General features: G+C 41.3%; 1 protein-coding gene across 1 annotated transcript; it reads left to right on the top strand.

Moving 5' to 3' along the window:
* The first annotated feature begins 11,824 nt into the window (after positions 1-11,824).
* Positions 11,825-92,685, top strand: CDYL2 (chromodomain Y like 2). Its single transcript, XM_077831405.1, has 7 exons — positions 11,825-12,227; positions 58,718-59,312; positions 71,446-71,663; positions 83,512-83,684; positions 88,133-88,343; positions 89,006-89,149; positions 92,026-92,685. The coding sequence occupies exons 1-7, from the start codon at positions 12,204-12,206 to the stop codon at positions 92,182-92,184; spliced, it is 1,524 nt and encodes a 507-aa protein (XP_077687531.1). The 5' UTR covers positions 11,825-12,203; the 3' UTR covers positions 92,185-92,685.
* Positions 92,686-144,179: the final 51,494 nt, after the last annotated feature.

Consider the following 144,179-nt stretch of genomic DNA (forward strand, 5'->3'; position numbering starts at 1 on the left):
CCTCAGAATGTGTTCCACAAGGCTAGCACAATATGTGAAGAGAGGCCTAAACTAGGCAATGGGAGATAGAGAGGAGAGGGGTGTGGCCTAAGCCCCGCCCATCTCACAAAGATAGGCACCTAAATCTGGGCTCCAGGGAGGCACCTATCTCTGCTTGCAATCCATGAGCCAGGGAAGACAGGTGACCGAAGACCTAAGTCACATGCAGGCCCTGAAACAAAGCAGTCAGGGGGAAGAGGAGGACACTCTCCCTTATAACCTTTAGTCAAGTGGATAGGCTGCTGTGACAGGGTGGCACTCTGCCCCTGCTCTGTTGTATCACAGAATCCTGCTCAGACCCAAGTGGTTAGATATCCATACCGTACTGTTTATTTCAGATTCCTCTGCCAACATCTTTACAGCTTCATGCAGCAACACTATGTACAATGTCCCTTGTATCCTCAGACCTTTTCTCAGGGCCAAAGAGGAGAAGACGCCTCCCTTCCTTCAGAGCTCTCTGACTCCACGCTCAGCTTGCCATGCTCCTCCCTCTTTCACATTGTTCCTGTGCCTTTTTATCAGTCGTTCGCTGATAGGCTAATTAATCCTTTAGTTCACCTAGCCTACTATCATTACTTTTCATCCCCCCAATCAGCCCTCTCTGGGACAGCCAATTAATGCCAGAGTGATCAGCGTGCACGCTCACCCGTTAATTCTCAGCACTGTCACAGATGCTCAACCAGGATGTGGGAGACCCCAATTCAAGTCCCTGCTCCTCCTGAGCGGGAGAAGGGCCTGGACAGGGATCAGCCATCTCAGGTGAATGCCCTAATCACTAGACTGTGAAATATTGCAATGTGGCTCTCCCTCAATCTCTGCCATTGTTGTTGTTCCACTTTAAATATTAACAGGACCATAGAAAGCATTGAATAACTCTACAGCCTAGCGGTTAGAGCACTCACCTGATCTCTATTCAAATCCTGTCTCCCACTCAGGAGTGGGGGATGGGACTTGAACCAGGGGTTTCCCACATCCTGGAAGAGTACCCTATACACCAGGCTAAAGGCAATAAGGGAGCTCCGCCTCTTCCTCCCTACATTTTGTGAGGTGTTACACAGTCTTTAAGCACAGCTACTGGATTGGCCCTGCACAAGCAACTTAGGGCACTGAATGCCTATCTTCCCCAGTTTGTGACTTGCTCTGGGGCTTAGATGGGAGATAGGTGCCCGGGCACCTAGAGGGAGGCAGCAGTGCACGTGCTCAGAGTCAGAAACATAGGTTCTTAGGGAGCTTTTATTACAAAAGCTTTGGCACTGGGTGAAGTTAGGCACCTGCAGGGTTAGATGGCAGCCAAGCAAGCATTTTTTGCTTTGCAGTGGTGTATAACAATGGGACTTACACATCTAGGTACCTTTGTGGAGCCCACCTGAAATTCCCAACATTTTGAAGTTTACAGCTGAATTTAATTTCACAGACTACGCATCCCAGTATATAAATAAAGCAGTATCTACCTAATATCTGAGAACAGGACCAACAGGATATCTGCTTTTTTGAAGATTCTCTTTCATAAAAACCACATGAAAATGTTTTTTAGGCTATTTTACTCCATTTTCAAGGCCCAGTCTTCTAATCCTTACTCTCAATAGTAGACCTGAGGATTGGTCCCATGAACAAGCATACTTAAGTATGCACCGTAACAGTGAATAGTCACTTACAGTGGTCACACTTAAATATATAATTCCTGTTGTATGGCTACTATCAATTCCAGCAATACTCCCTATATATAAATGGAGAGTTCCACTAGCTGGTAATATTTTAGTGCACCCACTCTAACAATAAGTAATTAACATATATAATAAATTACTATTTTTAAAGAACAATATGGGTCTGACTAAAATATAAAGCACCATATACAGTCTACTGTCTAAAAACAGATGGTATATTCAATTAAATAAAAGGGACAAGCACTTATTTCTGCCTTTGGTAATCTCCAGTCTCCCAAACAAACTTCTCATAAATACACACAAGGCCAACAAGGTAGCTGAAGCCTCCATCTACATAACTAATCACAGGATAAATCTCAGAATAGACTTCATATAAGCTCAAGGCTCTCCATTTCCTCTTGCCTAGCCTAAAGAATCTTTTTTTTACTGTTTGGGAATATCCAACAGACCTTTGCTTCAAGCTCCTAGATAAGAGGAGATTATTCCTGTCCAGTTCACAAGTAACAGTAATATTTTGAGCCACTATTGTGATCCTTACCAACCACTCTTTTTTCCCCATGTATTTTGAGGATCCAATGCACGTGTTTTTCCTAAAAGCAATCAAAGTGAAATCCATGGTAATTCTCCAATGTCCAGGACCTCTTTAACTGCAAAAGAGGTTGCTTCAAAATAAAATAAAATAAAATAAAATAAAATAAAATAAAATAATCATCTTAAATAGTTATGCAGGAAGCACAATTAATTCAGAGTTAGGAGACCTGGGTTCCATTCCTGCCTTTGCAACTCTTCATGAGCTTGGGAAAATCATTTAGCTTTGCTGTGTTTGAACTTTCCCATCAGTAAGTTGGGATAATACATCCATACATTTGGAAAGTACTTTGAGATTCTCAGATGAAAGAAACTGCACATGTGCAAATAGTTAATATTAAACATAGTAATAAATACAACAAAATAATTTTTTGCATTATTTTTTGTGTGTACTGCCCATTAGTAATGAAATTGCATCAATATGTCTTTAGCAGTTCTTTTTTCTGAAATGACGTGTTCTGGCCTGGCTTCAGAGCCACTGGCATATTTAAACACACAGATTTCTTACTATTCTGCCACTGTAACAAATACTATGTGTGCAGCGGAATTTTTGTGGGTTGCAATTAAAAACACAGAGCCCTAATTTGAATCCATGACTGAAAAATGAACAAAGAAGAAACATACTCTGGGTTAACATATAAAATGTTATTATCCCTGAAATATGAACATAATTTGAAATATCTACATATTAGTAGATATTGGCAGCTTGTTGGTACTATATTGTTTTAGAACCAAATGTCGGGGGGAGGGGGAAGCTATCAACGTATTTCTGTGCTTTATTATATCAAGAGCTATTGGTACCTAGGGTGAAGATGGCAGGTGTTTTCTCAGGAAGTGACTCTTATTTAGTTCAGGTAGTTCTATTGGTGTTTTCCAACTTGTCTGTTTACAGATGTCTCCTTCTTAATGATACTAATATATCTCGCTGTGGGTGACCCTAAAGCTCTGACTGCCAGAAGCTGGGTCTGAACTACAGGGGATGGATTGATCACTCAGTAAATTGCCCTGTTCTGTTCATTCTTTCTGAAGCATCTGGCACTGGTCACTGTTGGAAGGATGCAGTGCTAAATGAGCCATTGGTCTGACCCAGTATGGCTGTTCTTATGTCCAGACAGCATGTTAACTCTTAACATTTTCTCTATTTGGCATGGCATAAGTTACAATTTCTTTATTCCATTATAACTTCTGCAATTCTAAGCTGTTTATATTATTTCATGCACCACTTACTAGCACATTTACTAGCAGACACGACCTGTGCGTGCAGAGAGTGTGAGTGCAGAGTGAGGGCAGCTGGCTTCAGGAGTGTTACTGAGCACGCTCAGTCCATGTGAGCATGCTCAGGACAAGATAAGCAGCAAATCAGGGTGGGGGAGGAACGTGACTCCCCATGCCCCCCCCCACATATGCGTCACCTCTGCTTGATAGAATAGACCACCATAGCCATCCATTTCAGACTTGCAAATTTCTACTCCTATAAAAGTTAGACAGTTAACAGTTGTCTCTGACCATGGTCTCTCGTTTTATGTTTAGGACATACTATAGAATTAAAAAAGAATGCTTCTCATCTGCCCCTTCTTTGTGTCATCTGACCATTTCCTTACTCTTGCAAAAATTCAGACACTGAACTGTCATTTTTAAAAGCTTTTTGTAGTATAGTACAGTAATTTTCCATATGACACTGACATCCACCTGATCTACATGTTTTACTATTTTCTCTCTTTATTAGGTATTTTGTCTATGGAGCAAGCCTCCTGTCTGCTTAAACAAGAATGTTTTGGCATCTGTCTATTATCTATCATGACATGTGAGTAAATACAACTGAACTTGCAAACAAGATGGAGCAGAATCTGAAAAGATGTATTCTTGGTGTCACAGGGAGCAACCTGAAAAAGAACATGTGCATTCAGGTGAAAAGCAAGGTAAGAGATCTCTCAATAGCGGAGAAGAAACTAAAGTGGTTATTTTCTGGCATTAGTGCAAGAAGGTGGCCTACACTTCTAAAATAAGATTGTAGGCGGTACAATGAATGGTAAATACAGCTAAGGGAATCAAAAAAGAAGAGGGATTAACTAGAAACCTGGGTAGAATCCATTCTTGAATCCAAAGCCCATAGAACTCAAGAGGAAAAAATCCCATTAGTTTCAATGTGGTTTGGATAGGTCCTTCATGATCATACTTGTCCTAGACGAGGGATACCTGCTGGTAACGCATCTTCTGCAGTGGCTGTGATGTTGTTGTGAAGATAATGAATCAGCAATGTACTTTCCACTGACTCACATCAGAAACTAATCATGAGTTATAGTCCTACCCACTACCATGTTTTCTTCTTATTCTTTTCAGTGACTGCCGTTACAGAATGGTACTTTCATTTGTTCCAGAAAACACTGTTTTGACAGTGATGTCTCTTTCTCTAGTGATGTCTCTAGGGTAATTTCTGTCCTTTCTTTTTCTATATGGCATAGCAATGGCATATAGTATCTCTGCTTTATTTTCTTATGGTCCATCACTCCATGCCCTATTTTTTTTAAATCACTGCAGCCTTCTCTGAGTCTTTTCCTGATTTTTCCTATACAGTTCCAGTCCATCAAACTGATCCATATAGTAATACCAGAGAAACTCCATTTTGTGTCCCTGGCTTCCATTTTAAATAAGCAAGCATCACTCCACCATTAAATGGAGGCTAAAGGTCACATAGCACTAAAAACCAAATTGGCAAGAAAAGGTGATAAACAGATCATAACACTGTGAGCTATTTAGAATATAGCTAAAGGTTACATAGTAGAATTGGTGGGGAAAAGAAGGTGGTAAACAATTATTGACAAATAGAAATAGTAGTCAAATGGTATTGTGTTGTCTAAAAATAGAACTGAAATGGCATAAAGGTCAGGGTGTCAGTTGACTGCTGACAGTTGAGACCTGACAGGCTGAGAAGAGGTTGAGAAAGCAGCTGAGCAGAGAGCTAAGAAGGCAGAGAAAGGTGTGAAGGTGGTGAGGACAATATGAAGGAGAAGAAGAAGCAAGCAGAATGACAAGAGAATGATGCGGTGGAGGAGTGAAAGAGAGAAATAACAGGAGAAGATATTGTGCAATCAGCTGAGGAAGTTTGTCAAAGTAATAGTTATAGCATAGTATAGTATGATAACGTATATAAGTGTGGGAGTGATGGTTAAAAAAGATGTATGTATGTGTGTTGGTTGTGAAAGGGATTTATATATGCAAAACCTAATGAACATCTAAAAATTGCTCTCAACTACCTGTGAATGACTGATCACTGTAAGCAGGGACCAGCCACTTAGCATCATTTCAAACTATAAGGCAATATAGTTTGAACTACTTTAAATTGTTATAAGGGATTTGTGTTTAGATTGTTATTTTGTCAAGGAATGTTATTTGTATCAATAAAAGGCATCTTATTTTGGAAAGAATGCTGCATGTGTCAATCATTTATCAGAAGGCTGTATCCGTGTCCTCCAAGTATTCCCTTAGCCACCTTGGAGACCCATACCTAATGAAAACACATTAGTTATAACAAGTAATGATCAATTCTGGGGGTATGCAAATTCTGTTTTTGGGATAACAACTGATAGGTCCTTATGCTGGACAGGGATCCATTAAAGTCAATAGATCAATGGATTAGTCAATGGATTAACTTGCAATATCAGGGCTATGGGCTGTCTCTGACCTGACACATTTTGCAAAGTAGATAACTATCCAATAGGGTCTATCTTCCTTTATAATTCCTTTTGTCTTTCATTTCTATCTTTACCCTCTCAAACTAATCCCAAATTGAATGAAAGTATTAGAAAAAAGTATCTCCAGCATTTCCTTGTCACATATCTAGAATTGTAAACAAATGGATTTCTAGTCTTTGGTAGTCAGGCCTCCTCCTTCTTAATTCCTAAGTCTATATTGATGGCAATAAGAATACATAACATTGGCTTATTAGATTCTGATTCAGGGTCTGGCTTGTTATGACAGACATCTCAGTGTGGTTTACTAGAGATTTTTCTTAGCATTCTTTTTCTCACACATCCTGGGTCAAAGTATTGAATTATTCCCACAAAACAGAAAGACAAAATAGTATTAAGCCATACCATAATTTTTGAGAAAAGCAGCAAGCATACTCTAATGGAACAGGGATGTACAAATTAAAGTGGCTCTTAACAACAATTGCAATTAAAGTATACTTTCAATGCTGGAAGAGCTCCATTCAGTTGCATATGAAAATCATTGGATTCACTCTGTCCTTAAGTTCTATACAAAGTTGTTAAGAGTATTAATACCTAAAAAGATAGATGGAATCCTGTCCATTTTCTCAAATGATATTTGTATTACTTATTCTTACCTTATAGTTGCTTTAAATGTGCTGTGATATGTTGGGTAACATTTTTAAATGTTTCTTTATTTATAAAGATTTGCATTGTACACAATTTAGTGAACATCTTTTGAATTTAGAATCAGAACCAAATGATCACAACCATTTGTTTACCTTTGAAATTACAACTGTTCTGCATTTCCTTGAGTACAAAGAAGACTCCTTTTTCCAAATCCATTTTCTCCCTCTACAAAATGTACAAATTAGTGACTGAAAACTTGATCACCTCCTATTTTGCCTTCATACTCACCTACCCGTGCACTTTTAGCTACCATCTCCAAGTTGATGATTCCCATATCTTGCTATCCAGCCTCTTTTTGGTCTCATGCCTTTGACAGTGTTTTTGAAATCTTTCTTCACCAGTTCAAAATCAACATGTGAACACCCACTGCATTTCTCCACCTGTGTCAAAACTTCCATTGTCCTGCTCATCACCAAGTGCAAAACAGTGGTGTAACAATAAATGTTGCTCTCTCCTACTCTAGACAATTGCCATATCCTGTCAATTCTTCCTTTACAAGATCTCTAAAACTCATTCCTTCCTCTTCACCCCCACTGCTAAGACACCTGTTCATGCTTTGGTCACCTCTAACTTTTCATCCTGAAACCTCCATGTTTAGGGACTCCTGTTCCTCACTTCATTCCTCTACTGTATTTCCAAACTACTGCTGCTGCTAAAACACTCTCACATTCCACTTGGATCACGTCACTCCCTTCTACAGATCCTTTCAAGGGCTTTCCTCCTCCTTTTTGCATCATTATCAAATTTCTCATCTTCAAGGTTTAGCACAGCTCTGTCCTTGCCTACATCTTTGGTCTCTTGTCCCCATAGTCCCATTCCATTAACTGCTGCTCATCCCAACCCTCCTTCCTGAATGCCCTCTTCTGTATCCTTCTCCCATCTCATCTTTGTGCCTTTTTTCCTTCTTGGCCCAGATTATAACTCACTCACTCCCTCTCCTTCTTCACCTAATGTCTTTCCTCTTTTCATCCTCATTGGTCTTTAAAACACAATTCAGTCATTTATGGTGCTCTTCTATGATAACCTGACAAATGCCCCCCCATCCACCTCATATATCTTATATGTTAAAACTGTATTACCTGTCTCTAATTTAAAGCCTGATCCTGCTAAACTTACTATTTACTGCCAGTTGCAGACACACTGAAGTCTATGGGACTAATCACAGTAGAAAGCATTTTGCTCAATAGTGATTAAATGAATGGTTTAGGCCCTTATGCCTTGATCTTGCACTGGGTTCCAGGATCTTCCACACAGAGTTCATTGCAAGATTGGGGCTTAGACTGTAAAGTCCTTGGGGCAGGAACTATATTGTTGGTTACACGGTATTTACACAGCATTGCGCGTACTATGACAGATCAATAAATCAATATCACAGACATGCTACTATCTTTATTTTTAAACTAAAAATAGTACAATGGTTTCACTTAACAAGTTTCGTCCATTTTAAAAGATTCTGCCAGTTTGAGAGATATTGAATGTACTTAAAATGGAGAGTATTGCTGGAACCCAAAATATCTAATCAAACCAGAAACACTGTGTGATCCCTTTGCGTCATCCTCAGAATCTCTCTGCCTTCCTTCCACTGTCTCTTAGGATGGGGAATGGAAAGGAGTGGGGAATAATTAAGAGGATGAATAAGTGCATATTTTGCAATTAATGTTCAGCCTAATGTTTGTAATAGTGTCCAAAAATGTGATTTTTACAACACAACTGTAATTTTGCAGTAACTTCACTTCAGAATAAAAATGTATATTCTTAAATTTAAAAACAATTGTTAAGATTTAAAAAAAATTACTCCCTGTAAAAACTGTCCGCAGAAACTGAAACACAGTTTAATAATAAATTTCCATTGTTGTCAGACATTCTTTCTGGTTTATTCAGAAAGACTCAAATGGATATTACTCATACAAACTGATTTGTTAAAAACAAGTGTGTGTTTCACTAAAGAGATAAACATCTCTTGCATTTTTTTTTTACCAAACTTACTTATAGGAGGAAAAAAACCACTGAGACCATAATCAACTTTTCATGGGTTAGATATGCATAAAAGTCCTCTTCCTACTCCTTACTATTGACTCACACTTTACTGCATACCCAAGGGACTGCATATTCTAAAAACAAGGAATGAGTAATCAGGAAAAAGATGTTTCCCCTCTTCAAAGTATTCACTAAAGCATTCTTCTTTTTAAAGTATTCAACACGTAATGCTTGCCTGCCTTGTGATCCAACTTGTACTATAACATCTTCTATAGCAATTTTACCGACAATGTTCATTTAACCTAAACATGGTGTAATATTCCTGCAGGCACACTTAAAACATAAACCACCCCCCAGAAGTTTTTCCAAGACTGACTAGAGGGTGGTTGTTCTAATTCTTATTGGTTTAATAACAATATGACATGGAAGACTAGAGATATCTTTTTTGAGTATCAAGATGTACCATAAGGTATCAATGCATGTTCTTCAACAACTAGAGAAGGGTCATTTTTAAGACATCTTTGAAATTAATTCTTAGAAAAAATTATGAAAAGGAAGCCGTAGGACTCACTTGAGAAGTGACTCACTTGTTTTGACTGCCATTTTGGTTTTTTTGTTGTGGAAAGGAGCACAATGGCAGGCATGTGTCCTGCAAACTAGAATCTTAAGGACAATGAATTAAATGTATCTATATCTAAGGAGCATTCTGCTCAGTGAGCACTCTAAAGGGCTGAGTTGCTATTGTAAACTACCAATCTCAGTTTACTTTAGCACAAAATAATGTGTTTGTTTTCTAACAAAGGAGTTCTACAACAACATCAAGGCAAAACCACTGGGTGCGATTATCAAGTAATCCATTTCTTGGGCATAAAGGCATTTCTACTGTGACAATTACTAATTATGCTCCAGTCATGGGTAGTTTATGATATTTCTTAATCCTTTCAACATGTTACTACTTAAATATCAGACCTCAAAAAATTCAAATATTGCTGGCAAATTGATAAGCCTAAAACAGAGCTCCAGTTACCCACTTGTACAAAACTATTAGCTTTTCGGTAAACAATCTAGCTTTGTTCTTAGGAATTTAAAATTGATCATATCATCCAGTAGACCACATGAACCATAAATGGCTTTAAGCTCCAAAATACTATACTATATAGTTTTTATTGACCCATATGTCAATACTAAACTGGTTAGCTGGCAAGTTCATAATCACCAGATGTAATATTCACAATTCAGGATACTGGTAGTCAGTCAAGATATACATAAATATTTCCTATTGTCATGGTAAAAGAGAATACAAAATTGAAAAAAAATCAATTGTAAGTACTGAGCATTGGTAAATTTCTGTTACGTACAACAGTATGTAGTTATACTATATTTGGTACTTATTCTATTTGAATCCTTCATTGTAAATGAAAATTCAGAAGACAATGCAATGCTCAAAATAACCATATTTACTAGTAACAAAGTAGAATGACTATATAATATTTAATCACTGACTTCCACCTTCTATTCAAAGCTGTCTCTATTAACAAATCTTACATTCATATGTATTACAGAAGCATTCAAAAGGATGAGATCGTACAACCAAAATGATAAATACCAATCAAGTGAGGGCAAATAGAAAACAGGGCCAAAACATAGCCACACCTGACAGCGTCCAGTGTCATCTGTCAGGGCCCTGTGACAAGGATCATGCTATTTACAGGTCAATGGTGCCTTGTAGAGAGGTGAAAACATCAAATCTGAAACCAGGTAACACGGTGCTCGATGACAACAGGGTCTCTATGAAGTCAAGATGCAATGGTTCTACCAAAGCAGAATCTACTTGCTTTCTTCTCTATTGTCAAGAAAGCTGTTATGGAGAAGATGATCACTTTTCAGCTGTGGGGATAAGTCCCTCTGGTTGGGTAGATCTGGGGTTGTGAAATCTGAGGTGAATCATTTATGTTACTGTAATGACACCCAACTGCAAAAGAGTCTTTTGCCACCTCGAACATTTTAATCAAAATGTTTCTCCAAAATGTAGCCCATTTCCAGATGGTTTCCTTGCACATAAAAAATGCAGCTCCTATCCCATCCTATGGAAAGCAGAGGCTGCATGTGTGTTCAGGACATTCCTGGGGCATGGTGGCTAAACAGATCTAGGGGAAGAATCCTAGTCTGGGCATTCTGGAGTATGTCCCATCAGGATCCATTCAGCTGGACTCCCCAGTTGCTTTTTTCCTGGACAACCATGCCCAAGGGCAAAGCTGATCCATCCTAGTCTGCTAGCACCTAATAAAATGGTATCAGGCTGACATTAAGCATGGACCTATAAGACTCCTTCATCCAGTGGACTCCCCTCATCCTCTGCACAGGCTCCAAACCCTAACGGGTTTCCCAAACATTTCAGATTAGAGGCAAAGCAGAGGTGGAACACAAGGTACCTAGCAAGTTTCCTCTTCTGAGAAATTTCTCTGAACGACACCTCACCACTGTTGCAAATAAAGGTGGGTGTGAGGTGGGAAGAAGGGGGTAAATGCCTTTCAGGGCAAGTTGGTGAGCCTTCCCATGCTCCAAGAAAGGAGCAAAGTGGAGCAAAGAAACTGTTCCATATTGCACTCTCCCTAAAGACATTGTTTCATGAAGTTGACTACCTGTCTGTAACTACTGGAGGAGGGTCTTGAAGCCAGTCATGGGCAGCTCCATTGATGTGGGCCACTCCAACTGTGGGATGGCTAAAAGAAGCCATGAGAAACCATGGCTGGTGGTGGCCACTGAGGGGGTGGGACTTGGAGGAAGTCAACAGCCAGTGGAGCAGAAGAAAAGGGGGCAGGGGGTTTGAAGGGTGCCATTGCCTCCTCATCGTTCCCTACGGGTGGCCACTGGGGGTTGTCAGGAAGCACCTCCCACCTCCATGTCCTTGACGGCAGTCCTTGGGTGGATGGGCTTTGAAGTAAGCCCTGGCCACCTTGGGTTCCTTCACGGTGGCCACCCTGTCCCTGAGGGAGATGGCAGGCACCCCCTCCCGCAGGCTCCCAGAAATCCCTGACACTCAACTACCACCCTGTGAGCCCCACCGCCTGCCTTGCCCTTGGGCTGGAGGCCAGCCTGTCACCCGTCTCCCTCCCCTGCCCTGGCTGTGCCACCACAGGTCCGGGCTCCCCCCTTCTTGGCCGTGGAAAGAGTTTGAAGCGCACCCGGCTGTCCGGGGAGGCGGCACGTCGGAGGGCCCGGGGACTTTCCCTGCGGCGTGTGGCGGGGACAGCCCTCGCCCTCCCCTAGGCTGGAGCGGGGACGGGGCGGGCTGAGGCCAGCGCGAGAGAGAAGCCGCAGCGCCCTGCTCCACAGCGGGTTACGCCAGCCAGCCCCGCCGCCCGCCCGCCTGCCTGCCTGCCTCCTTCTCTCGCCGTCTCTCCTCGCCTCTGATTCTGCGCACAGCCGGCCCCAGCGCCTGTCATTCTGCACAGCACAGTTTACTCCACGGCGAGCGGGGGAGACAGAGGGAGAGGTGGCGAGGAGGCAGCCGAGACGCCAAGTCCCGCAGCCCAGCATGGCTTCGGGGGACCTTTACGAGGTACGAGGCGGGGGGCGGGGGGGGCAGCTGCACGCCGCAGCCGGGCGGGCAGGGAGGGGAGGCGGCAGCGGCGGCAACAGCGGCGGCGGGGGGTTTGTTTCGGAAACGCTTAGCGGAGCCTGGTTAGTTCCTGAAGAAGGGAGGAAATCGCCCAGGCGGGGGTGGGGGGAGCCGGGCTGGCGTGTGCGCTGGGGCCGGAGGGGTGGGGGGGGGTGGGCACCGGGATGGAGCGCTCCCCTCCCTTCCCCTGCCTCGCTCCCTCCGTCTCCCTCGCTCCCTACTTTCCGTGGGGCTGGAGCGCAGCAGGCCTCGCAGGAGGGAGAAGGAGGAAGGAGTGAGCGCGGAGCCGGAGTTAGCGGTAGGATGGGAGGTGTCCGCCGCCCGGAGAGTGGAGAAAGTCCAGGTAAAGTCGGCGGCGGCGCTGGACGTGCTGAATCTGCAGATTAGTGCGGCGGAGCGGGGGGGAAATGCGCCGCGGCGCTGCCGGGGAGGAAGGCGCAGGGATGGAGGCGGCTCCGCGCCTGGCCGTGCAAAGTGCAGGAGCAGGCGCCCGGTTGCTTCACCTTGCGCCTGGGGGCGGCTGGAGGTGGAGGCTGCGGGGGGGATCAGGGGCTTTGCGGGGCGGGGATCGGGGCAGCAGGGGGTGACTGTCAAAGTTTGGCAGGTCCCTGGTGGCTGGTTGGACCAGAGCGGCCAAGGGAGCAAGGGAAAAGCTGGAGCTCGGTGCATCCTGCCCGTCTTTGGTTCCAGGCTCCCAATTTGTACCATGCACAAGTCGGGCTGCTCCTACTGCGCCAATAAATAAATAAATAAAATGAAGAGGAAGAAGAGGAAGCTGGACCTCCGACTAAATAACCAAATCTGGCCGTAGGGTCTTGCTGGATCCAGCCAAATTTTGACCCTGCGCACCCAATTTTAAAGGTTCAAAGCAAGAACAAGTCTAGTCCCTCCTGCTGGTCCACAAGAGAATTTGGACCCAGGCACTGCAAATAACCGGGTCCAGTGAGTGGATCCAGCTGAATCTTTGCAAAATGTGGTCCAAGCCCCAAATTCTATCAGATATTTTTTTTAAAAAGATCATATCTGGTCCTATATCTGCTACTGGGTCAGGATGCATCAAGGTCCACCTTTTGTCAGGGAAATTGGAATGGCTAGACTTCTTCTTTGTTTAAACTGTACAATTTGAGACTTGCAACCAAAAATTGTCATGTTCCAGTTCCATCCAAGTGTCAAGGTTTTTACAGTGCTCATGTACCAGGATGCACCTGGGTCTGGTGCAGTAAGAGTAGCTAGGCGTGTTCTCTATTTTGATCATAGAATTTGGGGGCTTGTATCCAAAACTCACAGGATCTTTGATCAACTTTTCCCTTTTACCATGGCCATTGCCTTTGAAATCCCCTAACAAAGGGTGTAATTAATGTCTGATATTGATCAGTTGCGTCTTTCTTGTGCTGAATTGGACTTTAAGTTTCCTTAAAGTAAGTAGAACTTGGACTCTCATAGGTGAGCTTAAATGCTCAGAGACATGTGCTGATCTAAATTAATATTGTCAACTTGTTTTCCGTGGTTCTTCATAGATTTTGTAGTGTCAGTTTGTAATTAGTTATTAATGGCATTGTGTCAAGTTTATCTGTGCTCTAACTCCATTGTAATTGATAGGAGATCTGTCAAGGATGACTTTGGTCCATAACTTTCAATGAAGTAAAGGTTTGGTTAGGCCCTTCATTTACTGCCTATTTGTAACTTCTGTGGAGCATGGAGAAGTTTTAGATAATCTTGCACCCTAGAGATATTTCATTACATGTTTAGATTGGTTCTGGAAGGAAACAAACACATACCGCTAACATTGACACTGGCTGTGTTATTACAGCTCCTATTCATTAATTAAAATCTATGCTCTTTTGTGAGCCCTGTGTTACTCTAAATGAGCAGATGGCCTGCAGGAATGGGAGGTGGGCTCTGCATTTAATATCGTGTATTGTGTGGAAATTTTGTAAGTAACAACATGCCATGAAAATGCTCTGTGAAATCCAGACTTGTAACCTAGGAAGCGCATTGAAGCATGATCATTTTAAAGGCACTAGTCTAGGCTGTGAAGCCATCTTCGACTGTACCATGAATTGCACTTAGGCAATGCTAAATGCTCTAGTTTGCAGCCTGTGGATTATTCTTTATCATTCCTTTTGGGCTGTTTTTGCCTATCAGTATATAATAAAGATGAGTTGTATCCATCAGGACAGGTAAGTGAAAGAATGGATCTCCACCTCTACTTTGTTGATATGTCTAGAACATGACCTTCTGAGATGGTACATGGTGTTAGATCATTGCATTTCTGCCAAGCTGCTGGGAAAAGTATGTACGGTACTTAAGTTAGCAATTCAGTCTATGCCATGTAAAAACCTTTCCACTGTGAAGGTACTTGTGACTGGGGTGAGAGAGAACCACAGGAAAGCTGAATAGTTTATATTCTGATATGCTGCAAGTTGGCAGTTGTTAGGCTCTGGTTAAATGACTGCTGAACCTCCCCACACACGCAGACAAAAAACTCCCACATCTAAAGATCTTTTTGGGTTTTCTAGAGTTGTTAGAAAGAGGCTTATAACTGTTGTGTAGGTAGTGATGTCAAATATCAGTTAGATAGCATGAGAGATGATGTTATCACCATGAACATGTGGTGTGTTTGGAGTTCATACCTTAATTTTTGGTTGTATGTGGCATTATTTTTTTGCTTTTTTGGACAGGTAAAATGTTCTGATGTCAAGATGCATATTAAATAGCTTATGATAGTCATCTTTAACAGGTTGCACTTCTGAATGATGTAGGGCTTAAAGCACCCTGCATAACATTTTTAATTGGAGATACACCTTATGAATCTACTAAGTATGTGTAGAACTGCCTTAAGAATATCTTCAGTCCTTCAAAGATTTTTACTGAAGTTCAATGAATCAGGCAAGAGCAGTTACCTCTGTAATAGTAAGCAATTCGTATTGGATAAAAAATGATTTTACTACAGCTGATTACGGTTACAGTAGTCATGACTAAAAAGAGAATATTGCATTATTACCCATCTAACCCATTTTAAAAATTTTCCTTGCTTGTGTAACATATGAGATACATAATTCAGTTCAAACCCTTAAATTTTGAAAACAAGATATGATATATATATATATATATAACAATTCATCCATTTTGTATTGTTAAATTATTTTTAAAACAGATTTTTTCAACGCAATGTTGACTTGAAGAGGTTGTGTCGAGGTTAACGGATATGTAAGATTACAGCCAAAACAACTACAATATTTTATGTTATCCTGCTATACTTTTCAATATCAAATAGCTTCTAGTCATCTCTGCTTGAAATATATTCTAATTCTATAGGATTATAAATTAATTTTAATATATGATACAAAATGAAGAGCATCCCTAGAGATTTCTATGCTTACTGATAATAGGGTTCTAGGTTTGTGTATCTTAGAACCAAGATTGTTACATTTGAGGATAATATCTTGCAGCAAATATTATTAGACAGTAGGTGCTAATTTTGAAGACAACAGAAACAAATATTCCTTTTTGTGCAGAAATGCAGTTAAGATTTTCCCTTTAAGAAATTTTAGATTAAATTGAAGCATGGAGAGGCACTCAGACATTACAATGATGAGCACTGCGTAAGAGCCGGAATAGAATAGAATATAATCTCAAGCACAGCTATGCATTCACAGGTTGAACAAAAGGCCAGGGTTGGTTTGCTTGTTTTGACGGAATTATGACTCTGAGCTTCTTCAGGTGGGTGAGAAGGTTCTTTATTATGTCTATATTTTCTTAGGAGATGAAATCTTTTTAAATATTTAAGAAATATATAGCACAGTATTTAGAACAATAACAATTTAAATAAAAGCTTTGGCAACATATCCACAGTGACCTTCAGTAGCATAGCACTGTTGAGCTTTCCAGTTTAGATAACTTGTTGAATGTATTGATATAATGTCTTTATTAATCTCAGTAACAAAGAATAGGTAAAATAATCAAGAGTAAATTTCAATATTTCTCATTGGTGCTATGAATTTTGCTGTCGTTACCTTGGTATATCCTTTTGTATTCTCCACCTTGAGTTCAGTTCCAACACTTAAGACCCTCTCTTAACAGAATTCGGTCTCTTAAAAAGGCTATTACACTAGTATTAGATATGAGATGAAAGTATAGGAAACAAAACTTTTACTTCAAACCACTGCACACAAGTTTTTTCTAGCAAAGAGAAAGCAATTCAGAGCAATAAAACATAAGCTCTGGTTTATGATGATGAATATCTGATATCATGTATCAATAACATGCAGAAGCTTTTGAAGCTCATTTGGGCATTTTTGTTTTGAAATGTAGTTTTTGTTTTGAGCTGAAATTTTCTGTATTTTCTCATTATTTATAATAAACCAACATAATCAGAGTTTTTGGAACAATGAGATTAAAATGTAAACATTTTCTCATAGTTCTTTAAAACTACTGGAAATCCCAATTATGGTATCTTATTAAACAATATCTTAATTCAGCAATCTAAGGAACTAGCAGATAAGTCTCTCGAGAGGAATGTGGCAGGTAGATATCTCTGGACCACAGTAATTTCATCATTATTTAAAACTATTAGTGGCTAATGGACATTTTTCATTAAAGCGCTGTTTTACTTGGAAAAATGACTTTTTAAAAATGGAACTGTCTTAATTAAGAGATACAATGCCTATGTGTATTCATGTCTACTTACATCAGTGACAAAAATAAGATTTAACTACATTTTACTCCTGTTAATATGGCTATATGAAAGTGAGCTGCAGTCTATTCCCGCTCACACTCATCAACAGGATTGTTAATTAAGCTCCAACTGAGTTGCAGTGTCAAATTCTTCTCCTCAATTATACCTGTGCTCACTGCACAGCTATCAGTGAGGGCAGAATCTGAAAACAGTGGTGCTGCACAGATGTATATGAGGACAGAATATGGCCCAGAGAATATTTGTAACCTGTCTTGATGTGTGAATCAGAAAGAATACAACTTGAATTTCACATTCCTGTTTGAGTTTACAGAACTAGGGTTTAGAAATTGACTTTTGGCATGTAAACTGAGCTAATGTGATTACCAGTCCATAATAAAGATGGAAGCACACAATGCTCTTTTCATGGAGTCACTTTCCAGTATAGAGCCACACTTTAAACTGCTATTATCTTATGGAAAACATTTGGGAAGGGGGAATCTATTTTAAAACTATTTCATGCCCTCCTCTTTCATTACAGAGGCGATTTACTTGAAAACAGAATGTTTGTTTAAGAAGTAAATATATTTATTTCCAAACTGAAGTCACCCTCTTTATTGACATAACAATTGGTTGTTGTGGGATTATGTGTGATGTCACAAGCAGAGAATGATGACTTCAGGTGGAACATAAGGAGCACATGATTGTATAAATAATGAAAATACTATTGGAGTGAGGGCAGAAAAATATAGTATATCGAGCCAGATTCTCAGCCGGTGTAAATTTGTATACCTCTATTGACTGTAATGTGGATTGCAATAGAAATAAACCTATTTACACTGGCTGCTGATCTGGCCTTATTACATTTAAGCAAAACTGCTGCTAAAGAGAATGCTTTATCAAGTCTCTTTATGAAGAATCAGCTGTTTAACTGACCAGAACTTACTTCTGTGTCATTGTGTCACTGAAGGATTATCAGAACCAACAGTATCTGGGAGACTTAATTTTACTTAAATTAAGATAACTTGTGCAAATACTACTCTAGTTCAGTTGGTAGAAGTTTCACAATGGAGTGAAGCTTTCTGGATACAAATCCACATTAAATTTGATCTTGTACCCAGTGGTGACGCTGTTATGTAGCTCTAGAGGGGGTAGTCTGCTGGATGAGAGGTTAAATTTAGTTGTCAACCTTTCAGTAAGAAGTTAAATTGAGGTTTCTTACACTCACGCCTTGTAGTTCTGCATATTAAAGAAAAAGTTTCATAATACTCTCAGAAAAGAGTAGGGGATAACTCTGCCAATATTCCCTCTCAAGACATGTCTTCATAATTGCTGCTACAATGGCACTGCAGCTGTGTCACGATAGTGCTGTAGTGTAGATGCTTCCTACATTAACAGAAGGGGTTGTTCTATCAATGTAGTTCATCCATCTCTCCAAGAGGGGGAAAATGTCAACAGAATTCTTCTGTCGGCCAAGCCACATCTACACCAGGGGTTAGGCCAGCCTAACTATAGTACAGTATTCAGGGCAGAACATTTTTCACAGCCCTGAGAGATGTTGTTGGGTCCATCTAATTTTTAAGTGTACACCAGGCTTAGTAAGAGACTCTAGTGTCAAAAGCTATGTAAAACATTACTGTGCACACAACGGCGGTCATGTTTACCTACATTGTCACTATGTTACCGGTATCCAGCTTCCTCATTGCTTTGGAAATTTCTTTGGGACATTTTGAGTATGAAAAAACCTATTGTAAACCAAATGATTTTCTATCTCGTTAGTGTTTTATGACCAGTTTGATGAAGTTCTTTCATCCAGAGCATGATATATTTCCTCCAAATGTAGGTTAACTTAGGAACGTGCATGCAATAACCAGGTTCCTAATTGGATAAACTATTGGAAATATGCTTTCTATTATAGTAAAACCACCATTAAATATACAAGATGAAGTACATTTCTCAAAAGAAATTAAACTAAGTATATTTCCCTTCACTGTCGAGGTATATAAGCACATCATAACTTTTCTGATAGCATTTGGTGAACTACAAAAATGTAAAAATAAAAAATGTATTGTACTTAGATTTGTGTTTTATTCAAAATTGTCATGTAATTATGTAATTATTTGTGTTTGTAAGTTAAAATATATTTAGAACAAACCTAATACAAATAATTGTGAAATTCAAATGTGATCTGATATTGAGGAAAATTAGCTGATCTTTTTTTCATCAAAGACGTAATTGTAATGGTTAACTACTCAGTGAATAATGTTTCTTTGTCCATTCATTTGACTTTTAGCAGTGTTGCATTTTCTTGGCTTTGTATGTTTTCATCAGTGTAGATTATTTGTTGTCCCTCTTACCCATATATTTTGGGAAATAATTTTATAATATATTTTATGCCATAAGCATCTTGGTATTGTCAACAAGCTGGATGAAAGACTTAACTATTCTTTTTATTTAAGTGATTCTGAATCATGTAAAGTTTGTATCAAACCATTTAAATGTGTCATATTGACAGCGGTAGAAATGATGATTGAACTGTATGAGCCCCAACCTGTTTTACATAAATAAAAATAAGATTATTCTTCTGTTTCATAGAGAAAGAAAACTGGTCTTTTGATTTGTTTAACAATAGTGCCACAATAGCTTTGTTTATTCCAAAGCCCTTATCCTGTAGATTGCTAGTGTTGTAAGGCTGTGGGGGAAATATGGTGTGTCTGTTTTCTTTTATCACACACCAGTTGTAATGTTGTCATCAATAGATACAGTGTAGAATTCAGTCTTCTGTCGTTATCAGTTATAATTTAAACAGTGGTCTGTATATTGCAGGCTATATTTAAGGTTTCTTATGTCCTTCTTGACATTGTTTAGGTTGATACAGATGGACAGTGTAGGAGCCAGTGATTCTTGTTGTAACTTAGTAAAGCAGGGGAAATAGATCACCTGTTAAAGTACATCCTGATACGTGAATAGCATGGGGTTACTTAGTGATAGACAATGACAATGAAAATAGCGCTGAAAAAATCTCTGCCAAAAATACCCTTTTCTTTGCAAACTGCTGTTACGTCACTTAGGATGTGATTTTTGTTGTGCCTCTTGGAAGTCCAGCACAAAACTTTCAGGCCAGAGGGAGTGGGAACTAAAGCTACCTTTGTATGAACCTATTGCTGGGTTATTCCAGAGGCTAGTGCATCCCCTAGCACAACGTAGGTAGCCCATCCCCCACTGCCTATAGGTGGCAGTGTCACCCAGAACCTCCACATGCTGTGTGGCATGGGCAAATATGTTGTGCTTAATAAACAGTAGTAATAAACTTGACTGACCAGTTCTGGTTGAAAATCATTGCAAAAGAAATGACGATAAGTTAAAAGGCATGTTAGTGATATGTGTAGAATGAGTTAACCTGTAAAATCAATGTTGTTGTAAATATATATTAATGAAAGGTGTTTCTAATGACCTAAAATAGCTTTCTCCTTTTTTATAATTTTGCTTTGAGCAGATATATCATTTCAAGATCTGTGCTGAGAGGATTTATTCCAGGGCTTTCAGTTAATTTAGATTTTGGGGTGCATCTTCAGGGGTATCATGCTCCATAGAATTTTATGTTTTCTTCCCATTAACCTGAAATGGCCTAGTTTGAATACACTACCACTTGCACACAACAGCAAACTTTCATTTGAGTAACATTTCACAGAAACCTAATTAAATGGCTAGATACTTTTTCCTTATTACCCTTCTTATAAATGCTGATTATCGATATATTTTAATGTAAATAGCTACCTCTTGTCCAGCAAATCTGCTCCACTTTCAGTGAGGCCAAAATGCATTTTTTTACAGCATCACATTCTCATTCATTGTGATGAACAATGATGTTATGAGCTATGCTCTGACATCAGTGAGTATAACAGGCTGATTGTAAAGGAGATAGCTTCTGTTAACATAGCTTGTTAGTCATCCATGATAGGGGAGGGAGGACAAAAAAGAACATGACTGTATGATAAGGTTTGGTAAAATATTACCTTTTTTAAATGTTTAATGCTGTTTAAATTATAACTGATAACTACAGATGACTGAATTCTATACTGTATCTATTGAAGATTACCTTTTTTAATGTTTCATGTTGGGAGATGTCAGTGGATCTTCCCCTAAAATGTTGTGTGCTTGGAGTTTCCTAAACTAATAAAAGAATGTCTTAAATTATTAAAACCTCATTAATTTATAGGATTGATTAAGTAGTAGTATGATGTTGTATAAAATCATTACATTTAACAAATGAATATACTGGATTAATTCCTCTTTCAGAAACCTCATTGTGACAGGACAGCAGGTGTTTCAGTGTCAGAAATGTGACAAGAAAGGTGGAGCAGATTCTGAATACTGCTGGGGAATTCCTGCTGAGTGTAGTTCATGTAGAAACAAAGTGCACAGATGGAGTTTTGCTAGAATCAAGAATGACTTCTGGAACTTTTGAAGAGGGAGTCAAGGCAGGTGATCTTCTCAGAAAATTTTCTGATGACAAGTGTGAGTAAAGAGAAAATATTGGAGGTTAACGGATAGAAGCATGGATGGAGGAGAGTTTGGTGTTCATGGATCATCCGAATGCCTTCTGTGATGAGAAGAGACTGTATTTGATGGTTTCCACTTAAGCAAGGATGTAATAAGTTCCCAGTTTCAAAAATGGCAGGTATTGTTAAGGCAGCTCTAAATGAAGCAGTCACATGTGAGAATGGATGATTTAGCATAACTCCAATAAACAAGCATGTACTTTATTACTCTTCTGTCTTATGGTGGATGATGAAAGTCTGCGTCACAAGTGAAGTACTGTAATCAGAATGACAGGAATTATAGAAAAAGGTGCATTCATGTACTAGTGTCTCCACGCAAATACAAGGAAAATGGGAAATAACCCAGAAGTTCCTGAAGTAATACTAAATTATGGAGATTATGACAAAGAGGACAGAACTGAAACTTTGTGGGTTGAGTCCAATAACTGAAAACTGGAGCATAACAATCTCAGTTGTGCCATGATCATTTACTTCCATTTTGGAATGTCAGATGCACTCTGTAGAAAAGGAAGTGGCAATGGGGAGTAGGAAGTACAATATTTACCAAGTCAGTGAAATACACTTCAGTGGCAAAAATGGTAGAGAAATACTTAGAGATACAGGAAGAGAAAGACAAAAGAAAATACAATAGGCATTTGTTGCAAATCCTCAGGATTGGAGAAGAGAAAGAATGAAAACTTCTTGGCACAAATTTCAGTGAACTCAGTACTGCAGAATACCTTTCACAGGAGACAAGTTAGTTACCCAGATAGCTATTGGGTAGCCAGTATGGCTAAATGTGCATCAACGTTCAAGAGGCCCTTACTCCCAGCTTACATAGGACAGCACTGTGATTCAAGGAGTCAAGAAGTGGAGATTCCAACCCTGTGAAAAACCATCCTGAATCTACATCTTGCTGGTGAGAACAAAAGAAAAGGAACTTTTTGAGAACACAAGGATAACAAGGAAGTTCTTCAAAAATGAGGAGTCCGTTGGCACCTTAAAGACTAACAGATTTTTTTAGGCATAACCTTTCGTGGGTAAAAAAACCCACTTCTTCAGATGCATGGAGTGAAAATTACAGATACGGGCATAAATATATTGACACATGAAGAGAAGGGAGTTACCTTACAAGTGGAGAAACAGTGTTGACAAGGCCAATTCAGTCACAGTGAATGTGGTCCACTCCCCAAAATTGATGAGGAGGTGTCAATACCAAGACAGGGGAAATTGATTTTGTAATGAGCCAGCCACTCCCAGTCCCTATTCAAGCCCAAATTAATGGTGTTAAGTTTGCAAATGAATTGTAGCTCTGCAGTTTCTCTTTTAATCTGTTTTTGAAGTTTTTTTGTTGAAGGATGGCTACTTTTAAATCTGTTATTGAATGTCTAGGGAGATTGAAGTGTTCTCCCACTGGCTTTTGTGTGTTACCATTCCTGATGTCTGATTTATGTCCATTTATTCTTTTATGTAGAGACTGTTCGGTTTGGCCAATGTACATGGCAGAGGGGCATTGCTGGCACATGATGTCATATCACATTAGTAGATGTGCAGGTGAATGAGTCCCTGATTGTGTGGCTGATGTGGTTGGGTCCTCTGATGGTGTCGCTGGAGCAGATATGGGGACAGAGTAGGCAACGGGGTTTGTTACAGGGTTTGGGTCCTGGGTTAGTGTTTCTGTGGTGTGGTGTGTTGTGTAGTTGCTGGTGAGTATTTGCTTCAGGTTGGGGGGCTGTCTGTAAGTAAGGACTGACCTGCCTCCCAAGGTCTGTGAGAGTGAGGGATCGTTTTCCAGGATAGGCTGTAGATCGTTGATGATGTGCTGGAGAGGTTTTAGCTGGGGGCTGTACGTGATGGCCAGTGGTGTTCTATTATTTTCCTTGTTGGGCCTGTCCTGTAGTAGGTGACTTCTGGGTACCCGTCTTGCTCTGTCAATCTGTTTCCTCACGTCCCCAGGTGGGTATTGTAGTTTTAAGAATTCTTGATAAAGGTCTTGTAGGTGTTTGTCTCTGTCTGAGGGATTGGAGCAAATGCGGATGTATCTTAGGGCTTGGCTGTAGACAATGGATTGTGTGATGTGTCCTGGATGGAAGCTGGAGGCATAGAATATCAGGGTTGGAAGGGACCACAGGAGGTCATCTAGTCCAACCCCCAGCTCAAAGCAGGACCAATCCCCGACTAAATCATCCCAGCCAGGGCTTTGTCAAGCCTAACCTTAAAAACTTCTAGGGAAGGAGATTCCACCACCTCCCTAGGTAACGCATTCCAGTGTTTCACCACCCTCATAGTGAAAAAGTTTTTCCTAATATCCAACCTAAATCTCCCCCACTGCAACTTGAGACCATTACTCCTTGTTCTGTCATCAGCTGCCACTGAGAACAGTCTAGATCCATCCTCTTTAGAACCCCCTTTCAGGCAGTTGAAAGCAGCTATGAAATGACCCCTCATTCTTCTCTTCTGAAGACTAAACATCCCCAGTTCCCTCAGCCTCTCCTCATAAGGCATGTGTTCCAGTCCCCTAATCATTTTTGTTGCCCTCCGCTGGACTCTTTCCAATTTTTCCGCATCCTTCTTGTAGTGTGGGGCCCAAAACTGGACACAGTACTCCAGATGAGGCCTCACCAATGTCGAATAGAGGGGAACAATCACGTCCCTCGATCTGCTGGCAATGCCCCTACTTATACATCCCAAAATGCCATTGGCCTTCTTGGCAACAAGGGCACACTGTTGACTCATATCCAACTTCTTGTCCACTGTAACCCCTAGGTCCTTTTCTGCAGAACTGCTGCCGAGCCATTCGGTCCCTAGTCTGTAGCGGTGCCTTGGATTCTTCTGTCCTAAGTGCAGGACTCTGCACTTGTCCTTGTTGAACCTCATCAGATTTCTTTTGGCCCAATCCTCCAATTTGTCTAGGTCCCTCTGTGTCCTATCCCTACCCTCCAGCGTATCTACCACTCCTCCCAGTTTAGTGTCATCTGCAAATTTGCTGAGGGTGCAATCCACACCATCCTCCAGATCATTAATGAAGATATTGAACAAAACTGGCCCCAGGACCGACCCCTGGGGCACTCCACTTGATACCGGCTGCCAACTAGACATGGAGCCATTGATCACTACCCGTTGAGCCTGACAATCTAGCCAGCTTTCTATCCACCTTATAGTCCATTCATCCAGCCCATACTACTTTAACTTGCTGGCAAGAATACTGTGAGAGACCATGTCAAAAGCTTTGCTAAAGTCAAGGAACAACACGTCCACTGCTTTCCCTTCATCCACAGAGCCAGTTATCTCGTCATAGAAGGCAATTAGATTAGTCAGGCATGACTTGCCCTTGGTGAATCCATGCTGACTGTTCCTGATCACTTTCCTCTCCTCTAAGTGCTTCAGAATTGATTCCTTGAGGTGGAGTAGATATGGGGACAGAGTAGGCAACGGGGTTTGTTACAGGGTTTGCGTCCTAGGTTAGTGTTTCTGTGGTGTGGTGTGTAGTTGCTGGTGAGTATTTGCTTCAGGTTGGGGGACTGTCTGTAAGTAAGGACTGACCTGCCTTTACGTGGTGCCCACGTGAAGAAGCAGGAAGGGGTAGCGATCTGAGGGCTTGATGAGTCTTGGCAGTCTCTCCGTCACATCGCGAATCTAGGTAAGTGTAGTGCTCAGTAGGTTTCTAGTATAGGGTGGTGTGACCATCACTTATTTGCATAGTAGCGTCCAGGAAGTGGATCTCTTGTGTGGACTGGTCCGGGCTGAGGTTGATGGTGGGATGGAAATTGTTGAAATTCAGGTGGAAGTTCTTGGAAATATTGTAGGAAGTTCTTGGAGCTATTGATTACAAGCTACTTGAATACAGCATAGTAAGGAATGCTTCACAGAGTGCAGTAGAACTAGAGGATTAGAATTCAAAGCAGCAAATTTGGGAGAACTGAGAAATTTAGTGAGCAGTGGGGAAAAGTTTGAAAATCCCTGAGTGTGGAAAGAGACTGGAGAATCCTAAGAGACACCAGAGAAAAAAAATCCTGTGAAAAAAGAAGAATGCAAGGAACAAAAAGTGATCAATGTAGCTTCAGAAGAGACAACTCACAAATCTGAGGGTAACAGCTTTGTTCAGGAAATGAAAAAGAAGGGAGGTAACCAAACAACAGCACAAAAAGTCCATTAAGGCTTGCAGAAAGAAGTTAAGGGCAGCAGAAAATAGACTTTGTTAATGTTAGGATTCAGTGGATTAAAATCTTTTTCAAAAATATCAGAGATTGGGGAATATGAGCAAGAAAGGAAGCCTATTAATGAATGAGAAGGGGGATGAAATCCTTGATGGCTAAAATACAAAATGGTTTTATTTTAATCTATCTCTACAAGGAAAACTAAAGAAAAGAGGTTGAGGCAACTAGGAGGGAAAGAAAAGCTTGAAAACAATAGTTATGGGGGGTGGGAGAGGCAAAGACACATTTGGGAAAACAATTAAGTCAAAATATTCAGGTTTAAGTGCCGAAAGTAAAGCTCCTAGATCCATATTTAGGAACCTAAATAAGTAGAGATTTTTAGCAGTGTTAAGCACCATGAAGCTCCAACTAAACTACTCTTAGGTACTCAGTGCTTTTGAATATTAGGCCACCTATTTAAGTGCTTAAATATGGATTTAGGAGCCTAACTTTGGGCATCTATTTTTGAAAAATTTGGCCAGAGGCATCAACTCACAGAGCAGGTAGGTGATATTCCTTCTAAGAGTGACTCTACTGAAATCTCACATGAAATATTGCATTTATGCTGGGATATTCAAAGGCACTCAAGGGAGTTAGGTACCCAACTGTTATTGGATTTCAATAGGGAATGTGCACCTTACTCCCTTAGGCTATTCTGAAAATCCCAGACTAGGTCCTGTGTACTAGAAAGATTTTTACAAACTGAAGGTGTTCCAAGAAAAGTGAAGGTGTTTTGTACCACACAAAGAAGTAGTGGCTGTATTGATTGATTTGTGAGAAAGGACTAAAAGTACTAAATTTATGGCAAAACAACAAACAGTGGCCACGGCATATGATAATCATCTGCAGATTTCTGAAGGTCACCTGTGATAGGTGACAAATCAGCATGTTGTCAAAGGGCGTGACTAATATTAATAAGGTAAGCAATGGACAACAAGCTTTTTATTAGGAGAAACCTTCTAACAATGAATTCTGTTAATTATTAATTATTAATATTATTTATTTTTATCGGACAGTGATGTCTTGTTTGCCATAAAAGGCATAAATAAAGACAGTCCCTGTACTGATGATAGTATAGTTGAAAACTCAGACACACAAGATTACACATGCTGGATGCCCCAGACAACGTTATCACTTATAACAGTGGTCTCCAACCTTTTTACGCAAAAGATCACTTTTTGAACTTAAGATCAATTCAGGATCTACCTTGCCCCTTCCCCGAGGCCCCACCCTGCTCACTCCATTCCCCCCTCCCTCCATCGCTCGCTCTCCCACACCCTCACTCACTTTCACCAGGCTGGGGCAGGAGATTGGGGTGTAGGAGTGGGTGCAGGCTCTGGGAGGGAGTTTGGGTGCAGGTGTCATATGGTCACACTGCACCTAATCTCATAGAATCCACTGGACATTTCATGGGTTTTACTTTTTATTAGTGTCATTTATGGTTTATATATCCAAAATCCTTCAGGGATTGTCACAAATCAGTGTAACATTCTCAACTGTTGGGTGTGCATTGCCTGAGCCTGGGGCAGGGGGTTGGGGTGCAGGAATGAGGGGTGCAAGCTCTGGGAGGGAATTTGGGTGCAGGAGGGGGCTCCGGGTTGGTGCAGGGGATTGAGGTGCAGAAGAGAGTGACAGGTGCAGGCTCTGGGGTGGAGTTTGGGTGCGGGAGGGGGCTCCAGGCTGGGGCAAAGTGTTGGGGTATGGGAGGGGTGAGGGCTGTGGGTGGGAGTTTGGGTGCAGGAGGGGCGGGGGCAGGGGATTGGGGTCTGGCAGGAGGTGCGGTGGCTGGGAGGGAGCTCTGGGCTGGGGGTTGGGGTACAGGAGGGTGTGCAAGGTGTAGGCTCCGGCCGGGAGGCACTTACCACAGGCAGCTCCTGGTTGGCGGCGCAGCAGGGCTCAGGCAGGCTGCCTGCCTGCCGTGGCCCCACACTGCTCCCTGATGCGACTGGCTGATGACACTTCTCTGCGTGCGGCCCCTAGGGGGGAGGGGGGCAGTGGGTCTCTCTGTGCTGCAAGCTCCGTCCCCACAGCTCCCATTGGCCGGGAACTGGCCAAACAGGAGCTGCGGGGATGGTGGAGGGAGCGGGGGCAGCACACGGAGCTGACTCACGCCTGCCGGAGCCCCTGCAATGCCAGATTTTTAGCAGCCCGGAGATCACGATCAGCTGGCTGAGGCGCCAGCATCGACCAGTCAGTCGATCATGATTGACGGGTTGGTGACCACTGACTTATCATGTTACATTTTTACTTACACTGGGAGTATTCTCTCTTGTATTACACGCACAGCCACACTCTCTTGCCATCAAAGTAACAAAGGAATGGTTCTGGCTCAGCTTTTTTGAATACTGTTTGGCACTTCATATCAGGGCATGGTCGTCTGCAGTATATTGTGGAAGTCATGGGTCTCCCACAGAAACGTTTGGAGAGTTAGAACAATAGAATCATAGAAGATTAGGGTTGGAAGAGACCTCAGGAGGTCATCTAGTCCAACCCCCTGCTCAAAGCAGGACCAACGCCAACTAAATCATCCCAGCGAGGGCTTTGTCAAGCTGGGCCTTAAAAACCTCTAAGGAAGGAGATTCCACTACCTCCCTAGGTAACCCATTCCAGTACTTCACCACCCTCCTAGTGAACTACTTTTTCCTAATATCCAACTTAGACCTCCCCCCCTGCAACTTGAGACCACTGCTTCTTGTTCTGTCATCTGCCACCACTGAGAACAGCCAAACTCCATCCTCTCTGGAACCCCCCCTTCAGGTAATTGAAGGCTGCTATCAAATCCCCCCTCACTCTTCTTTTCTGCAAACTAAATAAGCTCAGTTCCTTCATCCTCTCCTCATAAGTCATGTGCCCCCGCCCCCTAATAATTTTCGTTGCCCTCTGCTGGACTCTCTCCAATTTGTCCACATCCTTTCTGTAGTGGGGAACACAGAACTGGACACAGTACTCCAGATGTGGCCTCACCAGTGCCAAATAGAGGGGAATAATCACTTCCCTCCATATGCTGGCAATGCTCCTACTAATGCAGCCCAATATGCCGTTAGCCTTCTTGGCAACAAGGGCACACTGCTGACTTATATTCAGCTTCTCATCCACTGTAACCCCCAGGTCCTTTTCTGCAGAACTGCCCCTTAGCCCGTCGGTCCCCAGCCTCTAGCAGTGATTGGGATTCCTCCATCCTAAGTGAAGGACTCTGCACTTGTCCTTGTTGAACCTCATCAGATTTCTTTTGGCCCAATCCTCCAATTTGTCCAGGTCCCTCTGTATCCTATCCCTACCCTCCAGCATATCTACTTCCCCGCCCAGCTTAGTGTCATCTGCGAACTTGCTGAGGGTGCAATCCATCCCATCATCCAGATCATTAATAAGGATGTTGAACAAAACCAGCCCCAGGACTGACCCCTGGGGCACTCTGCTTGATACCGGCTGGCAACTAGACATTGAGCCATTGATCACTACCCATTGAGCCCAACAATGTAACCAGCTTTCTATCCACCTTATAGTCCATTCATCCAATCCATACTTTTATAACTTTCTGGCAAGAATACTGTGGGAGACCGTATCAAAAACTTTTCTAAAGTCAAGATATATCACGTCCACTGCTTTCCCCATATCTACAGAGCCAGTTATCTCATCATAGAAGGCAATCAGGTTGGTCAGGCATGATTTTCCCTTGGTGAATCCATGTAGACTGTTCCTGATCACCTTCCTCTCCTCCAAGTGCTACAAAATGGATTCCTTGAGGACCTGCTCCATGATTTTTCCAGGGACAGAGGTGAGGCTGACTAGTCTGTAGTTCCCTGGATTCTCCTTCTTCCCTTTTTTAAAGATGGGCACTGTATTTTCCTTTTTCTAATCTTCCAGGACCTCCCCTGATTGCCAGGAGTTTTCAAAGATAATGACCAACGGCTCTGCAATCACATCAGCCAACTCCCTCAGCACCCTCACATGCATTAGACCTGGACCCATGGACTTGTGTATGTCCAGCTTTTCTAGATAGTCCTTAACCTGTTCTTTCACCACCTCCCCATACTATGCTGCCCAGTGCAGCAGTCTGGGAGCTGACCTTGTCTGTGACGACCGAGGCAAAAAAAGCATTGAGAACTTCAGCTTTTTCCTCATCGTCTGTCACTAGGTTGCCTCCCCCATTCAGTAAGGGTCCCACACTTTCCCTGACCGTCTTCTTGTTGCTAACATACCTGTAGAAACCCTTCTTGTTACCTTTCACATTCCTTGCTAGCTGCAACTCCAGTTGTGCTTTGACCTTCCTGATTACACTCCTGCACGCTCGAGCAATATTTTTATACTCCTCCCTAGTCATCTGTCCAAATTTCCATTTCTTGTAAGCTTCCTTTTTGTGTTTAAACTCGCCGAAGATTTCTTTGTTAAGCCAAGCTGGTTGCCTGCCGTATTTGCTATTCTTTCTACACATCGGGATGGTTTGTTCCTGCGCTTTTAATAAGGCTTCTTTAAAATACAGCCTGCACTCCTTTTCCCCTCATATTAGCCTCCGAAGGGATCCTGCCCTTCTGTTCCCTGAGGGAGTCAAAGTCTGCTTTTTTGAAGTCCAGGGTCTGGATTCTGCTGCTCTCCTTTCTTCCTTTGGTCAGGATCCTGAACTCTAGTATCTCATGGTCACTGCTGCCCAGGTTGCCACCCACTTCTACTTCCCCTACTAATTCTTCCCTGTTTGTGAGCAGCAGGTCAAGAGGAGCATGGCCCCTAGTTGGTTACTCCAGCACTTGCACCAGGAAGTTGTCCCCAATGCTCTCCAAAAACTTCCTGGATTGTCTGTGCACTGCTGTATTGCTCTCCCAGCAGATGTCCGGATGATTGAAGTCCCCCATGAGAACCAGGGCCTGTTTCTCATAGTGGCAAAGACCTCAGTAATTTGCTTAGTATAGGTGCTTTGCACCAGGTTTCTCCCCTTATCAGTTTTTCAAAATTTACTCCAGACCTTATTGAACCCATTAGTGGTCTGTTAGTAATTTGTGGGGGACTAAGGGAATAAACAATGCCCTCAGATTCAGTACTAGGGATACTGCTTTGTGACCTGACAGTAGCAGGAGGGACAGAAGAAAAATCTGCCCCTCCCATGTCCTCAGTTAGCCCTGGTCTACACTAGGACTTTAGCTCGAATTTAGCAGCGTTAAATCGATGTAAACCTGCACCCATCCATATGGTGAAGCCCTTTATTTCAACTTAAAGGGCTCTTAAAATTGATTTCCTTACTCCACCCCTGACAAGTGGATTAGCGCTTAAATCGGCCTTGCCGGGTCGAATTTGGGGTACTGTGGACACAATTTGACGGTATTGGCCTCCGGGAGCTATCCCAGAGTGCTCCACTGTGAGCGCTCTGGACAGCACTCTCAACTCAGATGCACGATTGTTTACCGTTGCTCTGACGCAGGGAGGGGTGACTGACGACACGGCTTACAGGGTTGGCTTACAGGGAGTTAAAATCAACAAAGGGGGTGGCTTTACATCAAGGAGTATTTCAGGCAGGACTTCACGGAGGGTTCCAATAAGAAATGGTGCACCTAAGTTATTGTTCGTATTGGAACAAGGAGGTTAGTCTGGCCTCTGATTGATACATGGCTAGATTTACCTCGCTGCACCTTCTTTGTGCGTGACTGCAGTGTGACCTAGAGAAATGAGTCCTCTAGATGGTGGGGGCGGGGTTGCAAATGAGTACAAAACAAATCTGGTCTATTTCTTGTTTTGATTCACTCCATCTATCTTTTACATCTTTGGCTGGCAGCAGACGGTGCAGAAGGACTGCATGCCATCCGCATCTCATGGCTACTCGGGAGAAGATGGTACAATAGGACTGCTAGCCATCCTCATCTCTTGCCTGCCCGGCAGAAGATGATGCAATAGGACTGCTAGCAATCCATATCACCTGCCTGCTCACCATAAGATGGTTCAATCGGACTGACTAAAGAGAATGACCTGATCAAGTCACTCCAAATTTAGTCCCTGTGCCCATGTCTGCCCAGGCGCTCCTGATCGACATCACACAGGCGACCAGGAGCACCTCGGACATGACGATGATGGCTACCAGTCCTATTGGCTACCATTGCATGACGATGATGGCTACCATTGCACCGTCTGCTGCCACAAGGCAATGGGTTGCTGCTGCTGTGTAGCAATGCAGTACTGCGTCTGCCAGCATGCCAGGAGACATACGGTGACAGTGAGCTGGGCGGGCTCCATGCTTGCCGTGGTATGGCATCTGCACAGGTAACTCAGGAAAAAAGGCACGAAACGATTGTCTGCCCTTGCTTTCACGGAGGGAGGGAGGGAACGGGGGCCTGACGATATGTACCCAGAACCACCCACGACAATGTTTTAGCCCCATCAGGCATTGGGATCTCAACCCAGAATTCCAATGGGCAGCGGAGACTGCGGGAACTGTGGGATAGCTACCCACAGTGCAACGCTCCGGAAGTTGACTCTAGCCTCGGTACTGTGGAAGCACTCCGCTGAGTTAATGCACTTAATGCACTTAGAGCATTTTCTGTGGGGACACACACACTCGAATATATAAAACCGATTTCTAAAAAAACGACTTCTATAAATTCGACCTAATTTCGTAGTGTAGACGTACCCTTAGTAAAGAATGTTCTGATGTAACTGCAAGAAGACTCATCATTCTCCTCCCTGCCTGTTCTTCTCCTGCCGTGTCCTCTCCAGCAATAAATGACTTCTGGTGCCTTTCCCGAGGACTGGCATGCACTTGCATCAGTGCATGTTTAACTGGCATGCACTTGCATCAGTGCATGACAGATTAAAGGAGGGGTGCCAACATGGCCTTGCCATCTCTCCTTGCTGACTAAGGCTTTACAAACAGCATGTTGCACCACATTTATCAAGTGGATCACTGTCGAAATTACAAGTTAATAAAGGAGGCAACGTTGTTGTTTTTTTTCACATGTAACAGATGTGAATTTTTGTTCTTGTCAACCTTTTGCTTGAACATCAGCAGGACACACTTCTGTCAATAAACATCACTGCTCACCATATGGATTGGGTCAGTCCTGGTTCACAGTCTTGTATGAACTATGGATTTTGTTGCCCCTTCAAGGAATTCTTAGCAGAAGTGGAGTAAGACAGTCTCTCCTGGATGAGTAACTTGTCTGTGTTTTCCCAGCTTTGTCACAAGCAGGATCCTTTTCCCCATCAATATTCTCTGACCCTGCAACAACATACTCGCTTTCTGACACCAAAGATAAGTATTTGCAGTGATTGTCTATGCTACAATAATGAGAGCTGTACGACGTGGTATCAAATATCGCAGTACGTGTGTAGTTACCAGTTGTTGACAATCCAGTGTGGGCTGTGTTTTAAATTTTTCCACAGCTGTGCCACTGTTATTTTCTCTGCTGCATCTATTCTAATCAAATATCACTGACAACCTGCCATGTTTAGAAAACAAAGGCTTCTTTTGCTTGTGAATTGGGCTTGCTATTTGCACACTTAACTGTGCAAATTTTCTCCAGGGCTGTGAACAACTGTTCTGGTAGCCTGTATAGTGCACACAGAAGAGGGACATTGCATAATGAACAATAAAAATGCTTGTGCTACCCAACTGCTTTTGGACTACCTCTCCTGTCCTTCAGTGTTAGAATGTTCACACCCCAATTTTTCACAATCCGTTTCAGGATTTGTGACTAAATCACAGTCTATAGGCTAAGGAGAAAATTCTCAGTAGCTGCTTTCATTCTCAGGCTACAACCAAAATTCCTTCAGTAACAGCTACCACTTTTGGCTCAGCATTACATTTTCTGGTGAAATTCTAGATTCCCAAATTAAACTGATTTCTTGTGTATCTCAGTCATTATCTGACAGCATCTATCCACATACAACCCCATTCTCCCCCAAGTGTGCTTTTCCACTTGCTATTGCTCCTGTTGTCTTCAGCAGATGACTATTCCAAAATCTTGCAACATCTCTGCTATTTATGGGCTGAAATAGGATAGCAGTTGATCTGATGAGATCTTAATCTGCATGTATACCAGAATATCATACCTGAAAGTTTAAAACCTAGGGTTGTTTAAGACCTAAAGCCAGAACTCTAGGGATGTATTGAATGTGTATTTGAACACATGCACCCCTAAATGCAATGGCATTGGAATAAGGATGTGTCCCACCAGATTTGTAATATTTGGTGTATTACCTTCCCAAGACTAGGTACTTATTTGATTGCTAAGCCTCACATCTGTTAGAGGAACTAAGAGTAAGGCCTTACTTTTCATTTCCTCTCCAACTGATTCTTCTTTACTAGAATAGTAATAATAATACTCTAACAGGTAGCTTGGAGAGCCAGACGGCCTAATGATTAGAGCATGTGGCTCTCAGTCCCCTGCTTGGTTGAGGAGCCTCAGTCTTTAAAGCATAGATGGACCCAGGCCCTCCCTCTCCACTGGGTCCCAGTCCAGGGACCTATGTATGTCTACCCCTGAATGGGGGTGGGGGAAGCTCCCTCCTAGCAGAGAGTCAAAATCCACTGCCTTAGGATAACTCCTATCAGTCTGTTCAGTTTGGGATCTGACCCCTCTAGTCCAATTTACTGGGTGGCTTGCTTCCCATAGGGTCCCCTCTTGGGTCTTGGGCAGCACCTTACCATGGTCCCAGGCTCCTTCAGGCACGGCAGCCGCAAGTTGGTGATGGCGAGCTCCACAATATCTGTGGGGTTCACTCACTCAGTTAGCTCAGGTGCTGGAGGCTCCTAGGTCCCTTTCACAGTTTCCCTTGGCTGGGGAATCAATGCTTATTCCCTGTTGGCTGCCTTGGCTGCTTAGCACTCCTTCCCCTCAAGTAGGGGGGCAGCTAGCTCCTGCCTCTTTACCAGTCAGCCCCAAACTGAGCCTCTCTCTCTTCTTTTCTCCCCACCTCCAGCCTGGCATTGGCTGCAGGTATAGTGGGGCAGGGCTAGCTGGGCCCAAAGGCTCTCTTTAATCCCTGGCAGTTTCCCTGCTTCATCACACGCTCATGTCTACTAATACCAAAAGCTGGAAAGCATAGTAAATGGAACAAATAAAAAGCCTTATAGCTAAGTATAGTAAAAATTCCATTAAAAAACCCCTTCAGTTGAACATGGTTGACCTTACATTTCTAGGTGCTAGAGGGATTTGGTTCTGCATAGTTATGAACTTAGCATATTTTAAATGATGTATCAAAAGCTAATAATGGTGTAATGTCAATGCTTTTTGACTTCTACTAAGGCATCATCCACGGCCTTCGGCACAAATGATTAGGGAAAGATCTGATATAAAAGATTCTAGTGTTTCTTCGGGGAATATGTCATTTACATATTTTAAAACATAAACTGCTAATGCTATAGTCTGATCTTTCCTTTTTTCCTCTTTACGAAGCCCCTTTACAGGGGTTTTCAAACAGACATCGAAAACAAGACAGTACTACCTCAGGGCCCAACCAAGAGAAAACTTCCTAACCTGTGTAAGCCCCAAAAGGCCATGCAGATACCAGCTAAATGGCAGCCTGATCTATTCAAGGAAAAGGATGGCTACTTGCCATAGAACACGTGAAAAAAAAAACAGCTCGATAGCAGGGAATTGGAGAATTACTTTGGGGGAGTGAAGAAGAGGAAAAGTGTTCATGTTAATGCGCTCCCGTTTCCCTTCCACTACACAGTTCCTTGTGCCTGATCTGGGCCGCTGCTTTTCCCTTCACTTTAGTGTTCACAAGCCATGGAAGTAATAACCCTCCAGTGCAGCACAAGGTTGGGAGATAGGTGGATCCCAGCCACCTTTCTGACCAATAGGGACAGGCAATTTAGGGTTTCCTGTTCCTGATCACCAGAGCTGACATGAGGGGGGACTCCTTCCAAGTTATCAAAGTCCCTTCCTCCTCCCTTTTGCCGGGAGTTGGGGGAGAGAAATCTTCAACCCAGTGTCTTTGCCTTAAGTGAGTTCTAAAATAGATTTGTCAGCTCAGGACACTTCCAGGGGCCCAACTTTACTAAAATTCTTCCCTGGCTGATTGAATGTCAGAAGAGAACTTGTACCTCATTGTGGGTCACACTGAAAATGTTGGTACTCCACACCCACCTGCAACATCATCCCTATGAGTACAGTTGCCATATTTTGCAATTAGCTGGGGAAGAGTCACATACTTTGTCCATGAGATGGGGATAATAGTAGGCTACTGTATGAAGATTGAGGCATTGGCAATGAGGACGTGTCTTCATGGCTGTAGACCCAGGGAAACCTTTTACAGTCAAGCAGGGAAGCTTTTATAGGTGTAACCCTTCTGCCCGTCAGAGTTGGCAGCAACAAGGGCCGGGTTCAATATCTAGGGGATCCATTCCAATAACACAATGCAAACCGGCTCGAGCCCCCACCCAGTGACCTGGGACAAATATATACCACCCCCGCTGGGCGCCTCCAAGAGGCAATACTTCCCCTCTTGCAAGCACATAGTCTGAGTGTAGCAAAAAGCCTTTTAATAACAGAGAGAAACAATGTGGCATTATGTTGGGGAAACACCACCAACAGGATTCATAACACAACCCATGAGCAAAAAAACCCACCCCAAGCAAATTGGGGCATGCCCCTTTCCCTTTGGTTCTTGAGTCCAGCAACCCCAAATCACCCAAAGTCCCAAAAGTCCAATGACTCAAAAGTCTGTCCCTGGTCAGGGCAGCCCCAGAGTTCGAAAGTTTATCTGCGGAGCTTTACCTCCCAACCTGGGTGGAGATGGGACGGGGGTAAGAGGCACCTTACACGATCTGAAGCTGACCGCCCCACAGCTCCATATGCCTTCGCTTCGCTCCGCTCCGCCAGCCGCCCCACGAACTCCTTCACTCAGCTCCGCGGCCCACAAGCAGCTCCCGCCGTCCTACGAACTGCTCCACCAGCCTGTCCACAAGGCACTCCAGCCGTCCCACAAACTGCTCCACAATATATCTTCAGGCTCCCCCACTACTTAACACAACACTCAGTGATTTCAGCTCTTAGGTGAATTCAGCTTGTAGTAGGGGAGCCTCAGTGCTGGTACACCATTAGCCCAAATTGAGCTCAGCAGCCTGTAACTAGACTCCTAATGGAATCAAAATTAGCTCTGATATTCCATAGTGGAGAGAGGAGGAAGTACAATTAGCATGTAAGGCCCTCACCCAGGGGCCCATGCCACCAAGTATTAATACTTGTCCCCAGCCTCTCTCCCTTCACAGAGTTTTAAAACCCATGACCCTTGCCTAGCGAGTGCTACTTAGTTGATGGTGAGTCCCTCCATCATAACAAAAGGCCAAGTACAGTTCCAAGCACAGTTTCCATAATCAGGGTAATAACAATTTATTCTTCCTGCCCCAATAACAGAGACACTGGGGATCCCACAGCAGCCAAAGTGACCATTTGGGCAGCTATGGCCTCATTCTAGGCGGGGTGGGTGTGCCTATGCAAATGAGATCAGCCCCTGAAGTTCTTTTCCACAACTTGCCACACCTCACCACCAGATGTCAGGGTGGACATCCTGACACTGCTTACATAGGCAGGTAGCCTACTTTCTGTTAGATAGTGTTCAGATGACCTCCAGAATGCCAACAAGTGCTGGTCCAGCTCTGTTGGAACAACATTTGTTGGTCACGGATCTCTTTTACTTTAGTGAAAGTACCAAAGTTGTATTCCTTCATCTTATTCTGCAACCTGTAATATCCTGTCTTTGGAACTTCAATTGGACTTCACAGGAGTTTTGTTTGCAGATCAATGGCAGGACATGCTCTTTGCTTTTAGAGTGTATTTGACAAAAAATACTGATGTTTTAACCAATTAGACAAAAATACTTACTACAAACAGACATATTTTCTCACAATAGTGACTCAGAGAAAATGGCTAGAAATTGGAAAGGTATGATATCGACCCATGTTGTAAGTATAGCTAACTGATGAAAATTATATACCCTCTGTGATGTTTACAAACTGTTTTAGTAAGTACAGATATATGCACATTTTTCTTTGTAGATTACCACCGTGAACATTCCCATCAAGCCTTAATTTTAGACTTGGCTTGAAGACATGAAGTCTCTTAAGTATTCATTCAAACAATTAATGTGTAATAACCTAGGACATGCTTTTAAGGACATTAAAATGGTATCAATAAAGCTGGCTACATTATTTGCAGCTTCCATAAACTACAAAATTCCTAGAAAGTATTAGAAAACAGTTTTTCAGATAGCCATTTCAAGTCCCTTCTTGGCACTCAGTTTGACAACTACACCTCTGAGGGATTGTTTTAAGTAGTGAACTAAGGTACTTTATCAGACATATAAAGCTGGCCAGGACCAGTGAACTCATGTACCAACAAGGCAAGGCTACTTGAGTTATTTTGCCCTGTGGTGTTCACTGATCTCTGAAATGCAGAGACCTGGCTTGTTTCAGTGGAAACTCACTAGTGGTGAATTTCAGTGGAAAAAATTACTAAATTTTTGTTTCTTCATTCACAATCTGCTCTAGGTGTTAAACAACAATATTTCCAAAGGTGTCTTTACGTGTATCCAAGTGCTATAGTCTCACCAAGCCATCTTTTAAAAGTGACCGTGATAAGCCTTTCTAATTCCAGAAGAAAATCTTCCTTCATTCAGTGTAAAACTCAGTGCAGGAAATGATTTCTGCCTTGTGAAAACTTTTCAGGGGTCAGCCTTAACCACGCCTCTCCTATTTTAAGGTATATTGGGGGGATACTGATCTTGATACTGCTGTAAAGGTGTAAAGACCAACTCAGCTCAAGCTCTTCCAATGAGTTCTGCACCACACTTTGAAAATTTGAATAAAACAGGCATCTAGAATACAAAATACATTTGATCTCCTTCCCTACATATTGATTATCACATTATGTGTATCCTTTCAAAACTAGTGCATGTCAAAATATTCTTTACAACCACCTATGTTCTGAACAGATCCTATATACACCACATGTGTTTTACAAAAATTCAACACATAGAAAACTGTTGATTTTTAAAAAGGCAGATTATTAAAGTCTTACAGAATTTGTTACTCAGATACATGACATGTTTTTTTAGTGACTCAGATATGCATAATGCAGTAAGTTTTTAAATACATTCAAAGAAACAATAAGCACTTGGATTTTTAAATGCAAATGAGGAAGGTGTGTGTTGTCATCCCACTTTAGAAAGAAAGGTTAAAGATTTATGCAGATATAAAGCAGAATGTGGGCAAGTCTATAGGTATGTGCAGTGATCCAATATGGCAGGGGTTCTCAACTTTTTTCTTTCTGAGGCCCCCCCAACATGCTATAAACACTTCATGGCGCAGCTGTGCCACAATAACTGTTTTTCTGCATACAAAAGCCAGTGCCAGCGTTGGGGGGAGCAAGGAGGGCAATTGCCCAGAGCCCCACACCACAGGGTGCACTATGAAGCTAAGTTGCTCAGGCTTCGGCTTCAGCCCGGGTGGTGGAGCTCGGGGCCCCGGGCTGCAATCCTGCACGGTGAGGCCTCAGCTTTCTACCCTGGGCCCCAGCAAGTCTAATGCCAGCCATGCTTGACAGACCCCCTGAAACCTGCTCACAGCCCCTCAGGGGGCCTCGAACCTCTGGTTGATATGGGACATGTGGAAACTATTCCTTTAGCCAATAGGACTGAACACATGGTTCCAGATGCAATTGAGATAGCTTCCAGCCAACTGTGTTTTCACAGTATTAAACATCTTCCTTGCAGGGTGGATGAAAATCAGTGATTTAAAAAAAAATCTATTTTTTAATTTAAAATGTTTTTTTTAATTATTTTTTAATTTTCAATACAAGTGTGTGAGTTTTTAAAAAAAATAATTTCAGATTTAATTTTAAATGTTTATGACAACCTATATTAAAGCCTAAACTCACTATAATCTATTAAAATTATTTAAATTACATTAAATAATATTAAGTGGTACATTTGCTGCCAATTTTTAAAGAAAGTCAAACCACCACACTAGGGGAAGTCACTGACTAAGCTCCTGGAGCCAGAGTTTGCTGAAGGGCTAAACCAGCTTTCAACAGCAATAGCCTCTTCTGCAGGTGCAGAGAGAATATTTTCTTCGTTTCAGTTTATTCAATTAGTGAAGTTCAACAACTAGTTCATTCAAAGTTAAGAAACCAGTAGTAGTTGAAAAAAGCAGGAAAACTTGCTGACCTTTTCCAAAATGTTGAAGGACATAGTGACCAGAAACAATGTTGCATGCACTAACTACAGTTAATACTTCCTTTATTTAACAAATCAGTTAGTTTTAAATGCAAAACATGTTTTGATATACTTCCTGATAAACTTTTTTCTTATGTATCCAGCCTATTGAAGATAGTGTTATTTAACAAATAAAAACACATTTTAAAATACTGTTTATGCATTATTTATTGAATTTCCATCCAAATAGAGTTTGACACAATTCACAAGTAAAAAATTAATTATTGAGTAGATAAGAAATGCATTGTTCACCATTTTCTACGTAATAAAAAATGTAAAAATTTAGACTCTGAATAAATGTAAATTAAGCTATATAATTGCTTAAATAAATGTATACAGATATAGTGTATCCTCCTGGTTAGTAAACAGAAGTACTAAATTTAATGTAAAGGTTATATTTAGTTGCAAATCAACATGTTTTAATGGCTACCAGCCAATGAGAATCAACCTTTAGAAAAATAACTAAAAAGTACAAATGCAAAACAAGATTAAAATCAATTATTTAAATCAAGGTTTCCTGATTGTTGATTTAAATCATGACTAGAAGCGGTGATTGCTTCAATTTAAATCAATCCACCCTGCTTCCTTATACTCAGAATTTTCTTTTGTCTGTAATTGGAATTCATCACTTTCTAAAAAGAATTTAATATTTTAAAAAATAATAGAAGACAGAGACAAAATAAGTAACTTGAACTGAGCTAACTTTTTAAAGAAAATGGTGCAGCCAGTACATTTATTGGAAATGGCTCTCTTTCTCCTAAAATGGTATAAAAAGTATCTGATTTTTTTTTAAATGTGCATTGACCCCTCAAACCTGGGATGTAGTGTTTTGGAAGTTGGCTGATACAGTTTCATTACAGAAGATACAATATTTTAGACTACACCATCATATTACTTCTGAGATTCTAAAGCATTTACAGAAATATGGAGACCATCTATTTAACTTACTTTAAACGACCTGGAACATCATTACAGGGGAATTTTCATCAAATGTGGGGGTTTTAGAGGCATCCTGTAGGGATCTGTTCTTGGCCTCATAACAATATCTTTCAGAATATCTGTTAAAAAGTCAATACCTTTATCAAGGAGGGGAGCAAAAGGATTTTTGTTTGTTTATGCAAGGTCTTTGAAGAATCATCTCCTGAAAAATGTTGTTGAAAGGTTTCTTCAATAATACGTATAAAATAATTGCTTGTAAACTTTGACACACTGATGACACAAAGATTGATGGAGGGATAAGATGCTGCGGCTGAGATAGCTAACGTAATTGTTGGATATATAGGGGAATATCAAGTAAGAGTAAGAAAGTGGTGCTCTCTTTATGACATTGATGAGACCATCACTGGATGTCAGCGATCCCTCAGAATTCGAGGATGGTTGTCTTTCATAAAATGGTAGCCAGTTATTGCTGGTGGATCCGCAAGTGGCTAACGAGACCGGTCTGGGATCCACCGATCTTGTCACAATTGGGGCAGACATTTCCCAATGGAAGGGGTAGATCTGGATTGTTGAGTCAGACTGAGTCCTTTCCCATTTCTCCATTTCCAGTTGTTTCCCAAAATACTGGGATCCTTGCCACATGGTTCTTTTTCATTTTGGTCAGTCGAGAGCTTGGTTTTCCCATTAGTTTATGTCAATATTGCACTTTTTCATGTTGGCTTTGAGGGCATCTTTGAAGTGCTTTTTTTACCCACTCCTTGTCCATGTGCCATGGCTCAGTTGTGAGAACATGACCTGCTTCAGGAGTTGATTTTCTGGCATTTGAAGGACATGACCAGCCCAACAGAGTTGGTGGTGGATGATAATAGCTTCAGTCCTGGAGGTTTTGGCTTGGGACAGAACACTGATGTTGGTATATCAGTCATTCCACTTGATTCGGAAGATCTTGCAGACGCACCATTGATGGTATTGTTCAAAAACCTTCAGGTGTCTATTGTACGTGACCCAGGTTTCACCACCATACAAGAGAGCAGGGATAACAATGGCTTGGTACACAAGAAGCTTGGTCTAATTCTTGATGTCACAATCTTCAAAGACATGTTTTCTCAAATATCCAAAAGCGTCACTGGCGCAATGAAGGTGGTGTTGAATTTCTTCATCAATGTCAGCTTTCTGTAGCAAATGACTGCTGAGGTAAAGGAAGTGCTCAGTATTCTCCAGTGTCTCTTTATTGATCTGAATTACGAGAGCAAGATCCTGATGATCTGGAGTATGTTGGTGGGCTTCTTTAGTTTTCTTGATGTTGAGTGTGAGGCCAAGTTGGTTGTAGGCCTCAGAGAACATGTTGACTATTTTTTGAAGATTTTCTTCCGAGTGGGCACACAGGGCACAGTCATCTGCATATTGCAGTTCAATGATTGATTTAGTAATAGTCTTTGTCTGGGATCAGAGGTGAATGGGGTTGAAGAGCTTGCCATCCATTCTGTATTGAATGTCAAGTCAGGAGAAGAGCTTGTCAGAGCTTGGAGTTCCAAAGAGGATGGATCTAGACTGTTCTCAGTGGTAGCAGATGACAGAACAAGGAGTAATGGTCTCAAGTTGCAGTGGGGGAGGTTTAGGTTGGATATTAGGAAAAACTTTTTCACTAGGAGGGTGGTGAAGCACTGGAATGGGTTACCTAAGGAGGTGGTGGAATCTCCTTACTTAGAAGCTTTTAAGGCCTGGCTTGACAAAGCCCTTGCTGGGATGATTTATTTGGGGATTGGTCCTGCTTTGAGCAGGGGGTTGGACTAGATGACCTCCTGAGGTCCCTTCCAACCCTGATATTCTATGATTCTATGATGAGGATGAACTGTATGCCTTGTTGTCAAGGTTCCTCCCCCACTCTGAACTCTAGGGTACAGATTTGGGGACCTGCATGAAAACCTCCTAAGCTTACTTTTACCAGCTTAGGTTAAAACTTCCCCAAGGTACAAATTAATTTTATCCTTTGTCCTTGGAATATCCACTGCCACCACCAAACTCTAACTGGGTTTACTGGGAAACGTAGTTTGGACACGTCTTTCCCCCCAAAATCCTCCCAACCCTTGCACCCCACTTCCTAGGAAAGGTTTGGTAAGAATCCTCACCAATTTGCATAGGTGACCACAGACCCAAACCCTTGGATCTGAGAACAATGAAAAAGCATTCCGTTTTCTTACAAGAAGACTTTTAATAGAAGTAGAAGTAAATAGAAATAAAGAAATCACCTCTGTAAAATCAAGATGGTAGATACCTTACAGGGTAATTAGATTCAAAACATAGAGAATCCCTCTAGGCAAAACCTTAAGTTACAAAAAAGACACACAGACAGAAATAGTCATTCTATTCAGCACAATTCTTTTCTCAGCCGTTTAAAGAAATCATAATCTAACACATACCTAGCTAGATTACTTACTAAAGTTCTAAGACTCCATTCCTGGTCTATCCCTGGCAAAAGCAGCTTACCGACAGACACAGACCCTTTGTTTCTCTCCCTCCTCCCAGCTTTTGAAAGTATCTTGTCTCCTCATTGGTCATTTTGGTCAGGTGCCAGCGAGGTTACCTTTAGCTTCTTAACCCTTTACAGGTGAGAGGATTTTTCCTCTGGCCAGGAGGGATTTTAAAGGGGTATACCCTTCCCTTTATATTTATGACATTGTATTTGCCCTTGCACTGCATATTGTATATTTTGAACATTGCACATGACATTCAGCAGCCCCGGGGGGAAGGTCTTTGTCAGAGCAGTAGAGAATCTGACATCTTTTGTGCTCACCAGTACTACTACAATCCAAAAGCCAGTTCACTACTGGATTTTGTCATCTGTGTGTCCTGACCGTTCAGCCAAATATACATGTTGGATCCCTGTGGCACACAATATATTACATCATGAAGTGCTCATTGACCCTAGTTACAGCTCTACTATTATTAATATCTATTATTATTCTTCATAGAGTACTATAGTTTTGTATAGTGCTTTACAAGCAATAAAAATTAAGTGTCAAAGATCAATAATTTGGGAACGCTAAGCTTTGTCGTGAAGTTCTCTATTAAAAGACAGTTGTTCAAATGGTCAACCTCACTACAGATCATTTTCTCATGATCTACAAATGTAAAGTGGATTCTTAATTCCTCTTCAAACAGCACAGAAATAACACTCTTAGACATGTGCACATACTCCTAAAATCCTTAGTAAATCCATGTAAAATATATTTTGCCTTATTCTTATCTGGAAGGCTAGCTAATATTCCTATAAAGATTCCAACTTGATTGAGGTTTAAGTTCTTCATATTAGTCTGCACCTGACAACAATAATATGGGTAATGCTTTCCCCAGTATTTACCTTGCTTATTCTAGTAGCTCTGTTGCAGTAATAGCATAGGATATCCCTTCACCTTGTACATTATCACTTATTTCTGCATTATTTTTCCTATGTGTGCCTTTGTAACCCAGGTACTCTTTGGAGGAGAGGACAAGCTGATATAGGATCATAAATTCTGCACATAATTGCATCATCATCTAATCCTGGATGGTACATTTTTGCTCTCAGCAAAGAAAAACTTGCATTCATCATATGAACCTGCTGTTCCCTCCTAGCATCCTTGGATCCTCCTGGTCTTTTCAGGACACTGCATTGCATAAACTACTCACATAAATGCTAAATGCAGGTATCAGCTGGCATAAATGCTAAATACTGAGAGACAACATAAATTAATGATCTTTCTTTTCTTCCATTTTATGCTGTTTCCTAGGCTTCCAAAGAAATAGCTTCACACATTCTCTTCATCATAATTTTCAACTTGCAAATGGATTTAGATAGACATTTATTTAACAGTACCTTCCCAACCTCTGGTAATACCACCTAACTATCATAGTAATTTTCATCTCTAGATCTCAAATAACTTAAAAAGAAGGCAAGTGTCATTTTACAGATGAGGAAACTGAGGCACAGATAGGTGAACTGACTTGTCCAAGGTCACCCAGTAGGTCAGTGGCAGAGCTGGGACTAAAACCTCAGTCTTCTAAGCTCCAGTCCAGTGGTCTATCTACTGGACAAAACTGCTTCTAGGCTAAACATCCAAGCAAACACTAAAAATAGACTACTCCTTCTGTTTCCTTTAATGAGGAGACTTTAGCACCAATAACTACTTCACAGTGTAGCCCATTTAATATCACAAATTGCCCATTTAGTGATTAAGAATGCACCCTATATAAGACCCTGCAACAAACCAGCCCAGTCCTATGTTGCCCTAAAATGTCTGAGAGAATAGATGATTCTTGCAGTGTGACCTGAAAGTCAACAAATCAAGGAAGGAAGGAAGTTCCAGAGTTGCTCATGGGAGATCCCCTGCCAGCAGCTTCCTAAGCCTGGCATCTGTTAGCTCAATCACATTAACTAATTACAAATACCATAGAAAACTTGGCCAAACTTTATATTAAAGTTCCATTGATAAATAGTTTATACAGCGTTAGTAAATGATATTATAAACATGTTACGAACATGAGTAATATATGTTATAGAGGATTATAAGTTCATCAGTAGAAAGTAGGATAGATGGTTATAAGCCATGTTTATAAGCAACCTAATTAATTGCTAGGCTCTGACAGTCTCTAATAATTAGTCATTTATTAAAACACCTTTTAATAACAAATCATTTATAAATGGAACCTTAATGTAAAGTGTGACTCAAAACTTTATAAGTCAAAACCAAAATCTGAAATTCCACCCAGAAACTAACTGGAAGGCAACGTAGATCTCAGAGCACCGATATAAGTGTTCTCTGCATGAACCTTCACTTAATAAGGAAGTAGCTGCAACCTTTACCAACTTAAGTTTGTGAATGGTAATAGTGCCATGGAGAACAAACTGCAATAGCCTAATCCAAAGTGACAAAGGCAGGGATAACTGTAAAAAAGTCCCACATCAGAAAGTCCTGTGTCCTCATCCGGCTAACAAATGGCAGAAAAACTCCCTCAGTTAAGGGGACTGATATAAATCACCATTTCTTCTGGTTGCTTTCCCCAGCAGCACAATCATACCCCAGCCATGCCCGGATGGAGCCAGAGCTTCATCTGAGCTCCAGTTTCACCCTGACACCAAAGAAGTCTCTGTTCACCAAAAGAGTCAGGAGACACAGATATTAGCATAAAGACATTGTAGCTCAGGCCTCCTCATTAACCTGCCTAGTAGCCTCATGTGCATGTTAAACAGGATGGACAACAGCACAGAACCCTGTAGTACTCTGCATGGGAGAGCCCACAGGACAGATGAGCAATTCTTAATACCACCCTTTCAGACTTCTCAGAAAGAAAGAATGGATCCATTCCACAGCAGCGCCGTCTATACCTGGGAGGTTCTGCAGACATGTCACTGAAACCCCATGATCAAGAATAATGAAGGAGGCTGGCAGGTCTGAAAGAAGTACAATACTGAGGCTGAAACCAGATTGACTGTGGTCAAGGAAAGCTGAAGATTCTGGATATTGCCAGAGTGGTCTCACAACAGGATCTGTTTAGCTGTCCCTGAGGAAAGCAGAAGGGAACATGTGATTGTCTGACTCTGCTGCATACCAATCTCACTCTATCCTTCCTGTGGTGTTTTACTTCACTTTCTACTGCCATCAGAGTTCTGTGACTACATAGTAACTTCTTTATTCAGCACTCTAGCTATGGTTAATGGGGGGTGATGGGAAGAATTGACTTCACTGCCTTGTTTTGGTCTTAAAAAATAGCAGAGAGTTCAGACTGATTAATGCAGAGAGCTTTTCTGAATTTACAAAGTGTTACTTTCTGCATGGTGACATAAGCGCTGCAGTTTGCCATGCAGCATGGTGTAGAGTCAGAATATAGCTCATTTCACACATACACAGCTTGTACAAGCACGATAGTGTTAAGGCTTCTCCATAGTAAGTGGTCTTTCATTTACATTGTGAGGAAACGGTCGTTCACACACACATTGCCTCTGATGACCCCAGAACATGTACTTACATCAAATCAGTTAAATATGCTTCTGCCCCATTGCTTCATGGCCTTCGCAGACTGCCAGTCTCGTAATGTAGCCTTCTAATCAGCTATTCTGTGGATTCTTGGAAACACATCAGCCTGATAGCTGCTGACAGCTTTCATAACTGTCTTTAGCACTATCAGTAAGGTAGCAGTTTGTTCCTTCCAGGCACCCATAATATATTGATTTTACATTGGGATAGATTCTGATCTTAACTACACCAGTGCAAATCTTGAGTGACTCCACAGAAGCCAGTGTGATAACAGAGGTCTAGATCTTGCCCAGTGACCCTGCTCACCTGAATGCTGTTTCTGAGAGGATAGTAGGCTATCATTCTTCTTTCTTGTTAGTTATTCTTATGCTGATCAGTATCATCTTGTTATCTTGCGCTTCCCCTCACCTATCTTTTGTATCGACCTGTTATATCTCGTCTTATAACTAGAGCATAAGTTCTCCACAGCCAAGAAACTGCCCCTGAAGAATACCTACTCAATGTCCCACTGCAAGAAGCTGGAAGAGAAGAGCCTCTCTGAATAGATAAAGTTCCTATTGACTTCTTTGGAGTTGTGGGTGCTCGGTACCTCTGAATATTAGATCCATGGGCTCACCCACTATGAGCAGACACTTCTCAAAAGTTGAGCCCTACTCTCTTTTTACTTGTGTTTACGACTCTGTTGTGCAAGACAGTTATACAAATATTTACCTGCCACACAGGAGTGAGGAGGCTTATTTTATTACTGATGCTGAAAGAGGGGCACTACAGCACAGAAGTTCAAACAGTTATTAATATAGCATTAAAAGTGCACCTTCATTATTATCTTTCTTCACTGAATCACCACTTCTGGCTGATCTTTGCGGTAGAGGCAATAGGGCCCAACTGAAGTGACTGGTAGTATTTCTACCGGATTCAGTAGGTATTAATCAGGTCCATAGGGAGAAGGAAAAGACTGGAAGAAATTTACAAGAACAGGAGACCTAAATAACTTGCAGTGGGGAAATAGAAGCACATGAAAGATAACAGACAGAGCTAATTAACTCTAATGGTTTCAGGTGCAGCATTTACGTAAACTAGTAATTGCTTCCTGTACTTCTGGACATTGTAAAATAACCCCCTAGCATTTAGTTTAATGCTTGTGAAAAGTGTCTTTAATGGCACTCGAGTTAAAAATATAACTGCTTCTAATATGTTCCTGTACCTGTTTAAAAACATGACTAATGTTAACATCTTTCCAGCATATTCCATAGTTAGAGCTGTGCTACTGTCACAGAAATACCAGCCCTCATAAGGTCTTTACATCCTGCCTGCATCCTACTAACCTTTTCTTACTCAAATTATCATCATTGCCATGAGTAGTACTCCTGAAGCTGGGCCAAATCCTGCTTCTGTGGAGGCAGTGGGAATTTTATCATTGATTTCCAAAGAAGCAGGATCCGGCCCTTAGCAGAAAGAAAATATAGCCAAATCCTATAAAAGCAGTTAGTATAATCAGTCAAGTACAGTGGTATTTTTATGTAATACTGAGTTTGAAATTACCTCTTTAAATTTCAGAATCTTCGGTTGATAGAGATTTTCTTTTCAGGTAAATTGTCTTTAACAGATAAAACTAAGATTCTCAAACAAAATACAATGGGTCAGAGCCCCAGTTGGCTTCAGTATAGCTTCACTGATTTCAATAGGTCTATGCCAATGTACATGTCTATGTACAATGTACATGTCTATGCCAATGTCTGTCCCTACATGCTTTTCTGGTCAGTGGGAGTGCAGTGAAGAGGATAGAGCAGTGGGTAGAACTGGGCAGTAAAGTGGTAGAATCTATAGATATTTAATTCTTTGCAGACTTTGTCAACTTTTTTAATTAAACAAATGTTCTCAATTAAAGATAAATTTGTACATTTTCAGTGAAATACTCCAGTAATAACAGTGTATGTTTTTACTATCATGGTATCTCAGCAGGCAACCAGTGAGTGTTTTGCACAAGACCTTCAGCTGTGAAGTTAAAAAGCAAAAAACAAACAAAAAAAACCAACCACCACCACTCTCAAGTTCCCTAATTTTAAAACCAAGAGAAATAAAAATAATTCCAGTCTCGCACCTGTGTAAATTAGCAGTAACTCCATTGATGCTAATGGAGTTATAGCATTGGAAAGCCAGAGTAAGTGTGTTCAGAATCAGGCCCTTACTTCTTAATGCTTATCAAAGTTGTAATTAACTTTGCATCCTCATGCACCTGCATCCTGTCTCATGTTTCACTCCCTCAATACATATGAGTAAACTCAGATAGGCCAGATTATCAACTGGTCCAACACTCCATAGCTATGCTGAACTCAAGGGGAGCTATGCCAATTTACACCACTTAGGGATCTGGCCCACAAAAGCTGAAAACCAAATTTGCATCTCCTATGGTAGGCAAGCATTGTAGTGCTTTATAAAATATAAAGTCTAATTCCCCGTTGAAAATTTGTATTCCTCATTCCGCTTGTATTCATCAATATTAGTCACAAAAATAAACCATACAAACATAGCTCTACAAACATAGCAATAAAACAAAGGTTATCCACTTCTCAAATCTTTTGCATTAACACAATGTACAGGCTTTATTTTTAAATCTCACTTATAGCAGTAAATAGGAACCTGTACTTTTTTCCCCCTTTGTTAGCATGTACACTGAAAACACATCTATTGTTTCTATATTTAAAGTTTGCACTACACCATTACAAAACAAATTTAGTTGCACAGTAAAAACTACCAGCTTTAGCTTAGTAGTGAACTAAAAATAAGTATTCGTCACCAAACTCAAATGTCTTGGGTGGAATTCTAGCAGCTTCATTTTGAAATAAGTTATACTAGCAGGATTGTGGAGTGTGCAATCATAGCCAAATTCTAATTTTTAGCCCAACAGAAGCTGAGACATTGGGAAGCTTAGCTTCTTATTTTGTGCTTTTTGGGAAAAAAACAAAACAAAAAATACTGAAGAACATTCAGTGGCTTACTTCCTGTACAAGGGAACAGTTTACCCCTGCCTTAGAAAATGGTGATAAGGCAATGTAATTGCTTCATTATTCTTTAAAATAAGTGGGAAACCCGTCTTCATTATCTTTCCACATGTTGCGCTTTGATGTAAGTGAGAGAGTTTTGAACTATTTAGACAGCCATTTTCCCGTTTTTGTTATGAGAGAAGGGAATGTGATTATTTTGATGGGAACTTACTGCATTCAGTATTATTTTTGAACAGACTAGATTATGTCACAGAACTACATTTAAAATTCTAAGATTCTATCTACTCTTTGATTAACCTAAAGAAGCCACATTAACTGTTATGCATTCTAGTTCTTTTGATGTAATGGTGCAAGGGTATGGTCTGTGTTTTAATCTTTTTATGTACAAAGAATATTGTCTATGTAAATTAAACCTATCCAAAACCAAGAAATTTTCCTAATGACACGGCTCTTAATTCTGAAAATCTTATCAGTTTTCCAAAATTATTTTCCAAAAATAATTAAATGTAAGAGTTTCCAATTGTTCTTCTAAGCGACCTATCAAGAAAACAGCCAGGGCACTGTGTGTGTGCGCGTGCATGTGTGTATAACACAAACATGTGCATGTCCTGTCATCCCTCTGCTCCCCTTTTCTGGCTCTGTTCTTGAGGGTAGTCACAATATTGAATTACACAAAAATTCCCTTCTTCCAGAGTAGGATTCTTGTATATTTCATTACCCTGATTGCTCATATGAATAGTCAGCAAACACAGCACTTTGACCATAGGTGGTGTTACAGTATGTACACCCACAAGTAAAAGCTTGGGAGGTCTCTTTTTTTCCTATCTGCAGGCTGGGCAGTGTTCCTTTTAATAATTTAAATGTTAGTACTTACACTACAATGGCAGATGGAATTTCAAAATCCACACATTGCATTAAGAATCTGCCTTTCATTTGAATGTACATTGGAACCCTTGATGTAGGCTTTTAGATTAGAGTCCAGCTAGCAAGACACCCTCAAAAGCTATAAGTTGATGACAAAATTAAAATCCACAAAACCTAGGAAGGGGGGATGTGGCATTTTATCTGCATTGGAAATTAAATGGACTTTCCCAATGGGAAAGGTACCATAGCACTGTGGACTTTCCTGAAGGATGCTAATGTATTTTGTATGTACTAATGCAGTCAAGTGGTTTAGAAAATCCCCTGAAGGTTAGGGTGGGAGAGGAATATGGTTTGAACACAGGCATTATTTTGACAAATTGGAGTAGGGAGAAGGGAAAGGCAATTAGATTAAAGCAGGAGAAAGTTGCAGTAATCAAGGTGAGAGAAGACAATGAAAATAGGTTTTGGTAGCAGAGACAGCAAGGAAAAGATATTAAAGAGAAAGAAGCATTGGACCTTGTAAATAAGAGACTGGAAATGGTCGGAAAAGGAGAAAAAGAGAGAGAGAGAGAAGATTACATTGAGACTGTGGGAATGAAGACAGGAAACATAATGGCAGTTGTCAAAAAGAAGTAGTGAAAATAGGCAGAGGAGAGCAAAAATTGGAAGGCAAGATGAGAAGTTCAATTTTAAAGAGATTGAATTTCAGATAGTGGCAGAAGTTCTTAGAAAAGATGCCAGGAGGGAGCCAGAGATGTGAGCATGGATGGAAGAGCCATAGTTGTGGTCTGTTTGGTTTTTTCAAACACAACAGGCTGTGGGCTGTAGCCTCCTTTGGTGTAAACTGGTATAAAGAGGAGTTGGCCAGCTGTACTCCCAGGTTTCAGCCTCAGAAAACTAGAATATTTCTGATACAAAGAAAGGGAGAAAACTGTATTACCTAGTTTCACACAGTGTCAGGTTTATGCTTCATTTTCTTTAACAGAGTTGGACGCTACGCTAATGAAGGAAAGAGAACAGAGTGTACCTAAAGTAGGCAAAACATGAAGCCCTGATAATATGGGGGTGCGTGTGTGTACTGTACAGTACATCCCTCTAATGTATGCACTCCTTGTCAGAATCAGAGGTCCAGATGCACCATAAAAGTGTAGACTGCTTCTGAAAAATCTTTGCTTATGAAAACTCCTCCTGGCCCCGATATGTCAACCTCTAGTCCTGATGCCATTATTAAAATAATGGACCCCTCCTGTACCCGCCCTCCACTCTCCTCCTGGGCATTTGCATCCACCCAATTCATAGCAATACACATACAGAAACATTTCAAGTATTTCCAAATACTATTTTGAAATTTCATTGTTTCACTTTTATATTCTGAGTATTCTTTGTAGTCTAAGACATCACAGCAGGCAAACTAGTGAACATTTAATGGACCTTTTTAACAGTTCACTCACTTCAGGAAAGATTCCAGAGGATTAGAAATTGGTAAGTCTAAAAACAGAAGCTAGTAAGGGCAAAAAGTAGAGCCTTGTTAGCACCAGAGCTTTGTCTGTTGCACTGCTTCCCTGAAGATGTCTGTTGAAGTTCTGTCTGTGGGTGACTTAGAACAAGTATATTTTCCTTTTATATATTTGTAGCTATTTAGCTTTTCCTCTTTCCTTCACTATGCAGGTTCAGTAGGGAGGGTTTTTTGCAGTTGGGCCAGTGGATCTCTTCTAGTTTTTAAGCTTTGTGTTGAATTTTGAAAAGAGGCCCAGCACCCAGATGTTCCCATTGCTTTCAATGTGAGGGCTGTGCACTGCTGAAAAACTGGTCTTGTATTTTTACCACATATTGCCCTGGTGTTTGGACAATCAGCTTTCTGTAAATTAAATCCAAAGGTCAGAAATATGTGAATGAGTTACAGAGGAAGGTGATGGAAGTGAAATTCGTGAGGCTCCTAAGGTTATTTCTGAAGGAGAGAGGACTGTAAGTGATGGAGTGGAAAAAGCAGGAAGTTAGTACAATAATGAATTTTTAAAAGGCAAGAACGTTGGATTGGATGGTCTTTGTCTGTTTCCTTACTTTGCCACCTTCTTCACAAGCCCTTTCTATCTCTCATACCATACTGCGGCCCAACGTGGGCAAAAACTCAAAATGAAGGAGACACACAAAAGTAGTGCAAGTACTATAACTCACAGTAATGAAAGGCAGTTCTTCCAGTCCATGCCAGGAAGTCAGTGTGTTCCTCCACATTGCACATTGACAGAGGCTGTTTTGGTGTCACAGATTACTATTTACAGCATCTGTCCACATAAAAATATATGTGGTCAAAAAAGAGGTAATTTCTTCTGCCCATTCTGGAAATCAGGATTTCGGTATGTAATCTTCCAACCATATCCTGTTGGAAAGGTGATTCGTTTCCATGATTAGGCAGGCTGAATTATGTATGGTCTTGCTGAAAATGTGAAGACTTTTATATATGCTGTGTAAACCTGATTATCTGAATTGTAACAGCATGCACATTGCTTTAATTATATACCAATGCCTGTTGAAGTCATTGAACAGATAAAATTAATTTTTAAGGGTTGAACCTATAATTTCTTTGAGATTTGATCTACTACTTCTACATACAAATGATTTGTATGTTGTTATTTTTTATGAATGAGCAAAATGTGCATGCTTTGTACGCAGTATGTATCATCTCTGTTCAGCAGTCCATGCTATACAAATTTTGGAAACCACTGATATAGAAGTTCAAGGGCTAATTCAAGAACATGCATAGACATGACTTGTGCAATTTCACTAATTACATTTAACTGGTTATTTGCTCATTCAATCACTAATTGCATGCACAAATTCTGCATTCACATTTTAGTTTACAAAGTACTACAGATCTGTACCATTGTTTCGTGATCTAATACTAATACTGTGTCCCCATATATGTGTTTAATCAAAAAGGATGGTATTTCATTTATGTCATTCCTCCTAACCTATACAGGTGAGAATACTGCTAAGATTACGAATCATCCACACCTGAAAGTTGAAAAGTAGCGTTAAAAATGCATTTCCACAGATGTCATGGTTTCATTGCATTTCCTCTCTTAAAACGTATTTAGTAACATTTTGATTCACCCAGAATTAGCTTGTATGCCTATCGCATAGTCAAAGGAGGTAATGACACATGTAAAATTCTAACACTCTTAACTATGATTCTTCGACAATGTACTTGTGCTTATAAAAGACAGGACAGCAACGTAATTAGGTCATGTCATTTTTATTAGATTAAATATATAGTTTCCCAAACCAAATACCGTATAATAAATTCAAGCGGCCAAATACAAGACTACCAAGACTGCTTTTTGCAGATGTTATACATTGTTCATTGAGGAGTGAACTGATGGTAAATATGGAAAATTAAGAAGTGGAAGTAACAGAGATCTTTCTGTACAATCTACTTAAACAGAAATTGTGTATTCCGGGAGAAAAACTAAAATATCATTTCCATTAATCACTAGTTGTCAGAATTATTTCTTAAAGAAAAATTCCTATGAATTTCTGAGAGCTTATAGTAAATGCAAGAAGATTATTACATAGCATTTTTCAGCTGACATAGTAGAAATTAAAACCAATCATTCTGGAAAAAAATATATGGCCAATCATGCTGTTGGTGTTCACTGCACGTTGAAGTAATATGGTGGAAATTGTACCATGTGATGGGGAACAAATATGAAATTCATATCCAAATTGAAGCACTGATGTGCTTCTGCTGAATACATTTAAACGACAGAGCAGCATAAATGAAGGACATAAAGCTACAGGGAAAAGGGGGCCATGTTGAAAGGCCCAGTAATTTTGCTTGGTGCTATAACTATATTCAACAGTGCACAAAGGGACAGCAGTGAGGGGTAGGTAGGTACCTAGTCATATGTATTGACCATCATTTGGTGCCTTTTTTCGCTCTCTTGTTGCACGTGTAGATTCGTGGTACTCTTGTCTGTCTGTCTCTCGGCTCCTATGTTGTACTAGAAGCAATTGTGTGTTGTGTGGACCACTTCTCATATTTTCCATTGCTAGTGTGCTATTCCTTAGGAATAGAGTCTTCTGATTCTCCCTTCTTGTCTATGTAGACATTTACAGTGCTCTATTGGTGAAGTATCTGAATACTTCCCAAACGTTAAAAAGAAGAAACAAAATGACCTCTTTCCTTCTCAGAGGTAGGATTATACTTGAGTGGTTAGTAGAAATTATGTGTGAGAGTTTATTACGGGAAAGCTAGATTGAAAAGATATTTTGTATGTAATTGTGAAAATTGTGAGGTCCTTTGTCATCTATGTCTCCTATGAGAGTGAGGCCCACAGTTACATTCAGCTCCTGTTAACGATCTGTCTTTTGTAATCAATAACCCTTCCTCATGGTTATTGTTCTGGTGGAACATAGCTGCTGCAGAGGTCATGGTAGCAAAGGGAGAGGTGATCTCCCAGGTCAGTAGAGTCAGCATGATAAATATTTTTGTGTTTCAAGACAGATCTAGAATTGGACTTTGTACACAGTGGGAAGATTACCAGTGTGATGTGATGTGTCCACAGCAACTTTGTTACTTAGCAAATGGTCTTCTCAATTTTGTACCAATTGGTGCTTGTCCAGGACACATGACTTCTTTTCTTGATACAGTGTGCTGCAATAATCAAGGTCATGAATGTGTGGATGACTATGATCAGGAATGCATTCCATAATTTGATATTAAATTTTCTACCAAGCCACAGACAGAAATGGTAGGGTTTTTTGCAATTAGTGTCATGTGGACATCTGATAACATTAAATTCAACAGGATCACAATGCTTCAAAGCAATTTAACAATCTGAGGACAGATGTCCTTAAGATTGGACTTTATGGAAGAGGCTAGTTCTTCTAAGTGCTTTTTCTCTCCCTACAAGTCACCTCCACCTTGCCTAGATCCAGCTTTAGCCAGCTGCTCTTCATCATTGTACTTATTTCAGGATGAGAAAGCTGGAAGAGGGTGCTGTTATATTCAGTGTGAAGGAGATGTTGATTCACCTATTTCCCCAGTGGCTTTCTGTAGATATTAAATAAGATAGAAGATTGGAATGAGCCGTGATGGATTCCACAGGTGAGTGCAGTGGAGATGGAGGAACAATTTCCCATCACAGCCCTCTCATGAGGTGCCTCCTACCATCCTACTGCCTATTGGAGGTGGGACTGTAGTGTTTGGGGATCAGTACTAATAGATGCTGTTGCAAGGTCCAACAGGATGACTATGGATGTACTGCCCCAGTCTATAGAAATCAATTACCTCTACCATTCTCTGGCCTGAAGCCAGTGCAGTAGGGATACTGACAGCTGACATAGGAGATTGTGTTTTTGCTAGTGCTGTGATATCATGTGGAGGAAAAAAAGAAAAGAATCTAATGTGTCTTTTAAAAATCAATTTAAGCTAACCTGGACCTCAAACAGTAAAATTGCTTAATCCTAACTATATGCTTATTGCTTGTTAATGCAGAGTTAAGGTCGTTTGTGTATCCTAACTGTACATTTCCATAACTTAAGATGTTTAGATTTCTCTCCACCCCCACCCTCCCCAGTTTAACCTTGAATCTGGACTGTGTGGGTTTATAATGCTTAGTTTGGGGAAACCTACAATAACCATGTAATGTATTTGAACATAAATTACTAATATGTACTCTTGACCTTTACTACATCTAAACATAATTTTGAGCTGGGAATGGATAAAAATATGTGGGATTGGTTTTATATCTAATCTGGAAAAGCATTGGACACTTTTGTTTTATACCTTTTGAGAAACAGACCACAGTCACTGATAATGGGTTTTGCACTGTAGTTGTAATCTTTTTAACTCTAATGCATTATTTTATATTTTCCAAATGGATCTCTTTCCTTCAGGATTCTATTGATGCTGCACTAAATGGATTGATTTAAAACTATAAACATACAGACTCAAATTCTTTGGATAGTTCTACACTTAATCTGTATTCTCTTTCCCATAGTTGCCCATTAAAATGTGTAAATACCAGCTTTCCGCTTTCTAATCACCGTCTCCTTTTGATGCTCAGTTCCTTCAATGATTTCATACATATAAGTCAGGGATCAGCAACCTTTGGCATGCAGCCCACCAGGGTAAGCCCCCTGGCGGGCCGGGGCGGTTTGTTTACCTGGCATGTCCGCAGGTTCGGCTGATTGGAGCGCCCACTGTCTGCGGTTCGCTGTTGGCCTGAAACAGCAAACCGCAGCCAGTGGGTGCTGCGATTGGCTGAACCTGCGGATGCACCAGGTAAACAAACTGGCCCGGCCCGCCAGGGGTCTTACACTGGCGTGCCACGTGCCAAAGGTTACTGATCCCTGATATAAGTAATTGTGATGCCTAAAATATTAAACTGAAGCATCACTGAAGGACGCAGGTAGAAGTAGCCGGCTGCTTATATTATTTTATTATTCACTGACGGCCACAAGTGTGCTCAGGGTGGCACAAATATAAATGAAGACACAGTCACTGCCCAAGAACGGAAACGGGTTTCTTGGAATTTATTACTGACAAGTATTCTGGTCAGCAGTTTTTCCAGCATTCTTTTTTAAATCATGCCTTCAGAATTTGAGGGCACCAATTTTACGCATGCAAAAAAATTTAATTGTGCAAACAGATCAATATATGCATGTGCAAAATGAATTCAGTTGGACAATTTTGTGGTCTAAAGGGTAGTTAAGGAACTAATAGTAGATATGTCCAGAAAGGCATGGGAGATAACTGTTAAACAGGTATTTACTTTTGGCGGGGGGAAGTGAAAATAAGCTGAGGGAAGTGGCACAGTGCATGTAAACATGTTGACTTTTCACCTCTGGGGACCAATAGAAGTTGTTGCATTAACCCATCTAATTTTTTCTTTGTCTGTACCAGTGCTGTTAACTTCGCTTTATACATCTGGAGAACTGAATTAAGTTTGGTGTCAGATGCAAATCAGTTTCAGTTTAGTGTCAGTCATCAGAGGCCATATTTTCAAAAATAAATGTGCTAAGTTCACATACACTATGTGTGTACACAAACTTCAGTGCAAACACTGCATCCATAGAGAATTCTGAATTGGGGAGAGCTGGCAAATATAACAGTACACACACAATGTTGCAAATGTGGCCCTCAATGTACAGGATGACCACACAATTTAGTACAATTTCTTTGCGAGACATTTCAGAAATGAAGTAGCAGGGGTTCATACAGTTCAGGTAATAAGAGAACCGTCACTATCAGAGCATACATACACACAGAATAGAGTGTTCAATGTATAAAGAGTGCAGCAAAAGACACTTTAGCTTTTTTCAATGGGAGGCAGCTGAGAAGGATGACAATATGGTCCCATTTTAGAAATGCAGTTTCAATGGTAACACACATTTTTTACTGATCCTAAGCCGCATATATTCCTAGAGTTAGCCATACTCAGAAAACACAGTTGTACATGATTACAGTTAAGATTCCTTTATAGGAAAAACAGGTGAGTGCCTGCAAATGGGATTGCTATGAACATACCAAATGGGCCAGCTAAGTCCCTCCATATATACAGCCAGATCTGCTTGTGAGCATTCTTTGATAAATGAGGACATTTAGCTGTGATACATAAATGGAATATCAAGCAGTATATACAGAAGCCAGGTAGGCTACATCAACAGTCAGCCAGGGTCTGCTGAGGATCTGATGGGTCTACAAATGTGGGAAGGGGATCGGAGAGGTTTCTAAAAAACGAGAACATGCTTGATCTGTTTGGCAAAATTTCTGGTTAGCCTGCTTAGACAGTACACAGCTTTCAGTGCCAGAATGCAATATCAGTTTATATTCACATTAGGGACCTGATTCTCATTTACACGAAGGTCCCGGTACACAGCCTCTGGTAGTGTAAAGACACCTTGGTGTAACTGAGGATCAGGCCCTAAATGTTTTTCATGACTGAATTGTTTTTCTTTCTAACAGCTAATGGTATCTCCTCTTTTTCTATTAGGTTGAGAGGATTGTTGACAAAAGGAAGAACAAAAAGGGCAAATGGGAATATCTTATCAGATGGAAAGGCTATGGAAGCAATGAGGACACCTGGGAACCTGAGCATCACCTATTGCATTGCGAGGAATTTATTGATGAGTTCAACGGACTACATGTCACTAGAGAAAAGCGAGCAAAACATGGGAAACAGACCAGTGCACCAAAATTTTTACGAGAAAGCCGAGGGTCATCTGTTGAGAAAATATCACACAGACCTTCTGAATCTGGGAAGGCCAAAGGGTCAACACATAAAAGAAAGCGAATTAACCCATCTCTTCAAAAACAGAAAAGAGGGTACACAGCAAAGCCAGCACCTGCTGGCGACAGAGCCGCTAAAACCGTGACTTACCGAACTACCCCCAGTGGTTTACAGATCATGCCATTGAAAAAGCCTCACAATGGCCTGCAGAATGGAGATTCCGGTCATGAGAAAGATTCTAGACATTTTGGGAATGGCTCACAACAGCAAAACATGGATTTAAATGGCCACGAAGGAGAACATGATTTGCCCAGCATGTTGGAGGTTAATAATGATGTGCCTGTTGTGAATGGAATCGGTATGTGATTTAAACAGCAACAGTCTTTTCTGTTGGGTTTTAATTGTGGCAATTGATAACAAAGAGCCCCATTCATGGAAAAGTTATTGTCATACTGCATGAGTAATAAGCACATGAAAAAGGTCCAGACTCTTTGCAATTTGTACAATTTTCCATCGATCCATTTCTTCACCTCCCTCCCTTTTCCCACTGAGTCATGTGAGGCAATGTGGACTGTGTCACACACCTCTCTGGTGTGTTTTATTTATGGGTATTTGTGGGGGAGGGATACCAAGGAATGGTGTGGGGGCGACAGTTGAGGTATGTACAACACTGAAATTCTGGCTATACCTCCTACCAACTCACTAATAATTGCTTCTCAATTCCACAAGTACTGGCCCAGCACTCCAGAAAAGGCAGGATCTTGGAAACAATCTTAGTATTAATTTGTTGCCTAAAGTTTGTGATAAATGTGCCTGGATAATCTTAAGGTACTTATTACTGCCACTAGTAACATCTGTGAGGTATTTGTTCAGGATTGCCATTCCAGAGCCCGGAAGTCAGTATCTCTGACAGTGACTTGATTCATAGGAAGGTGCAAGGCAAAGACTTCATTGGAAGGTACAAGGAATCCTGTAGTAGACGATTTATAATAACCTGCCCAGAGGGGACGTTTATTCCTTACCCCAGTAGTTAGTGGTTGGCTTATGCCCTGGAGAATGGAGTTTATACCTCTTATAAAAAAATCATCCTGTTTAACATAATTGTGGAGTTTCTTATTGCCCACAGAACTGTCAAATCCTTTTTAAATCATACTAAGCACTTGGCATCAATGATACCTTGTATAATTTCCATGGATTAATTATATGTTGTGTATTTCATTTATAGGTTTCTCCCTTTCAATTTAATTGAATAGCCACTTGTTCCTATATTCTGTGAAAAGATAAATAGGAGCAACCAATTTACCATGCATCGCCTCAATAAGCCAGGTCTTTTCAATCTCTCCCCATATAGCAGTCTTTCCATGCATCTAATTATTTTCATTGCCCTTCTCTGGCCCCTTCTGTTTCTGCTGTATATTTCTGGAGACAGTGTGAGCAGACCTGAACGCAGTATTCCAGGTGAGGGTGCACTGCCGACTGATGGTATAGCACTAGACGGTTTTCAGTATTGTTTTTTATTCCTTTCCTTATACTGCCTAACATTTTGTTTGCTTTTTTGACTGCTGCTGCACAGCAAGCAGAGGGTTTCACTGAGGTGTTCACATTGACCCACCAACCTTTTTTTCTGAGTGATTACAGGTAATTTAGAATCCAGCAACATGTGTGAGTAGTTCAAATTCCTTCCATTGTGCATTTTCATCTGCTATCATGTTGCCAATTCACATATCTTTGTTAGGATATCTCTCACATATCTCTCTGGTGCCTCACAATCTCTTCTAATCTTCACTAACCAAATTTTGTTCACTAAAAATGTTTCTATCACTTCACTTCCCTTTCAGATCATTTATATGTATATTAAACAAACCTGTCTTACTACAGGTCCTCAGCGCAGCCTGCTGTTAATCATTTACCATGATGGAACAAATGGTTTCTTTTCCACTCTTTATTTTTATTAGCCAATTTCTAGTCCATGATAGTATTAGTTTCCTTAATAGCCTCTTGTGAATGACTGTCAAAGGCTTTTCGAAAATCCACATAAATCATATCATATCCCCCAATTTTCCATTATCCACTACATTGTGGACACACACTCAAAGAACTCTAGTAGGTTAGAGAGGCACAGTATTCTCTTACAGGAGCCATACTGGGTTGCCCCATCATGGCCATCAAGGTGTTTTTAATTCCTTAATTACCGTTTTGGTATTGTTTCCGTGACACAAAAGTATGCAGTATATTTCGTTGCTAATCTCATAACCTTGATTATTATAGTTACCCCAGCAATTGCCACACTAGACAACCATTGCTGTTATTTGGGTATTACAGAAGAAGTTCACACCTGCATTTTGTGAATTTAAAGCCTCACAAGTGAGACGCACCCTAATGCCCATTAATTTGAACCCTTTCAAGTGCGCATGCAGGCATTCATAGCACTAAACTGTGCATGTTAGCCAGTGGAGGCCTGAGGCTGAAAATAAGGCACCTGTGTTCCAATCTGAGCATCCAAATGTCCTGTCCGGTCCAGAGAAAGCTCATCTTCAAGCATATGAATAATCCCAATGGCTTCAGTGAGGCAACTCTCATGCTTAAAGCTGAGAGCCTGGGCTTCTGTGCTTTGCTGGGTTTGAGTGAAGGAGTCTATTTGAAAATTGAGCTTCAGCTGTGTTGTGTGTATAACATTTACATTATTTTTCTTTTCTGCAGTTATAGGTTTTAACGAGTGAAGGTTTTTCATGCCTAGTGCTCTTAATTAGTTTTTATTTTTCAGTACACAATATATTTATTCAGAATGCAGTGGTTTTACCACATACCTTTCTTTTATATTTTAAGATCATTTTGTTAAAAGGGGACAATAAAACAAGAACTCGAGGGGCAAAAAAAATTTCATTTGTCCTCACAGGGGAAAAAAATGGTTTCTCCCATTCCTTCTTTGAATAATACCCTGGACAGGTCTGTCCTGAAAAAAAGTCCTTCCTTGCCCTGAGCTCCCAGGTGTGCAGACACTTATGGATGGCTTATGGCAAAACAGCAGATGGCCCAAACTATCTGAGAACATTTCTTTATAATGATTTTTACATCGTATCTCCCCAACTCCTTCACTTCTATTTTTGTGCTTTGCACTCTTGTCTTGCTCCCCTCACTCCATTCTGTTCTTCCTGCAGCCAGAAGCAAAGTGAAGCTGAATTTTGATCACTACATCTTGAGCTTAGATGCATCTCCTCCAAAAGTTCTGTGTCTAGCAGCACTCCTGAGTTCACGATTCCATCCAGTCTCACTTTGCAGTTGCCAACATGCACAATGGAGAAAAGAAAAAGGGGACAAACTATGTAACCAAAATAAGAGGGGAAGGGATAGAAAACGGGGGAGAGGAGGAGCAAGCAAGACAGATTAAAAGTAATGTTTTTGAAGTTTTTACCATAGGCTTTTGAAATTTTTCCATTCCCTGGCAGGAAGAAATTAGAGAGTGTGACAGAAACTGCAGGTAAACCAAAGAAATCTGCATCACTGTTCATTTCCAGCCGAGACGAATACGTTCTCCCCTCAGTTTGCACACTTATAGGAAGGCTTATTAGCATTAATACAGATGCCAGTTGTGATGAGGGCATATGTCTACTTAGTATTGGACTGACATCGCCAACTCCTTTTACATAGGACAGCAGCTAAGTCTTCAGTCATCCCCAATCTTGGCTATAGTCCAACCCAGAGCTTAGAAGTGAAAGGCCCCATATCCCATCACCATGAACCAAAAGTGCCTTTCAGCCTATAGCAATAATGAATAATTGAATTAACCTGATGATTATAATTATGCCATAAGATGAGTAACCCTATAATTAAATAACCTGTATTTTGTCTAGAAAACACCACACATAATAATGATGCTGTAGAAATAAAATAATTATGTTCGGGGACTGAGTTTCAGTGGCTCCCTAAAGTGGCCTCCACTAATGCATGCCCAGCTTTGTATGCACATACACTTGGATGGGCTAATACCTGCACGTCCCACGGACACAATTTTCACCAACAAACCCATACTGTTCTTGTAGATGTGTGTGTGCGCGTGCACGCACATACCTGCATGCACATTACTGGAGGTTTGGACCACTGCGCAGCCATGTCAGACTCAGCGGAGCAGTTGGGATAGCCACAAACACAGCTTTTGCCTCTACAACCCATGGACTTTCTTCCCAGGATCTGCCGGATTGGGAGACTACACCTTTTGCCCACAATCTGCACCCTCCCGACTGAGGAGATAATTTCCTAGAAAAATACTGCCTCTTCCATAGACTTCTCTGCCAAAGGGAAGAATCCAGCCCCGACCTTGAAAGCCCAGATCAAATAGTGCTTACCATCTTCTCCTGTTATCTTTTAAGGGAATCAACAGCTGGTGATAAAAGCTTCAAGCACCTCACAATGTACATTAATAGCTATATCTTTAAAATTCTAGTGATCAACCCCACCTTTTAATACATTTACCAAAATAAAAAGAAATCTCCATTCTGCATTCCTCCACTTACTCTTAATATTCCTTAATCACAAGATTACTGTATTTTATTAGTTCTGTTACCTAGAGCGGCGGAACAGAACCATGTAACAAATGACTATATGAATACTTACATCTGCCTCCATTAGGGTAAAAGCTTTTTGCCTGGTGGACATTAGAGGACAACATAATCAAAATGCCCTGAGCCGCACTGGTTCTGTCCACTACGGGGCTGCACTTGCCGTACACACAGCTAGTCCATTTCAACACACAGCATTATAATTCCCGTGAAATAGCCACATCCTCTCAGCTCTTTACTGTCAGTAAGTATAAGGGTGTGCTGTAGGTTAATGTACGCTGCTCTTGTTTCCTTTGCATCTGGCCTTAAACTAGGAACACCTACTGTCTTGACATTGCTGAGGAGATGCATGCTGTTAGCCTTGCAGGTCTGGACTCTTTTGCCATTGTGAATGGCAATAATAGGCCAGGCCATGAGGAAAACAAACACTAGGTAAACTCTGGAACATCTGTAGAAACTTTCTGTAGTTTGCAGCAGTATTCTGATGACATTTGTTGTCTTCTGTTATCGCATTGCTCTCTGCTTTTTCATGATACTGCAATTGAGAGTGATTGTTGTGTCAAATTCCTTGACAACATCAAATGTGTCCCTTTAAATAGTCGTCTTCCTGCTCTGCTCTAGTTCTGCACACCATCTGCTGAAGAATTCCTGCTTGTTATGTATCACTAACCACTGTATCTTTCCATTATGAAAACCTTCATAGTGTCATGATGTCCTTCATTTAAATATTCTCTATCAACCCAGTCTCCTGCTTCCTTTTTTTCCCCTTGTTCTGTTAATTATAGGAAACAGTAAAATGCAACCAAAAATATTCACTCTCTGTGTGTTGTAGCCAAGTTGATCCCAGGATATTAGAGAGGCAAGGTGGGTGAGGTAATATCTTTTTTTGGACCAGCTTCTGTTGGCGAGCAAGACAAGCTTTTGAGCTTCCAGGGGTCTTTTTCAGGCAGTGGTGCTGCCTTCAGAGCTGGGCAGCTGGAGAGTGGTGGTTGCTGGCTGGGAACCCAGCTCTGAAGGCAGAGCCGCTGCCAGCAGCAGCACAGAAGCAAGGGTGGTAATACCATACCGTGCCACCCTTACTTCTGCGCTGCTGCCTGCAGAGCTGGGCCCTTAGTCAGCAGCTGCCACTCTCCAGCTGCCCAGCTCTAAAGGCAGGGAGAAGTAAAGGTGACAAAATTGTGACCCCCTAAAATAACCTTGTGACTCCCCTGCAGCTCCCTTTTGGGTCAGGACCCCCAATTTGGGGAATGCTGGTCTCCCCCATGAAATCTGTATAGTATAGGGTAAAAGCACACAAAAGATCAGATTTCACAGGAGACCAGATTTTCACAGTCCATGACACGTTTTTCGTGGCCATGAATTTGGTAGGGCCCTACTCATCAATTCTTAGCTAACATGGTGGCTGGAGAGACAGTGTGGTCTAGTGCATAGGGCACTTGACTGGGTTGTTCCTGGCTCAGCACTGAACTGCTGTATGACCTTAAGCATGTCACTTCTCTGTTTCCTTTCCCACCTTTTGTTTCATCTTTTTAGACAGTACATCTATCAGGATGAGTTTTGTATAGCACCTAGGATCATGTGGTCCTGAAGTCCTAATATAAATTTTGTTCCCTTGATGACTTTTACCAACTCTTCCTCCTAATCTTTACAGGGCTCTTTCTACACACCTTCACAAGTTTTACTGCAGATTATTAATAACCCAGTATTTAATTTATAGACCTAGCTAAATTAAGGAAACATTGTCTTGTGCTCTCTTTCATATATAAACTGAGAGCATCAAAAAGCTGAACTAAATTTTTCATCTCTGTGCTTAGGCTGGGAAACCAAGTTCAGAGGTACCTAAAGCTTCCTGTGTTTCTTTATGACATCTCTAATTTATTTCACATACATTATTCATTGTTTGGGGGATGGTTAGCTTTACTCCATGCCACAGTCATTTTTCATCTTGACATATTAAGGTGTTAACTGTTACCCTACCATGTACTAACCAGGTGATAAAAGTTAGGCACCATTTTGTCTTAGGCTGAATGTTCAGTAGGAAAACACATTAATTATAGCTGCAGAGGTTGATATTCACTATCTTGGCCCATCTTAAAGTAGATAACTAAATTATGTTTAGGTTCCAACAACTAGAGATGAGCGTCTGCGATCCATGTTGGTGTACTGATATTGACAGACAGGCAACATCGGTCAGAATTTTGATACAGAATTTCACTATCATGGGACTATCAGACATTCCTTCCATAGATAATCCATGGATAGTTATTCGTATTTGTATCAGTTTTAGGTTTCAAGCAAAAAACAACCAGACTGATTTTAGTTGCATTGGTGTAAATCTTTGCATGAAACTTAAAACAATTATAGGCAAAGTGTGTGTCAGCTGACACAATTTTAACCAACAGAAGGTCTGTATGCAATCTACCATGTCATTTGAGGAAAGCATAAATTAGAAAACATAGGAGCCATTGAAGATTGCATATAGACCTTCTGTTGGTTAAAATCCTGTCAGCTGACACACGCTTTGCCTATAATAATTGCTGTGATGTTAACAGCTTCTTTTGTCATATCTTTAACTTCCCCACTTGGTGCACTATTTGAACAAAATGAGATGCAACAAATAATGATGATAAAGTGATTGACGAGAGACTTTTTGTTGTGCTGGATTTCCCTTAAGAATTAAGCCCCCACCTTTCCCTTACCATCTGTACTTAGAACAGCTGTTGCTTATTCCTTAATAGTATGCAGATTACCAATGCAGTTAGCCTGAGGCTGCTTCCATCTCATGTCCATTCTCGCATCTAATTTCCTAAGTTCTTTAGACTTTATTGCAAAATCTCCCTCTCCTGCAGGCTTGCAGATGGATCAAACAACGTAGTGAGCACAAAGCAGAGCAAATAGTGCACAAAAGTGGTATTGGAATCTTTGGTCCAAAAAGATGAATTATTCACAACCCCAATTGTTCATTTCACATGAACATTTATACAAGAAATTTTATTTATAAGAATGTTTGTGAAAAATGAAATTGATGAATACCTGTCTAAGTATATGTTTGCTTAAAGATACATACCAGAAGTTGTTCGTAGATTTAGAGGTCAGAAGGAACAACTATGATTGTCATGTCTGACTTCTTTCCTAACAAAGTCAACTATTCAAGTAGCCATCTTGAAATTTCTTCGCTTTCCCATTAGGGTTGCCAACTTTCTACTCACACAAAACCAAACACCCCTGCCCTGCTCCTTTTCCAAGGCCCTGCCCCTGCTCACTCCATCCCCCCCCATATCACTCACTCTCCTCACCCTCACTCACTCATTTTCATTGGGCTGGCTCAGAGGGTTGGGGTGTCGGAGGGGTGAGGGCCCTGGCTGGGGATGTGGGCTCTTGGGGGGGGCCAGGAATGAGGGATTTGGGGTGCAGGTGGGGGCTTCAAGCTGGGGGCGGGGAGCTGAGGGGTTCGGAGTATGGGAGGGTCTCCGGGCTGAGGCAGGTGTTTGGGAGGGGCTATGGGTTCTGGGCTGGAGGTGTGGGTTCCAGAGTGGGACCAGAAATGAGGGGTTCAAGGTGCGGGAGGGGGCTCTGGCAGGGTGTCGGGGTACAGGGCTCTGGGCTGGGGCTGATGGATTTGCGGTACAGGAGGGGGTTCTGGGCTGGGGCTGAGGGGTTTGGAGGGTGGGAGGGGGTCAGCGGTGCAGGCTCCGGGCGGCGCTTACCGCAAGCAGCTCCCAGAAGCAGCAGCATGTCCCTACTCCGGCTCCTACACAGATGCCCGGCCAGGTGGCTCTGAGCGCTGCCCTGTCCGCAGGCGCAGCCCCCGCAGCTCCCATTGGCCGTGGTTCCCGGCTAATGGGAGCTGCAGAACCGGTGCTTGTGGTGGGGGCAGCTTGCGGAGCCCCCTTGCTGCCCCTACTCATAGGAGCCAGAGGGGGGACATGCCACTGCTTCCGGCAGCCACGACAGCCAAAGAGCCTGCTTTAGCCCCTCTGCACCGCTGACCGGACTTTTAACGGCTCAGTCAGTGGTGTTGACCGGAGCCACCAGGGTCCCTTTTCAATCAGGTATTCCAATCGAAAACTGGACACCTGGCAACCCTATTTCCCATCTATTGTTTGTAAAAAAGCTCCAGTCTGGCACAAGAAACACTACCATGCATCCTAGATGACATATACTGTTAGTGAACAGAAAATAGAAGACCACCTAGATAAAGGAAGTTGGTTTCAAACAATGACAGGCTGAAATGCTTTCAGAAAGTATTTGCAGAACAATTCTGAATGCCGAAAAAATCTGTAAAAGTCAGTCGGTCTCCAGTGCTGCAGACACTTCTACACTGCTTATCATTAAGCACATTAATACTCCCACTGACTTCCATGGAACTCCTCCTGAGTTTAAAGTTAAGCACATATGTGTTTGCAAGATTGAGACTGCAGTTTCCAAATAATTCATGGACAAAAAAAAAAAAAAGGAATAAACTACCAGATAAGTCATTGTGCTCTAGTAATGAATCACTATAAACAAGGAAGAAGCCAAAAATGTACAAGTTGTAATTTGTAAAATTTCAAGCATTAAATGACATGTGTTGTTGGTTTGGGATTTTTACAATTAAAACTAATTCTTGTCAAAAAAAACCCAACCCCTAAATGCTTCAAATATTCTTTCTAAACTAAGGAACTAATTTAAATTTAATGTTTCAATTAATAAACCATTATTTAATTGAATATATCTGCTAGAGCTCTACTGGAGAGTGTTTATAATTTAACTGTAAAAAGAGAGAATACTATTAGACTTTAATGTAGTTTAGTACTAAATATAATAATTGCAGGGTATAAACGGATATTTTACAGGATGTGAACATTTGCAGACTCCAGGGTTTAGTGACAGCTAGTCATGTAGTTGAATTAGCTACTCAGATATCAAGTAATGGAAATATTAAGTCTATCGAAGGAAGGTGGCTGGCTCCTCTATTAGGGAATCATTCACTATAAATTCATCGTTACAGTCATTGTAACAATGCATTTTTAGTTGGACAAAGATGATCTAAACTACAAAATTTAAATCCATGTCCTAATTTTCATCCCTCCTCCTCAAAAAAACAAAACAAACAAAAAAACATTCTTAGCTTTATAATACCAAAACCAGGAGGTTGGTTCACTCTGCTCTAGAGGTGAGAACAAACAATTAAATATAGATTCAGATTTGGACACAGACTGCACTACTCTTTTTTCCTTCCTGTATGTTTGGAGTATTTTGGGCCCATCTCTCTTTCTTTTTCTTTTTCTTTTTTTTTTTAATGGCCATTATATCAAGTAAATTGAGCAACTTTAACTTCTGCTTTTGCACAGTCTATATAAGAACATAAGAATGGTCTGACCCAGTATGGCCAATGGTCCATCTAGCCCAGTACCCTGACTTCCGACAGTGGCCAGTGCCAGGTGCTTTAGAGGGAGTGAATAGAACAGGGAAATGTATCAAGTCATCTACCCCGTCATCCAGTCTCAATTTCTAGCAGTCAGAGGTTTAGGGACACTCCGAGCGTGGGGTTACATCTATGACCATCATAACTAATAGCCATTGATGGACCTAGCATCCATGAATTTATCTAATTATTTTGACAGGTTTCAGAGTAACAGCCGTGTTAGTCTGTATTCGCAAAAAGAAAAGGAGTACTTGTGGCACCTTAGAGACTAACCAATTTATTTGAGCATCAGCTTTCGTGAGCTACAGCTCACTTCATCGGATGCATACCGTGGAAACTGCAGAAGACATTATATACACACAGAGACCATGAAACAATACCTCCTCCCACCCTACTGTCCTGCTGGTAATAGCTTATCTAAAGTGATCATCAAGTTGGGCCATTTCCAGCACAAATCCAGGTTTTCTCACCCTCCGCCCCCCCCCCCCACACAAACTCACTCTCCTGCTGGTAAAAGCTTATCCAAAGTGACCACTCTCCCTACAATGTGCATTGTAATCAAGGTGGGCCATTTCCAGCACAAATGGCCCACCTTGATTACCATGCACATTGTAGGGAGAGTGGTCACTTTGGATAAGCTATTACTAGCAGGAGAGTGAGTTTGTGTGTGTGGTTTTTGGAGGGGGGTGAGGTAGTGAGAGAACCTGGATTTGTGCAGGAAATGGCCCACCTTGATTATCATACACATTGTGAAGAGAGTGGTCACTTTGGATGGGCTATTACCAGCAGGAGAGTGAGTTTGTGGGGGGGGGGGGGAGGGGCGGAGGGTGAGAAAACCTGGATTTGTGCTGGAAATGGCCCAACTTGATGATCACTTTAGATAAGCTATTACCAGCAGGACAGTGGGGTGGGAGGAGGTATTGTTTCATGGTCTCTGTGTGTATATAATGTCTTCTGCAGTTTCCACGGTATGCATCCGATGAAGTGAGCTGTAGCTCACGAAAGCTCATGCTCAAATAAATTGGTTAGTCTCTAAGGTGCCACAAGTACTCCTTTTCTTTTTTCTAATTATTTTATTTACCCAAATGGTAATGATATTTAAAATATCTTTAACTGCAAAAAGGAGATGACTTACAGAAAGCATGTATTTAGCATATTTTTATGACTCCATAACAGAGCCTTTGGGCTACTTGTGTATTGTTACTAATGACAACATATTTCCTGAATATCCCATAGAAATTATAAATATAAACAAAGCAGGAGTTACAATTTGCTGCAAGCAGAACTCAGGATAAACTGAATGTTTCTCAGTAAGATGCCATTTTGTTGTGGTTGTTTTGTTTTTGAAGAGTAAGCATGTATTCCTTGTCATTGATTTGGTGTTTTCCTATCAATATGTGTTCTGCAAAATGGCACCGGCAGAAATACGTTTTGGTGTTTTTTGCACAGTTTAATGTTAAAAGTACAGGTAATTAAAAAGTCAGTGTTTATCTACTGTTACTACACAGTGGTATATGAGACACCACAGTTGTGTACTAGTCCCCCTTTTGTGGGGATGGGACTTTTATGTAAAGTTACAATAAGACATTAACATAATAAGTAATATATAATGAAGTAAGGATCAGATAAATATTCAAAGAACCTGGCTAAAGATTCTGGCTTCCTAGCTGGAGAGCCCTCATCCTCGGAGTATGCTAAAAAGGGTGAACAAATTTCTAAATGGCTATCCTCTTTTTGGCACTTCTCTTGTGTATATACTTGGTAAATATGTTTGCCTTTCCTTGCAGCCTCTCCAATGGAGCACCTCCTATCAAGTTGTATCCTATTTTGAGCATAATCTCAGATACCACAGTGGGATACCAATGGGTAAAATACTACCTTTAATGGTGACCGCTGGAATTATAAGGAAGAGGAGTGAGATAGTGGAGTCAGCTTAGCTGTAAATGTTTGATAGGAACTGCTCTGTCTTGCTCTGAGTCCCTGTAGAGACGTACAATTGAGGATCCTGTTCCTACATTAAAATTGCCAAATGGAGTTGATAATGGCTTTAGCTCTGTAGACTAGGAACAACATGTAGCTTAGGAAGAGATGATATGGACTAAGTCAATCATGCCCAGCTTTGCCAAAGAAAACTGAATTAGAATTTTCCAATGAACTTGAGGGTCACCCCAAATTCACATAAAAGAGCAGGGTACAGCTGCTCTCATTTTCCACTACAGGCACATCTGTTGAGACTACTAGTCCCAAAATGCAATGATTGATCTTGATCTGAGTGGTCTTCTACTCAGATCATGATAGAGCATTTCATGCTGGGATACGCAGGCGGAACCGCTGCAGTAAAAATGAGCGGTCAGGGGACACGCTAGAATTCGTGGGTCATATTTGGTTGCTGGACACATTTTTGCCCACCCTTGGAACAGGATGATCTAGACATCCAGAGAAATTCAAGGTAATAATACACTACGCTGTTTTCTTTGGAGGTATAAACATGATCACATGTATCCATTTTGGTTGTTTGCATTTGAAAGGTTCCTCTCTGGCCAACGGAGGCCTGAATCTGCACAGCACTGTGAAAAGGAAACTGGATGGGGAGAAAGATTATGTCTTTGATAAGAGACTAAGGTACAGCGTACGTCAAAATGAAAGTAACTGTCGGTTCAGAGACATTGTGGTCCGGAAAGAAGATGGTTTCACACACATTCTGCTCTCCAGCCAGACTTCAGATAACAATGCACTGACCCCAGAGGTAAGCATGCAGCCATAAAAGCAAAAGAAAGCCACCTTAATAGATGGGAATGTGGTTAATCTGAAAATTAAGGCAACTCTCTTCTCTGTATTTTTGGAGGTTGGGGTTCCCTATTGAATATCTTTTTAAAATGTATGGCGCTCAGATATTCCACCTTATCATGCTTGGAATCTTATCCAGATGGATCTAATTATTATATGCAATGGAAATTATTTTTTCAAATAATCTCTCCCCAAATAAAAAAGTAAGAAGAGGAAAGATGTGATCACTAATCCCTGCCTGCAGTTTTAAAAAGTAGTTGTTCAAATGTTAAAATTACCACCCTTAGTGGAAATCTGACCTCTCACACAATGTCTTTGATTACTACTGCAAGGATTTGTACATATGTACACCTCAAATCATGTATCTCAGGATAAAAATTCAAAAAATTAAAAAGTCATTTTAATCCTTCACTGCTTTTATTTAATTGTCCATTTGACATTTTCATGCACTGTATTCTTTATAAACTGAGGTCCCAACCCTGCACTCAAATTCATAGGGCTTCAGGATGTCTCTGAATTATTGATTTCCATTGATTCAGTGATTCTACATCTAGGAATTAGGATTGTTTTGTATTGTGTATTCTGTTATTAAGTAACAAATGTGTCATTTTGAAATTAATTCCCAATAATTGAACACCGCTAAAATCATTGCCAAGCACATCAGGCCTTAAATTTTACCTTTTTTTTTTTTTTCCAAATAGTTAAGATCCAGTGGGGAATGTTCTCTCAGTCTTCCATATTGGGAGACACACACGCACATGTACGTAAACACTCTTGGTACCATACAAAACTAGACACTTACCACCCACAGTTTTTGCAATATTTATAAATAGAGCCTTACCAAATTCATGGTCCATTTTGGTCAATTTCATGGTCATAGTATTTTAAAAATCGTAAATTTCATGATTTGTTCAATATCTTCATAAATGATCTGGAGGATGGTGTGGATTGCACTCTCAGCAAATTTGCGGATGATACTAAACTGGGAGGAGTGGTAGATACGCTGGAGGGGAGGGATAGGATACAGAAGGACCTAGACAAATTGGAGGATTGGGCCAAAAGAAATCTGATGAGATTCAATAAGGATAAGTGCAGGGTCCTGCACTTAGGATGGAAGAATCCAATGCACCGCTACAGACTAGGGACCGAATGGCTAGGCAGCAGTTCTGCGGAAAAGGACCTAGGGGTGACAGTGGACGAGAAGCTGGATATGAGTCAGCAGTGTGCCCTTGTTGCCAAGAAGGCCAATGGCATTTTGGGATGTATAAGTAGGGGCATAGCGAGCAGATCGAGGGACGTGATCGTCCCCCTCTATTCGACATTGGTGAGGCCTCATCTGGAGTACTGTGTCCAGTTTTGGGCCCCACACTACAAGAAGGATGTGGATAAATTGGAGAGAGTCCAGCGAAGGGCAACAAAAATGATTAGGGGTCTAGAACACATGACTTATGAGGAGAGGCTGAGGGAGCTGGGATTGTTTAGCCTGCAGAAGAGAAGAATGAGGGGGGATTTGATAGCTGCTTTCAACTACCTGAAAGGGGGTTCCAAAGAGGATGGCTCTAGACTGTTCTCAATGGTAGCAGGTGACAGAACGAGGAGTAATGGTCTCAAGTTGCAGTGGGGGAGGTTTAGATTGGATATTAGGAAAAACTTTTTCACTAAGAGGGTGGTGAAACACTGGAATGCGTTACCTAGGGAGGTGGTAGAATCTCCTTCCTTAGAGGTTTTTAAGGTCAGGCTTGACAAAGCCCTGGCTGGGATGATTTAACTGGGAATTGGTCTTGCTTCGAGCAGGGGGTTGGACTAGATGACCTTCAGGGGTCCCTTCCAACCCTGATATTCTATGATTCTATTCTATAATTCTATGATTTCAGCTATTTTAATCTGAAATTTCACGGTGGGGTAACTGTAGGGGTCCTGGATTTGTGGGGTGGGGGGGGTTGCAAGGTTATTATAGGGGGGTTACAGTAATGCTATACTTAACTTTGCACTTCAGAGAAGGGCAGCTGGAGAGCAGTGGCTACAGGTGAGGAGCCCAGGTCTGAAAGCAGAGCCGTTGCCAACAGCAGTGCAGATCTAAGGATAATATGTTATGGTATTGCCACCCTTACTTCTGCACTGCTGCTTGCAGAGCTTGGCCCTTAGTCAGCGGCTGCCCAGCTCTGAAGGCACCAGCGTAGAAGACAGGGTGGCATGTTCTGTTATTGCCACCCTTACTTCCTTGCTGCTGCTGGCGGGGTGCTGCCTTCAGAGGTGGGTGCCCGGCCAACAGCCAGCGATCCCCAGCCACCCAGCTCTGAAGTCAGCACAGAAGTAAGGGTGGCAATACTGCGACCCCCTAAAATAACCTGGTGACCCCCCCGCAACTCCCTTTTGGGTCTGGACCCTAATTTGAGAAACAATGGCCTCAGTCGTGAAATCTGTATAGGACAGCGTAAAGGCACTCAAGAGATCAGATTTCACGGTCCATGATGCGTTTTTCATGGCCATGAATTTGGTAGGGCCCAAATTATAAGGAATAACATAGTAAAGGTAAATCCTATAGTGCACCAAATATCCATTTTAACGGTAGTTATCACACATAAAAAAATTACATTCAATCCATCATTCATATAGAATCCATCGCTCCATTATGAAGCAAACAACTTTCTGTATAAGTATGAGGCTGCTGTACTATAACTAAATGGCTGCTGACTGAAGCAAACCAAAGATTTACCGTGTTAACTTTAAACAGACATCGCTTTGTGTTGCTGGCCCTGAGAGCTCATCCCCAGACTGCCAAGAGAAGTTCAAGTTCATTGAGCAGTGTGGTTAGAGCCCAAAATTCTCCTGACAAGGCATACATGGCCTACGCCTTTGAATTTTTTCTGAAACCAGCAGCCCACCTCCATGAATGAACCACACAAACAAATATGGTGGGCTCCTTCTCTCAGATCTGCAGCACTGACAGTATTCTTGGTGTTGGGCAAAGATCATTGCTGAAGCTGGAAACAGAGAAATAAACAGCCTTTTTCTTTCTAAAGCTACATTAATATCTAGGGTCTGGATGGTCAGGGCATCTAGCTTTTCACATCTAGCTTGCCAGTTTAAAACCCACAATTTCAGCAAAGAGACCAAGGGCCATGCAGTATGGAGCAAATCCTGGTCCCTAGCATGTGGTTTCTCCTAGGCAGGGTTGAGACAATATTCTGTGGGTGAACATAGAGCTTCAGGCCCCAGGGCTATCAGTTTGACACCTTTTACCAGCACTAACCACACACATGCAGAACACTTACAGAGAGTGGGGAAGAGAGTTTGGTTGTGTTAAAAGTTACTCTGTTCACTTCAGACTCTATTAGAAACATAGGAAAAAACAATGTTTGCTCAAATCTGCTCAGAGCAGGTCTAGCTGACATGAAAGTTAAAACCTGAGTGGTCTGGCTACACTGGAGCTCCCTTGGTCGCTACCACCAGTACAGTAAGTAGACAAGGCAGCAAGGTTTGTAAAGCCCAGAATCATAATAAATTATACATTACACAAAGGCCCACTCTCCCCAAAGTTTCTCTGCTTTCCATTTGAGCATAAGCTTTCATGAGCTACAGCTCACTTCAAAGCTTATGCTCAAATAAATTTGTTAGTCTCTAAGGTGCCACCAGTACTCCTTTTCTTTTTGCGAATACAGACTAACACGACTGCTACTCTGAAACCTGCTTTCCATTGTGATTCCTCCTGACCCAGCCACAGCTGGACATCCTTTGGGCTTTAGCTGTTTTGTTAAACTAGTGATTTACACTATTTATCCCCACTTAATTAAAGATGTCTAAAAACCCAAAAGGTTATATTATAGAGTTCTCTGCGCGTGTCAGAGGAGAGCCAAGCAAACAGTTGCCTGACAAAAAATTAATCTCAACTATAGTATGCAATTCAAGTTATTATCACTAGGCTTGTTGATATCAAGAGTGAAGGGAGTAAGCTAAGACTAAATGGAACATCACAATTCATTGCTAGTAACTACATCACAGTTAGAAAAGGAGTACTTGTGGCACCTTAGAGACTAACCAATTTATTTGAGCATAAGCTTTCGTGAGCTACAGCTCACGTCATCGGATGCATACATGCTCAAATAAAGGTTAGTCTCTAAGGTGCCACAAGTACTCCTTTTCTTTTTACGAATACAGACTAACATGGCTGTTACTCTGAAATACATCACAGTTGAAGTTCATACAGGTGATTGTAGCATAAAACGTGCCTATGTTCCTTTCTTTTAGGATTTGCATTGACTGAAATTGGCTCAGTGCCATTGTGGTTTTTGAAAAAAAAGATTCAGATTACTAATGGGATTATTTCCTTTTATCTTTAACTAGATATTATAATTTTTCAAAATTTTGCTTTGGTATTTTATTTAATTTTTTAAAGAGAGTCATGCAAATTTTCAACATAAATTCCACCAATGGGTTATTTAACTTCGCAGGTCATTTGCTAATTTTGAAGATTTGATTCCAACGTTTTTGAAAATCTATTACTTAAATATATAGAAAACTTCTGTTATTGTTTTTTAAACTCAACAGTTTTTGGTAATCCAAAATCTGTTTCAAACCCAGGAATATGGTTAATCCATTGTTTTTATTCTTCCTAGTTAGGGTACCAATACTTCTGGGGATTAATAATTTACTGAGTTAAAAAGCAGAAGAATAGATGAGAAAATATATTCTAGATTGCTAATGGCTTTGGTAAAGATTGAAAAAACTACTCCGTATGCATTACGAGTCAAAAACTGGAAGTGGAGGTACACATATGAAGTATCAACAGTCATTCTTCTAGCCATAAAAAAAATGCAGTGCTTGCAGTGTTATGGATGTGTGTCACATCACTGGTTTACTTGCACGCTTCTTCTCATGAAATATCTGTATTATTCTCCTAGCAGACAGATTGCTTCTTATGGCAGACTTCAATCACAAGTATCGCCCTATCACTCCAGTAGGATTTATCATCCCCATATAATTTATCGGATATCCTTGTACTGGAAAGGACTCAATGTGCTTACAGGGGTGCTGAAGTATCAATAAATAATAGAAATAAATGTATAATTAACAAGGTCACCAAAGGTAATCACTGCAGAATAGTTATAAAAATGATAGCAAGGATTTAGAATGTTTTGCTCATTGTAACATTTTTAGAGAATGTTTCTCTTTTTAAATAAATAAAGCAAGCAAGCAAGCAAATGGACCGTTACAGTTTCAAATAAATACATGAAATTTAATTTTTTAAACCAGGTACTTCTATTGATTTATAGAAGTCATGTGTAGATGAGTTTAGGGATAAATTCCCAGTTCACTGAGTCTTCCTGAATATAAGCAAAGTTTAGACAGACGTCTTTAAAAACTCCCGTTTGTAAGAAGGGGGTGGGGAGGGAATAACCCAACTAAGCTCTTAGAAAGATAGTAGTCTAATTTTTTTTTATTTTTTTATTTTTTATTATTTGTAATTTAAGTACATTTTCTATAGGTTTGTAAAAGGGAAATCTTGCCAGATAAACCTGATTGATAATTTTGTAGTTAAAAAAAAAACAAAAAACCCCACAATCTAGACAAAGCAGTAGTTTTAATATATTTGGATTTCATCAAAGCAGAAGATGCAGGACCGAGGCTCAGCTGGCTTAAATTGGTGATTTGGCTGATTTACACCAGCTGAGGATCTGGATCTGATCTTGTGAAGTTTTGCTCATAACATTAAATCATTAATTCAAATAGGACTTGGGTAGGAATAATTTCCTGTCAAATGAAAACTGGTTGAAGGGCTATAAAAGAAAAGTTAATGATAAACAGCAGTGTATTGAGTTGGGGAAGATATCTACGGGGCCACTACAGGAATCAGTGCTGGATTTGATCAGGAAGACAAAATAAACTACATTTTAATGAATTTCACAAATTATATTAAAAAGAAAAGGAGTACTTGTGGCACCTTAGAGACTAACCAATTTATTTGAGCATAAGCTTTCGTGAGCTACAGCTCACTTCATCGGATGCATAAAGTGGAAAATACAGTGAGGAGATTTATATACACACAGACCATGAAAAAATGGGTGTTTATCATACACATTGTAAGGAGAGTGATCACTTAAGATGAGCTATTACCAGCAGGAGAGTGGGGTGGGGGGGAGAGAAAACCTTTTGAAGTGGTAGATAGGTGAAAATACCAGAGAAATAGTACATGGGACCCTACAGAGATTCTGGAAACAGACAGAAAGTAATAAAAGGTAATATATTATACTGAGTTCAGTGGGGACTTCTGCTTAAAAAACAATGCCATGAACTGGACCAAAATGATATTCATTTTGGAATACTGCTAGAAAATACACAGTTGTGTAGTCCAAGAAGCAGATTTTGTGCTTGTCCTGTGTGATTATCAATAAGTATGCTACGTCTATTTATGTATGTTTAAACATCTGTAGGAAAACAATCTAGAACACAGATATTCAATGAGAAGTGTGAAAAACTATAATGCCAAAAGAGACTTAAGAGTCTGATAGCGAACTGCAAATTAGAGACAAATGTGCACCATGGAATAGTAGAAAAGCCAATAAAATTTTAGACTGCACAGGCATCATATCAGAGAACCAAAGAATTCTGTTAATCTAATCAGCTTCTGAGCACATCTTTACAAAAGAAGTATTGACAAATTTAGAGAGGAGCAACAAAAATTATCAGGAGACTGGAAGGGCTGACCTAGGGATAGGCTTTCCGGTTTTTTTTTTTTCTAATTTTGGGTGTTTATATTAATATGAATTATGTCCCATTTGGAGGGGGTGAAAATAAGTTCTCATTTATATTTTTAAAATGTTTTCCCTCAATGTCAGAAATTTGGCCTCCTCTGATTCAACTTGATCTCAGGGATCAGTTCCCAGGAACTGACCTTTAAAGTCCTTTGGTTCCCTCTGCAAACACACAATCTTCAGCACTGGGGGGAGGGGAGGGGAAGAGAGAGAAAATTGGGATGGGGGAAGTGTTGTGTACATTTAATAAAATTTCTCAAATTGCTGCTTCTGTGTGGTTTTACACATCAAAACAGATATTTGTTCTGAGGTCTAGAAGGATGTGGGAGGCAGACCAGTTGAGAGTCTCTGGGTAAAAAGATAAAAGGGGTAAAAAATAGGGTGACATCATAGTAGGGGTCTACTGTAGCCCACCAAATAAGGAGGAGGAGGAGGTGGATAAGGCATTTCTAGAACAAATAACAGAAATATCCAAAACACAAGACCTGGTAGTAATGGGGGATTTGAACTATCCAGACATCTGTTGAAAAAGTAATTTAGCAAAACACAAAATTTCCATTAAGTTCTTGGAATGTGTAGGGGACAACTTTTTGTCCCAGAAAGTGGAGGAAGTAACCTGGGGTAACAACCATCTTAGACTTGATTCTGACCAACATGGTGGAATTGGAAGTGAATCTGAAGGTGGAAGGCATTTTGGGTGAAAGTGAGCATGAAATGATGATTTAATGGTTTTAAGGGAAGGAAGGAGTGAGAACAACAGAATAAGGATAATGGACTTCAACAAACTCGTAGAACTAGTAGGTAAGGTCCCATGGGAAGAAAAATCTAAGGAAAAAAGGAGTTCAGGAGAACTGTCAGTTTCTCAAGGAAACAATATTAAAAGCACAATTGCAAACTATCCTGAGGTGAAGGAAAGATAGGAAACATAGTAAGAGGCCAATATGGCTCTATCAGGAGCTTTTTAATGACCTGAAAAATCAAAAAGAAATCCTACAAAAAGTGGAAATGAGAACAAATTGCTTAGAAGGGGTATAAAAGAATAGCACAATCATGTAGAAATAAAATAAGAAAGACTAAGGCACAAAATAAGATACACCTAGCAAGGGACATAAAAGGCAATAAGAAGAGGTTCTTTAAACACATTAGGAGCCAGAGAAAGACTAAGGAAAGTGTAGGTCCTCTGCTTAGCAGAGAAAAAGAGCTAATAACTGATGACATCAACAAGGCGGAGGTGTTTATTGCCTATTTTGCTTCAGTCTTCACCAAGAAAGGTTAACTGGTGACCAGATACTCAACACAATTAATATTAACAACAAGGGGGAAACAATGCAAGCCAAAATAGGGAAAGATCAGGTTAAAGAATATTTAAGTAAGTTAGATGTTTTCAGTTTGGCAGGACCAGATGAAATTCATTATAGGGTACTTAAGGAACTAGCTGAAGCAATCTCAGAACCATTAACAATTATCTTTGAGAACTTCTGGAGGACCGGTGAGGTCCCCAAAGACTGGAGAAGGGCAAATATATCTTTGAAAGGGAGAATAAAGAGTTCCCAGGGAATTATATACCAGTCAGTCAGCCTAATTTCAACACCTGGAAAGAGAGTGGAACAAATTATTAAACAATCAATTGGTAAGCACGTGGAGGATAATAGAGTTATAAAGGAATAGCCAGCATGGATTTATCAAGAACAAATCATGCCAAACCAACCTAATTTCCTTTGACAGAGTTACTGGCCTAGTGGATAAGGGAAAGCAGCAGATGTGTTATACCCTGACTTTAGTAAGACTTTTCACAAAGTCCCACATGACATTCACATAATGAAACTACAGAAATGTGGTCTAAATGAAATTACTACAAGGCAGCTGCACAAATGTTAAAAGACCTTACTCAAAAAGTAGTTTTCAATGATTCACCGTCAAACTATCAGGGAAATTTGTGGGGTCACCAGGGGTCAGTCCCTAATACTATTCAATATTTTCATTAACCACTTGAATAATGGAGTGGAGAGTATGCTTATAAAATCTGCAGATGACACCATGCTGGGAGGGGTTGCAAGTAGTTTGGAGAACAGGATTAGAATTCAAAATGACTTTGACAAACTGGAGAATTGGTCTGAATACAACAAGATGTGAAATTCAGTAAATCCAAGAGCAAAGTATTTCACTTAGGAAGGAAAGATCTGCACAACTACAAAATGGGGAATAAATTGGCTAGGCACTAGTACTGCTGGAAAGGATCTGGGGGTTATAGTGGATAACAAGTTGAATGAGTCAACAATGTGATGCAGCTGCAAAGAGGGCTAATATTCTGCAGTGTATAAGCAGGAGAGTCGTATGTAAGACATAGGAGGTAACTGTCCTACTCTGCTCGGCACTGGTGAGGCCTCAGCTTGAGTACTGTGTCCAATTCTGGGCACTACACTTTAGGAGAGATGTGAACAAACTGGACAGAGTCCAGAGGAGAGCAACAAAAATGATTAAAGGTGTAGAAAAGCTGACCTATGAGGAAAGGTTAAAAAAAAACTGAGCATGTTTAGACTTGAGAAAAGGAGACTGAGGGAGGACCTGATAAGAGTCTTCAGATGTTAAGGGCTGCTATGAAGGTGACTGCGATCAATTGTTCACTGAAGGTCAGACAAGAAGTAATGGGCTTAATCTGTAGCAAGGGCAATTTAGCTCAGATATTAGAGGAAAATTTCAAACGATAAGGGTAGTTAAGCTTCCAAAGAAGGCTGTGGATTCCCCATCTCTGGAGATTTTTAAAACAGTTTGGACAAACACCTATCAGGGCCAGTCTAGGTTTAACTGGTCCTGCCACAGCACAGGGGCTGGACTTGACTTCTCAAAGTTCCTTCAAGCCCTTCACTTCTATGATTCTATCCATTTAAATCCAAATCTAGAAATGTTTATGTGGGAAAATGAAGAGAACCAGATATACGTATGGGCTAAGAGTGAAACAAGTATTTGAAGGATGACAGAGGAAGAGAGAAATTGTAGATGTGCATATAAACATATGGGGATGGGAACATTACAGTGGAATATCAGGAGGAACTAACTGACAGGAGAGTCATACCCTATGATCACATTTGAAGCAAAACTCCCCATTACGATCCACAGGAAGTTTTGCTTCTAATTTGGCCACACAATATTGCCCAAAGATGTTGACTATATTATAGAATCTGCCAAGGAAACAGTGGAAGTCCCAGTGTTGGGGACATGTAAAACATTAGAAAATAGACTGACGAGAACAATCCTATAATAGCAGGGAGTTGGACCAGTCAATCCAACAGATCTCTACCTCACACAGTTCTATATCTTCTGAAATAAATGTTTAGCTTTGATCAGGTCTAAAATCATATGCAAAACTTTGAGTAGATTGTAGCTGTGAAGGGAGAACAACAAAATTTGCAAATGCCATTCTACCCAGCTGCATTTTTGCATGAGTGTGGGTTAACAGACTCAAGAGGACTGAGGCTCTGCCTTCATGATTTGGGTGTAAACTGCCCTCACAAAATTAGTGCTGCCATTTTTGTACATGAATTCTAGCTACAGAGCTGAGAACTTCTGCCTCTAACTACCTGGTTTTCACCCACAGTCATGATTGTAAGCATTCGAATGTGCACCTACAAAAGGGAGCTTTTACCTTCTGAAAACTTACCCTGCCATTTCTCATGTCCAAGTTTAATACATACTAGAATTCAGATCTTTGTGTTTGCCCATGCAGATCAGGTAGATAGACACCATGCTACATGATTTTCACAAGCAAATGCAAGTTTGTTCCCATAAGTCATAGAATGTGTGTGTGCAAAGCCTGCCCAGAAAAAGTGGCATGCATAAAATTGCACCTGTACATTTAGTGACATTTGTTCAAATAGATCTAGAGTCTGTACAGCGCTTCAGAGATGTAAAGCACTTTGCAAGCTTAAATAGTGAAAAGAAGTAGTTGCCATCTGAATGTCTTATTTCTCTACATCTGTAACTCATCAGGGCAAATTTTGCAGTCTCTGAAAATTTACCTGTACATCCAAATCTTTCAGCATAAATTAGAGCAGAATTTGGCCCATCATGGTTAGGGTCCTGAATTGGTAAGGCACTTAAATATGTACAAAAGTTTAAGGATATGCGTAGTCTCACTAAATGAAATCATAGGCTCACTGGAGTCGATAAGATAACTGCCATTGATTTAAATCGGCAGGATTTCACACGTAGAAGTCAATAAGAGTAGTCAGTCAACAGGGCTACTCACATGCTTAAAGTTATATATGTGCTTACACACCTTGCTCAATCAGGGCCGTAATGAAAACTACCTGCAGAAATTTATGAAATATTGTTCCCCTTTTTAAAATGATTAGGAAAGATGTTGTTCTTGCAATAATAATAGCCTTTTATTTCAACACCAGTGTGTCAAGGTCTTAAAGATTTTGACTAGTGTTTATGAATAATTTGATCTAATAGTAAATCAAGTGGTAAATTAGTCATCTTTCTAGTGGCTTTTATTACTATAGCATTTGTAGACTTTAAAAATGTCACTGACCATAGTACTATAAACAATAAATTAGCCATAAATCTACGCATTTAAAGTTGTATTGTTCCACCTGACTGATACAGACTGCCCTAACTGAACTGGTGAAAGAACTGAAGGCCAGGGTTTATATATTTCACTCAAACACACAGAGCTTACCATGCTATTGTTGTGGTAACAACTTTGATGGTACAATGATGTACATCAGTTTATTTTTTTTAAAGTCATAGGAGCAGAACAAGAGCCATTTGAAATCTGTTAAATATCAATAGAATAACACATTCTAGGTAACCAGAATTTCCCACACAGGATAAGCAAAGAAATACCACCTTGTCAAAAATGGATCTGAATTACTGCATGTCCATAAAGCACTTCAAAGATGTAAGGGCTTTGTAAACACTATTATAATTCAAAGTACTTAAGTTACAATGGCCAAAATATACATCTCTAACAACAAGTACAGTTTTATACAGCAAGAGAAATTATCTTGCAAAGGCATGCATGTCGAACTGTTTACTTTTCTTTATCCACAGATCATGAAGGAAGTTCGGAGAGCATTGTGCAATGCATCAGCTGATGACAGTAAACTCTTACTTCTCAGCGCAGTGGGAAGTGTATTCTGTAGTGGCCTAGATTACTCCTATTTAATTGGCAGGTTATCCAATGACAGAAGAAAAGAAAGCACTAGGATTGCAGAAGCTATAAGGTGACCCAAGCTCACATGTGATCTCTAAATTATGAAATGCAGTGTGTGATTCTAAAACATATTTGTCAGATCCAAGAGTGTTGTATATTTAAGTGTTGATTGTATGCTAATTTCAGTCCTACAAATTCATTTAACAAGAAAAAGGAATGGGTTTGCTGTAGCTTTTTCTTATGAGACAGAACTCCTTTATTTCTAGTATGTGTTAAAATTTATTTAGTTCCACTACCTCAGTGTATTTCAAAATTCTTCCTCTAGTCTCAAATTCAAATTGAGATGTAACTTTGTTTTTTAAATTAGCTGTAGCTTCATGTTTTAACATTGTTCCTCGAAGCCAGATATTTTACTTGTTTCAGTTTTCATCATTTTAATGAGTTTCAGTACAAATGGGGATCTATGACTTAGTAGTGTTATATTAATATAGCAGGCTTCTAATGTATTTCAGAGCCTTATTAGAAAGGTTTCTGATATTTTTCTTACATTTAAATCATGTAATTTATACGTAAATGTAGTTCTATGTTCAAAACTAAAACATTGTTTTGCTTAACATATCAGATTATTTTAATAGAAACACAGGGTTTATGAAGTACTGTCTATAAATCAGTCTACACTACAAACCGTCAAGTGTTCCCATTATCCACAAAGGTATAAATATATGACCAGATCTTCAGCTGGTGTGTAACAGTGTTACTCCACTAGAGTCAATAGAACTACATCTTTTTACACCAGCTGAGGACCTGGCTTAGACTTACTATTTCCTACAAATAGGTATTCCTCTTTTGAGAGCTTTCAAATTTTATGCAGTACATTCTGACATTATTATGAAGGAATCCAACTAGAGGGGATGGTTTGCAATAGATCTGGACTTCAGCTATATTAGGACAACTTGTTTAATTGTTTCATGATATAAATTAACAGAATTATCTAACAGAAGCCAAGCCATTTTAGTAATGACCTCAGTCTGTTGATTACCAGTGTCTTGGTTACTGCTGTGACTATTGTCAGTTTCAGGGCAGTTGCAGTCTTGGGCAAAGACCCACATCTCACTCCATCCTGACTGGGGGTTCTTTAAGGCTACACAGTTCCCTGCCTACACTGTAATCTCCCCAGCAAGCTAGACTGCCCAAAAGGCCAGTGTTGGTGCTTTTCTTTCTCCCCGGGGGCTGCAACCTGTGTATTTCCCTCAGTTATAAGTTATCACACAGCTCATTCTAAGTAAGCACATGTATTCTTATGATAAAAGCATTACAGGGAAAACACATTAAAAACAATAAAAGAACCTACATGTATGCTAAAAAGCTGACCAGAGCTCACCCCAACCCAACCTTGAGCTCTGGTCAGTCCTTCAAAACCCACAACTGGGTTTTCCCTATGGTAATAAGTTCATAACTGTCTCAGATTCAGAAGCAGAATCCCAACTGCAGTACAGCTATTTCTTTATACAGCTTGGACATGTGATCTGCAGTCTCCAGGAACAGATAATCAGCCGACAATTACCCATTCCTCAGGGCACAGCTTCAAAAGGCGGAGTTTTTGCATAACTGGAAGTGGGGAATTAACTCTCCCTAAGTAGATTTCCTGGGGAATACCTCACATTTAATGTCCCAAAGTCCATTCTTGCCTGGCACATTTTCAATGTAGACCTTTGAACTCCTGGGCCTCACATCACATCTGCCTCCTGGACGTTACATACAATCCCAGCTCACCAGAATATATAAGATTTGCATTGAATACAAAGGACCCCAAAGACACTTCAACTTAATTCAGTAAGGTCTCCCAAGAATACACAGGAAATTGCCATATCGGTCACAACTATTACAGTACAATTTGGATACTTCTATTAGATATTTCTGAAACTCAAAGTAGAGATTAGATTTTATGAGCATGGAAATACAATATTCTTAAACTTTTAACTTAACTGTCAATGCTTTTCTGTTGCTCGATCATTCCCTGAAAAGGGAGAAGAGTTAATTGACTGACACAAAATAACACTGTAGTGAGAGAGAAAATGTTGCTTTGTCAGTGGTTAGGGTGCTCAAATGTATAGTAAGTTACCCATTCCCATTTTCTGTATCAGCTGAGAGTGGAATGTGTTTATATCAATATTATGAGAGGAAAAGAAGAATTCTCACAGTATATTCCTTCTGTCTGTGCTACAGCTTTCATATGTTGATCACAGCCTAAAACAACGGGATTGCACTTTATTTGTTTCACAGGCCTTTTGACGGACTAGAAGCCCTGATCCTGCAATGAGAGCACTGTGTCCATGCCAAGCTCATTGCAAGATTCAAAAGTGCACATGAAGACCATATTTTCACATCTCCTCTTAGTAAAAACAAAAGCCTTCCAAACATAACATTTTCCCCTCTCACTGTAATAAGTTCCACTGTGCAACAGTGTTTACAACTTCCAGTGCAATTCTAAGAATGTCCCCTCACATTCTGCTCTCCTCTCCTGGGGTCCCCACTTTCTCCTTGTAAGACTGTCTTGTTTCTGCCGGGCTGCAGACTGTCTCCCCATGCAGAACATTTAGCTGCTTCTGATCTATGAAGGCAGCCACAGGGGCAAAGGGAGATTCCTCTGCCTTCTGCACTTAGCAGTCTGGGAGTCTTGATTTTCCTCTGCGTTAGGCTTTTCCAGTTTCTGATCTGTACCAAAAATCAATAGGCTTGTGCCCATTGGTGCCCAGAATACTCTGAAATTTTGGAATTGATCAAGGTTGTCACATTACAGGCAGAGAAATACATTTGAATTAATCATTGGGCCTTGCTTTGCTCAGCCAAGTGTGAACTATAATTTCCCTTAATCCCCTCCTTTTCCAGTAATACGTCTTTGCCTTCTGAACCCATCGATAGAGTACTCCTTACTCTACTTGCCTTGCCTGATAACCTGTTCCTAAGTTTTATTGTCCATTGTATGAGGTGGAGCTCCTGAACTCCATCTTCACTCCTTATTTTCTCAAGAACTCTTAATATTGATCGTGCTGTACCTCTGAAAAACATATCACTGTTACTGTCAGTCCCTTTCATACATTGTAAACGCTAATGTTGGGTCATCTCAAAGTCTCCTCTCTTTTTTTATTTTGTTGTTGTTTATACTAAACCCATTTCTCTTATATCCCAATCCAGCATAGTACCCCTAAGGCCATGCTTAACTTTAAGCCTGTATGTAGTCACATTGACTTCAATGGGGCTAGTCACATGGTTAAAGTTAAGCATACTCCTGTGCTTTGCTTAAATCAGGGCCTTAATCTTTCCATGAGATCTGCTATCATCTCCAGCATCCAAATCCTGCTCTCAGATGCACAAGTATAGGTCTCCTTGAGCTCAACAGGAAATCTGCAAGCACATCCAAGGGCAAATGTCTTTAAAGGAATCGTGTTCTTCCACAACATACACCATATGAGACTTGGCCAGTAACAGTATCACCTCTTGCTTTGCGTTTTCCTTCTGCTAATATAATTCAGTATTTTGTTTGCCTTCTCTCTTGCTGTGAACTGGTTTGATGGAACCCATAATTTGTCCCCAATTACACCCACGCTTTTTCCTGATCAATGTACAGACTGTTCTGTTTTGCACTGATTCCATACCCTTGTTCCTAGAAGGCAGGTGACTTATTTCTAATCTCTTATTGCACTAAATTTACTTTGTTCTAGCCCTCTCACCTAAATGAGCGAACCCATTTTGCATTCAACTGCATTATTTCCTCTTCCCCCCCTTCACTTCAAATTTGCTGTAAAAGGTGGGACATGGAGATCTTTGTTATACTTTAATCTAAATCACTTCTAACAAAGATCCATCAAGTGATCTCTGGATACCACTCTTATAGTCTCATTTCAATGTAGTTTTTTCCAGTCTGTGGTTCCCCTTTGTGCCTCTCTCTTTCAGCTTGTGTGTATTCTTTAGATCACCCTGTTTTTATCTCTATTCCATGGCTCAGTATGATACCTTACCATTAATCTTTGATGCAGAGCCTTGGGTTCTTTAACATAAGTATACAACACTGCACCCACTGAGTTTTCCTCCTCTTTCATTCTGCAATATATTTAAAGGACTCCATCAAGTTAGCTAAGCAAGACCACCTGAATCCATGCTGACCTTCCTTGAATAGAGTGAGAGCCACTAAATATACAATCCATCCCTTATTGGTCCAGAAATAATACTAGCCCTAACCATACCGCAAAAAGTTACCGTGTTCCAGGCATTCCAGTTACTCCACACAAATCAAATCCAATTTAAGAGAAATCATTTGATCTTCCATGGTATTCTTATAAATTAATTACAGACAAATCAGCTGAACTGTTCATCTGGGGAAAAGCCCAGCTGGAAAATAGAAGGCATAAAAACTGAGCAAGGCATTTGACATTCAAATCTGTTTTTTGATAAGTAGTTTAAACTCAAGAACTAATTTAAGTGTTTCCCTATTCAAGAACTTCCTTTTTTTTATTTTAGGGATTTTGTAAAAGCTTTTATTCAATTTAAGAAGCCAATTGTAGTTGCTATCAATGGCCCAGCTCTTGGGTTGGGAGCTTCTATCTTACCACTGTGTGATATCGTTTGGGCAAGCGAGAAGGCTTGGTTTCAGACCCCATATGCGACGATCCGACTCACTCCAGCTGGCTGCTCATCGTATACATTCCCACAAATACTTGGTGTTGCTCTGGTAAGGCACTTTTCTCCTAGAATTGCTCAGCAGGCTTGGTTAATTCCATACTGTTTTGCACTGTTTTTATGACTGTCACAGAACTTGACACATTTTACAGTCTCTGGTGAAGAGAGGCTCAAGGGACATGAGAAGAGGGGCCATTTTCAAGGATGCGTCAGGAAAGGGACAAAGTGCTTTGGCAAAGCTAATCTGGGAGGTTTCAAAGTATCTTTCTGCTCCATGCTAGACTCGTGCAATGGCTAGTAGTTAATAAGGTACACTGGGGCTTGACACTGTGCTGTCAGCTTCACAAGTGTAAATCTGGAGTAATTCCATTAGTCACTTAGTTTACCCCAGTGTAAAAAAAAGATCAGAATTTGACCCCCATAATAGCTTATACTTGCTGTCATGGATCAGTGCCATAGAATTGCCTATGTACTGACAGTTACTCTTGTAAAATCACTGACATCAGTATGCTGATATGAACAGCTAATGTATTTTTTTTAATTTGCCCATACCATGCTTAGATGTCAGTGCCAAAAGCACTTTATAAGTACTTCTCTCTAAGGAGAAGGATGAAAATGTTTGCAGGTCTTATTTGACCATAGCATCAGGCATATGTGGTGTAGGAATGAAGGAAATCACCACCCAAGATCTTGAGTGAGCCTTTTCTTTTGCAGGCAAATGAAATGTTGTTCTGCGGGAGAAAGCTAACGGCACAGGAAGCCTGCAGCAGAGGACTTGTGTCACAAGTATTTTGGCCAACAACATTCAGTCAAGAAGTGATGCTGCGAGTAAAGGAAATGGCATCTTGCAGTGCAGTGGTAGGAAATCTATCGGCTTTTGTTTCTATCAGCTAGATTACAACTTGTATTAAGGAATTAAATAGAAACCTGTTCAGGTATAGGCAAAAGGAATATATCGCTATAACTTCACCCTCACAGGGAAGGTGTGCTACAAAGGCTGATCATGTACTGGAGGGAATTCAATTCTCAACTCCTGTATTAAAACCTCTGTAGAGGGGGGCTAATGGAAGGAAGTCTGTGCAAGGATTGCTCATGGATTTCTTCCCCAATTGTTTCATTGGGAGGCAGGTTTTTTCACTTCCCCCTTCCCAATATGGAATGAATTGTAGGGCTCATTGATGAACCTGGGGGATCCACACACAGAGCCAGGGAGTCAGCAGGAGACCTGTACCTCCATGCTGACTCTCTGTCCCTCCCTGAAGCTTCTCCTCTGCTCCCTGCAGCATGCCTCCGATGGAGTTGCATTGCCACAGCCTTTAAAAGAGACCCCTCCCACAATGAAGGGGAGCCAGTTGCGGGGGAGGGGAAATGTGTCCCTCCAGCTCCTGCTTTCATCCATCACCAGGCTACTAACTCCCTACCTCCCCCTCCCCCCCCCCCATGCAGAGCATCTGACCCCACAGAGCATTTTCTTGAAGTCTATGCAAGGATCTTGGGAGCAAAATCTGGTCCAAGGGGTCATTACTTCCCTGTTTTCTGATTGCAGCTTAGTGGCTGTTAAAACCTCTGCATAGCCCTCACTTTCCAAAGCCCTTTTCCTTGAGACATGTATATTCCTGCACCAGCCCCATCTAAGCTTTTAAAAGAAATGTAACGTAAACAGAAACAATGAAAACCACAGCCTCCCTGGAATAGCACTAATAAAATGAAAGCAACTGGTAGCCATTTGTACTTAATTCCTTAGTTATACTGCATGTCACTGGCAGTCTTAGCATTCCTTGACTTCACTTAAAAGACCTGTCGTTCAAGAGACAGTAGAGGCAGACGATTTTTAATTAAATCAAGTGTAGATTACATCTCAGAAAACACACTCAGAACTAAATCCACCATGAATTGGTCTTTGGAAACGCAGCATAAGCTTATCAGATCAGGCTGATACGTCTTATATTATATGAGCTGGGAAGCTGGGGCAGCGAGTTGTATAGGCCCGTGGTGCCCAGGCTCTAGCAATATTCAGGGCCCTGGGGCCCAGCTCCACCAATGTTTGGGAACGGGTCTCTGCCCTGGCCCCACCTGCCACCCCACGCACCTCCCCCCAAGTGTCTCCCGACTCCCACGCACCTCTCCCGGCCCCCCCGGAGTATCCCTGCCTCTCCCCTGCAGCTCCACGCTGCCTCCACTCTTCTGGCGTGCCCCCACCCACTAGTGGCAGGGCAGGCTGCCCTTACCCTGCCCTTCCGCCTTGGACCCCTCCCTTTTCCAGCAGGACCCTCCACCAGCACAGGGGGCACCCTGCCCGCAGTCACCACTCCTGCCCCACATTGGGCAAGGGGCAGCCCCATCCTTCACCCCCAGTGAGGCTGCAGTGAGGGGCAGCAGCCAGGGCCGTCCCTAGCTGTTTTGTTGCCCTACGCAGCCCCAGGCTTCCACAGAGGGGAGCAGGGGGGGCTGGCCACAGAGCTCCACAGGGGGGCTGTGTGGGAAACCCCCCCCCAGCCCTCTGCGGGGGGGGCTGGCCCCAGGCCTCTGTGGGGGACAGGGCCTGGCCACTTCCTGTGGGAAGTGGAGTGACCCGGCCCCAGCCTGCTCCTCTCCCCTGGCTCCCAGCCACACCACCGCCGAGTGCTGGGGGCGGGGTGGTTACCCCCTCCCCCCAAGCCTGGGAGGCAGGGGAGCGGAGCAGGCTGGGGCTGGGTCACTCAACTTCCCACAGGAAGTGGCCAGCTCCTGTCCCCCACGCAGGCCTGGGGCCAGCCCACCCCACCTCCCGACCGCCATGGAGGCCTGGGGCCCCACACAACACCCCCTCCCCCTCCCGCCCGGGGGTGGAGTTTCTGGGCACCAACAAAATTTCTACGAACCTGCCACCTCTGGTAAGCACTCTGAATCTCATCCTGCATTCTCCATTCCCCCCACACACACGGATCAAGTGTACAATAGCATCTTCTACTGAGGTCTGTTAGATTGAAGGAAGGTGTTAAGATATGACCAAACATGAGGCTACCTATCAAAAGGGTTAAAAATTATAAAGGAGTTAGGAGTCTAGATTGAGCTCAAAAGTAGAACAAATATAATGGTCTCCTTCGAGTTCATTGTGGACAACTGTGCATAAAAATACAAAACAAAAATCAACACCACCAAAAAAAAAAAAAAAACCAACAACCCTGCTGCTTATAATTGACCCGTTTACAGTCTATTGAGAAGAAACACAGTTCTGGAATAGCAATGAGTTACAGTGCAAATCTGACAGGATATCTTAGTCTAAGACTCAGTTGTTTGGTAGAGCTTGCTCCCTTTTGTCTCCCTTTTCTACAAACACTAATACCTTGTATTAACCTCCTGCCCTTGGAACACAGTGAAGCATGGAACATATCCCAATTTTGTTTAACTAATAGAGTTCCTTTTGGGTTTTGTATGTAAAAATAAGTAAAGGAGACAACCTAATTTGGCTTAAAACACTTTCTAAATTAAGGTGGCCTAAGTAAGGCCCCTTAAATCACTCTTTACTTTTGAAAATCTTCGTGCTAGTGCATAAATACAAATGCCTGGCTGAGTATCAGCAGCTTCCACTGACGTCAGGTGGAGTGGTGGCTGTTTAATACCTCTGAAAAATCAGGTCCAACTTCTCTACACCACGGAGATAATTATTTAAGTGGTAAAACACTGTTAATACTGCTGTCCATAATAAGTTGAACAGATCAAAAAAAAAATCTTTGCTAATATTTTCACTTTAGGTATTAGAAGAGTCTAAATGCCTGGTGCGGAGCTTCCTGAAATCTGGACTTGAAGATGTGAATGAAAAAGAGTGTCAGATGTTAAAACAGCTGTGGAGTTCTTCCAAAGGACTGGATTCATTATTCAGCTACTTGCAAGACAAAATTTATGAAGTCTGAAGTCACAGTTTCACTTCAAGAAAAAACATTCCAAGTGTAAACAGAGTTCAAACATTACTTGTGTTTGAAAAGCAGAGGGAACGCATCCTTGAGATGAATTTGTGACAGTGTATCTTAATACAGATGGTTGTGTCAATTTCCTTGTGAGCTAAATGGAGAAGTTACACAGCTATTTTGTGTAATCAAGATGGAGGCAGGCTTGATCAGTGCACATAAATTCTACTGAGTGCATCATTCACATGCTCATCCAGTTAGAAGTGTACATTCCACGTGCTGAAAAGCACTACTATGGCCCAGTAAGGCACACCATCTGTAATGATTTATTTTGTCTGTCCTTTTTTTAAACTTGCTTTGCAACAAATGTCTGTGCTGACACTGAGGGCTCAATCTGAAAATCAGGTCACAGTAACACTCTGCAGACCGAGATTACTATACTTCAGAAATATTTTAATTATTTTTTTAAGTTCTAACAATGTAATGGAAAAACCTGATAATTTATATGTATAATATGTAAAGTTAGGTTTGTTTGTTTGTTTTTTTTTGGGGGGGGGGGGGAACTACTGGGATTTTTTTCTTTCATTGAATTTATTTAACTTATTTATTTTGTGTTTGTATGCAACTGTTTGTTGATCATACAGATATTATTTTCATACTTCCCTTGACTGGATTAATGGTTTCACATGAGAATGCAAGTGCCCCAGTGCATTTTTAACAGTGAGGTGTGTATACAATAAAGAACATACAGAAATCACCAAATGTGTGGGCACTAATAGTGACAGCCATGTACGTACATGTTCCTTTATGTGTGAAATTGTACAAAGATGTATTGAAGTCGAGTTCTAGTTTGTTAAACTTTTTAAGGAAAATCAGTGGAAGCTGCAATTGTGAGTCCCACACAAGTCTCTCTTCACTTCCTGCCTTCTTGAAGAGCATTGAAGGGCTTGCCAACAAAATGCTTTAAGTTTACTATTTTCCTATTAGCTGGACATTAATAACAGGGTGTGTGGTGCCCTTATGTGGCATTATATTGTTCTTCAGGTTTAAACATCTCCTTTTGGTCTGAAGTCTAGAAACAAACCCTTGTGAGCCTTAGTCTAACTGCCTGATTGCTCAATTGTGGGATAATTAATACTCTGGAGGCGTCTGGGTCTGAGATAGGAGTTTTATAAAACGGTGCTAGGTTTTGAACTGGGTGGAGACAGAGTTTTTGTTTTGCTTTTCCAATACTCCATGGCTGGCCACCCCATGATCTAGTTATGAACAATTAATTAATTAATTAAAAGTCTATGGCTATCCATAAAAACAGTCCATAAGTGACCAAAAATAATAAATCTAATTTGCTGTTTTAAAATGTGACCCTAATATTTTTCAGTGATACTGACTTTTGAACCCTAGATTCAAAAGTCTAGCAGGCAGTTAGGGAGGAAATAATATGAACACATTCAGTGAATCGAACTGCCATGTTAGTATGCCCAAATCAAAATCTCTCAAAGCAGAAAATTTGCACCTTTGTTTCTTTAGTGATTTGTGCACTTGTTCTCCATCCTTGAGCTCACTGACCAGATTACAGTTTAAAAGAACCACAAGTGAGCTGAGGGGTTTGTTCATTTTTTCCTTACAATTTTTGAAAAAAAGAGTCTCAATAAAGTCTTTGTCAGATTGCAAACCGACAATTCTAGTGAGCGATAGGTTTCCACATTTTTTCCTTTTTCATAGTTAAATGTAAAGTACCTTCCATTTACATTCTATATATGTTCCTAGGGCCAAATTGTGCCATTGATTTTTTATTATTTTTTATTTATTTATTTTTAAGCAGAGCACTATGTTGAAGTCAGAACTCCTTCCCGCTTCCCCTGCCCCCAAGTTCTGCTTAAAGTAAAAAAAAAAAAAAAAAAGGCAGAATCTGACTTGTAGTTAGAATTTGTTTAAATGTCTTCAAAAATGCAACATTGTACATGATTATGAAGTGACTTATTTTTCAGTGGTCTAAAACAAAGGGTAATTCTTTCAGTAAAAATACAAAATGGTTGATACAGCAGTTGTTATACATTAAGGGTTGCTTACTTCTTAGGCCCCCTAGCAAAATTGAAATGTGTGTTCAGGTTACGCACATGCTTAAAGGCTTTGCTGGATCAGGGCCATAGAACCCAATCTCATAAGCATGCACACAAGTCACTTACTTCAGTAGTCCCACTGACTTCAATGGGATTAGTCACGTGCATAAGTGTTTGTACAATCAGGCTTTCAGTATGGGACTTTAGAAAAATCAGGAAAAGTATCATGATGCCCCAACTTCCATTTTTTCTTATACTGGTCCAGAGAGGTACAACTCCAGGTCATGTAAAATGTGTCAATAAAATACTAGAAAGTTTATTTCAATACTGTGCTTGTTATATGTTGATATATCTAGGAAAATTGCTCTCAGCAGTATGAAGATGTGTTTTACCACAGAAGGTTTTAGAACAAAAAAGAATCATAATGCAATCAACTTTTTAAATGCATCATTTCAACTGCATTTTCAAATATTCACGTTAATATTTTGTTTGACAGAGGAATGGTTGAAATTTGTTTTTTCATAAAAACCGCTAATCATATTTAATGTTTAATTATTCATGTCTAAACAGTTACAATCTAGTTTCCATAGAATTTGTTTTTCTTTCAGAAAAACGCTAATAATTTCAAAATCTTCCTTTTCGAGTATTTAAGGCTCAGAATTGATTTTCTCTTCTGTTTCGGTCTTTACTTGCTATTCAGATACATAGATATACTGTACATATTAGTCTGGGTACCTTTACTAATATTCACAGTATTTAAAAATATAAATGCAATTTGTTGTTAAGTATGTTATTTTATTCTTGTGTAAATTGTTTTGTACAACCTTTAAAAATCTGCAGTTTTGCATTTGTAGATATTCAAGGTAAGCAATTTATTTTGTGTTGTCTTGCATGTATATTTTTTGCTGTAGATAAGTGTTGTTTAGTTTACTACTTCAGTACATTTCTGTTTAAATGAATAAGCTTACAAACTTTAATACAGTATATATTTTCAGAATATAAACTTTTATATTTCTGTGGTAGATTAGGGTATGCGTTTTAGGCAATCTTTTTCACTACTATTAATTCTTATTTTAATCTATAGTATACTGGTTTTGTGCCAATAGTTTTTCACTAGAATAAAATGCTCTTTTAATATTAGGGATATACAGACAGGTTTGCTGGTGATGGTGGGCAGGTTTTCTGTTTTGTTTTGTTTTGTTTTGTTTTTTGCCAGCCTTGAAGTAACTGAGTTTAAAGTGTAATTTGTAAATTTATTGCATTTGTGAATAAGCCTTACCATTAGGTACAACAAATCTTAAAACCTCGCAACTACATATGTAATATTAAGGACTTCCCCAAATAATCTAAAACAGTTGGCAAAATCAGAGTACAGGGCCTTAAGTTTTTCTTGTGAAAAGGATAATACGGGTTGTTGTTTTTTGTTTTTGTTTTTTTAAAAAAACATAGTTAGAGACTTGTCAGTTTGGGCTTTGTTCTATATAAACTGTGCATATTGTTCTCCCAACCACAGTAGTTAATCTCAGGCTTTTTGTGGCTGGGTCTATAAAAGTCAAATCTGGCTAAAGCCAGCACTCTTTAGGAGGACACTAAAGAAGTTTACATAAGAGATTTATAGACAATCTTAATCATAGTACATTTAAGTATTCACTATCCTGGATGTGTTTTCTGTGTCTACCCAGTTAACCGTATGTTTTAAGCCATATTAAATCTCTTTACCACTACTTTAAATATTACACTGAAAGTCATTCCCTAACTTACCAACAGGTTGACAGGCTTGTGATTTCTAGTGAATAAAAAATATGCCTTCCATAAAAACAAAGGACCAAAGAACTACATTATTCTAACAGAGCATTAGTTACTTAGCAAGTGAACTAGTCTGACATTTATAGTGATGATCAAATGGTCTCTTCCTGCTATGAACATTTCATTCTCATTCATTTTGAGCATAAGGGGGGAAATGTATCCACTAGATTTATTGGAAAATGAGCAATGTTCTGCTAAGCTGGCATGTCTATTGGTAAGGCTTATTACCAACCTCTGAGATGAAGCAAAGAACCAAAAATTCACAAAATCTGTCTATGTACATTTATTTGATTTCAAACTTGTAACTTGCACAAGAAATTAAAGGTAGAAGTTTGCAAATTAGGCCCTTAAGTTATTTTGTCAGAATGTCATGGAACAGACTAAAACCGTTTCTAATATTTGTAATGAGTACATAATATAATATTATAAGGGTACAGGCACCCCTTTATCACAGTGTTGTAAATATTTTCTGAAACTGGTATAGTACGGAGGGACTTGTATCTTGATATATCAAATATTGACTGTCTACATCAAATTGTACACAATATATTTGTTGATGGTCCTGTAACTAGTGTATGGACACATTTCTGGGTGCCTTAGAAGTTGTATTTTTCATGTGTGTTAATATGCAGTATTTATACATTGTGAGAAGCTGCTTTGAATAAAAATATTGAAACTTCATTGCAATTTAGTGATTTTCAATTTTACAGGAATCAAAATGAATTTGATAAATAGATGCCATACAGAAAAGGGGGTATTATAAAGTGATCTGGTAAAAACATTGAATAGACTCCTATGTTTTAAAAGAAATTAGGCATACAGAGGTTTTTCTTATGAGAGGACATTAAATTTAAAACTGATTTTCCATCCAAAAATTGCAAAGATCGCAGCAACAATAAGTGCTGTTAGTAATGTAATGAGTCTGACTTCATTCCACCTGACCTTCTGTTCACATCCAAGAAAATGAGCAAAGAATCATTGTCTTCAATATAATTTTCTAAGACTACTTCTACTCCTCCATCGCTACCACCCTTGCTTTGACATATGCGAGTCACACAAAGTATGAGACAGTATAGCTCACGCTGCTCTAGAGCCCAGGACTGCCAGCAATGATGCAGTTCTATATACAGGAGTGGCTGTGCTACGTGATATCTGGCTTTGGAAGGGGGATTCTGCACACAGGACTGCATTGTGCAAGTGGCACAGAGACCTGTGTTGCAGCCAGTGTGGAGCGGCACCATCCCAGTGGAACTTCAAAAGGGGCACAATCCTGTAGATCCGTCTATGTACAGGGCTGATGTGTAGGCTGTGCCATGCTCAGTGTCTCCTCTCTGACACACTTGAAAAAGTAGAACACCTCAAGGTCATAGAGAGGGAGCAGTCACTTAGCTCCCCCTGAGCAGAACAGCAATATGAGAAACCTTGTGATGCGGCCTGGCTTACCGGTGGTGCTGTGTAGTGGTAAGGTCACTGGGTCCCAACTCTCCTCCTTCTCTAGCATCCCTCACCAGCAATCGCTCCAACATTGTGGTGGTCCACCTTTTGGTAGAAAGTGACTCGGCCCTCTGGCTGGGTAGACAATTGAGTTCATCCCCTTCCAGGGTAACAGAGTCCAACAAAACATATAGAGGCCAATATCCTCACAAAAGAAAGGGCCTTCGGCCTACCTCTGGGCCCCTGAATGTGGCATGCCCTTGACACAGAGCTTACAAAGTCTCTATCCTCTCCTCTGCCAGGGGTGGGGGAGAGGGAGGGATTTATGCCCCCTCCACAAGTTCCCAGCCCTCCCTCTCCATCAGTCTCTATCCCAGGGCACTAAGACCCCCTGGAGTGCTTCAGAGCTGCCCCTCTGGGCCGCTTCCCACCACTGGCTTCCCCACAAGGCCTCAAAGTCTTTCACTTGAAGTCCAACCAAAAATAGCACAAACAACTGAATCTTCAGTCCAGCTGGGCTCAGCTGCTTGCTGTCTTCTTTCCAAGCTAGCTCAGCTTCACACTAGCCCAAAGTGCCTGGATTTCACTCCCACTACCCAAGGCTGTCACACTCTCCCTCTGCCCATGGCTTCAGGCAGGCTGCAGTCCCTGATCAGCCTCTATCTCCAGTCAGGCTTCCAGCTCAGGACTCTGCCTCCCAGGCTTCTCTCAGCCCAAGAGAGAAAACTCCCAGCTGCCTACCACTTGGGTCTCTTCTGTGACCCCTCCTCCAGGGCTTAGAGTAGCTGCCATTTGCAGGCCTCACCCTTCCTCAGGCACTCCCAAGACAGGTTTCTCCTCCTCTGCCATTTCATCTCCCTCTCCGTTCCCCACAAGCTGCTCCTCTGGCTCCTTGTTAATCTCCTCCATCAGCTGCAGTAGGCTCTACAAGTGTGGTGGGGTGGAGTCACCTAAACCCAGAATCACTTCTTAACCCCTTCTTGACCAGTGTGGGGTTTATATACTCCATCACACCCCCTGGCGTGGGGCATACAAAGGAGGGAGTTTTTGCATAAGGACCATGAACAATATGGAGCCAACCCTAAAAGCAAGTCTCTCCACCCACACAAAGCCCCCTTAACTCTTGATGTGCTTGGAGATGTGCAGTATCAGGGCCTTGGTCGTTACTATTCTTTATTTAACTGCACACATTATCTAGCTTCCACAATCTGTGCAGCACGAACTTACCTCACAGACTGGCAACTCTTGGGCTGAAAGGGATGAAACATACATGGCCCTTCCAAACCTGGAAAACCCTTTTTTTTTTTTTCCCCCTCTACAAACACCTAGACAAAAGTCCGTAAAAGTGCAAATGTAATGATAGAGATTTTCCTTAGGGGAAGGGGGAAACAGTTTCTAGCCTTCATGGTTCTGGAGAAAAGTTTGAAAACATGACCCAAAAGCAACCTGAAGGCGAATAAAAAGAACCCAAATATTAATTTTAAAAAAGCCTCATGTTTTTAAAGCCAATTTCATTTCATTATTTTTGAAGAGTTGGGGTTGGCAATACTGGTTTTTATATTTATAATTGATTTTGTATAAATCCATGGAAGCATGTACTGTACACTAGTATCAGAGAAACAAGCATTATTTAATCAGAGGCAACAGTAACAGCATAAAGAAAAGATTGAAAATGCTGAAATTCCCTTTAATGGAAAGCTGCATGGGATAAATTATGTGTACAGTTCCAAAGGCATCCAAACACTTTTTTACATGAGTGCTTACATCCATTAAATTATCATTTTAACACAGAAGCTAAATTTAAACAAAAGAACTAGAGAACAGTCATATGCTATCACCAAAAAAATGTCCTTAGCTTTACAGTTGTAGACACTGTGGGTAGGAAGTGGGGTCAGCCATCAATAGCAAGGGACTGGGAGCCAGGCTGCCTGGGTTCTATTCCTGGCTTTGATTGGACTTGCTACATGACTTCATGCCAGCCACTTAAATTTTTATACCTCAGTCTAACCAGCTTTAGGAAAATGAAATAATACTTGTCTCCTTCACAGGAATGTTATGAGACCTAATCAATGTTTAACACTCAGAGGCCTAATTGATGTCTGTAATGCTCTGAATACAGAACTTTTCCTCTGAGGCCACGTATAATATCATCCTCGGAGGACTTGAATACACATGTAAATTAATCTTGTTTAACCAGCACCATAGGCCAACAATTATTGATTTATATTTAGTAGCGAAATACTGTACTCTCATCATGGGTTAACACATTGCAGTTTCCCTTGAAAGACAATCGTTTCCACACGATCCGCAAGCTATTTCCTAAATATGGTGTTTATATAGTGTTAATGACACTGTCAACTTAAAAAAACTTACGTTGTACACAAACACGGTCCTTCATTAACAATACTAAAAACCCCTTAGATTATTAAAGGTAAACAATCTAGTTTACATAGCACTACTTATTTTCCTTGTTTCCTTTCAGTATTTCTCCCACTGGGAACAACGGAAATCAACAAAGTCAATTTTACTTCTGTTTTCACTCAGGGACTGCCTACACTACATCTGTGCTGCTGTACTGTAGATACTTCCTACATGGGTGGAAGCGGGTTTCCCTTAGATGTAGATAATCCAACTCTCCGAGAGGTGGTACCTAGATTGATGGAAAAAGTCTTCTGTGGACCTAGCTGCACCTATAGTGGGGCTTAGGTCGACCTAACATAACTATGCCACACAAGGCATAACATTTTTCACAGTCCTGAGCAACATAGCTAGGTCAACCTAAGTTTTAGGTGTAGACCATGCTTCAGTTTGACATCTCAGCTCTCCGTGCTGCAATTTATATATTGTGAGCAGTTGCTTTGGATAAAAAACACTGACACTTCATTTCCATGTTCTTTCAAAAACTGCAAAGGAGTGTTTATTACTTTAACAACTCCCTTTTTAATTGGACTTGTTTTTAATTGGGTACCAATCCTTTTGAGCTTTCGCTTATAATAACTTCCCTTTACAAAATTTAACATTGCATCCAAATTATCTGGATAGTGGCCTATAATATATACAGGGAAGGAAGAAAGGAAGAGATTATTATTTTCATTTTTAAATATTTGTGAAATGCTCAGATATTATGGTGATAGAAATATCAGGTAAAATTTTCAAAAGTGCCTAAATGTCATGACTAAGATGTGGGCAAACTGATCTAGTGGCTGGAGAAGGACGCGGAGCCAGGCCAGGTCAGTTTGGATACCAGTAGATCAAAGTCTGAGATATGCCAGAGGGTAAACAAAGAGTCAGGTTCCAGGGTTCAAAAAAGAACTAGATAAATTCATGGCAAATAGCTCCATCCATGGCTATTAGCCAGGATGGACTGGGATGGTGTCCCTAGTCTCTGTTTGCCAGAAGCTGGGAGTTGGCAACAGGGATGGATCACTTGATGATTGCCTGTTCTGTTCATTCCCTCTGAAGCACCTTGCATTGGCCACTGTCAGAAGACAGGATCCTGGGCTGGATGGACCTTTGATTTGACCCAGTATTGCTGTTCATATGTTCTTATGTAGGAAGCAGGCAGGGTCAGGCTACCAGCAGATCAGAGACAGGAAGTAGGAGCAGGAAACACAAGGAAGGCTGTCCTAAGCAAGGGAAACCCAGTTGCATGGACATCTTCCTGTTCCAGTGCTCAGTTTAAATACAAGCAGGGAACCAGTCAAGACAAGGGTTTGAGACCTGCAGTTCATGACATCACCCTCTCACTAAGGGTACCCTAGGGTGAAGTGGGACTTTCGGGGGTGATTTCTGTGGAACACTTGTGCAGGTGAGGTGTATATTTTCCACTGGCTCCCAGGTACTCTCCTCAGGAACATGCCCCTCCCACTCAGTAAGATACCAGAGCCTGCCATGTTTACATTTAGAGTCCAGGATCTGGTGAACCATGTATTCCTTGTGGTCTTGTACCTGTACTGCTGGAGAAGGTGGCTGGCTTCTGTGAGAGAAAGGGTTTTCCATGTAGGATTTCAAAAGTGATATGTGCACAGCTGAATCTTCAGAGAGCAGGGTGGTTGAAGTTCACAAGTGATTGGATTAACCTGTCACAGGATCTTAAAAGGGCCAAGGAACCACAAGTTGTGAGCAGGTCTGTCTGTGTGGAGATGCTCCATGGAGAGCTATACTTTTTCTCCCACCAGGTAGGTGCGGCCTTGCTGTCAGTGCTGGTCTGCATACCGTTTATAGTATGTCTTGCTTTTTCCAGGTGATCCTTCACTTCTTCCTGGGCCTGATGAATCCACTCCACTAAGCCGTAGGCGGCTGGCTTGGGAGAGGATGCAGGTAATTGCAGGTGGAATCAGGGTTGATGCCAAAAACTGGCATGAAAAGGGCTTTGACCTGTAGACACATGGTCTTCGTTATATGCAAACTCCATGTAAGAGAGACGTGAGGACCAATTATCCTGGTGATATTTCCTTAAGAATTTGGTTGGCCCTTTTGGTTTGGGATGATAAGTGGAGGAAAGCTATGTGCAGACTCTCAGCAGGCACATGGTTTTGTGCCAAAACAGGGCCATGAGCTGAGACTCCTTATTGAAGGTGATGCCCTCTAGGAGGTCGTGGAGGCAAACTACATGGTTAATCCATATCTGGGGTGTCTCTTCAGCACAGGGGAGGCCTGTACAGGCAACAAAGTAGGCCATCTTGATAAAGTGGTCCACTAATGTCAAAATTGTTGTAAATTTGTTAGACTTTTGAAATTCTGCAATAAAGTTCATGGTGATGGCTGCCCAGGGTTGAGATGGGGTGTCCAAAGGCTGGAGGAGACTGCAGGGCTTGTGCATGGTGTCTTGGTGCAGGCACAAACATCACAGGAGGCAATGAATGAATGTGTCATGGAGCGAATCCAGGACCACCAAACAAGAGCAAGATATTAGTCATTGTGTCTTGAAGTGCCCCCAAGTGTCCTGCGAGGGGAAAGTAGGGCATAGCTGAAGGACTCTTGTGGGTCCTGGGGGAACAAGAACATAGATGCAGTCCCTTAAGTACTTGATCCCTTCCTGGGAATCATGCGATTGCTTGTTGATAATAGCCTGTTTGTCAGGTTGAATTCCTAAGATAGAGTTGTCTCCTTGTTATTGGGCCAGTAGACAAAGGGGAACCATCAACAGTCTCTATGAGGTTGGGAATGGCCTTGCCTATCAGAGGAATGTACAGGATCTGGGCTGCTGCTGAACCCAAGTCAATGAGACCTGCTAGGATAGGAGTTTACAGGGGCGCCCCTGGTCTGTGCAACTGGACTGGCACCTGCAAGTGAGGAGCCTTCGGGTGGAGCGCAGGATGTGTTCCAGTCAAGACCGAAGTGTGGGGCAGCAATTTTCTCTGATTCCTTGGAGTCTGTACAGGGCAGGCAGAGATGGAGGGATCTAACTCACCATGGCAGAAGCAGAGATGGTGCTGGCAGGGCCGTCCTAAGGCATATGCCGCATACGCGGATGCATAGGGCACCACTAAATTTGGGACACCACCGCCGGGATGGGTCAGCAAGCAGGTAAGAACAGGGTTGGGTCGTAGAGGTTAATGTACTAGCAAGTTCAAGTTACGAGGAAGAGGAATTTACCAAACCCAATGCCTGTAAAGATCCTCCCTTTAGAGAAAAGTAGACAAAAGAACACACTCTGTTTGAGACACCAGAGAAAAAGGATGCAGACAATAAATCAATGTTTTCAAACAAAGGCAGCATTAAAAGAACAACCCAAAGCACCATCTCACTATGACAAACCCTTTCTGGTTTTGAGCCCTAGTCCTTAGACTGGGACAATACTACATGTGGGAGGAGCAAGGAGAGGCTTTGAAGAAAACGAAGGAACAGCATTTTCGCACACAAATTGGGTGATCATCTACATGACCTGAGACTCCATAACGTGGAAGAATGGGAGGTTAAAACAATAAGGAGGAGAACACCAGGGTGAAATTGGATTCCATTGAAAAGTTGATGGCAAAACTCCCACTGAGTTCAATGGGGCCAGGATTTCACCCATCCATAGCCCCCAACCTGCCCCCCAAGTGTCTTGCTACTGCTGAGAAGACTCTCAGAGGGTCGACTGAGCTTAAGAAAGTGTGACACAGTTCTGAGTATGACTCTCAAGTCTGATTTATCCAGCTTAAAAGTCAAAAAGCCCTGCAATCGTAGCCTGGAGAGGGTTTCAAGTTACCGGTAAAGCTGGAGACAGAACCAACTCTAGCATTCATACCATTTGCACTGTGCTTGGAACATTTTGCTTTAATTCATACTGTTCTTTCTTTTGGTTTTACAAATTTGCTCATTACTGATTTATCATAAAAATAGAATATTTCAGAGCTGTGTTGGATTCCAATTATTGTGTCCGTCTGGCCTGACATGGTAATTTTCACCTGGAGCAGTCTAAGTGTATTTTGTGAGTAAGAATGGAATTTCTCATATAAATAAAAAGAAAGAAGCAGATTGTCATTTAGCAGGAAATAAATTAATTACCAGACAAGGACTGGGAGAGAAAGACATAGGGATATAGAAGAAAAGAGGAAATAATTTTTGTAAAGGAAAGTCTGTATTGATGAGGATAAGCACTGAACATGGGTGTGCTAGAATATCTACATAAATACATACAACAGTCCTCTTTCTCTTATAAACAATTTTGAGTTTACACTTTATCATAAGCGAGGCTCAATTGTTTGAATGATCTTAAACTGGACACATCATTTTTGTGTAGGAAGTCATTTGCAGGATGTGATTTTACTGGTTTCTGTGAAGCTCCCAGCACAAAAATAATAAACAATTATGCTGCTTACTGTAGTAGGTACAACCCTGGTGGGGCTATAATTCTACCTGTCCTGCAGGCAACTTCCATGGAATAACATGAAGTTCCTGTAAAGCAAACACTCCCTTTCCTGCAGGACAGGAAGGATGTTAACGCTCCAGGATTATACACGGTACGTACACTACCTCCAGTGTCTCCTCATGCATCAAGTACATCAACAATGGAGTGCCAGGATTCCAGTGCAACACTTACTTACTTTCCCCCTCCCTGGCTCTATAGACCATGGAGATCCTTGGCTGCTCTCACAATTTGCCTCTACCTCTCTGTCAATAGATTGTTTTCCCCACTTATGGTAATTCACCCTAAAAGCTCTTAGGTCTTGTTCCATATTATCCTGTCATCTTCTCTGAACTCCACTGCACCACCCTCTAGCAAACTATAGCAGAGGCCAGCAATGAAGAGGGTGACTTGAAAATTTTTGAGCCAAACAATACAGTATTTTCTACTGCACTCAGTTTTTATTCACTCCTCACTCGGGTAAAAATATCATTTGTTTCAGTGGGAGTTTTGCAGAGTAAAGACAGCAGAATTTAGCCCCCTGACTCTCGTCAGTTTAAGTCAGCCTTTTAGTATTTATTAAATCAGTATTTTATTATTGTGATTTTTGTTGTGCTCAGCCCCCAGAATAATACTTCCCAAAATTCTCAAAGCCGAGCTTCAAAAAATGACTTTCAAGGGCTCAGCTGTGGTTTTGCCACATACCCTGAGTAAGAGGCAGTGTGTAGCTGCTCTGCCGTTAGAACCAGACCAGGAACCATCTCTTGGAGAGAGATGTCTGGTCTCTGGTTGCCCCCTTGCTCCATGGGAGAGATAATCTGCACCATCCCTATATATGGATCAGCGGAGCTGGCTGGTATATTGTGGGGGAGAGAGCTAATGCTTCACTTTTTCATCGTAACACTGACTGCCCATCCATGCGCACAAGAGGGGAAATAGTGGCTTTATAGAGCCTGCCCTCCTCCCACCATGCTGCTACTCATAATATGTCCCCTTACTCCCATGCACAGGCACATAACCAGGGCATAATCTGCCCCTACATTTGCACCTGCCACACTTTGCAATCAATTGTTTGTGTTTGCAAAGCTCAGAATCCACGTGCCAAATTTTCAGAAAGCTAGAATCCCAGGAATTTAAGCAAAAGAGCACGATGATACAGTACATCTGTATTTGTACATGCAATGAATAATTACACATACAAATGGCACCGACCTGCCATCTGCATTCACAAACACCTCACTCTGTATGCAATTACCACGACTGCACAAGTAAAGCAAAATTAGGTGCAAAACTGCCCACAGTTTCTCCACACAAACTGGGACCTCTCTATTTTTTGGTAAATTTGATCCTACCTGTGAGAATTGGCTATTTGTGTGAACAAATCCTGTTCTATCCTTATCCTCGTCACCACTGTACCTGAGCTCCTCCACACAGTGCCTTAAGTGACAGGACTAACATCTGGCAGACGTAGTTCATTCTCTCTCTTATCCGCTCCACAGGAGAGGATTGTGTGTGAGATGAAATTTTTGGTCTGGTTTGGGGGGCGGGGGATTTTGTTCGTTTTTAAATGCACACGCTGCTTTTTGTTTGTTAGAGTAGGAAGGCTGAAGAAGTGCATCTTGCAGGAGCTGCAGAAGGTGGGGAGGTTTGTGATGGTCCTTACTTCCCATGGGAGTTTGTTCCATAGTCTTGCATTGGCTCCTGCAAAAGTTCTGTCTCCTGCACCGACAAATCTTACCCTTATGTTAGAGAAGCGGTCAACCATGGTCCTCATCCCAGAGCTTTAGGCAAACTTTTACATATCCCAGAGCTTTGAGCCCCTTGAAGATAAGGACTGAAACCTTGAACTTGAGTCAATGTTGTATGAGGAGTGGAAGACAGGTTTGATATGCTCGCAATAGCCCGTGTTGCTGAGGAGGCACACTACAGTGCTCTGTACCAGTTGGAGTTTCCTGAGGGCTGATGGCAAAATTAATGTCTGCTTCAAAGCAAGAAGGATCTTTTGCAGTCACCCAAGTAACATTGTAGATGCACGCACTGAGGCCCATTTTTATATTGTCCCAAAGATCTTCAACTATCAACCACATTTTGATAATGAGCTTGGAGTTCTCTTCAGGATGACATTGGCATCAACTGTGAGATGAATCAAAGTCCATGGAGGTCTTTCCTCTGATGTTGGTGGCTTTTAGATCAAGTGCATGATGTAGGCTATAGTATCCTCTTTCCACACGGCATGTATGGCATGTAGTGAATGGAAAGCAGTCTGATTGTTAGAAAGATCACATGGTGCTGACTAATAACACTAAGCTTATGGAGAAGGGATGCTCCATATTTAAGGAGTGTGGATTTAGCCACAGAGGCTGAAGCACTGAGACTAGGGGCTAAATTTGCAAAGGGGACTTAGGCGTTGCTCCATTCAGCATTGCAATGCCTAACTTATAGACCGCCTAGTGGAATTCACAACTCTGACTTAGGTGTCCATGCCCCTTGTACAATAAAAGGGGGTGTAGTCTAAGCCCCACCCTCAAAGGGAATTAGGCACCCAGCTCCAATCAGGATTCACAGCCATGCACCCTTTCCTGGAGTTAGGCACCTAAAGACAAACCAAGGAGAAGGAATTGGAACCTAGGCCTCCTCCTTCCCAGATGAGTGTGCTAAAGATCAGGCTATTCTCACTCTGGCCAAATGAATATATATGTATTTATGCAAGTGGAACAGCTTCAACAGAAAACACACACACACACACACACACACATACCCACACTCCTCCCCCTGGAATGCATAAGAGCACACTGCTAAGAGGTAGAACACCTGAGTTCAAGTCCCTGCTCTACATCAGGCAGAGTGGGGATTGGAAGCTAGGTTTCCCATATACTGAGCAAGTGTTCTTAGCCACTGGGATACTGGTTCAAAGGGGACCATGCCTTCCCCCTTTGTGTGGGGTTAGGTATGCTCTCAGCATGCATAACAGAGTAGGGTCCTCAGTCAAGGTAGGTGGGAGAACCCACCAGGGCTTAAACATCAGTTTAGGCACCAAGCTGCTCAATGGTGTCAGGACTGAGGCAGCAGTGTGCATGCCAAGTGGAAGAAATGTAGGCACCTAGGGAGCTTTGGAATAGGAACATAGGCACCCAGGGACTTTAGGCACTTCCAATGTTAGGTAGCAGCTGAGTGGCGGTTTTGTGAATGCCAGTGATGCCTAAATTTTGGACTTAGGCACCTAAAGGGGCAGCTAGACACCTACATTTCTCTTGTGCATCTAACCCCAGGTTTCATGACAGTTAGAATAGAATTCTGAATGTCTCATCCTCCCTTGTGAGCAAAGAAATGCTGTGCTCTGTTTAAAGCGTTCTCAGCTTCTCAGTCACATTTCCCCATTATGGACTTTACTCTTCTTCTCCAATACAGGCACCTAGCAGGACTGGGCCCTTTGTTTTGCTCAGTGTGTCCTGCTGATAATTCAGCTGAAGGCTCAGGTACGGAGACAGGAAAGAAAATGTCCTTTGCAGCTAAGGGATAACAGCAAAAACAAATTAAGTACATGAGGTGCAGGAAGCCTGCTAAACAACCAGTGGAGTCACTGGACGATTGAGATGTTAAAGGAGCACTCAAGGACGATAAGGCGGAGAAACTCTGTCAAACTCTGACATTGCGGAGAAACTAAATGAATTCTTTGCATCAGTCTTCGTGGCTGAGGATGTGATGGAGATGCCCAAACCTGAGCCATTCTTTTTAGGTGACTGAGGAACTGTCCCAGATCGAAGTGTTATTAGAGGAGGTTTTGGAACAAACTGATAAACTAAACAGTAATAAGTCACCGGGACCAGATGGTATTCACCCAAGAGTTCTGAAGGAACTCAAACGTGAAATTGCAGAATTATTAACTGTGGTTTGTAACCTATAATTTAAATCAGCTTCTGTACCAAATGACTGGAGGATAGCTAATGTAACGCCAATTTTTAAAAAGGGCTCCAGAGGTGAACCTAGTAATTACTGGCCATTAAGCCTGACTTTAGCACCAGGCAAACTGGATGAAACTATAGTAAAGAACAGAATTGTCAGACACATCGATAAACATAATTTGCTGGGGAAGAGTCAACATAGTTTTTGTAAAGGGAAATCTTACCTCACCAATCTACTAGAATTCTTTGAGGGGGTCAATAAGCATGTGGACACGTGGGATCCAGTGGATATAATGTTCTTAGATTTTCAGAAAGCCTTTGACAAGGTCCCTCACCAAAGGCTCTTAAGCAAAGTAAGCTGGAAGGTCTTCTCATGGATTGGTAACTAGTTAAAAGATAGGAAACAAAGGGTAGGAATAAATGGTGAGTTTTCCAAATGGAGAGAGGTAAATAGTAGTGTTCCACAGGGGTCTATACTGGGACCAGTACTATTCAACATATTCATGAATAATCTGGAAAAAGGTGAGATGGCAAAATTTGCAGATGATACAAAACAACTTAAGATAGTTAAGTCCAAAGCAGACTGCAAAGAGTTACAAAGGGATCTCACAAAACTGGGTGACTGGGCAACAAAATGGAGGATGAAATACAATGTTGATAAATGCAAAGTAATGCACATTGGAAAACATAATCCCATAATGTACATATAAAATGATGGGGTCTAAATTAGCTGTGACCACTCAAGAGAAAGATCTTAGAGTCATTGTGGCTAGTTCTCTGAAAACATCCACTCAATGTGCAGCAGCAGTCAAAAAAGCTAATAGAATGTTGGGAATCATTAAGAAAGGGATAGATGATAAAACAGAAAATATCATGTTGCCTCTATATAAATCCATGGTAGGCCCACATCTTGAATAATGCAAGCAGATGTGGTCGTCCCCGCTCAAAAAAGATATATTGGAATTGGAAAAGGATCAGAAAAGGGCAACAAAAATTATTAGGAGTATGGAACAGCTTCCGTATGAGGAGAGATTAATAAGATTGGGACTTTTCAGCTTGGAAAAGAGACGACTAAGAGAGGATATGATAGAGTTCTATAAAATCATGACTGGTGTGGAGAAAGTAAATAAGGAAGTGTTATTTACTCCTTCTCATAACACAAGAACTAGGGGTCACCAAATGAAATGAATACGCAGCAGGTTTAAAACAAATGAAAGGAAGTATTTCTTCACACAAAGCAGAGTCAACCTGTGGAACTCTTTGCCAGAGGATGTTGTGAAGGCCAAGACTATAACAGGGTTCAAAAAAGAAGTAGATAAATTCCCGGAAGATAGGTCCATCAATGGCTATTAGCCAAGATGGGCAGGGATGGTGTCCCTAGCCTGGTGGTCCTGCTTTGAGCAGGGGGTTGGACTAGATGACCTCCTGAGGTCTCTTCCAACCCTAATCTTCTATGATTCTAGCCTCTGTTTTCCAGAAGCTGGGAACGGGCGAGAGGGGATGGATCACTTGATGATTACCTGTTCTGTTTGTTCCCTCTGGAGCACCTGGCACTGGCCACAGTTGGAAGACAGGATACTGGGCTAGATGGACCTTTGGTCTGACCCAGCATGGCATTCGCATGTTCTTATGTAAGGGATGTACTTGGAATAAGGCTATTGAGCTAACTTTACCTATCTGAGATGTTAGATAAACAGCAGCATCTAGCATAAGAGTTTCTATCATGAAACAAATTATTTGAGCACTATGAACCAGCGATCTTGATGTGTTAGAATTAAGTTAATTACCATCTTCTAAAAGTAAGTTATTCACAGACAACCAGATGTGATTTTGATGTGTCTCTAAATAAGGGATATACTCTCAGCTACACCAAAAAGATCAGCAATTTGATACGACTGTGTCTTTCTAGCCTTCTGGTTAGCGATTACATATGCTGCCTACCAACCTCTAGGGTATTCACTTTCTACAAGAGGTTCATTAAATGGATAAAGGCATTCATGTAAAGCTCTTCCCATGCCTAATTATTCAAGATCTGTATTATCTTAGCCCTACATTTGTTTATTTTGTATGCAGCTACAGGAAGCTGCTTGTCAGGGATTCAGATTCTGGCAAACAATCCCATTCAAATCCACTGTTTGGTCATTAGGCTCATAACGAGCAACTCAAAAAAATCTTGCCAACTGAGCCATGAAGGGATTTCCCCACTGCTTCAAGGTTAGGGTCAAATGAACATGCTCCCTTGAGAGACAGCAATGTTTACTTGTCAGAGGGCAGGAGTTGGAATCAGCAACTCCTCAGTTCTAATCCCAGCTTTATCGCTGAAAGCAAAGCTGCTGTAATGCCCAGCGTCCAGCCTAATGTAATGACCCAATATCTCCTCCTTAGTCTCAAGCACAGGGCCTGTTCCCAGGAATAGCTACTGAGAAGTATGAGCAGCCAGGTGTAAATCAAAGCAGTCTTCAGGTTGCTCCAATTTATGCCAGGAGCCAGGCAGGTCCTAAGCTTGAGAAGTGTAAAGGTAGCTTAAAGCACCTATCCTAACTCTGCCCGAACAATGCCCTGTTCAGTCAAACCAGAAAATAGTTTATATATTTACATATCAAATGACCAAAATAAATAAATGAAATAAATAAAAGGCATTTCTTCTGGGGCCTAATCCAAAGGAAAGGCTCACACTGACTTCAGAGGGCTTGGGATCAGGCCCCTAAGATCTATGTACCTTTGGCAATTAACATAAAATCAAACCCAACAATCTTTATATGGTAGTAATTAGTCAAAACACAGGAAAGACAAAGAGAAACAAACACTCCGTCTCTAAATATTGCCCATTAAGCAACAGCTCCCTCTCCCAAAAGTCCCCATAAAAAACTTTATAGAAACAGCAAGCCACACAGTAGCTGATTTAAGGTTAAAACTTCCCCAACCTGTTTTAAGAAGTAAACCCACCAACACTCCATTAGGGTCTAAAATATTTATTAAATACACTCCACAACTGTATGATGGCTTCGTACCAACAAAACGAGCCAGCATTTTGCGAGGGGCGACTTAAGTGTCAGGAATGCATTTAATCGTCACTCTAGAGCAGTGCTACTCAAAGTGGTGGTCCGCGGACTGGCATCGGCTGCCGGTCTGCGCGAACATTGAATGCCGGTCCCCCACATCAGATAGCTTGAGAAGCACTGCTCTAGAGAACAGTTTTCTGGAGAGGAAGTCAGAAACATGCCAAAGCAAAAGAAATAATTTAGTGGAATTTTTTTCCAGTGTACAGACATGCACTGAGTTTTCACATGACTCGCAGCTGCTCTCCAAACTTAAAAGAGGAGAAATGCTAAAAATAATAATTATAATAATAAAAAATAGCAAAATAACAGAAACATACATGCAGACGTACAAGAGGGTCCAGCCCTGCAGTCCTTACTCAGGCCAATCTCCACTGACTTCACAGCAAAGCTGAGCACAGAGTGGTTTCACAACAATGGTTTCATTAGGAGCTATCGCACTGCACACTGCCCATACACACAGAAGGGTTCACATGTTAATGGGGAATATATCACTCAAATGGTCTGCGATACTCCCAGTACAAAGAGGGGTTTCTCTGTGAGTGGCTTTACTTCGTAGGTTTCCATATGTGTTTTATACATATGATGGAGTCACAAGATTTGAAAAAGGAACATTAACACTGAATCCCTTTTAAAACATGCTGCACTGCTGGGTGTTTCTTATAAAGCTCTGTTTCTCGGAGGTTTTTCTATTGTGACAGGTAAAACTAGAAGGGCCCAATTCTCCACTCCCTCACCCCTTGCTCAGCCTTTTACACCACTGCAAAGTGGGTGTAAAACATTGCCAGATCAGTGGGGCAGCATTTTATGTTTCTTTGTACTCACTCTTCACTGGTTTAAATGATGGTGCCAGGTGCAAGGTAGTGGACAATGGGGACTGTGCTGTTACTTACACTCCGAGTGTTACTTAAAGATAATTATAGAAAGATTAAGAAAATAAGAATGGCCATAATGGGTCAGTCCAATGGTCCATCTAGCCCATGCCCTGTCTCTGACAATGTACCAGAGCTTCAGGAGAAGTGTACAGAAAAGGAAAGTTAAAGTGATCCACCCCTATCTTTCCCTCCTAGTTCTGGCAGTCAGAGATTTAGGGTCACCTCAAGCATATGGTTGCATCCCTGACCATCTTCGCTAATAGCCTTGATGGACCTCTACTGCATTAATTTATCTAGTTCTTTTTTTGAACCCAGTTATACTTTTGGCCATCACAACATCCAGTGGCAATGAGTTCCTCAAGCTAACTTTGTTGTGTGAAAAAGTACTTCCTCTTATTTGTATTAAACCTGCTGCCGATTAATTTCATCAGGTGATCCCGCATTTTTGTAGCATGAGAAAGGGCAAATAACACTTCTCTATTCACTTTTTCCACACCATTCATGATTTCATAGACCTCTACCCTATCTCCCCCTTAGTCATCTCTTTTCCAAGCTGAACAGGCCTAATCATTTTTGTCTCCCTTCATATGGAAGCCGTTCTATACCCTTGATGGTCTTTGTTGCCCCCTCTCTGAACCTTTTCCAGTTCCACTATATCCTGTTTGAGATGGGGTGCCAGAACTGGACACCCTATGGGAGTATAATGGATTTATAGCATGGCATTATGATATGTTCTGTCTTATTTTCTATCCCTTTCCTAACAATTCCTAATATTCTGAGAGGGTTTCTTTTTTTTGACCGCTGCTGCACACGGAGCTGAAGTTTTCAGAGTACTGTCCACAGTGACTCCAAGATTTCTTTCTTGAATGGTAACAGATAATTTAGAACTCATCATTATATATTTGTAGTTTGGATTATTTATTTCTGATGTGCATTATTTTGCACATATCAACATGAAATTTCATCTACCATTTTGTCGCCCAGTTGCCCCATTGTGTGAAATCCCCCATAACTCATCATAGTCGACTTTGGACTTAACTATCTTGAATAATTTTGTATCATTTGCAAACTTTGCCACCTCATTGTTGACTTCCTTTTCCAGATCATTAAGGAATATGTTCAATAGCACAGGTCCCAGTACAGATCCTTGGGGGACCCCACTGTTTCATTTATTCCTACTCTTTATTTCCCATCTTTTAATCAGTTACTGATCCATGAGAGGATCTTCCCTCTTATCCCATGACTACTTGGTTTCCTTAAGAGCCTTTGAAAAGGGACCTTGTCAAAGGCTTTTTGAAAATCCAAGTATGCTATCAACTGGATCACCATAACCCACATACGTGTTGACACCCTCAAAGAATTCTAATAGATTGGTGAGGCATGATTTCCCATTTCAAAATACGTGTTGACTTTTTTCCAACAAGTCATGTTTAGCTATAATCTAGTGTCCAATCATGCTTTTCTTTATTCTAGTATCTATCAATTTGTCCAGTACTGAAGCTAGGCAAATTGGCCTGTAATTGCCAGGATCATCTCTGGAGCCCTTTTTAAAAATCCATGCTACATTAACTACCTTCCAGTCATCTGCTACTTAGGCTTGCTTTAGCAATAGGTTACATACAACAGTTGTGAACTTGGAGATGACTCTGCTCATGAGTGGAGATGAATTTCTAGCAAACAACAGAAGAACAAGTTCTATCTTAGTGCTCAGTCCTGCAAACACATACACATGTGAGTAACTTTACTCACACATGCTGTCCCAATGAAGTCAATGGCCTGTACTGCCTCTTATTGCAAGACAACCCATGGATGAGGGACTGTAAGGGAGGAAACCCCCCCGTTACTGCATTGGGAGTTAGGGTTTGTCCTCCTATGGAATAGATCTGGAGCCTGCCTAAAATCTAGAGGGATGCACAAGTGGCCAGGGACATATGTATGGAGGTCCTTAACCCCCTATTGGCTCTCATCACTGTTGGACCCCCATTCCTCTCCGCAGCTAGCTCTAGGACTCCCCTGATCTGCTCATTCCTCTGCCAAAGTCTCCACTATTGTGCACCAGGAGGGGGTAAGGGATGGGGCTGAGCAGGCTACAACACATCTGAGGTTTCCTTTATATGGCCTGATCCTGCAATCCTTGTGCATCCTATTGCAATTGAGGAGTTTGGATTATGTAAGGAATAAGTGCTTAGTTGGCTAAGGAAATGTATTAAATTATGTTAACATGACCAGGGATCCGTTTTGATTGGCCTTGTGTGTGCCGTGGGCCCGGGAATGGGTGGCCTGGTCTAGAGGTTTGTGTTGAGCACAGGGTGTGGGACCTCAAGCAAGTTACTGGGAATCAGACTAGGTTTGAACACCAGGAGATCAGAATCAAGACACAAGTTGGAGGGCAGGGACTGAGTCAGTTACCAGGACTCAGGCCAAGTCAGGATACAAGGAGGTCAGGTTTGGATGACAGAATCAGAAGGCAGGAACCAGGGGGCAGAACCAGGTTCAGGCTGAGTCAGGATACCAAGAGGTCAGGATCAGGAGGCAGGGACAGGTAAACACCAGACAAGCAGTCCATGGCAGAGTGAAGCTCATTTATGGACAACTTCCTGTTTCCTCTTCTGGCTTAAATAGGGGCTGCAGCCCAGTCAGGAACATTGGAGCTCTCCCAATCTGAGCATAGGGGTGGGAGTTGTGCCCCAGTTGGGCTTCTTGGACCCTGGTCCCAGCAACTGCCTGGGTTTGAGATCTGCAGCGCCTGATAGATATACAGATATAAGATTTTAGTTTATGTATTGTATGTCCAGGGTTGTATTATGTATTGTTTATGTATTGTATGCACCATTGAGAGAGCTGATGTGATTCACAGGGCCCAATTCTCCTCTTACTTACATGAGCAACTCCACTGACTTCAATGGAGTGAGTCCTGAGAGCAGAATCAGGCCCTGTAAGTCTTTATAATTTCTGTTTCAAGCAGAGATTTTCCATGTACACTTGTTAACTACTCAACTGGAAACAGATTCCTCTTTTGCACATGGAAAATGGTTTTCAACTTACATCAATGAGACTGCAATTTATACAGGGAAATTGTGGCACACATTTTTCCTGCATGTAGAGGGCTCTTTCTCATGATTTTATTTTCTAACTTTTCCTCATAAGAACATAAGAATGGCCACACCAAAGGTCCATCTAGCCCAGTATCCTGTTTTCCGACAGTGGCCAGTGCCAGGTGCCCCAGAGGGAATGAACAGAATAGGTAATCATGGTAAGTGATCCATCCCCTGTCTCTCATTCCCAGCTTCTGGCAAACAGAGGCTAGGGACACCTTACCTGCCCATCCTGGCTAATAGGCATTGATGCACCTATTCTCCATCCATTTCTTTTTTGAACCCTGTTATAGTCTTGGCCTTCACAACATCCTCTGACAAAGAGTTCCACAAGTTGATTGTGTGTTGAAGAAATACTTCCTTTTGTTTATTTTAAACCTGCTTCCTATTAATTTCATTTGGTGACCCCTCTGACGTAATCAGCCCTGATCCCAGTCTCTCAAAAGGTGAGACAACTTTCATTAGAAGGGTCATGTGACAGTGGTAACCAAATGTAACCAATGGCTGAATTTTGTCCACAGAATCTTTATTACTGGTGAGGAAAAATTAGAAGGAAAGAACCCAGTTTGACTCCCTCATACTAGGATGAGTGTGCAGGCTGGCAGTTAGAAAAGATATCTTTGTATTTGTAAGCTGAGTTCTTTGAGGTGAAAATTGCTAAGGGACAATAAACATGGAGCCCCAACAAGCCTTTTTTACAGAGTCAATTTTCAGAGGAGCCATATTTTAAAATTGTTGCTTAACACTTGCGACCAAATGTACCAAGGAACTTGACCTCTGTTGCCCCTCTAACCTCTGTTTCCCCTCTAGCCTTTTGTACGTCTTGTCTATTTAGACTGTAAGCTCCTAGGAGCCGGGACTGTCTATCACTATATGTACGTACAGGACCCAGCATAATGGGCTGTCAATTTTGGTTGGAGCCACCTGCCACTGCCATAATACAAAATAATAAATATAATAACTAGCAGTCACACATCAAAGATCCTGTGTACTCATAAAAAAACTAAAAGAGACTGGGAGGGAGAAAACAAGACAATGTTTAACTACCCAAAACAACTTGTACATTACAGTGTCACCACAACATTCCCTTTATGAAACACTATCAGGATCAGACAATGGAGCGAGGACGGGATCAGCAACATCCACAGAGGTTACAGCGATATACTGTACTTGCAACATATTGAACACATCAGAAGAGAAAGAGATCAAACAAAAATGCTAGAGACTTGTACCTGACACTCATGTTAATTTAGCAACACAGTTATGGCAAAGGATCTGTTCTGATGGCTTTATATCCTAGCTGTTTTAATTCCCCTGGGCCTGAAGTTTGGCACACAAGTTTCCAGCCCAGATGGAAATGTTAATTATTGTATAAAATTTGATTTGAATGAGTTCAGCTGTTTTTATGAAGAGAGCATCGGAAGAGAATATTTTAGATGATTTGCTAAGTAAGTGGTTTAGTTTAAAATGTTACGATACCACCATATATTCTTATGAACTGGTATGCATTTAATCCGGATGGCTGCTTTCTTGGAAACCAGTCTCAGTTTGGTGATGGTAAATGGCAATGACTGTTGCTTAAATGGTAAAGAATTAGCAAAAAAAATATTCTAATGAGGATGCATTTGGCCACTGCCAGTGTTGAGTAGGGGTTAAATCCAATCCGAGTAAAAAAATTGACCTTGATCCTTAGTTGCATCCATCTATCCCCAGTAACATCAATGGTTTACACTAATCTAAATGAGGGCAAAATGGACTCTAGCATCCATCATGCACATGCACTGCAGGGTAGGATTAGCACAGATATACTTTTATGGGGAGGGGGTATCACCCTTCAGGTAAATTTTTCCCATTGCGAGTTAGAGAAGTAGAAGAGAATTAGAGGATTTAAATATCCCATACCAATGATTTGTAAACTGAACTATTTCAGGTGGAGATTGCTAAGGGACAATAAACGTGGAGCCCCACCAAGCCTTTTTTACAAAGTCAATAGACAAACACCTGTCAGGAATGGTCTAGTTATTACTTAGTTCTGCCTTGAGTGCAGGGGACTGGACTAGATGACCTATTGAGGTCCCTTCCAGTCCTACACTTCTGTGTTTTTATTCTTCTATTATAAGGATTATTTGCAATTATCAGTGTTGAGTGTTCCCACTCAGATGGATCAAACTTCCAATACTACTGAAAATATCCGTTCTGTTGATACTCCCAATGCACAAACAATGAGCAGGTAGAGTAGCAATGGAGCCAGCAGAATCTTCAACGGGAGTCCTAAGGAATACTAATAAACACTTGTTGGAAAAAAGGAAGGGAAAAAATATATGTTTTTTTCTTTCCTTATTCAGTTTTTCAATTTTCTGTTGGGATGTGAGTTTTCCAGCTCCTGTGTTTATGGTGTGACATGTTTTCTTACTTGAAAGTTGGCTGAGCCTTTCCAACACCTGCCACGTGCTAGTTTGTTACGTGCCCCTCTTTCTTGGTTTTCCCAACGAAGCTAGCATCACCCTCTCCTGCAGTATTCTGTACATATATTTTTTGTCAACCGAAGTTGGAAATGGGATTTCTTTATCTTTTGGCTAGGAAACTTTGTCTTTCACAGTGTAATATTTGGAGGTTTATTTTCTGCTGCATCTTTCACTGCTCTGAGTAGCATAGAATGTGCATGCCTTGGCACTCCCTTCCTTTTATATATATATTCAGGAAAAGAAACGACATCATGAGAATATCTGTATTTGGCACCGCTGCGACCACTGCTGCTATACTGAGTTCAGTTCCGATGTCCACAATTAAAGAAGGATATTGATAAACTGGAGAGGGTTCAGAGAAGAGCTATGAGAATGATTAAAGGAAGATTGGAAAACATGCCTCATAATGACAGACTCATGGAGTTCAATCTATCTGAGGGAATTATAGGCCAGTCAGCTTGACTTTGGAACCTAGAAAGATAATGGAGCAAATAAACAACCAATTTGTAAGCACCTAGAAGAAAATAATACGATAAGTAACAGTCAACATGGATTTGTCAAGAAAAATCATGTCAAACCAACCTAATATCCTCCTTTGACAGTATAACAAGACTTTTGGATGGAGGGAAACAGCAGATGAGATATATCTTGACTTTAGTAAGACTTCTGATACTGTCTTCCTTGGCCTTCTCATAAACAAACTAGAGAAATAGAGCCTAGACAAACCTACTATAAGATGGGTGCACAGCTGGTTGGAAAAGTTACTTAGAATAATTTGTTCTTAGGTAATTTGTTCACAGAAAAAGGGCTAAAAAGAGCATGGAAATTCCCCTCATTTTTGCCATAGAGAGATGCAGGTCAGGTTCTAGGATGCCTGGCGCGACATCACTATTTGGTTCGCCAAAGATCTTGCCGTGGACAGGGAAATAAGGACCTGAGATGTCTAATATAAAAATCAAGTAGGGAAAAAAAACTTTTTTTTAAAGGGAGACAGGCCTTCCACATTGTTAAGAGTTAGCAAAGGGAGAAACCAAATTTCTTTCACCGTATAGTTCACCTTTAAATACTATAGTGTTCTGTTAATAATCAGATGACAACTGCTTGGATACTAAAATGGTTGACATTGTGACTATATATCATTGAAATTTTGCCAGTAAGGGGTTTACTAGACTACCATTAATAATAAATAATACTTAGCTCCTACTAAACATATGTATTTGTGTATGAAATATACGGTAGATACATTTAGTGTGCAATATGTGTGTATAGGAGCAAATGAAAATATCTTAAAATGCACCCATTAATCTTGTTAACAATTAATATTTCATAAACAGGACTTTGTGATTAATGTTAACATTTTCCAATTTCCTCGTCTCCTCCTAGAATCTGTTTTACAGGATATTGCCTGCGCTTACAAAATAGGAATTGGTTTATTAATATTAAATTGGAGCTGTGCCAGGACTGAAATATGCACTTTTACCCATTGGGTAATAGACAACTATCTGCCTTCCATTAGAATTAAGTAGTAGGATTCACCAGCAGTACACAAATAATGTCTGATCTGAAATTATCCAGAGGCATGTGTAACATCTTTTCATTTTTTAAGTTACGTTTTTTCTTTTGAATTAATTTTGTAACAAATGTATTATCAGAATGGTTCCTCGTTGCAACACTCTGTGACCGAGTGTAAAATGTTGATTTATTGCTCAGTTCACATCACAAAGTGTCTGATCCTGCAAGGTGCAGAGTGCCCTCAACACTCATTGAAATTACCACCCATTGAACTGAGTGGACCAGACCCTCGATGGCTTAAATTGGCAGACCACATTGACCTCAGTGGAGCCTCTCTGATTTATACTAGGTCAGGATCTGGCTCAATACAAGTTAAGATTTCTCAGCATCTTCCAGGATCAGGTCTAATGCCCTGATCCTGCCCCGCTGAAGTCAATGAGAGCTTCATCACTGGTCTGAGTGGACATAGGATCAGGCCCCAGAAGGAGGATTGTAGTCTCTAGTCATGTGATAAATGTTACAGATGATATCCTGTAATTGTTCAATATTATGGGCCAGTTTCTCAAGAGTCACTTCTTTGTTTTGCACTTGCAAAACTGCGTGGCTGGGAATTTGACTGTTTTCATAGGTGGGTGGGTGATAAACGTAGTTATACAACTAGTCGTAGTAGTAGTATTTATATTACCATAACGCCTGTGAGACCTAGTCATGAACCAGGCTCCCATTGTGCTTGGCACTGTACAAACGCAAAATACAAGGTGGTCCCTGCCCATATATAGCCCCTATCACAATTGTATCTGAGAACTTCAAAATCTTTAATGTATTTATCCTCACAACATGGGGTAGGGCCATGCTGTTATCTCCATTGTACAGATGGGGAACCAAGGCACAGAAAGAGTATGGGCTTCACTACATACACACAGGGATGCACAGGAAAGTTAATCCAAATCAGTTTTTAAAGTGGACTAATTAAACTGCATTAAACCCCAAAATGAACTAAGATAAATCGAATTAAGGCCACTTTAATTCTGAATAAGACCATCTACACCAGGGTGTAATTCAGTTTAGGGATCCACTTTAAATTCACACCTTTAGTTAATTCAGATTAATTTTCCTCAGTGCTCTTGGGTAGCCTTTAAGTGACTTGACAAGGTCATAGAGGGAGTCGGTGACGGAGCAGAGAATTGATGCTGGGTCTTCTGTGGACAAGGCAAGTGCCCTAACCATTGGACCATCCTTCCTCTCTGCCCATTGGTGTCCAGATACTATGGTGTTGGGAGTCTAGAAATGTATATGTGACAATAAGGAAAAAAACATACTTTAGGCTGCAGCTATCATATTCCAAGATAACATGATGTAACAGATTACATCCGCTGTGCTGGGACTGATTTCAGATGGATCATTTGGGAAAAAAGACTTTTTTCATACTAATATGATTTTTTAAATGGAGCAAAGCTTCTGATAATGTTCTGCTAAATGACTGGTAATGTGCCAAAAGTTCTCAGCTATTCCACCACTGCAAACCATTCTGCATTCCACCAGTCCTTGAGGCTTTTAAATCACCCTTTGTCTATCCCCAGGTCACCAGGTGGCCTCATATTTGGATAGATCTGAATTTGGATGAACTTTCTGGCTCATGATCTCGAATTGCATTTGCTTCAATGTCAGTCCCAATGCAACATTCTTCTATTTTCCCAGTATATTTTACACATTGAATGCAGTTTATAACATTAACCCTGAACATCTATCTATCCAGATGTTCTAACACCAATCGAATGTTTCTTTGCAGGTCAATAGCATCATTCATTCTACGGTTCATTTTCTCAGTGTACTTACAGCTCTGCTATTACATTAGCAATTGTTGTTTTAAATTCAGTAAACATTTTGTAAATTAATCAGTTTGTTGCACTGTTCCTTGTGTTAGGCCATATCCTATACCCTTTGTAGTCACTGGTAGAACTCCCATTGCCTCAAACTTTTAGCACTAGGGCTAAAAACAAATCTCCGTACACAATGAATTCCTCTTACTCAGATTTTGAGACACAAGTTTTTATTTTCTACCAATGCCTTAAAAAGAAGCAGCCTCAAATCATCTTTCTTGCCTGTTGCTGTGCCTCTCATTAAATCCATTTACTGGCTACCCCAGCTTTACCCTACAAGCTTCTTGGGTTCCCACACTGTGGTTTCCCAATTTCGTTGGTGCTATGACAATTTGCACTAAGTGAGGATCTACCCATATGCCTCTTCCTATTCTTCTTTTATCATGTTTTCCGCCCTCCCCTCGCCTCATCCACCCATTTTGTCAGCATTTCACGCAAACATCTTCATGCCTTCTGCTTCATCTTGTGCCTTAGATCTATGACAATTATAATAAATCAGCCAATTTATTCTGCAAGGGGCAGAATGAGAAGAGTTTTACAGTTTACTGCACCTTTGACACCCCTCCATGGTCTGTTCAAGAAATGTCTTCTCAATGTCTCTGGCCTTTAACTGTCCTCTCTCCCTGGACAGGAAGCCCTATCCCTTCTGATTGGAAATTTAGGCTGCACCCCCCTGCAATTGGTATCCCAGCAGGTGTGACGAGTTATGGGTAATGCCTGCTGTTTTAAAAAGGGAACCAGGATTCTCTTCTATGTTTAAAAGCCTATGGATCTATATCACTCCTGCGCTTAATTCGTGGCTTTACCATTGACTCACTGTGTGACCATGGGCAAACCACTTAGATTTTCCATTCCTCAGTTTACCCATCAAAGCGATAAAATCAGTGATGTTATAATACGTATTTCAAGGGGGTCTTGCAATTCTGACTGAATTAATTAATGGACCCAATCCTGTATTCAGTAGGAACATGCCCAGTGTTTTTAGAGTGCTCTGAAAACCTTGGATTAAAATTGCTGTTATGGTAATTAAATATTATTAATATTGTTTATGAAAGTTATATGTGCCCGGTAAAGGGGAATTAGATCTGTTTGTTTCTATTCTCCAGTAAATCAGGAAATGAGGAAGGGTATTTACAGAGATGCACCTCTTTTTATTACCTGCCAAAAATGTCACATACCCTTCTCTTCACTTTGACCCTGAAGGTATTGGAGGTGCCTCTTTGATTACATTTGCTGTTGCACTCCATAGAAAACACGGAAAACAAACTGCCATGCACATTGCATAAAATGTAGGGGAAGCAGGGGATGGAACATGGTGACTGAGGAAATAGTGTTGAGCAAAACCAAGATGCAGAATTAGATTGCTTCTGCTGCTGCCCTTGTTTCATGGCAGTTACCATTGCTCAGCAATCTCCAGGGTCTTCGACATGGTAAAATGGGCTCTCTGAATCCAAAGAAAAAAGAAGGCACCTGGTTTGTATCACAAGGGAAGATTCTTTCTTGGTGATGCTATCAAAAAGTAGAACGTTTAACCTGTTGGAGATAATAGTCATGTGGTACAAATATGTCCTTTCTTTAGCCAGGCCAACCCTGCATTCCTTGCATAACCAAAACTCCAAGGGAATAGGTTTTGCTGGCAGCTTAGAAAAACCCATCATTCTAATGGTTAAAGATTAGAAATTCACTAGCTTCAGAGTATTAGCTGAACTTATAGGAAACTTATAGCTGGTGAAAATGGGGGCAGCTTCGTTGACTTCATTAGACCTCTGCCCTTCTGCAGCAACTCAGGATCCGGCCCATTTTTAACTCCCAAATATGATCTCAGTCTAATGTTGCTCCTTTTTCAGTAACATGACTCCAGCCCTTTAGAGTATTTAAGAATCAGATATTTTATAAAACATTCTGGATAATTAACATTTGCAGAGCCAGATGACTCAATACCTTCATAATACTCTCATAATTCGCATATTGGTATCAACAGCATGATGACTGATAAAACACAGCTGAAAAGGCTCCTTAAAAGGTGTTGCATGCACAATTATAAGGGCACACAGAAACCATGTAAACACTGGGAGAAAAATTCCCATGAAGACACAGATGCTTTTAAAAAAATCCCACTATGAGTTAATAGGGTTACTTTAAACCTGGGAGGATTCCTTTATTGCAACCAAATGTGGTCCCATTAGTCCACAGGTCTCCTTCCCACAAGCAGCTGAAAATATGGGTGTAAGATGTATGAGAGAGCTATGGTGCAGAAAGCTAATGCATTTGCCTTTCAGCAGTAAATATCTGGGTTTAAATTTGGTATAGGACAGAAGTGGAAAGCAGTTTGTTTGCTTCAGTCTGTTATTACATGCATTTATAAAATGTCTATCCTAGTCCTTGGGTGCACTTTATATAGATTTGATTTAAGAGCAAACAGTGTTTTCCTGGAAATAGGGAATGTACTCTCTCTGACCCAGCACATCACCAAATTAACTCACCTTACATAACAGTGACTAGCTCCTAGAGCAGTGGTTCTCAAACTTTTGTACTGGTGACCCCTTTCACATAGAAAGCCTCTGATTGCGACCCCTCCTTATAAATTAAAAAAAACTGTTTATATATTTAACACCATTATAAATGCTGGAGGCAAAGCAGGGTTTGGGGTGGAGGCTGACAGCTCGCGACCTCCCATGTAAGAACCCTGTGACCCCCTGAGGGGTCCTGACCCCCAGTTTGAGAACCCCTGTCCTAGAGGATGTTGTGTATTGCAGACTTCACCGCAGTTTGGCATGGCGGGATGTCTCTGGGCAGTGTTGCCAACTCTTGTGATTTTATCACTAGTCGAGGAATATTTGGTGTTTTTCGTAGAGCCCCGAATCCTGAAGTCAAGTGCTTATGTGAAAATCTTGACTTTTTTTTTTAAAGTTTCTATCTTTCATAATTGTGGGAAACCGCTTAAAACATAACCCAAGCTAGAGCAGAACGGGAAAACAGAACAAAATAGAAAGACCCCCAAATGTATTAGTTTGTTTAAAAAAAAAAGTCATGATTTTTAAGCCAATTTCATTATTTTGGAGGGGCTGAGTCATGGTTTTTGAATGCATGGGGTTGGCAAAGCTGGGAGAGGTTAAGGTCAGCACTTTGGTTGGTAAGGGTTAAAGCGTGTTGGCAGAGCTGACAATGGGTATGTCTGTATTTCAGTCACAGGGTGTAATTGTAGCTTGAACTAGCATACCCGAGCTAGCCTTTAATCTTATTAGCTCAGATCCCAGGACACTGAGCCCTGGCAGTGTGAGCTTCAGCAAGGGCTAGAACCCTCAAGGAATTACCTGGGGTTCCAGGTGGGTTTGTACGGGCTGTGCTGTAGCTGGCTGCCAGCTCCAGCAGCAATCTAGACATACCCAGGAGGGGAGTGTTCACAATGCTAGTCTTCACCTTCCATCACTTCGATCCTGCCGTCAGCCCTTCACTTGAAACAGCAATTTTTCTGTGTCAAAAAACATGCAGGATGATGCTTATGATCCTGGTAAGAGCAGCCGTTCCTTCCTATATACTTTAGAACTTCCTTGGTGTTTAGAGATGAAGAGGCATCTAAATGCACATGGTCTCTTCCCTTGGTAATTCATACCTAAAATTGCATCCCTTTTAAAGTGTATGTCTGTTTGCTTGGACCTGATGGTACTGACTTGTGATTGTGCCTCTGCTTACCGACCAGATTTGCAGCTGCACCCGGGAATGCTAGGGTTTGGTCTCTCTGGTTTAAGTGCCCCTGAGGCTTAATGTGTTGAGGAAGCAGCACTCCTGGGTCACTCGTTTTACATCATGTTTGGTTTACACCACAGGTAAAGTACTACTGTCACTACTAAAGGGAACTCTTACACTAGCATAACACCAAGTCATACTATGCTGGTTGTTTCAGGGCTGTTGTCTTGTGTAGTGTGCATTCTAGGTTTCTCTCTCTTCGGTGTGGTTTGTTTTGTGCAATTCTGTGGGGATTGGGGGAGGGAATTTTTGCTTCATTCTGGTATTTTCCTGTTCTATGTCTTTGCTATCTTCTTCATTTCAAATTCTTTGCTATGTTCTTACAGTAGAAAGATTCGTAGATTCATAGATTCCAAGGCCAACAGGGACCATTGTGATCATCTAGTCTAACCTCCTGTATAACACAGGCCATAAAACTGTCCCAAAATAATTCCTAGGTTGTATCTTTTAGAAAAACATCCAATATTGATTTCAAAATTGCCAGTAATGAAGAATCCACCACGACCCTTGGTAAGTTGTTCCTCCGGTTTGATGCTGCATTTCCAGTCTGAATTTGTCTTGCTTCAACTTCCAGCCATTGGACTGTGTTATACCTTTCTCTGCTAGACTGAAGAGCCCATTATCAATTATTTGTCCCCCTTATAGACTGTAATCAAATCACCCATTAACCTTCTCTTTGTTAAGGAGCTCTCTAAACCTTAGAAATCTTAGAAATGTAGGATTGAAAGGGACCCCTACAGGTCATCTAGTCCAGTCCCTTGAACTGAGGAAGGACTAAGTATTATCTTAACTATCTCTGACAGGTGCTGGTCTAACTTATTCTTAAAAACCTCCATTGATGGTGATTCCACAACCTTCACAGGTAATTTGTATGAAAAAGGGACCCCACTGGGGAAGAGCTAGGAGGGCAGGGACAAAAGGGAGACACAGATTAGAGGAATGGAGTAAAGAGATGGGAGTCTTTGCAGAGGGAATGTCAGAAGACATGGGGTTTGAATGTGTCCCTACTGAATATGAAAAGCATTCTGCAACTGTGAATTGGATTCAGGGTAGATAAGAAGCTTTGCATAATTTCAGAAAGGTAAACTGATTTTGCGGAAAATTTAAACACAATCATTCATCCAAGCTTGAAAATTCTCAGCCAAATAGGAAAAAAATTTCTTAGCATACGAGAAGAGGGGGTTATAATGCTAGCTAGTCTCAGCATAACCATAACTGTACTATTTGCTACCCAGAAGACTTTATACTGTAGGACATATCATACCCTGAAAAAGTTTCTTCTAAAAGGAACAACTTAGTTCATCCAGACTGCAGTGTGAAGCATCAAGGTTTTTCTTTTTCTCCCCCCTCCATCAGGCTATTTTCAATGATGTTTTGAAAATCCAGAGTGGTTATGACATGAGCTACCGTTAAAGTAGCACTTAAGCAGAAGACACGTGAGAGTGCCAACAGCATGAATTAAACCCTTTGATTATCTCTAAACCTATTTCCAACACTCAAGGTGCTCCTTTGTTTATTGAGCAGTGTCTCTTCCATCACTGTGCATGTTCAAGAATGGTAAGGTTGGGGGTGTTTTAAGGGCAGCTAGTGTAATAGTCAGTGTGAAGATTCACAATGCTAGCTTGTAAAACAAGGGATGAACATTTGTAACAGGGTGCGTGCTAGAATAGCTTTGAACTTCAAGTCTACTGCACAGCAGCTGAGATCACTATGAACAATCCCAGTGGATACCTGCACTTGCAAGACCACATTTTCTCCAGGCTTCAAACCATCCTCTGATTTTTGTCACTTATAAAACGGTGCACACAAAAGTTTGCACCTGCAGAATTGCATGAATATCTGCATAACGGTGCCTGTGAACCAGCTGGTAGGAGTGGTCAATTCCCCAGTTCACATGCAACAAGAGGAATGCCCATGAAGAAAATGAGTCAATGGGTGATTCTGCAAACTCAAAAGATTGTACATCTTGCACATTTTTGCAGGTGTACAGATGAAGGCCACAGCTGGAAGTCTGCCCCAGAAATGGGAAGTGTGAACAATCAACTATAAGATGACAGCTGAGGTTAACATGCCATAACTAAAAACACTGAACCCTATAAGCGGATATATATTGGACCTGGTCACTTCTAACATGTCCTTTACACTCTCTCTTATGCATGCCAAATTTTTGCCACTGTGGGACGCTTGTCAGTGAATAACAATGGCTCATACTACCCCCTCCCACATACACACAAGTGAACGCAGTTGTATTATTGTCCAGTAAAGACATCTGTCCACTTAGTCTTTCCTCTCTGTGGATCCAATGCAAATATCATAGATCATAACTATTAACAGTATAATATAAATTGTTTTAGTGTAACTAAAGGTTAATATAGAAAAGATTGACAATATGCTGTTTGTATAGACATTGAATATTGTCTCTAAACAAACTGTCCCGTTTCTTTGAGTATCTGGAAAAATATATAATCCCTGAGTAGCTGAGGCTTACAATTTATTTCCACCTGCTCACATCAGCTGCTTTAGAAATTCAAAACCAGCAGCAATCAGCTCCCACTGTCATGTGTAAAAGCTTCCTCAGGTCCGCTTGTCATCTAAATGCACATTCTTAGAAACACCCATGTCACTGCTTTGAACACCTCTCTCTGGGGGAGCGTCAGGAGGCGACGAGAGTCGTGTCAGAGATTTAACTGAACAACAGCTCAGGCTTTAAAGTTGTGTCTACAGTATAGAGGCTATGCCAGCAGACACCTGTGGTCCAGACGCAGGCTACAACGGCAGAAGGGATTTTTCCATCCGTGTAAGAACTCCATCTCTCCGCAGTTAGTTACAGCTGCTCTACACTTGGGGTTAGGTCGGCATAGCTACATTGGTCAGGGATGTGATTTTTTATTTTATTTTATTGTAACTTTTTATTAAGGTAAAGTTACAATAAAACTCTCACATATTACATTGTACAGACCAAGCCTAAGTAACCTCCTGGCTACAGCTGGCAAGATCAAAATGTTGTGTATGCAGGTACATATGTGATTAACCTTCTTTTCCATCTTGAATCATAGTCCCATGCTTTCTACAACATAAAACTGACACCGTCTCATAGTCATGCAATACATCACCATCTGAGGAGAGATTTGGGATAACAAGTTACCGAATACAGACAACTCCTGAAAAGCCTGGTGCTCCTTCAAGGTTCCTGTGAGGCACTGAGAGCCCTCAGTCGTGACTGGGAGCTGAGGGCGCCTAGCATCTTGCAGGATCAGGTACTAACTTTAAATTAACCTCCCTTTTCCCCCTTCCCTTCCCTAGAGAAGTACCTAATTAACGTTTGGCTGCCATTCTAAACACACGGAAGTTCAGAAATGGACAGCTTATATTTTATTCCTCTCTCTCTTTATCTTACCTCTACAGAATTTATTAAGCCCAATATAATTTGCCAGATTAAACAAGCTTTATGCCCCCGACTAAATATGCCTTTGGGATGCATGGCAAATGAACACTCTGCATTAGAACAACCACAGCCATGTTCTGGCAAACATTAAAGATTTAATATTTTATTAAACCTTAATTAAACTATCAGAATTTGGTTTGTGTCTCTTTCCCCATCTTTGCTAATCACCTAGGTACTTCTGTGTAAACAGACACTCTCCTATCTGACTTCAGCCTGCCTTACTGAGTGATGCTGTACACTTCACAGCTGTTTTCATGATAATGAATTATGATGTCACAAATTATGGACGGTGACATCGCTGAACAAATCCAGGAAGATGGAGTTAGCTGGTGAGAAGAGAAATGCAGAAATAGAACCCAAGAGGTAAATGGAATTATTAAAAAAAATTGTTTTCTTTGCATGTGACTTAGGGTGTCCCTAAAGGGCTACACCTAAGCCTGTATATAACAAGCTATGGCGGTGCACAGCATCTTAGTTCTCAGAAAGGATAGAAATGTGGACTTCTTGCACAAAAAATAAGAGGTCTCTACTACTTGAGCTAAAAAGAGAACTCCTTTAGCTCCGAGTAAGTAGCTGGCTGTTCTAATAGCAAAGCCAGGCACCAGAATGAGATATGATCTCACATAGTAAGCCAGTGTATTACACACATACTATCACAGAAAAAATAATATGGGCTACATTAGGTTACACCGCTTGCTCTCACAAAAAGCACCCAGGCTGGGAGTTTACATACTACTTCTAGTCAATAAAGCTTTAAAGGTCTAACTAAGCATCCCTTACAAAAATGAGATATTATATTTTATGGTAAATGCCCAATAAACCAGAGTAATGATAATTTGTAACCTGCATTGTTTTGGACCATTATTATATTATATTTATATAAGGGATCTTGCGCTCCACAAACATTAGAGTCAGTAACACAAACAGCACAGAAGCAACTTCAAAATAAGGACTTCAGCTTTCCAAGGACAAGTACATAAATGTGGATTCGCAGGGAACAAACTAGGGATCCAGCTTTTCCACCTACTGCAAGAAGGGGGCTGAAGTTGAACATTTTGTTGTATTGGCAGCAACCTTCCCCTTCCTTCTGAGATATATTTTTATATGGATTTTTCAGGAGAACAGCTTTTTATGGTCACTTCGTTTGGCTGTACGTTGGGCGAAAGCTAAAGAAGGGCTCTTTCTGCTTCAGGGAAAAGGCTTGGCACAGGCAAAAGCTTGTTTCCTTCCCTCCCCCATTCTTTAAAGGTATTGAAACCCTAGCAACTGCTTTTTAATAAATTCAGACTATAAATGCCCTAAAGGTCACTGATCCTACCAACACACAGCACTAGCTTAGTGAGAGCAGATTCACTGTCACAAGCTATATAGCTTCCTCGCGGGCACACACAGTTTTGTTGCACATGTAGAACGAGCACCTGAAATAAGTGTTTTTGCCCTGAAAGGAGGAGGGAGGAGCACAGTATACAATGGAAAGAGAGAATGTGTAAGTGTGTGTGCTAAACAGAAGCCCAGAATGCATTTTTTCTTTCTTTTACACACACACACACACACACACACAACTATAGCAAGGCCTACAACTGTCAGTAAAATGAGTCTGGATTTTGTTTGTTTGTTTGCCTTCATTGGTGCTCATCTAATCATGTTTTTACTTTCACTTTGGCACGGAAAATACCCTAGATTCTAGAACTTCCTGTATTCTGATCACTAGACTCCTGCTGCAGTCCCAGATTGAAACCCAAAGCCCCATTGCTACACTCACTGCATTCTATCTAGTAAAATGCTCTAATATAATATCTGGAATAGAAACATTGACAAGTATCTGGATTGCAGCTGTGGCATTTACGTAATGATCTTCAGATTCAACTCAACAGACACATTTCATTCCATTTTTCTTTCCACATCAGAAAATGGGAGAGGGGGTGGTGGGAAAGAGGGCAACTGAGAGTAAGTACAATAGTTTGTCAAGATAACGTGTTTTAATACAAGGAAAGGAGGTGGTGGAATCTCCTTCCTTAGAAGTTTTTAAGGTCAGGCTTGACAAAGCCCTGGCTGGGATGATTTGTTGGGGATTGGTCCTGCTTTGAGCAGGAGGTTGGACTAGATGACCTCCTGAGGTCCCTTCCAACCCTGATATTCTATGATTCTATGAAAGGAAAATGCACTGCCTATTTCCAAATGGATAAATGAAATAAATCCTTCCAAACCAATTTCTTGTTGTTTACTGATTTGGGGAAAACTATGCTACATTTTTACCAGTCTGTATCATCTACTATAAACAGCACTAATCTACCCAAACATATTGAGAGTCAATATCCATTTCCAGTTGTGAATGAACACAGCAGGAAGCTGATAAAACATCAATGATTCAAACTGTGTCTCAGTTTTAAAATGGGATGCATGATCTGGGCTATGTCTTCTGTGATTTTCATAGGGAGTACAATGTGCGAAGGCCAAATATTATGCCTGGATTTGCTATTACTCCTTTTACATGCTGTTCAAATAGAATTTTTCTGTTAATAAAAATAACAATAAAAAAAGATTTAGGCCATTTGTTGGTTTCCTAATTTCTTCTAGCATTATTATTCTTGGAGACTGAGAAAAGTTCTCATTGCCTCAAATATGTAAACAACATTTGGGGCCAGATCCTCAGCTGGTGTAAAGTCACCTTTGCTCCAGTGAAGTCAATGGAGCTACACCACTTTACACCTGCTGAGAATCTGGCCTACTATCTGCTTGTATTAAAGCACCTTTTCTTTTTTTCCAGGGGGTGATTCAACAACTAATTCTATCACCTTTTCATTTCACAGATTTCTCTGGTGTGTGTAGAAGTTACTGAACCTTGACAAAACAGAACAGCCAGAAGAAATCATGCAGCTAATTTCACAACATGTAACTGATTTTTATCAGATTTTAATAACTATTCTACTCTCTGATCATAAAATATCAACGTGCTTTCAGAAATGCTTGCAAGAAATCCTCCAACACCAAGTAGTGTGATCAACACTGCTTTAGGAGAAGATATTTTCCTCTATCTCATTCTTTTATTTTTTGGATGCATTGGTTTCTGCTGTACTAGAAAATCATTTATCCAAGACTTTCCAATCTCTGTGCTACTGGCATTTTACAGTAGCTTTTCTGGAAGAAGATGATCTAAGAAAATGTTAATCTTTCACCTGGTTTATATTGGTCTTCACTTGCAAAGCTTGGATTAACACTGAGCACTGTCAAAATGCTTTTTATGTGCTGTGTGTACTAAACTGTAGTAATGACACTTTACAAATCGTAGACACTTTCATTTAAGATTGTGCCACAGTATGGGAGGTGGGTATAACAGGTGAGGGAAGGCTCTGCCTTCCCTGGCTGCAGCCGCTGCTGTGGGACACTGGGCTGGGGCTGCTCTGGCCCTGAGCAGGACAGCAGAGCTGGGACTGCTTTGGCCCTGGGCCGGCTGGCCGGAGCGGCTGTGGCTGCTCGGCCCGGGGCTCAGGTCAGTCGGCTACCTGGGGCTGGTACCAGGCTCCTCTGGCGGCAGGAAGGGAAACAGGGGGCTCAGGGCTCTGGCCGCGGGGGGGCAGGGTCTCATGCAGAAGGGGCAGGGCCACGGGGTTAGCCTCCTCAAATGGGCGGGAGAGCGTGTCCACCATCCGCCCATGTGTCACTGGCTTGTTTCCTAACACGAACAAGAATTCAAAGTTTAAAAAGTATACAATATGCTTCTACAGTTGATGCCAGAAAACAAAACAAACTCCAACTACATCTCTTCAAAAAGCTTGGACCAAATCTCAGCAAATGGAGCAAGTGGCTTTGCCTGGTGGTGTGAAAAAGTCATGGTGCTCACCAGGATATCCATAATGATGGCAAACCACTGCTGCTGAGTAGAAGGGAGTAGCAGAGACAGTAAAATTTTGCCCGAGTGGATCCGTGCTGTGGACAGACTCACTAGCGACAGCCCTGGCCAATCCACCATCTCTCTAACCCCTGCCATGAGCTGCAGGCATCTCTTGCAGAGATCTTCACAGTGCACAAGAAGTTGTAGAGTTCCTCTCTGCAGTGGTTCTACCCCTCGCACAGCTGACACACACTTCGTACACTGCTTTTGCAGTTTACAGACCCCCACAGGAGTGGCCCAGGGATTAGCCTATTTTGAATTTCAAACATCAAAAATAATTAATTGGGATCTAATTGGTAGCAGCTGATCCTCACAGGTGGAACCACAGGGGCAGAGAGAGTATACGGGGCAACCGTCACAAAGTTTCAGTTCAGTAAGACAATAAAAGTTCCAAAGGTCATTCCAACTGGTAGAACTTTGGAAATAGCCAGGAATTTCCTGTTGAACTGATTTTCTCACGAAAATGCAGTTTCTGAAAAATCAAAAACTTCTGGGAGAAAATCTTCACTTTACCTAAAAAAAAGATCGGTTTTCCATTGAGAAAATCAAAATCAAATGTTTTTGTTTTGGCTCGGTTTCACCCCAATCTGAATATTTCATTTTGATGAACTGACCTGAAATGTTTTCTTGTCAATCAGATCAATCAAACTTTAAACGGCAGTTCCTTGTTAGGCACATTGTCTTATGGGAGTTGTAGTTCGAGCCCCCATTCTCTCCTATGGGCGAACTTCCTGGAGTACTACACCTCCCATAAGGCAATACTGAATTCCTTCTGACCAAGCTCTGCATGGTGCATCATGGGAGTCACCATTCTGGGTGCAGCAGGGAGCCTGGTTGTTAGGGGAAAACAGGGGCATCTATCGTCTGAATTACAACTCCCATAAGGGAATGCACCACAATGGGAGAGTGCAATTTAAAGTTTAACTGAGTTGAAATGAAGCATTTCAGGTTATATCAACAAATCGAAATGAAACATTTATATTTTGGGAATCGTTGGGGAAAAACTGCTTGAAAACACTGAAACAAAACATTTTGACATTTCTGAACCCTCATTTTTCAGAATTTCCATTCGATGAAGTGAGCTGTAGCTCATGAAAGCTTATACTCAAATAAATGTGTTAGTCTCTAAGGTGTCACAAGTACTCCTTTTCTTTCTGCGAATACAGACTAACACGGCTGCTACTCTGAAACCTGTCATTCCATGAAAGAAATTGAAATTTAAAATTTTCCTCCCAATTTGGGCCAAAAACAAATGTTGAAATGTCAGAATTTCCCACAGGATGGAAATTCCAAATTGCACTCAGTTCTACAGAGCTTCTTGTTTCTCCTAGACTGCAAGCTCGTTGGGGCAACAACTGTTGTTTATTATATTTGTGTACAGGCTCTAATTGCTACTATATTATAAATAAATAGTAATATTAAATAATATCTGCAAAAAAATTGCTGGAAAACTTGCGACAATGGGCTTTCTCCTCTTAGAACAGTTTCCCTCATGGCATATTGGTATAAGCAGGTTCTGATCTTGGCCACAAAATGGACATGAATTGACACTTAACTAAACATTTCAGAACCTCAACAAGAATCGATTCTAAAACAGGGCAAAGGTTCAGGTTTGTGGGATTTTATTTTCTCTGAAATGGCTTTCTGATTCAGAAATCTAACCTAATAGTTTTTAGCCAGCTAGCCTCAAATACAAGACTGCTGTTTCTCTGATCTCTAGAGTCTCAGAGACTGTTCCCAAGAAGTTTAAATGAAGAACTTGGTAAAAGAGATGTCCCAAAGGATTTTAAATGCGCATACTCAAAGCCTTACGTATTGGCTGGTGAAGACTAATTACAGCTGGAGATGCTTTTTCTTTTCCCTTCCCACTTTGCAGAGATGTGATTTTAGCTGATACACAATATTGTACAAGGAAATATTAGTTTAGTCAAAATATGCAAAGAGCAGGTAATGCACAGAGCAGACTGAGCTACCTCAGATAGTTATGCACCCTGGCATTAAACTAACACTTCCCATTTGGAAAAGTAAATTTACTAGTCCCAACCCTTCTCTTATTAGCTTAATGAGAAATAATCCAAGCTTCTGTCCAGGGAATAAAAAGTGGTAAATTAAGAAAAGGAAAATTTTAGATTTAGATAATTAGATATTTCAATACTAGTTGACAGAGACTTTCCATCTACCCCAGGTCATCCTCTCCTTCACAATGAAAGATGACCTGGGGTAGATGGAAAGCCACTGTCAACTAGACCAAACTAGACCAATGCATGGGATTGGATTCAATTTGTTTTATTTTACATTCTCCAAACCCAAAACACCAGACCAAATGATTATAACAGCGGTGACCCCTTGCTATTCGTTTTAGAATCCTCCAGGGCAAGCTGTTTATTTCTTGCTTCCAAAGCTAAAAGCTATTTTTTCCTTCCTCAGAAGCAGCTTAGAAAACGGTAGGGTGTTATCAAGAAATATTTGCACTAAAGAATAAAAATAAAGACTTTATTATAGGCAGGTGCTGGGATCTCTTTTTTTCCCCCTTGCCTCTTTTCTTTTTTCATAAGGAAGACAAATCACTTAAGTTTAGATATAAAAAAAAACCAACAGATGCATCAATTTCGGGGCAATATATATTGCCAGCAGATAGTCCATCAGTCAGTTTGCTTCACTGAATCTAGGAAATGATGTTTTAAGTTTTAGTATTGCTTCTGCCAGCATAGAAAAGATGCAGTTTCTCAGCTCTGGAGTACAACAGATAATACCGTCATGTTCAAAATTACACTTATTGCCCGTGCTGTGCCTATGTTAACCACAATTTGTCCCACTCTTACTACTCTGCCTGTGTTCTAGTTTTTTTTTTTTAAACACACACACACATACACATCATGAGTAAAGAACAGTAAAACCTGTGCAAATTTTGGGGAAGCTAGTTCAAAAGCTTGCTATAATGGAATCCTAAAAGCTGATTATGCTGTAGAAATTGCAACTGCACTTCTGTGATACAATGGCAACAAGCTCAGACCAGAACCTTCAGAGCTCTTCAATTTCCTCCTGTCCGCTGCTTGGATAACAATCGCAGCTGAGTGGAAGTCACCTTTGTTCCTAGTATTAATAGATGGTTTAATGCATTCTGGGAAAGTCCTGAGATGAGGAATTTAACCCATTCCAGCAAAGACTCCCTCAGGCTGAGGAAACCCAGCACACACTTTTCTCACAAGATGTCAAGCCAGAAAGTATGGCCTTTGTAACAAGGGGAGGCAGTATCAGGTTTGACACACTTAGCACAGATGTGAATCCCAGCAAGATCCTTCATCAAGCTGAGGTAGATACTGTACATGAGGGCAGATACTCTGGTGGTGCAAACTGCTATAGCTTCCTTTTGGAGCTCTGACAATTCACCAGCTGAGGGACTGACCCCTGGAGTTCCATCATACAGTACCACAGGAGCTGGAGCACCCAGGGAAAAAAATTAGTGGGTGCTTAGCACCCATTGGCAGCCAGCTCCTACCCCTCCTCCCGCCCCAGTGCCTCCTGCTCTCCGGCGGCACCGCTGATCAACTCCTCCCCCTCCCTCCCAGCGCCTCCGGTATGCCATGGATCAGCTGTTCTGCAGCATGCAGGAGGCGCTGGAGTGGAGGAAGAAGAGTGGGGATGGGGCACACTCGGGGGAGGGGGAGGAACTGGGCGGGAAGAGGGGAGGTGGAGCAGAGCAGGGACAGGAAGAGGGGCGGTGGGGGGTGGAGGTTTGGAGGAAGGGGTGGAGTGGAGGTGGGGCCTGGGCCAGAGTGGAAGTTAAGCATGCACAAAGCAAGGAGGAAGTCGGCGCCTCCCCACAGTACACTGTGCGCGCGTGAATGTAGTAGGGGTAGGATGGTCCTTCAGCTTAGACCCTAAAACCCAAGCTCCTGACAGTTCTAGATGGACTTTGAGCCTCTCCATAGCTTTGCTGTGTGCTTCCCGAATGCTACCTCCCACCCCAGCGATAGCTTTATCCCCCATGTGACAACACTCCTGCATGCTGAGACCTGGTTGGTTGATAAAAATACCACATGCGTGCGAAAGACTACTATTGAGCCCCCCAAAAATACACCCTTTGGACCACCTAAAATGATTTAATGTGCTCTTTTCACAACATGAAATACATATGGTGAGATGGGACGCATCCAGGGAGGCAAAAGGAGAGCAAAAAGAAAAGGAGTACTTGTGGCACCTTAGAGACTAACCAATTTATTTGAGCATAAGCTTTCGTGACCTACAGCTCACTTCATCCGAGGCAGCAGAAACTCTCCTTGAAGGTTTGTCTACTCAAGCTAACTGATTGTCAATTAACTTAAATTAGGTAACACATTTATACATGTTAGTCTGGACACATCACAAACCTTAGTGTACTGGAACAAGGTACCAATGTGTTAACGAGTTTGAGTTAAATGGCAACCAATAAACTGGTGTTTAAAACACTATTGTAGAAATAGCCTCAGACACTGTGCACACTGTTCCTGCCCCGTTTAGAAGCTTACAATAAATTACCATGGTTTCATCTGTTTCCTTTCTCCCACCTTTTGTACAGACTATTTAAATCATAAACCCTTCAGGGCAGAGGCTGCCTCTATGTTGCAAGTACAATGCCTAGTGCAATAGGGTTCTGATCTCAACAGCAGCTTGTAAGCCCTACTGTTATACAAGTCATTTATAACAATGTCCTTCACAGGTTTATTGCTTGTTTGCTCAAGAAGGAATTTGCTGACTGTCTAGAACCACTGCAAAAATGTTTTCCTCCTCTCTGCTGTATCCCATCGTTATAAGAAAAAACATTTGTGATTCCTTCACTAGCTTCTTCCGACCTTCCTCCATCAAGTTCAATCTCCTCAACTCTACCCATGCAGACATCTATGCCCTTTTTCTCTTGCTGATCCTTTCAGTTCCTTTGCTCCTCTTAACTACCCCTCCTCTATTCTGAGTGTGGATTAGCCCCTCCTTTTTCTACACCCCTCAACAAACCACTTCTCTCTCCTCTTTCAAAAACTTCTGTTTAGCTTTTCCATGGACACTTTATCCACATTTCCTCAAGTTTGAATGGGCATCCACTGTATTTTAGGCATCTATAATTTTGACTGTTTAGAACCCAGCTACGTGGGACAATGCCCTCTGTGTTCATATAACACCGAGCACACTGTTTGTGATCAATACATAACTGCCATGAACAGAAACAAGGAGGAAAATCTAATTTAGATCTGGCTGTAAAAACATGTCAGTTCAGTAGCTCAAGTCAATACAAGCTGACCTCCATGACTTTGGATCCTGCTGGTAATAATAGCTGGACTGCAGTTCTACAAAACAAACCTGTCCCCATACCCCCAGTGGGGAACATCCCTTTCTGGCCTCTCACTGCCAAACGAAACTACAGACAATGGGTCAGACTCTCCACTCAGTTACAAAAAGAGTCACTCTTGATTTATGCTGTTGTGAGGGAGCTGAATTTGGCTACATCTGAGCACTCCTGACCTTGGACTCGTCACCAGCTCTTACTAGCAAATACTGTACGGTATTTGCAATTGTAGAAGTTGTAATATTCTGCAATTCTTTTGTAGAGCTATCCCTGTGAGCAGATGCTTATGGAGAACAGCAGTCAGGTAAGAGCTGGGTTTAGGACTAATGTTACTAAAGAAAGAAACAAACAAGAGGAAAATACATATTCTCCACTGGAGTGGAGTGGTCTCCCACGCTTTGCATCCTGTGCAGACATTTATGGGCTAGACTCTCAGCTGGTGTGCACTGGCTACACCAATTTACACTAACTGAGGATCTGGCCCTTATACCTCTGCAGAGTGGGGTACAAAATGCTACCCTTCTGATTTGGAAGCATTTTACATATTTTCACAGATATAAATAACTGCACAAGGTGCGGGAGCAATGAAAAAAACAGGTCCTTAACTTTGGACAAGGATAATTAACAGAGGCTCTTTACTGCAACCTCAGTAAGTCCCCATGACTGTGTGACTCAAGCACATTCTTAGTCACTCCTTGAGATGGACTCGTCATGAAGGCCGTTTCGCTGTGAAGTGAAATTTGCCTTGCAGTATCTGAATCAGTGCGGTTATTTTTCAGATTGGACAAGTTATGAGAAAAGGGCTTTGTCAGAACAGTGACAGGAAAGGATGTACCATTAGCCAAGATGAGGGAGAGTGAAACCAAAAGACTGGTGCAAACTTTCCAGGCATGTTAGATTCAGCTGTCCAATACTAAAATGAGAGCAACGGGATGCTGTAGTACTGAATGCTAAGACTCTACAGTCATCTCAGATGTCTTCTTGCTTATTTTAGTACATTACCGCTTTTATTTTAGTCAGAATCCACCCCCTTTATTGTACTGGTAATTTTATGCCTTCTCAGTTGCAGTGTCAGAGTAAATACACAATACTGTACTAAGCACCAGCTCTGTTCTGGGGTAGTAGTGATGACATAATATTGTCAGCACTAGTTTTAATGTGCTTTCAGTTCTGTTGCAAACCAGCATAAGGCCCTTCCCTATTGAAATACAGAAATGAAAGGCTTCTGTTCACGAAATGTTAAAGGGGGTTCCAAAAGAAAAATTGAAGCTGTACTTCCCAACAGGCCATGCAGATGGACAATGTATCATGTACTGTATCACAAGTATCAATCAGCCTTTTACAAATCATGGCACAAATTTAGGCACCCACTAGAGTTGCCAACTTTCTAGACCAGAGGTGGGCAAACTTTTTGGTCTGAGGGCCTCATTGGGGTATGGAAATTGTATGGTGGGCCATGAATGCTCATGAAATTGGAGGTAGGGGTGCAGGAGGGGGTGAGGGTTCCGGCTGGGGGTGCGGGCTCTGGGATGGGGCCAGAAATGAGGAGTTCCGGGGGGGGGCCTCTGGGTTGGGGTGCAGGGGGTGGTGATGAGGGCTCTGGAGTGGGGCTGGGGATGAGTGGTTTAGGGTGCAGGAGGGAGCTCCAAGCTGCGACCGAGGGGTTGGGAGGGCGGAAGGGGGATCAGGGCTGGGGGTGCTGGCTCTGGGGTGGGGCCAGGGATGAGGGATTTGGAGTGCGGGAGGGGGCTGTGGGTTGAGGCAGGGGGTTGGGGTGCAGGAGGGGGTGAGGGCTGTGGGCTTGGGATGAAGGGTTTGGGGTACAGGAGCGGGCTCCAGCTTTTGGGGGGCTCAGGGCTGGAGCAGGGGGCTTGGGGCTCGGGGTTGGGGCATGGGCTTACATTGAGCGGCTCCCGGTCAGCAGCACAGCAAGCGGGCTAAGGCAGGCTGCCTGCCTGTCCTGGCACCGCTCTGCACGCGCCCCAGAAGTAGCCAGCAGGTCTGGGTGCTAGGCGGGGTGGGCGCGCCAGGAGGCTCCACACGCCGCTCTCGCTCGCAGGCACGGCCCCCCTTCCCAGCTCCCATTGGCTGGTGCGGAGCTGGTGCTCGGGGCAGCGTGTGGATCTCTGTGCCCCCCCCAGCCTAGGAGCTGGATTTGCTGGCCACTTCTGGGGTGCAGTGAGGTGCCAGCCAGGACATGTAGGGCCTACCCTGCCTTAGCGGTGCTGACCAGGTTTTCCGGTTGAAAACCAGACACCTGGTCACCCTAACATCCACCCTACAAATTGCTCCACGCAGGCAAACCCCTGTCCTCTTGTGGGACCTCACTATCTTCAATGGGGGTCTGACAATGTAGAGCAGTTTACAACTGGACTTGTTGTTCATGGTTATTAATTTATTCAAAGCACCCCAAGGCGTACTTGGCTCCATAATCACATACACAGAGAGGCAAGGCCCTCCTCAGAAAAGGCTACAGCCTACACAACAAGGGATGACAGAATGGTGGGATGGGGGAGGAGAGACAGCAGTCATAACAATATTTATTCAGCCAGGACCTAGCCCTGCACCCAGTGAAGTCAATGGCACAGTTCGCATTGGCATCAATGCGCAGGAATAAGCCTTAAAAGACATGCACAAGGCATAGTTGAATTCATATTTTTAAATGCACAATAGCTTTCCTACTCTTTAAAAACTGGAAAATGAGGTTATTGTGGATAATTCAGGTATCTCGTGTCTGCAGATGAAGTGGATGTTTTCTATAGGGTTTACATTACCAATTAATGTTCCCATGTAACGAGCTATAATCCCCCCTGAGAAAGTCTGCTTCATCTGCAATATATTCCCAAAAGAAACTCAGAAATCTAACAACCCAAATTCAGCCTGACAATTAGTTTATTCTTAAAAAAAATTTTTAAAAGCGATAGCAATAAAAATCAGACATTTTAAAAGTAGCTTAATAAGAATGGACCAAATTCTGCTCTGATTTGCAATGCAGGAATTTCCACTGTAGTTTTCCTCTAGGAGAAAAATGTCACATGACCAGTGAAGAGTGTCATGTCAACATTAAGAAAGGTAACAATATTCCATTATCTGTGCTCCAGTATGGTAACATAAATCTGTTTGTACTTAAAATGTTTAGCCAACTTCCCTGGAAAACAGTGGAAGCAAACAGGTGTTGAGAGTTAATTTGCAGTTTGCTACCTACAAGACCTCTCAATTTCACATATATTAAAAGTAGTGAAATTTATTACTTTCCTTGGCTTTTATTCACTAGCACTGCAAGAAAAACAACTGTTTTGTGGCAAACCATTTGTCTCGCCATAAACATATTGCTACTCCACAGGACTGACTCTCCTTTGACTGGCACTGGTGTAAATCAGAAGTAATCCTATTGAAATTAATTGCATTATGCTGGTATGAGTAAGAGAAGAATCAGGCATGTATTTTGACACATTAGATTCCACTGCTGTTGAAGACAGAGCTATCACAGTTTATGTCCTGAACTATACGTTCTAAGGGATAATGTTCTTCTCGGAAGAGGTTATAGTACAATAAATGGCTCTTGCAGCTGATTAAATGCTAAATACAGAAGGAGGTGTTTGATAATCCCAAAAAAGTGCTTTTTAATGCCTATGCACCAACGTCACAAGCTTTGTTTCACTGCTGCAGAGGCCAAGGCTGGGGAAAAAGCTAAGTGGACAGTGTTACTACATCTTCCCAATTCCAAGCTGTTAAAGCAGCCCCTTGAGGGAGGCAGCTGGTGTAACTGAGAACAGCCCTATGACTGCTTTATCATGCAGCGGGGACTGGAGTTAGTGACTGTGCACCCTACTATCAGGTGCCTTAATGTCACCTTTTCCCCCCTTCCCTTTCCAGACTCATTCAGAGCACAACTCAGCTGGTCCATTGAGCTTAGGCCACAATGTTTTGCTAGCCCCACAAGGGTTTGAAAGTTCTCTGCTGCTTCTTTCTTGGCAAAGGAATAATGGCTTTTGGTGATGGGGAGCACATGAAGAACTAGCTGAGAGCATAAAAGACACTTACCACTTGTTCAAGAGCTGGGTTAAAAAGTTAATAATGGCTTTAAGAAGTAGCTTGTGAGAAAAAATTATGCAATTACACAATTTAAAGTCAGGTTTCAGAGTAACAGCCGTGTTAGTCTGTATTCGCAAAAAGAAAAGGAGTACTTGTGGCACCTTAGAGACTAACCAATTTATTTGAGCATAAGCTTTCGTGAGCTACAGCTCACCAAGTGAGCTGTAGCTCACGAAAGCTTATGCTCAAATAAATTGGTTAGTCTCTAAGGTGCCACAAGTACTCCTTTTCTTTTTACAATTTAAAGTGCGGCCTCTCAGACTGCACCTGCATTTTTCACACTTAAGTTGTTGATTATACATAGATCTATGAACGTATGTTGTATTTGTATCTGTAATTTAGGTAGACACATGGCTGCATCAACAAACTTGACCTCTTGCACACATGGAAAAAAATTACACTCACAAAATTGCAGGGGCCAGATTCGACGCAAATTTTGCTCCCAACATCAATAAGGCTTTCAGTGTCGTATGTGAGGGTAACATTTGATTTTTCGGAGCTGGAATCCCTCTCACTATATAATATAGACCCAGTTTTCAACATTTGGGTTGCAAAGGGTACTGCACACACAGCTTGCTGGCTTCATAATTTTTTCTGTCAATTAACTCAATTTTTAAACTAGTCAACAAATCTGGGTTTAAATTATTATTAAAATATCTGACTTAATCCCATGAAAACCAAGAAGTTCCAAGTTCCTAATTCTTGTTCCATCCTTAAATCCCCCATTTGGCAGCTGCCCATGAAGAAGGCATGAGGCTTCGATACCACAAGCGCAGAGAAGTCTGGGCACAAGAGGGTGTTGCTGGGAGAAGGAAATAGAATCAAGAAAGCACGACTGAACAAAGCAGTCACACGAATTATAAGACAGATCTGGTTTTTTGATAGCACAGTATTTGCAAACTGTTTCTTTCTGACAAGAAGTGTTTCTCGCTGTTTGAGTTTTGAGAGGCCTGTGATAAGTAGCATGACAGCAATTCTCTTTGAACTCAGAATTTCCTGGTTTTTGTGGGTCTCAGTTTAAGTCATATCTCTGATAACTTTTTGTGGTTAATTATATAAGAAGGCAGACACAGAGACACTTAGTGGAGTGAAAATAATAATGCTTTGTACTTGTACAGTACCTTTTGCACCAAGGACCTCAGAGCATTTTCTAGATGGGTAATGTCCCCACTTTACAGATTGGGAAATAGACATACAAAGAAGAGAAGTATTTTGCCTTAGGTCATACCCCTAGTCGGTAGCAAGGCCAAGAGTATAATATTGTTTCCAGTCCCTTTTCTAAGCACTAGGCCACATTTCTTCTTGGTTAAAAACTCAAACGCACACAGCAACACATCCACAGAGGGAGAGAGAGAATTATTTAATTGAAGTAAGTACTTGTTTTTGGAGATTACTGTCTGTCTTGCCAATGCCCTAGTGACAGTCCTGTCTGCACCCATAATGAGGACAAACCCTTCTGTGGCTGCATGAGATCATGTTTTTCAGTGAAGCAGCACTAAATTACCATATTTGCTGTCATTTCCCCCACAACTCCCTCAAAACATTAGATTACCACAAGGGCATCCTTTATTTCCTCATTTTCAGCGTCGCTCTTGGTACGACAGAAAGACAGACTAACTTGACATACCTGCTTTGGGGGGTTGGGTAACAAAGATATTCAGTGTTAGGAACAGAAATAGAAATCTTCCTGGAACTGCCAATTTTCTGGATCCTTTGAGGATTAGATCCAAGTTTACAATTTCAGTGAGCAATTATCTAAATAGAAATGCTCTAATTGCGCTAGGATTGTGTTTTCTCTGGAGTGTTATTTCTTTCACGTAGCCTGCTGTTTATTTATATCCAGCTAAATAAAAGGTATGCTGAGCTTCTCAGTGATTTACGCTGAAGTAGGGATTAAGCCGCTGATACACGTGAGATTGCAACTCTGGTGTACAAAACCTTCCAGGGGCTGTTCTTATTTACTGAACCTGGGCCCATTCCTCTCTTTGCCCTCTCTAGATTCATAACTTAATAGAAGACAAAACAATTCTTCTTGGGTGATTGTCAGCGAACTGACTTGCTGCTTCTGAAACTGCTGCCAGCTTGGGAGGGAGAAGGGGACTTAGGCATCATTGAGAATGTTCAGATGACGTCAGCTTATTCTGCATGTTACACATGTGGAGGAGAGAGACTGCAAAGCATGCATTGAATTGTGCCTCCATCGCTGACAACAGCTTACACTGATACAGTGGCTGTCATCTCCACATGCCTCAACAGCTTTGTGCAGTCAATACTGCAGCCATTCTGCGACAGAGGTCAGCACTGAGGCAGACAACCAAAACACTGAAGACCAAACCCTACTCTGAAGAAAGATGCCATTGAATCTTTAATTCCTAAAGAGAGCAGCAGGTTTTCAAAGATTAGTCCCCTGGTGTTTAGACCATCAAGTCATCTCCTTCACCTAAGAAAAGAAATCATATTACTTTGTCCTATTGTTTAAAAAAACAGTAACATTATATTCCAAACATCTCTCCTGAAAATTGTAATGAGCTTGTGGAACGTATGCAGGTATACGCACATACATAGTGAGGAGAGGCAGTAACCCC

Source organism: Eretmochelys imbricata, chromosome 12 (assembly GCF_965152235.1).
Source record: "Eretmochelys imbricata isolate rEreImb1 chromosome 12, rEreImb1.hap1, whole genome shotgun sequence".
Classification (NCBI taxonomy): Eukaryota; Metazoa; Chordata; order Testudines; family Cheloniidae; genus Eretmochelys; species Eretmochelys imbricata.

Bases quoted from the DNA above. Each gene is read 5' to 3' on its own strand.
- CDYL2 (XM_077831405.1), top strand. From the start codon at position 12,204: ATGGCTTCGGGGGACCTTTACGAG. The intron at 12,228-58,717 runs GTACGAGGCGGG...TTTTTCTATTAG, and splicing joins CTTCGGGGGACCTTTACGAG to GTTGAGAGGATTGTTGACAA. The intron at 88,344-89,005 runs GTAAGGCACTTT...TTTCTTTTGCAG, and splicing joins AAATACTTGGTGTTGCTCTG to GCAAATGAAATGTTGTTCTG.